This window comes from Haliotis rubra, unplaced genomic scaffold, assembly GCF_003918875.1.
Source record: "Haliotis rubra isolate DU_JTF1 unplaced genomic scaffold, ASM391887v1 Scf67, whole genome shotgun sequence".
Lineage (NCBI taxonomy): Eukaryota > Metazoa > Mollusca > Gastropoda > Lepetellida > Haliotidae > Haliotis > Haliotis rubra.
The window spans coordinates 2,496,695-2,640,873 of NW_025767379.1; the positions used below are offsets into that span (position 1 = coordinate 2,496,695).

Genomic DNA, 144,179 nt, shown 5'->3' on the forward strand with positions numbered 1-144,179 from the left:
CGGAGGCGGCCGGAAAGTCAAGTTGCGTGACAATGAATTGAGTGTATGTAGTTGGAATGTTCAGTTCCAAGTCAAGTTTGGGTTGAGGCAGCTTTTCACTGAAACAGGTTTCTCCTAATTGTAAAGTGAAAGAGAGTGTTCTGCTTTTTGATTGGTTAATTTTCCAACTATGAAATGGCGGTCTGTAAATAATCAAGTCTGGATCCGACAATCCAGTGACTGACGTCAGGAGCATCGATCTGCAGATACATCGATATCAGTCAACTAGGTGAGCGTCGATCTGCAGATACATCGATATCAGTCAACTAGGTCAGAGAACCAGGCTAGCTATTCTCGAAACGTTCGTAGCCCTACGAACTTCTTAAACCCATTGGCTACCATCAAAGTTAGGAATTCTTAGAGCTACAATCCCTTTTGTCGCCTCTCACAAACTGGGTTGTTGAGTGACTGAGTGAGTTCTAGTTTTACGCGGTCTTTAGCAATATTCCAGCAACATCACTGCGGTGAACACCCGAAATGGGCTTCACAAATTGTACCCATTTGGGGAATCGAACCCAGGCCTGCCAATGACGAGCCAACGCCTTCACCACAAGGCTGCCCCACCGCCCCATGTGTTATTGAAGGCACAGCTGGTCTCGATTTTGTGTGCCCATTTTGGGAATCGAACCCGGGTTTTCAGTGTGACGAGAAAACGCCTTAAGCACTAGGCCACCCCACCGCCCCCATGTGTTGCTGAAAACACATTCTAACTCGTATCTTCACTGGTCTCGATATTGTGAGACCATGTAGGGGAGCACTTAACGTGTCACAACCACCACCATGTTAGCGAACCGGACCACTGGATCCATTTGGAGCATGTTGAACCCAGAAGTCCCTGGGTTCAGGAAGTAGACCACCTAACACAAACATCCTCAGGAGGAAAACTTTATTATTAAGTCTTCTTTTGATCACAGGTAGATACAGAACACAATTGTATATAATGTACACATATTCAATTGAACCTTGATAACATACACCTTATGCAAGAAACCCCATCTTCAGGAAAATAAAACAGCATGCGTGGTTCAGGGGTTCGAATCCCCCCATCCCCCCACTCACACCCACACGTAAAAAAAAAAATTCCCGGATCTGCCTATGTGCATTGAACGGGTATATCAGTTTAATCAGGTCCCTCATCATGGCTGTGGAGATGGATCAACACCTGAGCTACTTGGGTTAGGCGCCCTCTTTCGCTGAATGGTAATATCACATATTAGGGCTGCATTTAACTTAAATGTAAATATCTGTATGACATTTATCAAATATGCCTATGTAGCCGTCACCTAGTCTTTTCCTGATTACCCTTGAATAACAATCAATACTGGTTATTCTTGATAACAATACAAGATTAGTATCACTACACCTTTCCTATAAACAGAGATGTCATTATCTGACAAACACCCAATACCTGGTTGTAAGGTTATTGATTGAACAAATTCTTAAATTGCTGCAATTCCTATATAAATGATTAAAACATCAAAATCAGCATTTGCACAGCAACTGTCCTTAGACTAAGAAGGTGGACCTCAAATTCTAAAAGAATCAAAACAAAAAAGTTTCAAGTTATTGGTTGAACAAAAATGTATTTGGACGGACACTAAGATGCATGGAATTCCTTGGTATAAATATACACACCAAACCTTCTCAGGTCGGGGTATAAAAGTAAATATCTTAGGAAGACTAAGGTGTAAGGCTGCTTTGGAAGATGATTGTTCCCCCTGTATCAGCACTGTTTTAACTATATCATTAAACATTAATTTGGACACTTGCAAACATTGAAAAACACTTCATTATTAAAACGTTTAAATCAATTTTTTTTCCTTCCCTATGCATTTAGTGAGCATCCAGTTTACATTACCTTGATGAAAAAACCCAACAAAGTCTAGTTGTTATGAACATATCTGATAACTTTCAAATCAAGGTATGCTCAGCTCTTAAATTATGCAGATCTTGAGGGTAAAAAAAGAGAGGCCACATTGGATTAAGGCAGCTTGCTTATCACCACTTCAGACAGTCTCAGTTAGATACTCACAATATCACTCAAAATAAGAAATTAAAGATTATTAATATTTTGTACAATATCTTTTTTTATAAATTTGTGTGTTTTATCTTCACTACAAGAAAATTTTCCCATATATTCTTGGTCTCTAACATATTTTGTTCAGTATATTTCAGCTCTTTTAAAATGACACTTAGAACACCATCAGCAAAGTTATTTTACTCAACATTATTGCAGGAACAAAGCAATCAAAATTCACTTGAATTGCCATTTGTCCGAATAGTGATACGACATAAAGCCATTCATAATCCCTGAAGTTTTCCATCAGGATACCTTCAACATCAGATAAACCATTCTAACTGATAACTGACGCAAATCTTATGGATCCTGGCTGGACAACGTGCACAAGACATCGGAATATTGGATCAGATAATCCAGTGATGTACAATGCCATGAACCAGGTAAGTCAGGACCACCTGGGTGAACTTACACAAAGTGATCTTAGCACCAAGGTGACCATAACTCCCCGACGATAACAGAGACTTACTTTAGCTCTAGGTTGTTTTGTACAACGGCACCCTGATCCCAACTGCATAGATCGATACTAATACTGTGAATCACTGGATTGTCTGCTCCAGACTTGATTATTCACTGACTGCCACCATATAGCTGGAATATTGCTGAGTGTGGCATAGATCGATGCTAATACTGTGAATCACTGGATTGTCTGCTCCAGACTTGATTATTCACTGACTGCCACCATATAGCTGGAATATTGCTGAGTGTGGCATAGATCGATGCTAATACTGTGAATCACTGGATTGTCTGCTCCAGACTTGATTATTCACTGACTGCCACCATATAGCTGGAATATTGCTGAGTGTGGCATAGATCGATGCTAATACTGTGAATCACTGGATTGTCTGCTCCAGACTTGATTATTCACTGACTGCCACCATATAGCTGGAATATTGCTGAGTGTGGTGTTAAACAACAACCCAGCCCAACCAATCATCTCCTCCTTGTATTTCACAATAACAAACGTTCAGTAATTTATCATTATTCAGATTACAGAACATTAGGATCAAACTTTGCCACCTGTAAAACAAGGAAGCAATGGTCAGGTCTAAAGATAATATGGGTGATTAATGACATGAGGTAGTTTTGTATTGACTGCAGCTGTATGCAATAGGACACCAGCACAAGCTATGGCCCACTAGCATACCTAACCACACATCACAGTGGTTCCTGCAACATGGAACACAAGACAATCGTGACCTCCAAGGAGATAGAGCTACACAGAAACTGCATCACAGTGACAGCAGATTATTGTGATGTCATTGGTTACCATGATGTCATATCAAGTAATGGTATGAACCTCTCCCCTGACAAAGCTTGTTAAAAGCAGAACTTTTTAAGACACTTGTGACTTTGGATGATAAACCAAATCTCACTCGCGTGCCTTTTGATATGAAATACCATTTCAGTGTAGCTAATTTAATACTGAAACATTTTGTGAGAAATTACTAATCAATCCCACTTTTCATTTATCCTGGATTACAGGATTAGTGGACTAGTGTCAAACCCTGGTCAGCAAACTCCTTCTCACTGTTGCCATGGTTACTAGAACATATGTTTCAAAATATTTCCCCCTATGCTGGCAGGCTAACATCACAACTAAAATTCAAAGAATTCACAGTCTTACAGAATGAAAACGAAAATTTCAATATTTAATATGTGTTTCATGAGGAATAAAATAGTTGTCTGATTCCTCAAAAAAGTAACAGTTCTTATGCAATTATATATCAACAAATTATCATACTTAATTCAGCCATTTTAATTAACAAACTCTTAGCCAATAGTTATGGCCATTATACTGTAAGAGAGCACCTGTCAGCTTCTGTAGGTCCATATCTGCAATATGGCATACCTGTGTGACCACACAATTCCTTAATCAATGTGAATATCTGCATAGACTATTACCAAGAGTGTGTGAGTTTAGTTTTATGCCGCACTCAGTAATATTCCTACCATATGGTTGCGGTCTGTAAATATTCGAGTCTGGACCAGAGAATCCAGTGATCAACAGGATGAGCATCGATCTACGCATTTGGGATACAATGACATGTGTCAACATAGCCAGCAAGTCTAACCACCCGATGCCATTAGTCGCCTCTTACGACAAGCATTATTCCACAGATGTGATGAAACATAACATTGGGTTTAGGTTATTCTGTTTACTCGCACACACCATACATTTCATGACTGATCTCACATCTAGCAGGAAACACACTCGCACACACCATACATTTCATGACTGATCTCACATCTAGCAGGAAACACACTCGCACACACCATACATTTCATGACTGATCTCACATCTAGCAGGAAACAAACACCATCTGTAGTGTTAAACTACTGCACTGAATGCAATGATTAACACCCCTCATGTTAGAAAATCCGAACTTTCATTAAAATCAGTTTGCGTGTCAGGGGCACTTGGTTTGGATCGAATCTTAGACTGACTGACTGACTGAGTTTGGTTTTACACCGCTTTTAGCAATATTCCAGCAACATCACGGCGGGGGACACCAGAAATGGGCTTCACACATTGTACCTATGTGGGAATTCGAACCCGGGTCTTCGGCGTGACGGGCCAACGCTTTAACCATTAGGCTACCCCACTGCCCCTCGAATCTTAGATGAAACCCTGGTATGTATGTATGGATGGGACTGGAGGAATGTAGCGTATCTGATTGATGATGATGCCTACTGAAATACTTTAACACCTGCAAAAATATGGCAGACACACAAATTTATCTTTCCTCAGAATTGAAAATTACTAACATTCTTCACATTCAATCAATTTCTGAAACATCATCGTGATTTCAAATAATAACATTTTCAACCATTTTAATGTAATAAAAGTCATAAAAAGATGATAATTTCATTACAGTATTTTCCAAAAGATCTGGAAACAAAATATGTTGTGGGCTAGTGAAAATTTTGGCATCACCACAGATCTGGGTTTAACAGTCCCAGAGCGCCCCCTACTAAGTGCAGGCTTCCCGTGACCAGAATCTGTATGTGAGTGCTGTCTTGCAGTTTGTCCGAAATCGGAGGAATGTCAGCATCAGCGGGCAGCTTGACCTTGGTGTCGCGACCTTGACCTGCCCAATACAACGCCTGGAGGATACAAGGGAAGGCGTGTGACTCCGCACTTCCCTCGAGGGGATGTCATTTGAGTTGCAGTTGTTACGGTTGAGATCAAACTGGTTCGTATTCAACGCCCCATTTTGTACTGAAGAGTCTATGAAGTTGGGCTTGTCGCTGGTGGAGTTGGATGGCTGTGGTGTGTCATCTCTGTAAGCATTGATCTGGTCCCAGATTGTTTTATTGACCTGCGAGAAGCTGAGCTGTTTTTCTTTGGTGACTGTTCTGTTTATTTGGTCTGAAAAGTACAAAGGAAAGCCTCCAGATAAATATTGTCCCTAAAGGGATTCTAAATACTGAAGTTATCCAACATAAAACATTGTGTCCTACATGCATTCAGATTGAGAGCAGTTCAAATATACTCATGATTTGAGTGAGTATATTCCAGCAATATCACAGCAGGGCACACCAGAACTGGATTTCACCAATTGTACCCATGTGGGGAATCGAACCCGGGTATTCAGCGTGACAAGTGAACGCTTTAACCACAAGGCTACCCCACCGCCCTTATGCCCTTAATACTGAGCAAAAGGCAGGGCAATAATAAACAAGTTTACTGAGAAACAACTCACCTGGTGTGTTACTCACGTTTACTGAGAAACAACTCACCTGGTGTGTTACACAGATATCCTGAGAAACAACTCACCTGGTGTGTTAAGTTTCCTGAGAAACAACTCACCTGGTGTGTTATTCACGTTAACTGAGAAACAACTCACCCGGTGTGTTACTCACATTTCCTAAGAAACAACTCACCTGGTGTGTTATTCATGTTTCCTGAGAAACAACTCACCTGGTGTGTTACACACGTTTACTGAGAAACAACTCACCTGGTGTGTTACTCACGTTTACTGAGAAACAACTCACCTGGTGTTACTCACATTTACTGAGAAACAACTCACCTGGTGTGTTACTCACATTTACTGAGAAACAACTCACCTGGTGTGTTACTCACGTTTACTGAGAAACAACTCACCTGATGTGTTAGTCACGTTTACTGAGAAACAACTCACCTGGTGTGTTACTCACATTTACTGAGAAACAACTCACCTGGTGTTACTCACATTTACTGAGAAACAACTCACCTGGTGTGTTACTCACATTTACTGAGAAACAACTCACCTGGTGTGTTACTCACGTTTACTGAGAAACAACTCACCTGGTGTGTTATTCACGTTTACTGAGAAACAACTCACCTGGTGTGTTACTCACATTTACTGAGAAACAACTCACCTGGTGTGTTACTCACGTTTACTGAGAAACAACTCACCTGGTGTGTAACTCACATTTCCTGAGAAACAACTCACCTGGTGTATTATTCACGTTCCTGAGAAACAACTCACCTGGTGTGTTACACACGTTTACTGAGAAACAACTCACCTGGTGTGTTACACACGTTTACTGAGAAACAACTCACCTGGTGTGTTACTCACGTTTACTGAGAAACAACTCACCTGGTGTGTTACACACGTTTACTGAGAAACAACTCACCTGGTGTGTTACACACGTTTACTGAGAAACAACTCACCTGGTGTGTTATTCACGTTAACTGAGAAACAACTCACCCGGTGTGTTACTCACATTTCCTAAGAAACAACTCACCTGGTGTGTTATTCATGTTTCCTGAGAAACAACTCACCTGGTGTGTTACACACGTTTACTGAGAAACAACTCACCTGGTGTGTTACTCACGTTTACTGAGAAACAACTCACCTGGTGTTACTCACATTTACTGAGAAACAACTCACCTGGTGTGTTACTCACATTTACTGAGAAACAACTCACCTGGTGTGTTACTCACGTTTACTGAGAAACAACTCACCTGGTGTGTTAGTCACGTTTACTGAGAAACAACTCACCTGGTGTGTTACTCACATTTACTGAGAAACAACTCACCTGTTACTCATGTTTACTGAGAAACAACTCACCTGGTGTGTTATTCACGTTTACTGAGAAACAACTCACCTGGTGTGTTACTCACATTTACTGAGAAACAACTCACCTGGTGTGTTACTCACGTTTACTGAGAAACAACTCACCTGGTGTGTAACTCACATTTCCTGAGAAACAACTCACCTGGTGTATAATTCACGTTCCTGAGAAACAACTCACCTGGTGTGTTACACACGTTTACTGAGAAACAACTCACCTGGTGTGTTACTCACGTTTACTGAGAAACAACTCACCTGGTGTGTTACTCACATTTACTGAGAAACAACTCACCTGGTGTGTTACTCACGTTTCCTGAGAAACAACACACCTGGTGTGTTACACGCGTTTACTGAGAAACAACTCACCTGGTGTGTTACACACGTTTACTGAGAAACAACTCACCTGGTGTGTTGCTAATGTTTCCTGAGAAACAACTCACCTGGTGTGTTACGTTTCCTGAGAAACAACTCACCTGGTGTGTTACTCACGTTTACTGAGAAACAACTCACCTGGTGTGTTACTCACGTTTACTGAGAAACAACTCACCTGGTGTGTTACTCACATTTCCTGAGAAACAACTCACCTGGTGTGTTATTCACGTTTCCTGAGAAACAACTCACCTGGTGTGTTACTCATGTTTTCCTGAGGAACAACTCACCTGGTGTGTTACTCACATTTCCTGAGAAACAACTCACCTGATGTGTTATTCACGTTTACTGAGAAACAACCCACCTGGTGTGTTACTCACGTTTACTGAGAAACAACTCACCTGGTGTGTTACTCACGTTTCCTGAGAAACAACACACCTGGTGTGTTACACACGTTTACTGAGAAACAACTCACCTGGTGTGTTACTCACGTTTACTGAGAAACAACTCACCTGGTGTGTTACACACGTTTACTGAGAAACAACTCACCTGGTGTGTTACTCATGTTTCCTGAGAAACAACTCACCTGGTGTGTTACGTTTCCTGAGAAACAACTCACCTGGTGTGTTACACACGTTTACTGAGAAACAACTCACCTGGTGTGTTACTCACGTTTACTGAGAAACAACTCACCTGGTGTGTTACACATGTTTACTGAGAAACAACTCACCTGGTGTGTTACTCACATTTACTGAGAAACAACTCACCTGGTGTGTTACTCACGTTTACTGAGAAACATCTCACCTGGTGTGTTACACACGTTTACTGAGAAACAACTCACCTGGTGTGTTACTCACGTTTACTGAGAAACAACTCACCTGGTGTGTTACACATGTTTACTGAGAAACAACTCACCTGGTGTGTTACTCACGTTTACTGAGAAACAACTCACCTGGTGTGTTACTCACGTTTCCTGTGAACGCTAGGTTAGGACAAAACACTGCAGCATCAAAATTCAAAGGCTGAAAATAAAAAAATGAAAAATTTAGTAATTATTATTGTCTGAGAGAAAAAACAATTTCTTGATATTATGGGCAATGTCCAATGTCGTTCAGGAGGATGAAATGCAATCAACCAAATAATGACAACTGAACTCTCAATCGACATGTCACATCCTTGAAGGTGAAGTCCAAGAGTTTTACCATATGTTGTGTCGTGAAGGCCATACACAATCATCTTGAATGGCAAGATGTTAACTCGACTCAACTCAATGTATATGTGTTACAATTTGGCTGTTTTTCAGTTTGGTGTTATGACTTTTCTATTGGTAAAAAATACTGTAATAAAGAATGTATTTTAAAAACTCCTTTGTACTGTGTAATTAACAAGTGTATGTGTGCAGACTCTGTCGGTCTCATCGCTATATGGCTGAAACAATGCTGATGCAAATTAAAACTTCCAACTCAAGCAAGATGGTAGCCATAACATCAGCAATAAACAACTTTGAGTGAGTGAGTGAGTGAGTATGGTTTTACGCAGCTTTTAGCAACATTCCAGCAGCATCAGAGCAAGGGACACTGGAAATGGGCTTCACACACTGTACCCATGTGGGGTTTAATGACTCATACACACGGTAAATACTGTTCAAAGGGAGATAATTCAGTAAGTTAGATAACTGGTAGCCAAGATCTGATCATGTGGGAAATGTCTCACCTTTAATATTGAAAGCAATGCTGTGGAGTTGCGATCTCGGGTTGCGTTGAAGACTAAGATACGACAAACTCGCCCTCTGTGAGAAAAATTTAACTCAGTTAGGCACCAAACACCTGACGATTAACTCAAATGTTAATTTCAAGCTATTGAACAACAGAAATTATGTGCTTAGTGATAAAGAGATGAACAAGGTGATGTCCAATAAAGCTGGGGTGATCAAGCTTTTGATCAAACAGAGATACAAATGAACCAAATAGTTCATTGAGGGCCGTCATATATGTTATTCACAGACTTCAGATCAATGGTCCATTTGCATCAAGTTTATGAGGTTTGAATGAACAGAATTCCGATATTTTTTTGGTTTTCCTTGACATTCCACGGTGTGAACTGTTTGATGCTCTCCTAAAGATGAAATGAGGTCGTATGGTTTTATGCCGTTTTTAGCAATATTCAGGTGATATCAGGGTGGTGTAGACCAGAATGGTCATCATACATTGTACCAATGTGGAGAATTGAACCATGCAGGTCTTTGGCGAGATAACCAACGCTTTAACCTTAGCCTACTACACAACACCTTTAAACGTGAAGCCATGAGAGTGTATTTTAACATGTAATTTTTCATGATATTCCAAATAAGACCACTTGGATCTTCTCAGGTATCTCCATCTTGTAGAGCATACGCACTTGTAAACAATCATAACAAGAGTCATCAGAAGATGACATATCCCTTCAAACCCACAAACCACACACACACAAAGTCCATCTGAACAACTAAGTCATCTGACAGATACTAAAAAATATAAATGTCCAAAGGGCACCACTTGATTTAATTATAGAGTTCTAACAGTCCTGAATCGAAGTTTCAGGAAACAAAAGCCCACCCTCCCCTTTGAGACTATGTACAAATTGTTTTCCATGGAAACCGAGAAAATAAAAATGACAAATATCTAAAAATGATAGCAAAATGATTTTTGGAGTTATGCTCCTAAACAAAATGATTCACGGATGAACAGACAGATGGACGAGGAGTCGACTATATCCCTGCAAGATGGAGAGGAGGAGGAGGTACAGTGAGGGAGAGGAGAGAGAGAGATGTGGGAGGAAATGGAGAAGAGGAGAGAGGAGAGAGGAGAGGGAGGGAGGTAAGAGGAGAGGAGAGAGGGAGAGAGAGGAGAGAGGAGAGAGAGAGGAGAGAGGAGAGGAGAGGGAGGGAGAGAGGAGGGAGAGGAGGAGAGGAGGAGAGAGGAGGAGAGAGAGGAGGAGAGAGAGGAGAGAGGAGAGGGAGAGAGAGGAGAGGGAGGAGAGAGAGGAGGAGAGAGAGAGAGAGGGAGGGAGAGAGAGAGAGAGAGAGAGGAGAGAGAGAGAGGGAGGGAGAGAGAGAGAGAGAGAGAGAGAGAGAGAGAGGAGGGAGGGAGAGAGAGGAGAGGAGAGAGAGAGGAGAGAGAGAGGAGGAGAGAGAGAGGAGAGAGAGGAGAGAGAGAGAGGGAGAGAGGAGAGAGAGAGAGAGGAGGGAGGGAGAGAGAGAGGGAGGGAGAGAGAGAGAGAGAGGAGAGAGAGAGGGAGGGAGGGAGAGAGAGAGAGAGAGAGAGAGAGAGAGAGGGAGGAGGGAGAGGAGAGAGAGAGAGAGAGGGAGAGGGAGAGAGAGAGAGAGAGAGAGAGAGAGAGAGAGAGAGAGAGAGAGAGAGGGAGAGAGAGAGAGAGAGGGAGAGAGAGAGAGAGAGAGAGAGAGAGGAGAGAGAGAGAGAGGAGAGAGAGAGAGGAGAGAGAGGAGAGAGGAGGAGAGGGAGAGAGAGAGAGAGGAGAGAGAGAGAGAGGAGAGAGGAGAGAGAGGAGAGAGAGAGGGAGAGAGGGAGAGAGAGAGAGAGGAAGAGTGAATGCTTTAACCACTAGGCTACCCCACCACACACACAAGCAGGGGCATAAACTCTGACAAACAAAACAAGAGTCATCAGAAGATGACATATCCCCGTCCCCTTAATTTTAAAGAACAAATCATCTGACAGCTACTTAAAAGTCCAGCTTGACTTTTTTTTCTAAACTATGTCCAAATCGTTTCCATGGAAATCATGAGAAATAGAAATGCCAAAATCTGTAAATAGCAAAAGGCACCATTTCAAAATTTGCCTTAAATTCTGTTCTAAAAGATACTGAACGCTTTTTGAGGAGTTGTGCACTGAAATGAAGCCCACATCTCCCTTTTGGGACTTGGGAAAAATAAAAAATGCCAAAATCTGTATATAGCAAAAGCACCACTTTAGGTTCTGTTTGATATGTCTACCAAGTTTTGTTGAAAAATATTGAGCGGTTCTTCAGTTATGCTCGGAAACCAAGCCCACCCTCCCTTTTGGGACTAAGTCTGAATCGTTTCCATGAAAACCAGGAAAATAATAAATCACACAAATCTGCAAATAGCAAAAGGCACCACTTTGGCATCTGTCTCACATATCTGCCAAGTTTTGCTGAAAGATATTAAGAAGTTTTCCAGTTGTGCTCCAGATATGAAACCCACCCCTCCCTTTTGGGACTAAGCCCGAATCGTTTCCATGGAAACCAAAAAAAAATAAAAATGACAAAAATCTGTAAATAGCAAAAGGCAATACTTCATGATTTGTCTCATATATCTGCCAAGTTCTGCTGAAAGATATTAAGAAGTTTTCGAAGTTGTGCTCGAGGAAGCGAAGCCCACCCCATGAAGGGGATAACAATGAAATAAACCAGAACTCATGATTCTGGTGACCTTGACCTTCAAGGAATTATGGTCACAACCTCACCACTTATAACCCTAAGGATCATATGTACCAAATGTCACCTTACTACAATGAACACTTCTTGCATAATCAGGAACATTAAGTTTGGAGCAAGTTTCGGCTCAGCCAAAGGTAAACACATACCAAGTTTCATAGACTTACAGCATCAGACTTAGGTGTTACAAACACTTTGTTCAGACTACAGCCTTGAGGATGAACTCGACTCGTTCCCTTACATATCAATGTGAATGTTATTCTGTTATGGGGTTAGCAATAGAGATATGCATGATAGAACATCCCTGAACCATCCAATCACAGCATAGGTATCAAAACAAAGCGCAGCAGGAATAAAATTCAGATAAATTCTTGCAACATCCCCAGTTACATGCATAAGTACTACACAGTTCTCGTATATATGAGAAGATGAAAGTATCCCAGATAGTGCCAGAAAAGTTTTGAGTACATTTCAATTTGTCTATTGTCTACATTGTACGTCATATACAGACGAGTGGCTTCAGACTAGTGGCTGAAGTTGCAGACTGGCATCCTCAAATCAAAAGTGTAAATAAAGCAAGTTACAGCAAGTAAGGGAGGCAACCCCTCATGACAATGTTGGCAGGCATAAAGAATTATATTTTGTTGTAAACTTCAATACATCCAACTAACCATTCCTCATCTCTTCTGTGAGAACAGTGCTTTCCAAGCTTGGAATCTTCTCCCACTCGTGCAAGTCTGATTGATCACAAATCCACTTTCTCTTTGATAAATCTGAAAAAAGGTTACAAGATGATGTCTGTGGAAGAAAATCACATTCAAGATATGTTGGCAAATTTTAAGAGAGATCTAGGAAACTGATAGTCAGTCATGAAAACCAGTAGACAATCATACAATTAGCAACTCTGTACTGGAGCAACAATAAAAACAAGATAGTAAAACTCTAAAAGGATATTTCACTCCTTATAAACAATCTGAACAGATCATATGTCATGGGTCTTGAAACCATGGTTTTATATAGGACCACATGGGGAGCTGGGAACACAATCATCCAGAGCACAACCCAGAGATTGCTGGGTCTACGTGGTCTCAGGGACACATTCTACTCCCAGACCTCACATGGTAGTTGAGTCACTACTTCAGGGCTCCATGCAGCAAACTGCTCAGACCTCACGTGGTAGTCGAGTCACTACTTCAGGCCTCCATGCAGCAACCTGCTCTGACCTCACGTGGTAGTCGACTCACTACTTCAGGCCTCCATACAGCAACCTGCTCTGACCTCACGTGGTAGTCGACTCACTACTTCAGGCCTCCATACAGCAACCTGCTCAGACCTCACGGGGTAGTCGAGTCACTACTTCAGGCCTCCATGCAGCAACCTGCTCTGACCTCACAGCAAGTGGAGTCCTGCTCCAGACCTCCGCGTGGTAGTCGAGTCACTACTTCAGGCCTCCATGCAGCAACCTGCTCAGACCTCACATGGTAGTCGAGTCACTACTTCAGGCCTCCATGCAGCAAACTGCTCAGACCTCACTACTTCAGGCCTCCCATGCAGCAAACTGCTCAGTCACTACTTCAGGCCTCCATGCAGCAACCTGCTCTGACCTCACGTGGTAGTCGAGTCACTACTTCAGGCCTCCATGCAGCAAACTGCTCAGACCTCACGTGGTAGTCGAGTCACTACTTCAGGCCTCCATGCAGCAAACTGCTCAGACCTCACATGGTAGTTGAGTCACTACTTCAGGCCTCCATGCAGCAACCTGCTCTGACCTCACGTGGTAGTCGAGTCACTACTTCAGGCCTCCATGCAGCAAACTGCTCAGACCTCACGTGGTAGTCGAGTCACTACTTCAGGCCTCCATGCAGCAACCTGCTCTGACCTCACGTGGTAGTCGACTCACTACTTCAGGCCTCCATACAGCAACCTGCTCTGACCTCACATGGTAGTCGACTCACTACTTCAGGCCTCCATGCACAGCAACCTGCTCAGACCTCACGGGGTAGTCGAGTCACTACTTCAGGCCTCCATGCAGCAACCTGCTCTGACCTCACATGGTAGTCGAGTCACTACTTCAGGCCTCCATGCAGCAACCTGCTCTGACCTCACGTGGTAGTCGAGTCACTACTTCAGGCCTCCATGCAGCAACCTGCTCTGACCGCATGGTAGTCGAGTCACTACTTCAGGCCTCCATGCAGCAACCTGCTCAGACCTCACATGGTAGTCAAGTCACTACTTCAGGCCTCCATGCAGCAACCTGCTCTGACCTCACGTGGTAGTTGAGTCACTACTTCAGGCCTCCATGCAGCAACCTGCTCAGACCTCACGTGGTAGTCGAGTCACTACTTCAGGCCTCCATGCAGCAACCTGCTCCAGTGCATACCTTTTCTGTGGTTGTCCAGCCATATTCTACACAGCTGCAGCGCGAGGGTGGCGTTGTACCGCTGCATGTTGCCAGCAATACCCAGGTGGACTGGCTCCCCATTGTTGTAAGAGTCCAGGGAAGGCGTCACGTACAGACTAGCCTGCAGTCAGAGAAATCGTTTAGAGATCATTGTCTTTGACACATAGCTCTGCAGCCAACAAGCAGCAACTGAAAAAGGTATATAAGGAATTTTTATTCCTTAGTGACATATTGAGTAAAAATAATAAATATTCGTCAGAACATCCCCAGAAATTCATTTGAAAGAGTGAGTGAGTGAGTTTAGTTTTGAGCCGCTTCTTAGCAATATTCCAGCAATATCATGTTCCAGGACACCAGACTGACTGACTGAGTGAGTTTAGTTTTACGCCGCTTTTAGCAATATTCCAGCAATATCACGGCGGGGGACACCAGAAATGGGCTTAACACATTGTGCCCATGTGGGGAATCAAACCCGGGTCTTCAGCGTGACGAGCCAACGCTTTAACCACTAGGCTACCCCACCGCCCCACAGGACACCAGAAATAGGCTTCACCCATTGTACCTATGTGTTGAATCGAAACTGCATTGCCATATGCAAATAATGTGATATTTTACGTATTCAGTAATAGCAGGACAAAGTTGTATCAACCTTCAAAAGTTGCAGTGGCTGAGTGGGTTAGGCTGACTCTGAGGGTTCAAATCCCGGATGGGACTCAACCCCAAAAGTACTAGAATCTGTACTTTACTAAGAAAGTGTAATCCCAAATATAACATATGTTACAACCTTCAGAAAATCCCCAGGATTTCTTGGAGAATGCCCGTGAAACTGCTTGTATAAATCGATGACAACAACAGAAGGATGTAACAACGAAGGCGAAGTGGTTTATATCCTCTGCTACTGTCTGATCTTGATGGGAAAAGAAATGTGACATTTTTGCTCACAACAACTAAAGGATGCACATATACTGCCTAAAACTGGGTTTCAGTGCTTCTCTGGAGCTTATGAATAAACATCCTAGGCTGACCTACCCCTTTCTCCTTTGTTCTGTTGAGAAGCACACTCATGGCTGCGGTGGTTGGGGAACTGTGACAGCGGGAGCGTTATGCTGTAACCATGGCAACATAGAATACAACAGTGGCAATAGTTACAGTCTTAAAATGATTTCAAATGTCAAGAGTTTTCATTCATGAATACTTGACACATGTTATGGAAAACAGCATAATATTATTCTTAACGTTTCAGAGTTAATTCTTGCTTTTTCATCAGGTGAATGATGATGGAGCATGCATTAGCTCTTAAACATTGTATTGGGAATAAAAAGAAGTCATTTTCCATAAAACGTGTCATTTATCCAAGTTCATCTAACTTCTAAATCCCCTAAAATAAGTTTTCATTCAGTTCTATAGTGACCTGATTACTGGACAGATATCACTGGTGTTGCTGAACACCTGTGATCTTCACAGGTCAAAATGTTATCAGTTCCAGAACCAAATAATCCAACACCGACCAGCAGGATTTTCCAAGAGACTCAAGAATTTTCAAGCTTTACAGACATGTAACATATAAGTATAGACTGGGTTTAATATTTTCCAAGAGTTTCCAAGATAAATCAAACTCACTCAGCCTGATGAGCGAACGTTTTAACCACTAGACTACCACCCCACATGTTGATCAGGCTAATGTACAGGAACGTATTGTATATCATGACAGTTTGGTAAGAGATTATCCAGTCAAAAAGAAACTTGACATATGTAGCCTCTATCATGTTAATTAAACAGATTTAGTTTAGTTTTAGAGTTCAATGCCCACATCCATTCATTATTACTTTGAAAATCCCTGCTTTCTGCCAAGCAATCTTGTCTATCGTGTCTCCAAGGACTGATGTGTGATCTAATCCAAGGGAGGTAACTCCACACACAACTGGCGACTGGAGGAAATTGGTAGAATCATATTCTCCACCTATGCCCACTTCAAAAATGGCCACATCAACGTTTTCCTTCAGGAACATGTGGCATGCCATGACGGTAAGGAACGAGAAGTACGCTGGCATTTGACGAGCATCAGGATCCTATTGAGAAAAAAAAGTCATTGCTAAAAAAGGTCTACCAAAGGTGAGTCTGATGTTTTAACTTGACTTTCACAATTTGCAAGTTATTGGTACTATCTGCCAGTATTATCTTGTATTATCAGCATGATTATTGTCTGGAGTGAGTGAGTGAGTTTAATTTTATGCCGCACTCAGCAATATTCCAGCTATATGGCGGCGGTCTGTAAACAAGTATGGACCAGACAATCCAGTGATCAATAGCATGAGCATCGATCTGCGCAATTGGGAACCGATGACATGTGTCAACCAAATCAGCGAGCCTGTCCACCTGATCCTGTTAGTCGCCTCTTACGACAAGCATAGTCGCCTTTTGTGGCAAGCATGGGTTGCTGAAGACCTATTCTACCCCGGATCTTCACGGGTCGATTATTGTCAGGAAATTTAATGACTTGCATACAAGTGTTTCCATTCGTTTGAGTCACAATACAAATGTGAGTTGGAGATTGGAAATATATTCAAATTTACAAAATGTTAATGGTAAGCAACAAATTGATCTTTTATTAAACACAGTTTTTCAGGAAGCAAGGGGTTAACTGACAATGTTAGTCCGGTTTTGAATAAGTGGTTTGATTGTAATGACACCACCACAGTTACGAGTAATGTCACTCCTACTGACCAATCACAAGACCTTTCACATCACTTGCATTTCCTTCAAACAAAATGGTGGTCAAGTCAAGGCAATCCGATTGTTCTTCAAATACAACATCGTATTAAAACGGGTCTTTCCACATTAACGACATCAACATTTCCACATTATTCCAGCAAAACTGATTACAAAAAAGAAACATGACAAAAAAAATTAACATCTGTTCATGTCCAAGATTGACTCAAATCCTGCTATTGGTTGAAATTATCACAGCAGTTGCCCTGTTGTTTACAAACCTGACCAGGCTTCATACAGACTATCAGACATCAAATTTAGGTCCTCTTTTCAAGGCCCAATTCAACAATAAGGCTTTAGGGCCTTTACAAGGCTAAAACGAATCTTTTCATAGTAAAATGTCAAACGTTTAAGACATTTTAAGCCCATGTGAACCCTGCAGACTTTCTAACCCCCTTGCCTTGGGAGATGACAAAGTTTATCTGGTGATGACAAAGTATCTGTGATGTATCAGTGGATGACAAAGTTTATCTTGAGATGACAAAGTTTTCTGTTGATGACAAAGTTTATCTTGAGATGACAAAGTGTATCTGGTGATGACAAGGTGTATCTGGTGATGACAGAGTGTATCCGGTGATGACAAAGTGACAAAGATGACAGATCTGGTGATGACAAAGTGTATCTGGTGGTGACAAAGTGTATTTGGTGATGACAAAGTGTATCTGGTGATGACAAGGTGTACCTGGTGATGACAAAGTGTATCTGGTGATGACAAGGTGTATCTGGTGGTGGTGACAGAGTGTATCTGGTGATGACAAGGTGTACCTGGTGGTGACAAAGTGTATCTGGTGATGACAAAGTTTATTTGGTGATGACAAAGTGTATCTGGTGATGACAAGGTGTATCTGGAGATGACAAAGTGTATCTGGTGATGATAAATTGTATCTGGTGATGACAAGGTGTATCTGGTGATGACAAAGTGTATCTGGTGATGACAAAGTGTATCTGGTGATGACAAAGTGTATCTGGTGATGACAAAGTGATCAAATGACAAAGTGTATCTGGTGTATCTGGTGATGACAAAGTGTATCTGGTGATGACAAAGGTGTATCTGGTGATGACAAAGTGTATCTGGTGATGACAGAGTGTATCTGGTGATGACAAAGTGTATCTGGTGATGACAGAGTGTATCTGGTGATGACAAGGTGTATCTGGTGATGACAAAGTGTATCAGTGATGACAAGGTTTATCTGGTGATGACAAGTTGTATCTGGTGATGACAAGGTGTATCTGGTGATGACAAAGTTTATCAGGTGATGACAAAGTGTATCTGCTGATGACAAAGTGTATCTGGTGATGACAAGGTGTATCTTGAGATGATAATGTGTACCTGGTGATGACAAGGTGTATCTGGTGATGACAGAGTGTATCTGGTGATGACAAAGTTTATCAGGTGATGACAATGTGTACCTGGAGATGACAATGTGAATCTGGTGATGACAGAGTGTATCTGGTGATGACAAGGTTTATCTGGTAATGACAAAGTGTATCTGGTAGTCTGACTCACGCCTTCAACTTGATGCTTGGTGGTATCCAGCTTATTGTAGACTTCCCAGAAGTACTGGCTGAACAAGTCCTTAGCAACAGGCCTCCCATTGAGACGGAACCGCTCGTTCACAGTCACCAGATGGGGAGAGCTGAAACCATGGCAACACAAACTACATAAGAAATTATGTGATAAAATGTTAGCACTATTAGTGTGCTGGCGATTAGGTGCCTGACTCTGAGGGTGTGGGTTCAAATCCCGGATGGGACTCAACCCAACAAACGTACTAAAATCTCTACTTTACTAAGAAAGTGTACTCCCAAAATTTTCATATGTTACATTTGACTACTTTCTAAATGGCATTGTGTAATCATAGAAATGTATTGTACTGGAATAAACTATCACATTGTATTGAGGAGTGATCAAATCACCAAGTCATGTCGTAGACACAAATACAATGGAAACCCACAGTGGACAGATGTGAAACTTTGGTTCAACTCTGACGCTCATAACAATACTAACAATAGTTACCTGAACATGCCTGTCTTGTAACCATGGTGACGAAGAATGCTCTCACAGAATGCACTGGTTGATCCTTTGCCTTTTGTCCCACTGATGTGAATGACCTGCAGTTTATCAAGGTCTGGAACCTGGGCAAAAATACAGAAATAATGTTGTGGCTGTTTAGAGATAAACTGGAACCTGGGCAAAAATAAAGAAATAATGTTGTGGCTGTTTAGAGATAAACTGGAACCCTGGAACCTGCCAAAATACAGAAATAATGTTGTGGCTGTTTAGAGATAAACTGGAAAAAATATGGAACCTGGGCCAAAATAAAGAAATAATGTTGTGGCTGTTTAGAGATAAACTGCATGTCACTGCACACAGAGCCAATGACGAGGGACATGCATTAATATGTAAATTTGCCCAACTATTGATTCAAATTGTATATTTTATATGTCACTTATCCTATCTCACTGTATGCACCTCTCTCTTCTTCTACGACCATGTGTGGAAGTGTTCGTGCTGTATGGCTAAGTTGAATCAAATCTTGCTGGCCTCTGATGCCCGCCCTGACCTCTGCCCTCTTGCTCCGACATCAACACCCATCAATCATCTCTGTAAGCGTGCCGCTCGCTCAGATGATCATGTGACTACCTGTGCCTGTCATTCTCGTCTTGGAGCTTCTAGTAATCTGTGATGTGGGGCAGGTCGGGTGGGTCCTATCGCGTGAGATAGGATAAGTATATAAATATACAATTTATAATAAAATTTACAAATTTTTAAACTTATCCTATCTCACTGTATGCACAATCCCACGGTTGGTAGGCGGGTCGCAGATTACCCCGTTACTACCACCAGGAAAAACGCATAACCCAAGGAGGCCAGGAGAAAGCACCAACTCCCGATATGCAAACTCCAACTTGAGATGGGTTTCTTCATGTAACCCCTTGGCTTACACAGCACAAAAACTCTAGGGAGTGGGTGCTCCCGAATTAATGTGGTTTTCGGCCGCAACTTTTGACAAGCAAAAGGACGCAGTTTGGCAAGTAGGCCCCGCCGCCCCACGATTTATCAGGTGACCCCAGTGAATTAAAGTCGAGGACCTTAATCTGGCCAGTCCCTGCTTCGAAACTACCCCCCACAGACACACGCTGGAAGGCGGTGAAAGAGGGAATAGTTCGGATGCTCAACTAGTTTAACGTTCAGTACCAATCTCCCTAACGTACCAAAGGTGAGAAAGGACTCAGGAGCAGAACGCTTCGAAAACCATGTAGGTAATCGGAAATCAACACTTCACTGACGTAATTGCTCAGAGAGTAGAGGTCAGTAAGCGGAGTGTCGATCATCTCTGTATGTAGCACAAGACTGGCCTCACAGTCTATCAAGTCATAACTTATGACAGTGCAGACACGCCCTATTCCCATAGGTGAGAATGATCTAAACCCAAGAGAAAAAAGTACTAAGACATGGATAACATCGATATCTTTTATTATGTACAAAGCAAAACCGACCAAGGAGGATTGCTTTATCTGGAACACGGGCCGATGACAACTGCTGCGCCAGGACCAGGGGCCAAACTGATGGAGACCTTTCACGTCTGTAACTGAGAGGTCCCTCAGGTAGTGTGAAACAACACTGTATCTGATTGCCAAAAACAGCCCTCCATGATGGACTGCAGGGAACAATTTCTGTGAAGAGCCATGGTGGAGGCAAGAGCACGCGTCTCATGGGGCTTCGCCGTTGACAGTGGAGGCAGTTCAGCAAAGGCATAGGCATGCAGGATCGTAGTTCTCATCCAAAACGCCAAGGTAGTACGGGAGACTTCCGAGGTGGAGGCAGTAGACAATGGAATGAACAATCTCTTACGCAATCTGCGGCGATCCTGCGAGGCAGCTAGGTAAATCCTTAATGCACGCACCGGGCATAAGGACAGATCCTCAGTGTCGCCTGGGCCCAAAATAGTGGACAGCGGCAGAATCGTGAATGTGCGATCCGGCTGACCTGGTAACTGATTCTTGGCAAGGAAATCCCACCGCAAAACCAAGGAAAACTTTCGCATGTCTAGACCTTTCAAACTGTAAAAGAGACATCCAGAGCATGCAACTCAGAAATACGAGCCGCCGTAGCCAAGGCCAATAAAAAGAAGGTCTTAAAGGAGACATGTTCGAAATCTTTCTCCTCCAAAGGTTCATAATCAGCTGACGTGAGATGAGCAAGTACAACGGAAAGATCCCAAGCTGGAGGCCGGAACTTCCGAGATTGGTCAGCCAGTTTGTAAGACCGGAGGAGAGACTGGAGTTCAGGGACAGTGGACACCTTCACACCCGAGGCCGCTGCAATAACTGTGTTAAGAGCCGCCAAATAGGTAGATAGCGTAGAACCTTTGAGTTTTCTGGAGGTTCGGAGATGCTGAATGTACTCTGCCACCATCTGCGGGGACGCCGTAGTGGGGGATAAGATGCCCTTCTTCCTGCAATACGCTTCGAAATTCTTCCATTTGTCATCGTGGAGTGACCTCGTAGAGTGACCTCGTAGAAGTACGATGCGCTGTGGTAATGGCAGTAGCTACACGCTTAGAATAGCCCTTAGCCGTTAATGACCGATGAAGATGCGCCAAACGTGCAGATGGAGCGTCAACGGAGACCAATGGAGCTGGTCGGAGTGCGGATGAACCAGTAGATCGGGTCGAACGGGAAGAGGCACGGGATCTGGTTCGGCTAGGTCTTGGAGGTTTACGAACCAACTTCTGGCCGGCCAATAGGGCGCGACCAAAAGCAGAGTTATCCTCTGAGTTGCTCGTAGCTTCACTAATACGCGAGGAAGAAGGGCCACTGGTGGGAACGCGTAAGCGTTCAGGTTGTCCCATGGAATGGCTAGAGCATCGAGGTCCCAAGCCAGAAGATCCGGAATCGGTGACACAAACCGAGGCAGCTGATGGTTGAAGCGTGTGGCGAAGAGATCTACTGTCGGCGGCGTCAACGGAAGGCAAAATCGTCTGGAACACCTGAGGATGCAATTTCCATTCCGTTGGAGAGGGACGACTTGGTCGAGACAGAGAATCGGCGATGACATTCTTCACCCCGGAATGTGATTGGCTCGTACCATGATGTGGAGACTGTCCACCAGATCGAAGAACCGTTGGGTCCACTGTAGCAGTTGAGTAGACCCCGTGGACCCCATCCTGTTGATATGCCAAACCACCGCTGCGTTGTCCGATCGGATCATGAGGGACGTTGCTCTAAGGACATCCTGCCAGTGACTGATTGCAAGCATCACTGCCCTGAACTCCAGAACGTTGATGTGACAGGTGCGATCGCCGGGAGACCACTGCCCTGCCACTTGTTGATTGAGAAGATGAGCTCCCCACCCGTGTAGAGACGCGTCCACATACAGGTGGTGAGACGGAACAAACGGCCCTAAACAAACTCCGTCGCAAACATTCAATTCTTCCATCCACCACCGGAGATGGGGATTGAGCTGCAGAGGTAGAGTGATCAAGGCAACGGGATCTCCCACTCTGATGTAAGGCGCTAGAAAGAACTGCAAGGGACGAAGTTGTAGTTGACCCCTGAAGCGTCCTGGCCTTCGTTGGCGCAACGATTCCTCCACTTGCAAATGCTGGAACTTCAACAATTCCACTGACACTTGTAAATGAGCGTCCTGGCCCACTCTGTTAGCAACATCTCTAACAGCTCCGTTAAACAAAGACCTGCCAGACCATGGCTGCCGAAAAAGATCAGTACGGAACCGATCCTCCCAAGAGGATAAGTTCAATGGCCCCATGCGACGTACAGCTGTGATGTACGAAAAGAAGTGGGCTAACTGATCTAGAATTGCTCTTGCAACAAGACCATAGCTGCCCGAATATACGCTTGTTGATGGGACGTAGCATGTGCAAGCGACATAGCCACTGCTTCGGTAGTCGTCAACACCATGTTGAGTGGAGCTATTGCCTTCCGTATGACACCATCAAATCCTCAACCAGGACAGCTCACGATCCTCAACTAGGCGGATGCGGCGGGGAGCGTCCTTCACCTTCCTGATAGACCCAAAATCACCTGGCTTCATGTCAAAACTGGATAATAAACCCGCCGATGAGGTACTACGCTGTCATCGCAGACTATCAGCAATCCAGACAAGTAGTTGAGGCATGTCTACAGCATTGACGCTACCATCGGATATCGCCGTGCCATCTGGCGAGGGAGATGTCGTTGACGAATGATGAACCTCTTGTAAAGGAGGAGCTGGATAACTTGAAAGACGGGATGACTGATGAGCAGGAGGAGTTGGCACCTGCTGACGCTACTGCTAGTACCATAGCATCAAAGTCCAAAGGTTGAGCACTTGAAACCTCAGAGCCCGGATTCCAGGAAACCGGCAACATGGGTCTGGCCCCCAGTCCCGATATAGGAGGAACCGATGAAACAGAAGGCGGTACCAAGGTATGATGAGGCAAGGTCGAACGCTGATTTAGGCACCCCATGCCAACGGCGGTCGCACCCGATACATGAGAAGGACCAAGCGCCAAACCCGATACATGAGAGGTACACCGAACTCGGACCAGTATGTGTAAGCGGGGCAACACGAACCCTGTGAAGAAGCGCTGAACCGGGAACATTGTGAGTATGCATCGCACTGGGGGCACCCTGAGGAAGCGACGACCCCCAGCCTGCATAAGGAAGTGCTGAATCAAAACCTCCCGAAGTAATCGCCCAACCGGAAACACCAGGAGGAAGCGCCAAACCGGGAACAACAGGAGGAAGCGCTGATCCGGGAACACCGAAAGGAAGCGCCGAATCAGGCATGCCGGTAGTAAGCGTCGATCCGGGATAACCAGTAGGAAGCGTCGATCCGGGAAAACCGGAGGTAAGCGCCGATCTGGGAACACCAGTAGTAAGCGCCGATCCAGGAACCCTGGGAGGAAGCGCCGATCCGGGAACACCGGGAGGAAGCGCCGATCCGGGAGCACCGGTAGTAAGCGCCGAACCAGGACCACCAGTAGTAAGCGCCAATCTGGGACCACCAGTAGTAAACGCCGATCCGGGAGCACCGGTAGTAAGCGCCGAACCAGGACCACCAGTAGTAAGCGCCGATCTGGGACCACCAGTAGTAAGCGCCGATCCGGGAATACCAGGAGGAAGCGCCGATCTGGGAACACCGAGAGAAAGCGCCGATCCTGGAGCACCGGTAGTAAGCACCGAACCTGGAGCACCGGTAGTAAGCACCAAACCAGGCCTGGGACCACCAGTAGTAAGCGCCGATCCGTGAATACCGGGAGGAAGCGCTGATCCGGGAGCACTGGGAGGAAGCGCCGATCCGGTAGTAAGCGCCGAACCGAGATCACCAGTAGTAAGCGCCGATCTGGACACACCGGTAGTAAGCGCCGAACCGGGAGTACTAGTAGGAAGCGCCGAATTGGTCACAAGCGGCGCTCTAACCGATATCTGGCCTAAAGGAAACGACGCTTGTGAGGCAAGAGGCGCACTCGAATAATGTGGTGTAACAAACTGGGAAAACGCACAAATAAATGATGAGAGTTTCTTAAAAAACTTTTTTATTTTTGTGACACAAATTATGCATTTTTTTTCTAGAGTTGGTCTGTTGTTTTTATTGCAGTCCGCGTTGGTTTGATTCTCTTATGTCTCTTTGTTTTTGTGTTAGATTGCAATTCATCGGTTTCATTTTGTCTCAAACGGACTGTAGGTTATCATGTGCGGTATGTCTTACCTCTATATCACATCGTTTCAAGTAGTTTATCATGTGCGGTATGTCTTACCTCTATATCACATCGTTTCAAGTAGTTTATCATGTGCGGTATGTCTTACCTCTATATCACATCGTTCCAAGTAGTTTATCATGTGCGGTATGTCTTACCTCTATATCACATCGTTTCAAGTAGTTTATCATGTGCGGTATGTCTTACCTCTATATCACATCGTTTCAAGTAGTTTATCATGTGCGGTATGTTAAGATGGCGACGGGAATCTCGAGTGGTGGCAATTTTAGCCAGTGTCTCGGCATTTGACTGGAGTGTATTCAGTGTCTGGATGGCATCCTGTAAACAAAAACTGACATTAACGAGAGGCAATGAATAACCTTGTTAATGAAATGAGGTCTATGCAAGTCCATCATATCATGCATAACCTTGTTAATGAAATAAGGTCTATGCAAGTCCATCATATCATGCATAACCTTGTTAATGAAATGAGGTCTATGCAAGTCCATCATATCATGCATAACCTTGTTAATGAAATGAGGTCTATGCAAGTCCATCATATCATGCATAACTTTGTTAATGAAATGAGGTCTATGCAAGTCCATCATATCATGCATAACCTTGTTAATGAAATGAGGTCTATGCAAGTCCATCATATCATGCATAACCTTGTTAATGAGTTGACAGATATGAACGAATATGAACAAAATAAAGAATTCTTTTTTTAATATGGCAAATAAAACCCTCCCTTCATGCTTGTACATTGTTTTACATTTTGGAGGATTGACTTTCCTCCCCCAATGCAACCACACTGACCGCATTAAAACAATAAAGATGCCAAAATCTAAATGTCAACTGTCTCCTTAATTTCAAAGTGTTCACCTATTGTCATATTTCAGGCCCTATGATGGTGTTTAGAATTGCATCTTGACAAAATAGAAAGGTGACAGGCTCCTTCTCTGTACGCCCATCAGAAGATGGCAAACAGAACCTGATCAATGACCTACTTTCAATGTTGCAGTTTTAGAGACGGTAAACACACAGAACTTCATACATCAGTGGTGCAGCGGCTTGCCATTATAAATGCAACAATTTTCTTCCAAGAGAGACTTTACTGTAGCAGTGATAGGTCAATGTCCTGTCCAGTCCCCATGGGGGAATCGAACCTGGGTGTTCGCATCACGAGCGAGCACTTTAACCACTAGCCTACCACACAACCCCCATAACACAAGGATGAAGTGCTGGAGATATTCTCAGCAGCAGCAGCAGCAGCCTCCTCTTCCTGGTGGTTGACAAAGTCAGACGAGTTACAAAATATCTTAACATGCTGTAAATGTGTATATCTAATAATAAAACTATTGTCACCTAAACGAAAACAAAGAACACACCTGGAATCCGCCATCCATCGTGTTACCTACAACACTCACGGTGACCTCAGCTTGAGGAAATCATGCCCCAACATAGTGTACACAAACATTGTCTGGAGACTAGGTGTAGTGTTGTATATAACCTAATAAATGGATGTCTGTATCGTGGATAGGATTTCATACTTGAATATCATATCCCATTTAGCAACCTCAAAATCATGTGTAATGGTTATTTTGGAAGTCACTATTTATAATTATAGAATCAAGTGAATGAGTAACCCAACTGTTCACAATGAGTTTGATAGATCATGCTATGGAGTGCTGATAAGGTTGATTGCGGTAGTGTTATCAGAAGCTTTATCAATGTAGGCTGTAAACCACAGCCAGTGATGACAGGGGCCATGTTTATCAGTCAGTGACATGCGGAGAGGCCTGTAGGTTTCATTTTGTTTATTGCCAGTCAGTCTGTTTATTGTGACACATGTCATGGATTCAGTCTGTCCATTGCCAAATGGTTGCCACGATTTTAGTCTGTTTTATTGATAGATACCTGCCACAGTAGCAGTCTGTTTACTGCTTAGATAGCTGCCACAATTTCAGTCTGTTTACTGTTAGCTAGCTGCCACAATTTCAGTCTGTTTACTGTTACTTAGATAGCTGCAACAGTATGTCTGTTTATTATTGGATAGCTGCCACATTTTCAGCCTGTTTATTGTTAGCTAGCTGCCACAATTTCAGTCTGTTTACTGTTACTTAGATAGCTGCAACAGTATGTCTGTTTATTATTGGATAGCTGCCACATTTTCAGACTGTTTATTGTTAGCTTGCTGCCACAATTTCAGTCTGTTTATTGTTGACTTGCAGCCACAATTTCAGTCTGTTTATTGTTAGATACTGCGACAGTACCAGTCTGTTTATTGCCCAATAGCTGCCACAATTTCAGTCTGTTTATTGTTAGATAGCTGCCACAGTATCAGTTTGTTTATTGCCCTAAGCTGCCACAGTTTCAGTCTGTTTATTCATAGATACCTGCAACAGTATCAGTTTGTTTATTGCCCAATAGCTGCCACAGTTTCAGTCTGTTTATTCATAGATACCTGCAACAGTATCAGTTTGTTTATTGCCCTAAGCTGCCAGTTTCAGTCTGTTTATTCATAGATACCTGCAACAGTATCAGTTTGTTTATTGCCCTAAGCTGCCACAGTTTCAGTCTGTTTATTCATAGATACCTGCAACAGTATCAGTTTGTTTATTGCCCAATAGCTGCCACAGCTTCAGTCTGTTTATTCATAGATACCTGCAACAGTATCAGTTTGTTTATTGCCCAATAGCTGCCACAGTTTCAGTCTGTTTATTCATAGATACCTGCAACAGTATCAGTTTGTTTATTGCCAGTTTCAGTCTGTTTATTCATAGATACCTGCAACAGTATCAGTTTGTTTATTGCCCTAAGCTGCCACAGTTTCAGTCTGTTTATTCATAGATACCTGCAACAGTATCAGTTTGTTTATTGCCCAATAGCTGCCACAGCTTCAGTCTGTTTATTCATAGATACCTGCAACAGTATCAGTCTGTATTGTTAGGTAGCTGTTGTGCGATACATGCCACAGCTTCAGTCTGTTTATTCATAGATACCTGCAACAGTATCAGTCTGTATTGTTAGATACCTGCAACAGACTTACAGATTTTATGCATTACAGATGCAATCAGCATTTCCTTTGCACTCATTTCCCTAGGTGCAGGATTTCACATAAAGTAAAGAGGAACTATTCTTCTGCATACGACAAATAAATCATGATCATCATAAATGCCCCTAAGACATCAACTGTAAAAACGTGATGAGGAACAAAAATATCAGAGCTGTTATTAAATTGTATTGGTAATTCTCATGGTACATTATAATATTTGCTTTGTGGCTGGTTCGTGCCCACTGTCACGAGGTTGTCATGCTTTAAAAAGGCAAACAGCAATGCATCATCATATCACCAAATTGTCTCAAATATATGAAGATGCCATCTTCTATTGTTCCTTATGTCACATACTAACATTAGACTGATGGGGGAGACGTCTCCGCTTGTGACAAAACCCCATTTGACTCAGAAAGATAATATAGGTAAAAAAAAACATTACCTGCTTGCATACTAGATTTAGAAATTATCTAAATCTTGTGAAACTATGTTAAAAGTCCTTGCATACCGGATTTAGTCATTATCTGAGTCTTGTGAAACTATGTTATAAGTCCTTGCATACTGGATTTATAGAGTTAGAGATTATCTGAATCTTGTGAAACTATGTTGTAAGTACTTGCATACTGGATTTAGAGATGATCAGAGTCTTGTGAAACTATGTTCTAAGTTATTTACCAAGATTGGAAATAAATATATTTCCCTCAGGACAGATAATTCAACATGTTTTAGGCTTCTTGGATATTCTTGGAGTACTTTCTTTGAAGTCTCACCCCAAAAAAAAAAAAAAAAAATAAACCTAAGATCAGCCAAGAACCATACCTATTAATTAATATTAAACTTGACTCATTGAAACCCATCTGTTTAGTTTGGGGTTATCAAGAGGAGAAGGTAAGAATTCTTCTCATTTCATTTATCAAATCTGAACTTGAAACTCTACAGTATAGGAAAATGGTGCAGTTTAAAACAATTCTCTAGACAAAAGGGGAGAAAATAGTTTACTTATAGTAGGACTAACATATAGATTCTTCAATCCCAGTCACACAACACATCAAGTACAAAGGGATTTTTTTTGTTAGAACACTTCAGATGTAAGCCTTAGTTAGGGACCGTTCATAATTAATGTGTGTGTGGGGGTGGGGTCACTTACTTTGTACATATACTTTTGGGGGTCACATTGTACACTGGCCATAATTATGAACGGTGCCTAAATGCCTAAATATGACTGGGCAGGGGCTTTTGAAAACTGGATAAATCTGTGATGACTTTGTCTCTGTAAGCAGCGACAATTCCTCCTGATTCAAGTCCATCAGGCTGCTCACTGTGAACAACCATTTTTCGCTTTAACAACCAACCACTGAGCATCATCGACAATTACGCCAATATACGCATGGTGCGCACATATTGACAATGGACAATAGTTGAATGAAGCGGTGACATTATTTTCAATGCATAGAAATATCTCCGATAGCCAAGGTTTCACTCAAAACTAACATCAAACAGTTCAAATAAAAAAACACAGCACACACCCTCCAAACGTGTCTGACTGGAACTGATTTCACCATGCTTGATAAAAGGCTCTTCCGACATGGCATCACAGTCAAATGCCTCAGAACACAAACACATGCTGTCATTATACCCTCGTCGTTCGGCGCGTTCGTTAGACATTAAGAACTGTTGTTCTTTGCTTGTTTACATCATGCTACAATATGCCCTACAATTATCGTGACAGTTACGTAACAACACAGAATCTTACTGTCGCCAGCGACAATACTCATGTCAACACGTGTGTAAGGTCAACAGATCACGTGATCGCGTCATGTGACCGACAGGTACCTGCTCAAAGGGAGATTTACCGCGTTGACAAACGTCAATGCAGATCGCCTGAACGAAACATTGCCTCACCTTGTATGAATGCATGTTGGACTCGTATGTACTTGTTGCTGCCGATGTCATGACCTTTCTACTGAATGTAATTAAAGAAACCATACATTTCATTTCAAACTATTCAATGTTTACATTCTACTGGCTTTCCCAGGTTACCACGTGCGGCCATAGTGCGCAAATGATGCACGCCAACTCTGTTCAATATTTATATGCGTATGTAAGTAAAGTTAATTCAAGGTGGGTTTCGTAACACAAGCAAAACGTGATGCAGGGGTCTATGTGTTTAACGTTAATTATATAATACGCAGTGCTTCATACGAAATAATTTGCTGTTCTCCATAATACTACGAAACTGCAACTCGTGTCTAGCTCCACCACGCACTAAGCATATTTCGATCATGTGATCTTAGAATCCAACATGTCGTCTAAGAAATCGTTGACTCAAAAACTGAACGACTTGGAGAAAAAGCTAACATTAGAGAACAGATTGCATGAAAATGACAGAAGAGGCAGACCGTTGCAGTCGGGGTCCCCCGGCCCAAGGCGGCCAAGTAAGTTTGTTGGCAAGTGGGTTGAATTAACAAGCAAGCGTTCTGATATAGATTGTGAATCTCTAATTTGGTGTTTTGACATTTTCAGGACCAAATCTGTCGCATCACATGAATTCGTGACAGTATGTTCACACAGTAGCAGATACTGTTATGTTTCTATTTGTTAATCAGTTTTCTATTCATCTATATCAAACAACTCATTTGAATTTGTATGCAGTCTTTTCTTGCCTGTGATCTTTTGTCGTGATCTAAAATCTTTCTCTGTCATAGCTTATACTGTCTAAAAGCGTTATAAGGCATTTCTGAATGCTTACAACACGGAACAATTGTTCATATACAAGAATTTAAAAAAATGCTTTGTCAAGTGAAAGGTTATTGTATATTTCATGTTAAAAAAACATTTGTTGTTAAATACAGTCTCCAGCTTAACAGTGGAGCTCATGTGTTTATATGAGCGAAAGTTGATAAATCTAAAGGTAGAGATTATCTATGGTGTCACATGCAGTTTTAATTCATACAATCAGGTTCAGAGTCCTGGCCAAGTAATCTTCTATTTTCTAGATGATCACAATGACTTACGATTAGAAATTCTTGTGTGTATGTTTGTCAGTCTTAGTCAATAGGTGACAGGTAGTAGGGAAGATGACACTTTGTTCAGCATTCACAACTGTTTCAGCAGAAAATGGGATAGCACTACAGTAGTAGACTGAAAGAAAAAACTGCAGCAGACTGAGGATAGCAACAACAAGAAGATATTTTGACTGACCCTGTGTTCATGTTTATTCTGTAGCGGTGGGGTAGCCTAGTGGTCACGCCGAAAACCCGGGTTCGATACCCCATGTGGGCACAATGTGTGAAGCCCTTTTCTGGTGTCCCCTGCCGTGATTTTGCTGGAACCAGTGTTAGTCATCATAGTATGGTGATTTTGGCGAGCTTGTAAATTAAATTTGGAACATTCTCAAAAAGAAATCAAAGGATCAATCACAGCCATTTTCTTTGAACTGTCAGGAAATCCCAGATGTTGATATGCAATACTGTAGTTGAACTATTCTTTGATATTCTTTTGGGACAAATTTATGCCTGAATCCCTTCAATGTGTTTCTTTAATTTGTTTTAAAATATGTTTCAGTGTCTTAAACATGTTAAACCTTAGCCTCCTTGTTACTTTGTAAATTTCCTAGCATATTTAACTGTCATACATTTTAGAAGAAGCCGAATGCTTGTTTATTACTCCCCTGGCACATTTACAAGGAAGCTAATAAAATAGAGCTTGCTTCATCATGGTTATAACATTCCTTGTTCACTCTCTTCATAACCAATGCAATTAAGTAGACCAGTTTTTCCATTCAGGTTAGAATGTAGGGACAATTTGGTTTTAGCACTTAAAAAACACAGGTGCATTCAATATTTTGGACTGATAGGGTTAAAATTTTCCTCAACATTGCCTATTTCACTGGTTAAATAATTGCAGCATGTTTTACAGAAACACTGTAGACATACTAAGACATAGTAAGAATGTTATAGCTTCATAATCTTCTTCAACTTTCTTCTGTCTATATGTATACACACATGATATAGGAGCATGCCATTAAAACACTGCATGAAGAATGCTGCCATTGACACCTAACAGAGCTATGTGACCTTTTACTTACACATCATTTTACAATTGTTTGTTTTGAAAATGTATCATATATTTATGTTCTAGTTCCAAAAAGATTTCATTGATTCTTTCAGACATTAAAAGGAGTAAAAGATGTTTTTTGGCTGAAGTTCTCAAAGCAGAACAGAACAGCTACCATGATTATGATTTTAAAAGAGATCTTTTCTTTTCACTGAGGAGAATAATTATTTAGTTCTGATTAATGTTCAAGACAGAAAGCTTTGTGGATATCTTGGAAGTCACATGTAACTTGTTTCAAGTACATGCCTATCGTAAGAGGCAACCATATGAGTGCATCAAGATTACACTAAACTGTCCTGGCATACCAAAAGGTGACTAGCTAGAGTAGCTAGGGAACCTGAAAGATCTGGGTTGGTTGGAATCTTACCTGTGCTGGGCATTATATAATATGTATCCAGATATTATGGGCACAATATGATTTGTATCCTGATTAAGCACTTATATTTTGTAAGCTCATATTCTTTCACTCTTTGCAGATAAATGCTTTTTTTTCCAAATTTTTAGATAGCAAAGATGGGATATTGTCAGGGAGTAACATGTAAGCTTCAGGTCACAGTGCAGGTTCTGTTATTTATAGCCAACCAGGAAATGCTAGAGAATCTGCAATAACTGGTTCTTGAACAGTTTCTGTTATATTTACATGTTTTTACATCAACACGACTTGTAATGAGTCGTATGTATAGGTATACAGGAGTTGTATATCTGTATTGTATCATGAGCCTCATATCGCAATACAATACTGTATCATTTCAAAACTAATGCAGGTATACTGAACAAAATAGGTTCTGTAATAAGATGTGTTTTGGATATTTTCATGAAATTTGGTTTTTAGTCTTCAATACAAAAGTCCCCAGCTATGATATTGCTGGAATATTGCTAAAAGCTGCGTAAAATTAAACTCACTCACTTCAACTCAAAATCATCCCCTCTGACATACTCCTCATGGTCCCTAACTTATATTGTTCAGTATATTTATTTAATTTGAGAACTTGGCCACTTCAGATGGTACTGTCATGAATAACAACTGGTGAAGTCCTGGTTTGGTTCACGATGTAGTTGCAATCCAATTTCTGGCGTTTCCCCTCTTTTAGAGCTGGAATGGCTGATTGCAGCATGAAGCTCCACATTCACTCTATTGACCTGAAACCACAACCTTTATTTTCAGCCTAACATTTGTTTCCTTGTCTTGTGTTTGCCAGTAGTGCCCAGCTGGAATGAGTACTATCATCACAACTCCTGTGAGAACAACTCACCTTTCCCATGGGATGTTTCCAGGTTTCGGGTCCCCAGGAATGAAAGTAGGATGATGGCGACATTTTCATATTTTGTTCACTCAAAAATATGTTCAATATGCTTAATTAGCTTGTTAGTCTTTTGTTGGGATTGTTAAATTGTTTGCCTCGACATATTTTGATATGTTGGACAGAGGGTATTTTGTGATTATGGGCGTAGGAGGTGGTAATTATGTGCACACAGCGAATTGGTCATTCTGGTTAAATAATTCCAGTGTTTTGATTATGATTGGTAGTTGTTGGAGACAATCATTGATGGAGACATGATGACAGGAAATTCAGACATAAAGAGTCCCACCCCCTTTTGTGGAACAGTCAGTTACCTTTGACTAAAGGTGACTCTTCTGGTCTGCAGCAAATGTTCTAGTATTTTGTGTTTTACTTTAACACGGAGGTGTCCCATACCAAATTGTTCATTTTGGATGCAAGATGGTGAGCTCATTGCATGGGTACAGAGCATGTAAAACTACTTTCTATCTAGGAGATTCTTCTAGCATAATTTATGCTGTGATTTTTAAATCTGAACAAACAGATCCTAAGTTTGTACCTGGAAGAATGCGTATCCTAGCAACACTGAAGTCATTGAACATGCTGATTAGTAAAAGTATATTTCACTATTTCTGAAACTTACACAGGATTTACAGCTAATCAAATTATAGATTTCATTTACAAATGGAATCTTGTCTGTGTATTAAAGCATGGCAGCATGAATTTCATAACTATACCTCACAACTTAACTTGACACTGTATAACTTCACCTGATAAACTGGCTCTCCATCACTGCATCTTGTGTGCCACATAGGAAACTATGCATGTCGAAGCTGTACAACTCAACACATTTATCTATACATGCCATTCTGTTACATGTTGATAACAAATTGAAAGGGCTGGTTAACTGGTACATAATATGGTACTGAAATCAATAGATATACACAAGAGGTGAATGAATATTCAATGGATTATTGAAATACACAGGATTTGATTTACAATCATTGACAGGACTACAGTTATGAAAGATATATGATACAAAGGGGGAAATGCGTGACAGCAGCAAGAGACGTTTTCTGATTGGTATTCTGTTTGTACTCATCATGCAAATGTCAAATCTACTCAGTTAGGCGAGGTGATTCTATTGTGAGGGGTTTGGGACTGCAAATAGTGCAAATAAAGCCACAGTGACAATAAGCTCTATTTTACAAGAGGCTCAGGGGGTGGATGGGTAGCCTAGTGGTTAAAGCATCTGCTAGTCACTCTGAAGACCTGGGTTCGATTCCCCACATGGGTACAATGTGTGAAGCCCATTTCTAGTGTTCCCCACCGTGATATTGCTGGAACAATGCTTAAACTACACTCGCTTACTCACTGCAAGAGGGGCGGTGGGGTAGCCTAGTGGTTAAAGCGTTGGCTCGTCACGCCGAAGACCCAGGTTCGATTCCCCACATGGGCACAATGTGTTAAGCCCATTTCTGGTGTCCCCAGCCGTGATATTGCTGGAATATTGCTAAAAGCGGCGTAAAACTAAACTCAGTCAGTCAGTCACTGCAAGAGGCTCATTATGGTTGCTACATAAACCATTACAAATATGGTAACAATACTGTGACATGACTACGCCAAGTATACTTCATTGAGATTTAAGTTTACTTTTAAGTTCAAGTTCTATTTAAAGTTTCAATATTCATGGCATCCCAGTCAAAGTTTCATTAATGTTTCTATGACAGTTAATAAAATGTCAATATACCCTTTTGTCACTGAATTGTTGGATTATCCAGGACGATAGTCTGCCCCAAGCCGGCAGCAAATTTCGTTAAAATATCCATATTGTCATTATGGTTTTTCCTGTCTGTATTGTTGCAAGAAGAGAGAAGAGAAGAGAAAGATACACTGTGCTAATTGTATACTATTGCAGTATACACAATTTCAATAACCTGTGAATAAACAACTTTAAAACAAATCCAAGTTTTGTGCAAAATAACAACTTTTTTCCCCAGATTGCCTAAAAGGAACCCTAGCTTGATTCCTTGATAAATCCATGTAATATTGCATGTGTGTATGTGTGATACTATTGTACTTCACATGCTTAAGATCAGGTATTTATCAGTGTTAACATTACAGCATTAGGGAGTCATGGGGAAAGCGGGACCAGTTCTCGGTCAAGCTCCGCCCCCTCATCAGGCCGCCAGAAATGCAGCTTGATTGTCACAGATTTCCACAGGAAAGGTGAGGTTTAAACTAAGGCTGAGTTATGTCCCGATGTGCATGTTGAATGTCATTAGAGTTCAGACACTGGCTAGGGCATTATTTTATATTATACATTTATATACTTTATACATCTCTTCTCAAATACAGTTTGTAATCGTTCCCTGACCAGTGGATCCCTATACAGTAGAGTTAATCTTAACTCCCTCACAGGGAGTGTACAGCCCATGTTGTCTTCAGCAGGGTATGAAACTCACAAAAGTTTCAGCAAAACCACAGTGCTGGTTAGATGTAAAACTTGCCAGCCCTGACCAAAACTTACCTGCCCACAAAATATCTTCATATACTTGTCTAAATTTTAACCCAACAGTCGGGCAGGTGAATTTGAGAATCAGGCAGTCCGTGTTGAAAATAACCCATCCCGGGCAGTCGGGCAGGCAGGTATTTCGAATGCTGTCGACAGGCAGTAGAAGGTTTTTATGCCCACATCCCATTCAGTTCTGGGTAGCAGAGGCACATTTTGTCTGTGTCACATGTCTGGGTTACTCTTATAGACGCTTGTCCATGTTTGCATCATCTCGTCGTCGGCCAACAGTTGAGTGGGTTGTTATGAGTGAGTGAGTGAGTTTAGTTTTACGCCGCACTCACCGATATTCCAGCTATATGGTGGCAGTCTGTAAATAATCTAGTCAGGACCAGACAATCCAGTGATCAACAGCATGAGCATCGATCTACGCAATTGGCATAGGATGACGTGTCAATCATAGTGGTGTGATGATTCATCGATACGCATCGATCCATGGGCCGCCGATACAGTGAATCGATACAAAGTTTTACAATGTGGTATATCCAGATATGATACTTCAAGTGGGCCACAATACATCAATGTTAAACTTTGAAATTGTCGAAATTGCGATATCTGTCAAGAAAAAAACCTTAGTTTTGCTTGATGATTTAAATATATGCTTACTTATTTTCCCTTCATAAGTAAACATTTTCTCGGAAATTCTTGCATCAAGAACTGTGTCAGTCATAGTGCTCGCATGTTATCAACATTCACAAAGTCTGTGTATAAACTTGAATTATATATCTCCTTTATGAATGAACATTGAACGACACTGGCAGAATTTGACGAAACACTTTAAAACTGGTTTTGTTTTGATCTTACGGTGTTTTATAGTTAGTGTTAGGATTAAAGGTTTTAGTATCGTGATACGTATCGTATCGCCACCCTTATATCGGGATTCGTATCGTATCGCTTCTTCTGTGCACAATACTTTGGCAATATATCGTCGAGACTAAAGTTTTAGTATCGTGACGTGCATCGTATCGCAGGTTGTATGCCAATACCAGCACTATAGTACTGTCGGAAATAGAAAAAAACTGTTTTTAGGCTGTTACTCTGTATCCCTAAAATTGACACAATTGCAAATAGCATATGTCGAAATAACCCACTTCGGCCTAACTGGGCGTTCAGTGGGATGCGTAATACGATATCCAGAAATGCATGTTTACTCGTAAAATTGGGCAAAACCCCCCCAAAAATACGAATAGCTGCTGAAAACAATAGATCAGACTATAGATGGCAATTAGGTCGCTCAGCCAGGTATGACGGCGGACCGTTGACTCACCTGGCATGAAATGCACGTGCTGCCTACAGGCACAAGGGGTCATCTCAAAGATATTTTGTGCTTTTTCATGTGTGTTGACTATGTCTCATCTACTGATTAACATCTTACGTGTCTTTCATAAAATTTATGTTGAGATATGTAAGAGAGTATGATACCCGAAAACCATAGAAACGCTTGTAGTATATAGGTGGCATGACCACCCGAAGATCGACAGGACTGGATATTATTTGTAAATTGTTATGACGTGCCGTGTACCTCCCCAGTATAATTGCTCTAAAGGATTATCTTATCTTAGCTGATATATCTATCCCCAAGCCCGACCCCAGGTTTTGCTTTTGAGGCGACCCCTCCTATCTGTTTCTTTTTATAGTGACAGTGAGACTGCATGGTAGCTACATCCTTAATAGTTTCGGCATAAAAGTTATTATATTTTTCCTTATCCTGACTCATGCTCTTTTGCTTGTCTTCTTCTTCTTGCGAACATAGTGGAACACTTGTATCTCCTTATTTGAAGCTCCCTTCAAAATAAAATCACTAATTGGTACTCACCACGAGTTGCTCCCCTTTGTCTCCCCTGGCGGGAAAAGGTGTCGCCACCCTCTGGCCATGTGCTCCACTCTCTCCTTCTTCGCCCAGTGAGCAGGATGTGAGAGCGCCTTGTGTCTCCTTACACACATATCCTTTGATAATCTCTTAGTTTTTTACCTCTCATAGGTTACTATAGAGGTATAGCTAGTATCCTTTACTATTTGTATTGATTAATTATCGTGATTTCTACTGTTTATTCACGCAGTATTCGTGATTGTTCAGCTAGCTTTATCGCTCATGAAAATCTGTACGATTTAGATTACGCTTTTCTGCCTCCGATCCACATGTAATATGCCCTAGTTGTTCTCGCCGTGCGTTTAATTCACGCCAGTTACTGCATTAATTTATCTCATTCTGCATTTAATAAATATCATCTTTCGTCTTAAGGCGTGCTGCAGATAGATCACAAACAAGGGCAAAACATGGCAGAGAGTCCAGATATTCCTTCCAGTCAGCTGCTGGCGATCGACCTCTCCCGTCTGGTGTTCTGCTAGAGACCCTGCGGCGAGAGGAGCGGGGGCGAAGTCCGTTACCTCGAAGAAACGACCGCCTCCCAGACATCCCGTCCATTGCAGACTAAGTCTAAGAGGGCCTCATCGTCCGTCTCAACGCAGATTGAGGACACCAGGGCAGCGCAGACTTCCAAAGGGAATCTACGAAGACAGCAAGAACTTTCAGCCGGATCGTTCCAGCAGCAGAGTTGGGCCTCTCGATGATCAGCCGATAATCATCCCCGACCGACTTACGCAGAAGAAGCGACCGTGTCAGCTTACTGTGACTTCTGCAGAGATCTCCATGCAGCCTGATGCCTCTACACGGCGATCAGACGCCATTGATGTGAACCCCATCGCAGAAAAGACGCCGACGCGGCTTCGCCACAGATCATCCCAGAAGACATGATCGGCAGATTATGAACATCATGGAGGACTACTACAAACTGCAGAAGCAGTCCGAGCAGTTAGCGAAGGCTCCAACGTAGACAGCACCCCAGAGGCACTTCCGTCCAACGTAGCAGCCAAGATTCGATGTCACCTTCGAAGGAAGTCCCGCACCACCTTGACGGCAAGGACCTGATGTACAGCCTTAGCTAAGGCCTTAGCCGAAGGCGGGAGAGATCATCACCATCTTCGATTTCATCTCTAGATATGGACTCAGACCATCAGACATCACGGAAGCCTTCGAAGGTCATATCATCGCATCCCCGGACCGATCGCCAAATGAAGCTTCGAAGGCATTCGCGAAGCGACATATGATTCCAGATCTTCATCGCCTAGAAGAACATCGAGGGGACTGCCGAAGAGCCATGCGAAGCTATCAACATTCACCTCACAAGTCTCGAGAAGATCATCCCATAGACGCGATCTCCACTCAAGTTCATCACCAGATTCGATCACCCATCAGATCTCCACATAGAGCGCACAAGTCAACTAGATCGCCACAAACCTCATCAGATATACAGACAGCTACACGCGCGGTCCCGAAGAGCATCTACAATTTATTAATGATGATGGTTTTGAGGATGATGGAGGAATCATATTTTCTGATGCAGAGATGCGGTATTGATGGTCAATAACCTAGATCTCACATCACCATCTAAAAGTGGCAATACAGCTCAGGCGTGTTTTGATGAAGGAAGATGATCCAGATGCAATCACTCACCCCGATCGAAGCCGATTGGCGGCAGTGCCACAGAATCTAGATGCAGCTTTCCAGAAAGCTACTAAAAGTTCAGATACCACATCTACCTCTTCCAAGCCAAGAAGTTCTCCACGATAACATGGACTCCTTCTACAAGGCCCAGGACATCGATGAGAACTATAAGATCATCAGCGATGTAAAGAACAAGATTTACAAGATGGATGATCGCCGAGTTGGCTCATATAGAAACCATGACGAGACGCGATTATGTTCTTTGGGTTAAATAGATTCTAGGGGCGATCAATGAGACTCTTATTACTAGATCTCGGGATTCCACCTAATGGAAGATGATAGAATGATTTATTCTGCCTTACTTATGCAAAAGAAAGATCAGCAGTTTTAGCGGATCATCTTACATCTGTTTCAGCAGCACTGACCTTAGCTCGTCGTCAAGGCCTCCTCCGCCTCCTGTAATTGGGAGAACTTTACAGCCCCACTTTATACAGCCCGTGGTGGAATAACATCCATCTTTGACGGAGAAATCGACAAGGTGCGCCAAGGAAGTCTCTAAGGATTCCAGGGAAGTCCTTATGATTAGATCGATGGACACACTAGCCAGCGTCATTCGTCAGACTTCACAAAGATACTCAGGCAGATCTAAGTTCACGGGCCTACAAAGAGCAAGAGAGAGACAGGAAGATAGCCAGCTCTAGAGGTAAAGATTCTTTTGATACCAAGATCACCCATATGGCAAACTATAGAGGAGGATCAGGGAAGAGGCAGGACACCCAGAGGTTCTTAAATTATAGGACGCTGAAACACAGGTTCGGAACGACTGAGTCTTCCACCCCAGCCGCTTCCAGTACAACCAGCTCAGGTGGGTGGACCTCCAACTACACTGGGAAAACTGGGGAATACTGCAAGATCCTTGACGTCTCAACATTATTCAACACGGATTTCGTGATCCCTCTACAGGACAAGCCTCCGTGACAATCAAACCCCCAAGTTCGACATACAACTACGCGCAACAACTACCAAAGATAAAAGAGGCTGTCTCATCACTCCTATCCAAACAGGCCATAGAAGTAAATAGACCAAGCAAACGTCGAACTAGGTTTCTACTCCCCCAGTTTTCCTAGTTCCTGGCTAAGAAAAACTCCATCGGAGAAATACAGACTCATCTTTACAACATGAGCTTTTCAACAAGAACTATCTACGCCAAACCAATCGGGTTTCTCAAGCGTGACATTTTACCTCAGTTTGACGCCCAGATGATTAGATCCTATGGACTACATGGGCAGCATAGATCTACAGGATGCCTACTTGCACATCCCATTCATCCCGATTCCAGGAAATACCTCGATTTACTCTAGAAGGGCTACATTACCAGTGGAAAGTACTCCCCATTCGAATATCATCAGCCCCTGGCTATTCACGAGGATAACTAAAACCGTTTATCAAATTTCACCACTACATAGGGCTCATTCGTCACAGTGCGCATCGTTTTACCTCGACGACGGGATACAAGTGAAGATCAAGATCCACTCGCGCCTCAAACTACAGTTTAAATTACATCATAAAGCTACTAACACAACTAGGTTGGTTAGTAAACTACATACGCGAAGTCGGACCTAGTACCATCGCAAGACCTACAGTTCCTAGGTATTCGATTCATCACAAATCGCTAAACCGTATTATGGTACCAGAAGACCGTTGGCTCAAGATACAACAGACCATTTCCACCAGTTTCCTACTCTCCGCTACTACTGCGACAATGGCAGAGCCTACTAGGTCTTCTCACATCAGCCCAAGACATGACTGTCACAGGCAGATTACAGTTACGCCCCCTACAGGTCTCATCATCAACGCACATCTCAACGATGTACAACCATTCAGTCTAGCGAAACATCTCAGACCACATCTACTATGGTGGACCAAGAAATCGAATGTCTCGCGAAGGGATTTGTTTAGCAGAGCAGAATACAAAACCCATCTGTATGTAGATCGCGCGTTACTCCAAGGTTGGGGAGCTCATCTCACCAACCACACGATATCAGGGTTATGGAATCAGCAAGAATGCAAACTCCATATAAACAGTCTAGAAATGAAAGCTGTAATCAACGCCATTCTACATTGGAGCACATTATTTCTACAAAATGCGCTAATGATCCATACAGACAATTCGACAGTGGCGTTTCTACATAAACAAGCAAGGCTCAACGAGATCGATGAACCTTTTGAACCTGCTTTTCAACTGTTCGATTTAATACAAGATCTAAATCTACATGTCAGAGCAGTGCACATTCCCGGAGCCAGAAATATACTAGCAGACGCTGGCTCTCTCGCCTTCATCTACCATCACCGACAGAGTGGATGATCAACCGGAAATTTTTGCACAGATAATCAAGCAATTAGGAGCCGCTATTAGACCTATTCGCCACGCGATTCAACAATCAGCTACCGACATTCGTGTCACCAGTCCCAGACCCCAAAGCTTGGGCAACGGACGCTCTAAGTCTATCATGGAAGGCCTCAATGCGTACGCCAAGCTCACGCCAGCAATAATACCTCAAGTATTACAGAAAATCAGACAAACACAGAGCCTACAACTCACTTTGGTCGCCTCTACTGGTCGGGCCAGAACGTGGTTTCCCATACTAATTCAAGAAATCGGGTCAACCAACACTGGAGCTACCCAAGCCGCGCAAAAACCTGTTAATTCATCCTCACACCAAACAAGTGCACGGAAACCCAGCAATGTTCCAACTACATCACGTATATGGACTGTATACCAAATGTGTTTAAACAAGAGAGGATATTCTGCCAGGGCGGCAAAAGCAGTCACGCTTTTGCTCTTACGCTACTCAAAATCAATCTCCGCAGAATGCGACGACAAGTGGCACAGTTTCTCGAAAATTATGCAACAAAGAAAGGGTTTACAGCAAGAGAGGCTTCACAACCTCAAGTGGGCAGACTATTTGTGTTACCTACGCCTAAAACAAACATTTAAAAGGTTCAACGATATCAACATATCTTGCCAGCTTTAGCTCTGTAATCACCATGAGAACGGGTGTCAAATTGACAAGATCTCCAGAGTTACTGGCCTTACTACGAGCTTTCGATTGGAGGACCAAAGCGAAGTTCCATTTCCAGCTTGGGATCTGAATGTAGTGTTACAACACCTCACGAAAGTGAGGTCTATGAACCCTTGAATCGACAAACTTTGAATTTCTCTCACAGAAAACATTGTTTCTGCTATCGCTAGCCACAGCAGCAAGAATATCTGAAATTCACGCTCTGGATTACGAGGATACAGTTTGATGACAATCATAACACAGCGCACCTCGGATTAAGATGGGATTTCATTGCAAAGAATCAACTGCCAGGTCAACCAGACAGATTATTCCACATCCCCGGCGCTATCCTCTATTCTCGGATCACAAGATACACAAGACCTATCACTGTGTCCGTAAGAGCTCAAAGTTTATTCTTACGATCCAAAACAAGGAGAAGATTTCTCAAACGCTTATTCATCCCATTATCGCCACTTAATCAAACAGAAGTGTCAATGGACCACAATATCTATTTGGATAAGGACTGTCATTCTCCGTGCCTACAAGGCAGCAGGCTTGGACCCACCAACAGCATCAAATCCACATGAGATCAGGGCACTGGCCTCTACCCTGCCTCTACACGGTAACTGTTCCTTGAACACGATTATGGAAGGATGCTATTGGAAATCTAACATGGTATTTGCTAATCACTACCTAAGAGACATCACTACAGAAGATGTCTCTGGCATTCACCATTTCGGACCACTGGTCCTCGCCAGCAACTGACAGTCCCTCGAGGCTTAAAATATTAGCCTCACAAGATTAATATGTATTTTATACATACTCATCTAGCTTATAACTCTAAGGAGTTTTAGGGCTATGTATATATGTTCAGCTTAAGTATTCTACCTTAAGCATATACTTGGATATAGTCAATTTCAGTGCCTCTATCAGAGTCACCTATATATATATATATATAATTTATATGTATTGTTCAATATATTCATAATGTAATTCCCTTTTAATGGCTTTATATAACCTATGGTTTTTTATACAGGAAACATCCTAAATCTAAGGGCTTCATGAAGTTCCGTGGGGATATTACAGCATATCTATACAAAATCACTAATTATAAATCCAAAGTATTCTGTTACCCACCTCCGCCCGTGAGGATGCTACAAACAAAGAGCATGAGTCAGGATAAGGAAAAATATGTAATTTTAGAGTAAAATTGATATTTTATACTTATCCTGACTCATGAGGTTAGCCTCCCATCCTCCCCACATAACACTTTGGATTTCCCCTGTAAATTCAAGTGTTGGGCTCGCTAAATCAGGAGAGAGGGAGCACATGGCCAGAGGGTGGCTGACACCTTTTCCGCCAGGGGAGACAAAGGGGAGCAACTCGTGGTGAGTACCAATTAGTGATTTTATTTTGAAGGGAGCTTCAAATAAGGAGATACAAGTGTTCCACTATGTTCGCAAGAAGAAGAAGACAAGCAAAAGAGCATGAGTCAGGATAAGTATAAAATATCAATTTTACTCTAAAATTATATTTTTTATCCCACCCGCATATAATCGCGGTGGGATATAGTCATCGCCTCGTTCGTTCGTCCGTCTGTCCGTCCGTCCGTCAGGTCCGTCCGTCCCGTCCGATCTCATCTCGTCAGATCCGTTCATCCGGTCCGTCCAGAATCATTTTGTTTCCGACCATAACTCAAAGACCGCTTTGATATTTTTAACCAAAAATTGGTAGATATGTCAAACATAACCTAAGGTGGTGCCTTTTGCTATTTACAGATAATTGTCATTTTTATTTTTCTCGGTTTCCATGGAAACGCTTTTGGACTTAGTCTTAAAGAAGGGTGGGCTTGCTTCCGGAGCATAACTCAAGAACCATTCAATATTTTTCAACAAAACTTGGTAGATATATCAAACAGATCCTAAAGTGGTGCCTTTTGCTATTTACAGATTTTTTGGCATTTTTATTTTTCCCGGTTTCCATGGAAACAATTCGACTTAGTCCCAAAAGTGAGGGGTGGGCTTCGCTTTCGAGCATAACTCAAGAACCGCTCAATATTTTTCAACAAAAGTTGGTAGATATATCAAACAGAACCATGAGGGGTGCCTTTGGTATTTGCAGATTTTTGTCATTTTTATTTTTCCCGGTTTCCATGGAAACATTTTGGACTTAGTCTCAAAAAGTAAGGATTGCTTTCGTTTCCGGAGCATAACTCAAGAACCATTCAATATTTTTCAACAAAACTTGATAGATATATCAAACAGATCCTAAAGTTGTGCCTTTTGCTATTTGCAGATTTTTGGCATTTTTATTTTTCTTGGTTTCCATGGAAACATTTTGGACTTAGTCTCAAAAAGTAAGGATTGCTTTCGTTTCCGGAGCACAACTCAAAAACCGTATAATATTTTTCAACAAAACTTGGTAGATATATCAAACAGATCCTAAAGTTGTGCCTTTTGCTATTTACAGATTTTTGGCATTTTTATTTTTCCCGGTTTCCATGGAAATGATTCGGACTTAATCCCAAAAGTGAGGGGTGGGCTTCGCTTCCGGAGCATAACTCAAGAACCGCTCAATATTTTTCAACAAGACTTGGTAGATATATCAAACAGAACCTTAAGTGGTGCCTTTGCTATTTGCAGATTTTTGGTATTTTTATTTTCCGGTTTCCATGGAAACGATTCGGACTTAATCCCAAAAGTGAGGGGTGGGCTTCGCTTCCGAGCATAACTCAAGAACCGCTCAATATTTTTCAACAAAACTTGGTAGATGTATCAAACAGAACCTTAAGTGGTGCCTTTTGCTATTTGCAGATTTTTTGGCATTTTATTTTTCTTGGTTTCCATGGAAACATTTTGGACTTAGTCTCAAAAAGTAAGGATTGCTTTTCGCTTCCGGAGCACAACTCAAAAACCGTGATAATATTTTTCAACAAAACTTGGTAGATATATCAAACAGATCCTAAAGTTGTGCCTTTTGCTATTTACAGATTTTTGGCATTTTTATTTTCCCGGTTTCCATGGAAATGATTCGGACTTAATCCCAAAAGTGAGGGTGGGCTTCGTTCCGGAGCATAACTCAAGAACCGTTCAATATTTTTCAACAAGACTTGGTAGATATATCAAACAGAACCTTAAGTGGTGCCTTTTGCTATTTGCAGATTTTTGGTATTTTTATTTTTCCCGGTTTCCATGGAAACGATTCGGACTTAATCCCAAAAGTGAGGGGTGGGCTTCGTTTCCGGAGCATAACTCAAGAACCGTTCAATATTTTTCAACAAAACTTGGTAGATGTATGAAACAGAACCTTAAGTGGTGCCTTTTGCTATTTGCAGATTTTTGTCATTTTTATTTTTCCCGGTTTCCATGGAAACATTTTGGACTTAGTCTCAAAAAGTAAGGATTGCTTTCGCTTCGAGCACAACTCAAAACCGTGATAATATTTTTCAACAAAACTTGGTAGATATATCAAACAGATCCTAAAGTTGTGCCTTTTGCTATTTACAGATTTTTGGCATTTTATTTTTCCCGGTTTCCATGGAAACGATTCGACTTAATCCCAAAAGTGAGGGGTGGGCTTCGCTTTCGAGCACAACTCAAAAACCTCTCTATATCTTTCAGCAAAACTTGGCAGATATGTGAGGCAGATCTTGAAGTGGTGCCTTTTGCTATTTGCAGATATTTGTGATTTATTACTTTCTCGGTTTCCATGGAAATGATTCGGACTTAGTCTCAAAAAGGAAGGGATGGGTTTCGCTTCCGAACACAACTGGAAAACTTCTTAATATCTTTCAGCAAAACTTGGCAGATATGTCAGGCAGATGCCAAAGTGGTGCCTTTTGCTATTTGCAGATATTTGTGATTTATTATTTTCTCAGTTTCCATGAAAACAATTTGGACTTAGTCTCAAAAGGGAGGGGTAGGTTTTGTTTCCGGAGCACAACCCGAAAACTTCTTAATATCTTTCAGCAAAACTTGGCAGATATGTGAGGCAGATCCCAAAGTGGTGCCTTTTGCTATTTGCAGATTTTTGTCATTTATTTTTTTCATGATTTCCATGGAAACGATTTGCACTTAGTCTAAAATCAAGCTGGACTTTAAGTAACTGTCAGATGATTTGTTCTTTCAAAGATATGGGGGCCGGGGGGATATGTCATCTTCTGATGACTCTTGTTTACGTCAGCTATCGTTTATAATGAATCTACGTCTAATTTCAAATTGGGCATTTAAAAAGTGTCCTTTGTAATACAATATCGTCACACACTAATTTGCATAAAGCCATGGTCTGTTCCAAAAAGACTTTGAAAAAAATCGCATGGCTCATTTGTGCACTAATTTCCCCTCAGTAAAGTCCTTTTTCTCCGTTTCCTATCTCTCTACCACTGAGACTGTAGTTAGGCCGAACTTAGTTTAACAGATATTTCACACTTTCACATATCAACTACATAAATTGTAGAGATAAATGAGAAAATACAGTTTTTTTCTATTTCCAACAGTACTATAGTCAACCAAGTCAGCTAGCCTGACCACCCGATCCTGTTAGTTGCCTCTTACGGCAAGCATGGTTACTGAAGATCGATTCTAACCCGAATCCTCAAGGGTCGGGTTGTTTTGAGTGCATGATGTGTACACAGGCAGAAATTACAATTCTGTATAAACCTGTACACCTTGTTGGTTCAGAGGCCGACTAACAACCTGGTCACTTGCAGGATGCAATCTCAATACATGTGGCTTGTGACCACTCACTCACTCACTCACTCACTCTGCCCATACTAAGCAAGATCTCCTATTGTTTATACTGTTAAATATTTATGGAGCCCTAGATGTCTGATGTATTCTGATTGTTATCCCCCTGGCATGTTATGCGGGGGGATATAGTCGTCGCCTCGTCCTTCTGTCCGTCCGTCTGTAATCATTTTGTTTCCGGAGCATAACTCAAAGACCGTTCCATATTTTTCAACAAAAATTGGTAGATATGTCAAACATAACCTAAGGTGGTGCCTTTTGCTATTTACAGATTATTGTCATTTTTATTTTTCTCGGTTTCCATGGAAATGTTTTGGACTTAGTCTTAAAGAGGGGTGGGCTTTGTTTCCGGAGCGTAACTCAAGAACCGTTCAATATTTTTCAACAAAACTTGGTAGACATATCAAACAGAACCTTAAGTGGTGCCTTTTGCTATTTGCAGATTTTTGTGATTATTATTTTTCCCGGTTTCCATGGAAACGATTCTGACTTAGATCCAAAAGTGAGGGGTGGGCTTCGTTTCTGGAGCATAACTCAAGAACCGTTAAATATTTTTCAACAAAACTTAGTAGATATATCAAACAGAACCTTAAATGGTGCCTTTTGCTATTTGCAGATTTTTGGCATTTTATTTTTCCCGGTTTCCATGGAAACAAATCGAACTTAGTCCCAAAAGTGAGGGGTGGGCTTTGTTTCCGGAGCACAACTCGAAAACTTCTTAATATCTTTCAGCAAAACTTGGCAGATATGTGAGGCAGATCTTGAAGTGGTGCCTTTTGCTATTTGCAGATTTTTGTCATTTATGTTTTTCATCATTTCCATGGAAACGATTTGCACTTAGTGTAAAATCAAGCTGGACTTTAAGTAACTGTCAGATGATTTGTTCTTTCAAAGATGTGGGGGCCGGGGAGATATGTCATCTTCTGATGACTCTTGTTATTCATTGAAGTAATCAAATAGCGATGAGAAGGCACAAATGACAAGTGTCAGTTTTCCATAATTAAACCCAAAATATTTGTCCCCCTTCTATAGAGTTCTCAGATGTTCTTATTTGTAAAAACAGTTACCGGTAATTCATGATATTATGCCAATAAAATCTTAGATAATTTTGTTTTGTGACAAGGTTTATTCACCCTTATTACTAAACAAAATGATGCTATCTAATTTATTTCTATGTTGAAACCATCATAAAACTCAACTTTTCATTCATACTGAGAGGTTTTCCCTTGCAAACAGGTGCATGCTTGACAAAAACTTGACATAACTTATTTCTTTGTTCAGTGGGCGGCGCCGTCCGGGTATGCAGTTGGATTGTCACAGAGGGCAACACAAGGCGCCAGAAAGCGGGGAGATTGATCAGAAGTATGAAGAAATCATGAAGCAGAGTGGGATCCTCTCCATTAACGGAAACGTCAGTTTGCTGATTTTCAAACGATATTTACAAGTTGTGGAATAATGCAACCTACTAACAATGAATTGTTCTAAGTTTAACTGACCTTACTTAAAATGAATTGCTAAATCTGATTGTTTAATACTACAGGTACATAACTAGTCGGTCTTTTGTGTGCATGGAACATGGTGAAATTCATGCAGATATCAACACAGACGAAGCATCATGACACTTATTATGGCAGCCAAACCATTATTATCCCCTGCAACTCGTTTTGCGGGGGGTATTAAAATGGACTCTGTCTGTGCGTCTGTCCGTTAGTGCACATTCGTCTTTTCCAGAGCAGAACTTTACAACCGTTCACTATTTCTTCACCAAACTTGGCACATAGATAGGTCTGGTGCCTATAGGTAATTTTGGAATCTGAATAAAATATTTTTTGCGTTGCCATGGCAACAAGTTTGACTTTGACTGAATTTGATGGTAGTGATCTTTTCTGGAGCAAAACTTTAAAACCTTACAATATTTCTGCACCACACTTGGCACATACATAGGTCTAGTTGTGAACTGGTGCCTTTTGGTAGTTTTGGAATTCTGAATAAAATATTTGTGTGCGTTTCCATGGTAACAAGTTTGACTTCAACTGAAATTAGTGTTGGTGCTATTTTCCGGAGCAGAACTTTAAAACTGTTCAATGTTTTTTCACCAAACCTGTCACATCGATAGATCTGGTAGTGTACCGATGCCTTTTGGTACTTTTGGAATTCTGAATAAAATAATTTTTGCATTTCCATGGCAACACATTTGACATTGCCTGAATTTGGTGGTAGTGATCTTTTCCTGAGCAGAACTTAAAAACCTTTCAATACTCTCCTTCCACTTTGCTATATACACGCCAAAACATTTGACATAACCATAACTAGTAGACATATTCATGAAGAGTATTTTGCCATTGCAGGGCATATAGATGACTTTGTCTTCTTCTTGTAACACTTTGCCATTGGCGTGTAGTAAGTGGTCAGTATTGATGTTATGAATTGTTTTTCAGAAATACCCTACTGATATTAGTGACATGGAGCCATTGGGTGAACTGGGTCATGGAACCTGTGGACAGGTTGTGAGGATGCGACACAAGCTTACGCAGCACCCCATGGCTGTCAAGGTCAGGGTCATTCACAACATCTGTCTGGAGATAATATTTGGAATCGTGTATTTGTTATCTGTAAGAAAGCCTTGGTTTCCTGGCACTGAGTGCATCTGTGGTATATTTAACACTGTTTTGGGCTCGCCCTTATTAGATACTAATATTTGCTATATATTAGGTACAGTCTACTCCAAATATCTAGAACAATTCCTAAGTTTGAACTACAAAACTGGATGAAATTTTTAAGGGCTTAGTTTTTGCAAAAAAAGGTGATTTGTGTTGCACCAACAGTACAACATAAGTGCAGAAAGCTTAAAAAACAGTTTACATTATTGCATTACACTGGCATTTAACCCATGAGTGTAGGTCGGTGCTCATGATGACAGTCACTGGATTGTCTGGTCCAGACTGTTATTTAAGTATCATTGTCATATGGCTGGAATATTACTTAGTGTGGGGTTCTAGAATGACGGGGGATATTATGATATATACTATCTTCTATCTTCATTTGTATCAGTGAGTGAAATGTATGAAAACACCTGTCCTATTTTCTCTTGTTAGCAAATGAGAAGATCTGGCAACAAAGAAGAGAACAAACGTATCATCATGGACCTGGATGTTGTGTTGAAGAGTCACGACTGTCCCTACATTGTCCAGTGTCTGGGAACATTCATCACCTCGGTGAGACTTCTGGTTCTCTCGACGACCTGGGGTGGTGGGGTAGTCTAGTGGTTAAAGCTTTTGCTCGTCACACTGAAGACCTGGGTTCGATTCCCCACATGGGTACAATGTGTGAAGCACATTTCTGGTGTCCCCACCGTCATATTGCTTTAATGTTGCTAAAATCGGCATAAAACTAAACTCACTCACTCACTCTCTCCACTACCTAGTGCTTGTTATAAGAGCTTGATGTAACGAGAAGTTGACACTAGCCAGAAAGCAGAAAGCAGCTTGTGAACTTTATGGCATTGACTATGCTTTGAAAAGTATTGAACTGACTGACTGAGTTTGGTTTTACACCGCTTTTAGCAATATTCCAGCAACATCATGGCGGGGGACACCAGAAATGGGCTTCACACATTGTGCCCATGTGGGGATTCGAACCCGGGTCTTCGGCGTGACGAGCCAACGCTTTAACCATTAGGCTACCCCACCGCCCCTGAAAAGTATTGAAACATTTGAAAACTGAACAAATGAAAATTCTTTATAATCCATTAGATTGGTGATATTGTATGGCAGTATGGCTATGACAAGTCTCTTTTGTTTTAACTGTTTATCCTATTGCGGTGGAAGACGATGATCCTGATGTTAACATTATGACCTGTAACTGTTGTTTGGGTTATTGTTAACCATTCAAGACATACAGTGAATGTCTGGTTGTACGTTCCAAACATCCTTCCAAACACATGCTTTAGTTATGTTCATACACTCAAAGTTGAAATGCCATGAAAACTATTCACAGCTGCAATGAAACACCTATTGAGCTGATTTCCTTTGTGTGACAGATGAAGGTTAAGGTGGCCAGAAAATCAATTGGTGAGATTTCCTTCAGAAATTATTATCATCTGTGAGTAATTACGACTATTTTCATTTCAGAGCGAAGTATGGATCTGCATGGAGCTTATGTCCACATGTCTAGATAAACTGTTAAAACGAACAAGGAAACCGATTCCAGAAAAAATCCTGGGGAAAATGGCAGTAGCAGTGAGTAACTTGAAAATATTAGATTGTGAAGGGCATTAATAACACTTTATTGCTATATGTATTTAAATGATATAATTATGTATCTTTGTTCATGACATCAGCAAACAGAACTACAGTCAGCTTCAGATGTACAAGAGGGGTGGAAAGATAATCTAGACTTTGCTTTTAACTCAGGCTGCTGAGTTATCTCTTGTAGCATTTGTACCAAATTCGAAAAGTAGCATGTTTGTTGTTTTGAGTGTTCAGTTGTCATGGGGGCAGTGGGGTAGTCTAATGGTTAAACTTAAAGTGTTCGCTTGTCACGCTGAACCCACGGGTTCAATTCCCCACATGGGTACAATGTGTAACCCATTTCTGGTGACCCCCGCTGGGATATTTCTGGAATATTGCTAAAAGCGTCATAAAACTAAACTCACTCACTCACGTTTTGTTCCCCGAATTGGTACAAAGTGTGAAGGCCATTTCAGATGCATTCTTGCTGTGATCATAGTCTATATCTCTTGGACTCACATTTCGGTGAACCTACTCAAACCACTGTAGTTCTTGCTGTGATCATAGTCTATATCTCTTGGACTCACATTTCGGTGAACCTACTCAAACCACTGTAGTTCTTGCTGTGATCATAGTCTATATCTCTTGGACTCACATTTCGGTGAACCTACTCAAACCACTGTAGTTCTTGCTGTGATCATAGTCTATATCTCTTGGACTCACATTTCGGTGAACCTACTCAAACCATTGAAGTTCTTGCTGTGATCATAGTCTATATCTCTTGGACTCACATTTCGGTGAACCAACACAAACCACTGAAGTTCTTGCTGTGATCATAGTCTATATCTCTTGGACTCACATTTCGGTGAACCCACACAAACCACTGAAGTTCTTGCTGTGATCATAGTCTATATCTCTTGGACTCACATTTCGGTGAACCTACTCAAACCACTGAAGTTCTTGCTGTGATCATAGTCTATATCTCTTGGACTCACATTTCGGTGAACCTACTCAAACCACTGTAGTTCTTGCTGTGATCATAGTCTATATCTCTTGGACTCACATTTTGGTGAACCCACACAAACCACTGAAGTTCTTGCTGTGATCATAGTCTGTATCTCCTGGACTCACATTTCGGTGAACCTACTCAAACCATTGAAGTTCTTGCTGTGATCATAGCCTATATCTCTTGGACTCACATTTCGGTGAACCTACTCAAACCACTGTAGTTCTTGCTGTGATCATAGTCTGTATCTCTTGGATTCACATTTTGGTGAACCCACACAAACCACTGTAGTTCTTGCTGTGATCACAGTCTATATCTCTTGGACTCACATTTCGGTGAACCTACTCAAACCATTGAAGTTCTTGCTGTGATCATAGTCTATATCTCTTGGACTCACATTTTGGTGAACCCACACAAACCACTGAAGTTCTTGCTGTGATCATAGTCTATATCTCTTGGACTCACATTTTGGTGAACCCACACAAACCACTGTAGTTCTTGCTGTGATCATAGTCTGTATCTCTTGGACTCACATTTTGGTGAACCCACACAAACCACTGAAGTTCTTGCTGTGATCATAGTCTATATCTCTTGGACTCACATTTTGGTGAACCCACTCACATTTTGGTGAACCCACACAAACCACTGAAGTTCTTGCTGTGATCATAGTCTATATCTCTTGGACTCACATTTTGGTGAACCCACACAAACCACTGAAGTTCTTGCTGTGATCATAGTCTATATCTCTTGGACTCACATTTTGGTGAACCCACACAAACCACTGTAGTTCTTGCAATCTCAGTCTACAGGTAAGCTACAGTCTGACCAATCAGAATGTGAGTTGGAGACCAGCCTGAGTGTTGGGTTGGCGATATCAACAACATGGCAACCAGTCCCATATAATATGATACTTTTGTGAGAAATTTACAATTGACGCGCGGTACCGAGGGTATTGCAATGAATCCAGATTTAGGTAGAAGAAGCCAAACTACGGTTCTGAATTTGGCAGATAAGGGGGGATATGTCAACTCTTTATGACTCCTTTTGGGTATTTTGAGATTATGAGAAGCACCGGAATGGATCCTGGGGTTTGTGTAGGTTTAATGAAATGCAATCATTGGAGATAAAGAGGACATGTAATGTCTATGGCGAGAATATTGCTTAAAGTGGCTTCAAGCCATACTTGCCCCTTGAATGGGAATCATTAATGCCCAGTATTAATGCAATAAGGTTTATATTGTTTACAAGTAAAGTACTTCTGTAGAAAGGAGTTGGCCTATGGAAATATGGTAAACATTCCACGGTCATCAAACTATTCTGTCATCGCTTCAGGTCAGTGAACGAGAATAAATAAATGTGCCAGTGAAGATGTGCGAGATTAAACATCACTAGACATGATGATTTACCATTTCACTAACATATGTTTTCTGTTTCCACAGATTGTCAGGGCATTACATTACTTAAAAGAAAATCATGGTGTGATACATAGAGGTAAGCACTGATAGGGAAGATGGGGGGCGGCCATGTTTGGAGTTACTTCCCCTTGCAGATATGTTTCTTGATAGCAGTTTCTGCAGATAAGCTACATAAAGGGGTAACTCAAGTAACCCTTTTTCTACTTTTGTGCTAGGACTGGACTAAATTTACAATCTCTGCAAAACACTTTTGAGTTTAGTAGGGCTTAAGACAAGTGGAGATTGAGTTTGAACTATTGCCAGTCATATGTTGTACATTTCTGATTATCTTTGAGAACTTTTTCAAGATATTTTTTTTAAGTGCGTAGCCTAGAATGAAGTCCCCTTTAAAATATAGTGTCATAAAACATGACTAAGTTGCATTCCGATTGCATATATCTCCATCCTGTTGGTCATTTCATCGTCAGTCCTAGTTTGTGAAAGGTTGTTCTGACTTGATTGTAATGGGGTATCCTCAGAGTAATACTAGCAAGCACTGAGATCTGTTATTATTGAGATTTGAGTTCTTCTCAACATCATTTGATTACCTGACTACCTGAAAACAGACGTGTCGCTACTACCGGGTACCCACTATATCAGCTGTTGGTGTTAATGTGTGATGGAGGAATGCATCGTATTCAAACCATGAAGTGCAGACGATGTGTTGGTTCTTGTCTTAAAGTGTATTTATGTTGATTATTTCAGATGTGAAACCATCCAATATTTTATTGGATGAGAATGGGTCCGTGAAGTTATGTGATTTCGGCATCAGCGGTCGACTGGTGGACTCGAAAGCCAAGACTCGCACAGCAGGCTGTGCTGCATATATGGCTGTGAGTTGACAGAAAAGTATCTTTTTACTGTGCAGTGGGCTCCGATGAGAAATTTAACCATTGTGATATCAAGCATGCTGTTACCACGATAACACACAGAGATCAATCCTTGTATGATGACTGAGATAACTAGTCTGCCTTCGGTTATGTGTGAAACGTTGCTTAAGATCTGTTAAGTGAATTCCCCTCATCAAATAGTGAATTCCCCTCATCATACCTGTAAAGAATGTGTGTGAAATCTGTGGTACAATAGGTGTTTGTTCTTGCTGGTTGCAAGAGGTCACCTGATGGATTGGGCTGTCAACTGATCGATTGGGCTGTCAACTGATCGATTGGGCTGTCACATTCAGTGAACTGGTTTATGTGTCTTTGTATCCTGGCAGCGTTGCTCCATAATACCGTCAGACTATTGCTGAAATGTTGCCGATGGGATTCTACATCTCAACTCGCCATAATGTCAATCACAGGATTGTCAGCCCCACTTGATTGTATAAATGCTGCTGTCTTGAAGCTGGAATATAGCAAACTTATCTTGTCTGCGTGAAGCAGTCATCAGAGAGTTCATTGATTACATATATGTTTGTACAGTGAACTACGATTGTAATGACCTTATTGGGACCACTTGTTTTATTTTGTTTTAACCATAGTTTGTTGTGGGCATTTTCACTAGATATACTGCCGGTGGCAGGGAAGTGAAAAATCAAGTTCTTCATAATATCCATCTGTTTGTTACAAGTGTGTTGTTGTGAAACACAGCTTACTGTTTATGTATTATGGTTGTTTTCAGCCTGAGAGAATCGACCCACCAGATCCAGCCTGTCCTGATTATGATATCCGAGCTGATGTCTGGAGCCTGGGAATATCATTGGTAATGTGAAGAACCGATTATATCCATGTTGCTATGAAACCATTATTGTCTGTAATTTGAAGTAGAATTACCACTGTGTGCGTGTCAGTTTCATTAAGTAGATATGGTTTGGCAGACTGAATTCAAGGCATGCTCATAGGAAGTCTTGTTCTATTATATTATGAATATGTCTCTACACTTTCCATTTGTTTTGGTGGCATCTGATTATTTTCAAGAGTCTTAGCATATGTGAAAGTTTCACCTGTACCCAATATTCCAGGTGGAGCTAGCAACAGGGGAATTCCCCTACAAAGACTGTAAGACAGATTTTGAAGTTCTCACCAAGGTCTTGCAGGAGGACCCGCCCCTCCTACCACCAGGGGAGAGTTTCTCTCTCGACTTCTGCTCCTTCGTCCGAGACTGGTCAGTTTTTCATTTTTCTCTGATAGGCAATGAGTTATGATTACCTCGGTGAAAGTCCGGTTTACATTTCAGCAGTCTGAGCTTGTTATAGAGGCAACTAACATCATCGGGTGGTCAGGCTAGGTTGAAGCTTGTTATCCTAGCCCTTTGTCATATAGATTGATGACTATGTTGTCAAACACTGTATTGGTCTGGTCAAGATTTGATTATTTACAGACATCTGTCACAAAGTTGGAATATTTCTGATTTGCATCGTTAAAAACATGCTGGCGATATTTGTTCAAGCGATAGTAGTAAAAGATTGATAGTGAGACGATGAATAGATGTGATGATATCATTCACAGACATGTCATTTTTATTATTTTCCAGTTTGACAAAAGATTACAAGAAAAGGCCAAAGTATAAGAAGTTATTGGTAAGTTCATGTGTCAGTATACAATACTAAACTGTGGGATGGGGTGTTATCCCAGTGAGAATAGCAATTACAACAGTGTTACTCTAGGTGGGTGTGACAGGTATGGCATTGGTGCTAACAACATAATTACAGTGTAGGAAGGTGTGGCGTAGTAATTATTGATGACAACATTGTTATACCGTTGGATAGTGTCAACATTGCTAAACATTGCTGGCAACACTGGATAATGTGACATAGGTGTAAGAATGCTGACAACAGTGTTACTCTAGGTGGGTGTGACAGGTGTGACATTGCTGACAACAGTGTTACTCTAGGTGGGTGTGACAGGTGTAAGAATGCTGACAACATTGTCACATTGTAGGTGGGTGTGACAGGTGTGACATTGCTGACAACAGTGTTACTCTAGGTGGGTGTGACAGGTGTAAGAATGCTGACAACATTGTCACATTGTAGGTGGGTGTGACATTGTGACATTGCTGACAACAGTGTTACTCTAGGTGGGTGTGACAGGTGTAAGAATGCTGACAACATTGTCACATTGAAGGTGGGTGTGACATTGCTGACAACAGTGTTACTCTAGTTGGGTGTGACAGCTGTGGCATTGCTGACAACAGTGTTACTCTAGGTGGGTGTGACATAGGTGTAAGAATGCTGACAACAGTGTCACATTGTAGGTGGGTGTGACAGGTGTGGCATTGCTGACAACAGTGTTACTCTAGGTGGGTGTGACATAGGTGTGGTATTGCTGACAACAGTGTTACTCTAGGTGGGTGTGACATAGGTGTGGCATTGCTGACAACAGTGTTACTCTAGGTGGGTGTGACAGGTGTGGCATTGCTGACAACAGTGTTACTCTAGGTGGGTGTGACAGGTGGTGTGTGACAGGTGTGGCATTGCTGACAACAGTGTTACTCTAGGTGGGTGTGACATGGGTGTGGTATTGCTGACAACAGTGTTACTCTAGGTGGGTGTGACATAGGTGTGAGAATGCTTGCTGACAACAGTGTCACATTGTAGGTGGGTGTGACATAGGTGTGGCATTGCTGACAACTCTGGGTGGGTGTGACAGTGTTACTCTAGGTGGGTGTGACATAGGTGTGGTATTACTGAGAAAAGTGTCACATTGTAGGTGGGTGTGACATAGGTGTGGCATTGCTGACAACAGTGTTACTCTGTTACTCTAGTGGGTGTGACAACAGTGGTGTGGTATTGCTGACAACAGTGTTACTCTGGGTGGACAACAGTGTTACTCTGAGGTGGGTGTGACAGGTGTGGCATTGCTGACAACAGTGGTATTGCTGACAACAGCAGTATAGCTCAAGCCCTTGTACACTACTAGTGATCACAGATTGTCAGTTGGGACCTTAGCCACTGAAAGCATCTGTTAGGTGTATATTTATCCAAGTCTTGGTATCCTTATCAATCCATCACTGGCAGTCTATATATGTTTTGTTCGATTCACAGGAGCATCCGTTCATCAAGAGATATGAGAAGGAGCATGTAGATGTAGCATCGTGGTACATAGGAATATCTAAACTCATTGAGACGAAGGCATCATGACACCTGTGTCAGGTGAGTGTGACTGAATTGATATAGTTAGCATGGAAACAATCACTCATTGCCAGTATGTAAACATTGACCTCTTCAAATGTTACACTGTCTTAAGTGCTGATTCTTCAGTTGAAACTTAAAAGTTAACCCGAGATCAGCCTGTAAAAGAACTCAAACAATGGATGAATTAACAATTGTATGCTAAAATTAACAAGTTCACATATCAGTACAAATTACTACAAAGGTGCCACTATGGCAGTACAAAGTATTCCAAGGTAACATAAAAGCGTAGAGATTATAGCAATAAAAGCAATGGTGTTTCACCTCTCAGCAATAGTAATCCAACTTGCAATAAAGTTCCCATTGTATAGAATGATCACACGAATAGCTGGTCTTCTTGTGACTTGAGATGTAATGTGAGATGAGAGACAAGAGTTATCTCCCCTTACCTACCAATGCACAATTCACCAATCTGGTGATACATTTCGAATTTACACACGTCAATATTCCTGATATTCTTAACTGCACTTATCTGAGGTTGGTGTCTAATAGTAAAAATGCAGCAATCAAAGTACCTTGCAGTCTTAGGTTCCAAACTCCACTTCTCTGAGCATGCATATAGTTTCTGGTCAAGACTCAATTGTTAAGAGACCATTGTCATATGGCTTGAATTTTGTTGAATGTGGCCAACAAAAAAGTGTGCCATGATATTACTGTTACACATGATACAAGTATACATGTACTCCCTTGTCTTGTCTTGCAGCTCTCAAACGATACGGTCGGCTGCAGATGTCTGTGACGACCACCACCCGACGTCCACTGTCCAGTTTGACCGCCAACAGCGGCCTGACAGACGGGCGGTGAAGACACTCGGTGTACCTGTACCATCATCAGACCTGGCTCAGAACTATACGCGTTGTAACCCTGTACTGAGTGAGGGAGAGTGAGGAGGGTGGACTGAGTGAATGAGTGAGAGATTGTCGGAGCAATTTAACATGTGGATGAATGAACGAAAACCACCTTGATTGTGTGTCCAAGCTGCTTTCACTCGATCTGATACAAAAGTAGATTGAACTGGTATGTACCAGAAATGACTGTACAGGAACCGGTTTTGACTGCTTTTCAGTGGATGCTGTTGGTTGTTACAGCATTAAACTGGTTTGTACTGACTGTAACCAGTTTGTATTCCTGGCGATAAAAGCTGAGAGTGTTTGATACTGAAGTGGGTCGGCAGGATACAACATCAGATGTACAAATGTAACCTCATAATCATGCTCCTGAATCTGCATTTCCACATCTCTTTTTACCACAGGTATATTTTATGTTCCCATTGTACAACCGGCCATGTTTCAGGGCACGAAGCCTGACAATCTGCATATCAAACAGAAAACAAACACCGAATTTGACCCATTTGAGAACAGTGAGATTTTAGTGATAAGCGAGAGTGAGATGAATAATCCATAAATTTATTAAATTGAATATAGTACACCAAAGACTCAAGCTGATATTTAGCTGATATTTTTGGGTTAAGATATTACTGAACATAGCTTATAACTAACGTTATGGGTTTGTAGTGGTACTGGTAACTTGTGTATCACAGAAATGGACAAAAATGGGCAAGTGGATTTAGTGCTTAGTTTTGCATTAATTCATAAACCTTTTAACTTTGAACAGTTTGTAACAGGCGTACACTATTTACAGTTTCTGTCATGCCGGCATTTGTTGAGAACAATTCAACCTTGTCGTACAGAGCTTGCTATTTATTCAGTGATGTAATGCATACAGGGACAGAGAGGTGGCCTAATGATTAAATTGTCTGCTCATCACGATTCCCTATGTGGGTACAACGTGTGAAGCCCATTTCTGGTGTCCCCTGCCATGATATTGCTGGAATATTGTTACAGCAGCGTCAAACCCACCTGGCACAACTGACCTCTGCCTTATGGATACCTTCAGCAGTGACAGTACTTGGCATCATGGACATGGATAACATGATGGAACAGAGTTACTGTTGAAACAACAACGTTCATCATGTTGTATTGTAATAATTAACTAATTTGATTAAATCAAAGCTGGTATTAGGATCCTGTAAACCTGTCTTGAGCCTCTCATAGGAAAGCAATGGCTAGTAAACTCATAAGGTTAGCTTGTTCCACTGTATGGTATTGTCTTCTGAAAATAATGCCCAAATCCCTAAATATTTAAAGAAAAAAATAAAATTCTGTTATATAGTATTTACAGTATGTAAATGAGGCATAATTTAACATAAATTGTGTATACATCTGTTACGCCTATTCATCACATACGGTGCCAAATGATTTGCCACCATGTTTGACTACAGAACCCCTTTTTAAAACTGTTCAGAACGTATGTCAATAGTTTTTGGTACAGACAGGCAGATCATCTAGGTAGGAAGCTTGGAACTACCAGCTCTCTGACCGTGTTTGTATTTTCAAATTGTAAAACCAACTTTATCTGAAATGGGATATTGCATATATCCACAGTCCAATATATGATAAGAGTTTTTGTCACAGATTGTAAAAGTGAGTCTGTATTGACCTGTGGAATTATATGGTTTCCCTTCAATGAGCTCTTGAAAAAAAGTACAAGGTGAAATATTAAACCCAATCCATCTTGATCCGATTCAGACATTAGCTATGCGTTTCAGATTTGTGGGTTTTATGCGATGCCCAGAATACTCAGTAACAGTCTAAGATCTGAAAAAATGTATATCGACATTGTATTACAAAAGTTGTCAAAACTTTTCCTGAACAGAGCTCTCTAAATGAACTACTACATGCATACTGTTTAATGTGGCCTTGAGCCAGGAGTCTCTGCTTCTTGGAAATGCAGTATCAGAGCCATGAACTTAACATGTGGTTACTGTGTCATGTGTTAATCTTATCCTTCAGCTATGTGTGATAAGGGTGTCACGATGCACGTATCTCCTGACCGAGTCCTGATGGGTTCTGCAATACCTCATTAACTCAATTAAGTCCTGTCTGTTGTACATTTAAGCAAATGAATAAAGCTCTTTCATAAATAATTTTCTTTTAAATGATCCAGGTGAATTCTGATTTGCATTGAATCGTGATACCCCTACATTGTAGCGTCAGCAGTTATCTAGGCAGTACATTACCATCTGTAATAAATACCCTGGACCTTTAGGCAACGATTGGTTTGTTTCGAAATTGATGTTGGCAACTTTATTTCTCCTGCTTGTAACTGACCACAGAATTTGTTGCTGAGGGGAGTAATCTGATTGCATTGCAGCATCCTGCCACAGACTAGGATTTGATACAGAGCTATGGTTTGGAATGGGTCATGGGTGTATTTCATCATAAAATGGAGGCATATTCAGGGGTGCTGGGCATGGCAGGGCCAGTCATTGTTTCATCCGTTAGACACAAACCTCACACGGTGGGTCAGTGTTTCATCCGTTAGACACAAACCTCACACGGTGGATCAGTGTGTTTCATCCGTTAGACACAAACCTCACTCGGTGGGTCAGTGTTTCATCCGTTAGACACAAACCTCACACGATGGGTCAGTGTTTCATCCATTAGACACAAACCTCACTCGGTGGGTCAGTGTTTCATCCGTTAGACACAAACTTCACACGGTGGGTCAGTGTTTCATCCGTTAGACACAAACCTCACACGGTGGGTCAGTGTTTCATCCGTTAGACACAAACCTCACACAGTGGGTTTGAATCCTGGTTATGTCTAGGTTTGTCTGTACTATACTGCAGCAGTGGGAAAACAAAGAACTTCTTTAACCTTCGTCTCCTTGAGCTTTTCTCCCACATTAAAGATGTTGAAACTGGAAAACTGTTAAAAGTGGCATTAAACCCAACTCACTCATTAGACACTGAAGTAACCGATGGTGACAAACGAGCATCACCACGATGTGTCACAGCTCATGTCAGGGCGTAATGGCGTGTTGATGAAACGGAAGATCCAGATCAATTCTGACTGTATCAAGGTCTCTGTAGTGCTCCAGTTTCCTGAAACTCTTCGTCCATCATATCTTCAAAATGCCACAGAGAAGCATGTTGTTTTTTGTTTTTTTCATCAGAGATGTACGTTACATACATGCCAGGCCAAAACAGACCAATTCATCTTGATGCATTTAGAGTGAACTTTAGCTATGTGAGAAGCGGAGTGGATCTCTGGTTGTGTGACATGTTGAGTGTACATACTGTGTATAGGCTGGGAATGTTTGTGAGTGTAAGAGGACACTGTAGACCTATTGTCATATACGTTGCTGTATGATTAAATTGATATCAAAACTGATATGACTTTGTTCTTCTTTAAGCCTGGGCTGTGGGGAAGCCCAGTTATTGAAAGGGGCAGTAAGGTAGCCTAGTAGTTAGTGTTTGCTCGTCACGCCAAAGACCTGGGTTCGATTCCCCACATGGGTACACTGTGTGAAGCCCATTGCTGGTGTCCTTTGCCATGATATTGCTGGACTATTGCTAAAAGCAGCATGAAGCTAAACTCAACTCACTCACTCACTGTGGTGTAGTGGTTAGATTGTCAGAGTGTAGAGTGAAAGGCTGCGGTTTGATCCTTGGCAGAGTCATACCAAAAGACATTAAAATATGCTACTTGTTGGTCCCTGCCTGGTGCTCGGCATTAGTAGGTACAACAAGGACTGGTCGGCTAAGAGTCAAACTGCGGCATGGTATCTCAGTGAGCTAGCACCATAAAACCAGCTTAAGTCTGGGCTAGTACAAGCAGCCACACATACACATGCATGCATGTCATCATATGAGTGAAATATTCTTAAGTACAGAGTTAAACACCATTTCACCTCACCTAAGCATTTAAAGAGCACACTTTAATAAACGATCGTGTTCAATGTGATATGCAGTGTCTCCCCGATGTGATATTGACGGAATATGGCTTAAAGCAGTCCTCACTCTTTAGTAAGGACCAGTCTCTATATTTGGAGAACAGAAAGATGTGTGTATTCAGATTTGACCCTTCTCAAAACTAAATTTAGAGTTATCCAATGTTGGTCTTCGGGTTAAAGATATTTAGATCTAACAAAGAGACTGGTCCTAAAGTGATGATGGACTTGATTTCACTGACATTTACACCATCTTGAATGAAAGTGGTACTGAAATCGCAGGGGTACATCAATGTGATGTACAGCAGATTCTCCACAACAATAAAGCTATCCAGGTTCATCCATCCATACTTGACCTCTACAACTCTGGGCAGGTGACTTGCTGCCATGTTCAAGTCTACCCTGGATACGACTGGTGTAAGCTGTCATGTTCAAGACTACCCTGGATACTACTGGTGTAAGCTGTCATCTTCAAGACAACCCTGGATACTACTGGTGTAAGCTGCCATCTTCAAGACAACCCTGGATACTACTGGTGTAAGCTGCCATCTTCAAGACTACCCTGGATACGACTGGTGTAAGCTGCCATCTTCAAGACAACCCTGGATACTACTGGTGTAAGCTGCCATCTTCAAGACAACCCTGGATACTACTGGTGTAAGCTGCCATCTTCAAGACAACCCTGGATACTACTGGTGTAAGCTGCCATCTTCAAGACAACCCTGGATACTACTGGTGTAAGCTGCCATCTTCAAGACAACCCTGGATACTACTGGTGTAAGCTGCCATCTTCAAGACAACCCTGGATACTACTGGTGTAAGCTGCCATCTTCAAGACAACCCTGGATACTACTGGTGTAAGCTGCCATCTTCAAGACAACCCTGGATACTACTGGTGTAAGCTGCCATCTTCAAGACTACCCTGGATACGACTGGTGTAAGCTGCCATCTTCAAGACTACCCTGGATAAGACTGGTGTAAGCTGCCATGTTCAAGACTACCTTGGATACGACAGGTGTAATGAAGTGTTCTCTCTGTTTTCTTCCAGTCCCTGTACCTAAATACACTTATAAACCTATCTCGGATTTTCTCTGCAGTAAAATACGTTCCTTCCAGAATTGGATAGGACTCTGCCATGACTTTGCACCGATCATTTCTAAACCCAGGCTTTGAAGTACACTTTTCGAAGTTTTGAAGTGACCATTATTTATGATTGATACAACTTTGTCTTGCTATGAGTGATCGTAAAATATCTCATTATTGAAAACTTCCAATATATAGTGGCGATAACTGGTTTCGAACCCTCAACCCTTCGCACTCTAGCTTGGTGGTTTTATCCACTAGACTACGAGGGATGGCTGTGAAGAATGAGATTGTTTGTCAGTATGAACGTTCCTCACAAGACGAGTACTGCAGGCAGCGCAAGTGCAGGACACTGGTAAGCGTGTGCACAGCACGTGCATTGCGCGTGCGAGGCAAGGTGTTGGCTGCCAGTCGCATCCCAGTTGACACCGACTGTTCCATCATTTGCGGGCTGTTCCATCAATGTCGTTCTGCTCAGTACATGCACAAATTGAAAATAATACATATTTGATGAAACACTCCCCATCGGTCTTGGTCAGGATTGTCAAACATGAGAGCAGCAGGGACAGAGCTTAAATATTGTACTGGCCCTTGCCTGCAAACTATCACTTAAACAACATAATACCTGATAATACTTACCTTAAGATCTGAGGACAACTCTATAGGCTTTCTATAATGATTTGACTTCATTCTTGAACACTTAGATTTAAAAATATTGACTAGTACAAATGAATACCTGCACAGGACACAAATATTGCTTCTGTTAACTCTGGGCGGTGGGGTAGCCTAGTGGTTAAAGCGTTTGCTGGTCATATACATGGGTACAATGTGTGAGCCCATTTCTGGTGTCACCCCCCTTGATATGCTGGAATATTGCTAAAAGTGGAGTATACTAAACTCACTCACTCAAATACATTTACAAACAAGATGATCCATGTGGTTTGCCATCATTACAGAAACAACGATGAACTGATTAGATTAGAGAATTGTGCACTTCACACGCCCCATATATGTTGTGTTTGAACAACAGAAATGAAAGATATGCTTGCCTGACAGCCTCAATTCTTTGTACAGAGATTTGGAAGCTGATTGGCTGACTTGAAACTTTACCTGATACAAGGTTCTTTGATGGTGTTCTCTGGTTCTCAAACAAAGAGGTATATGAGTAAAGATCTGATATTAAAGAGGTTACTGGTAACGAATGCCATATAAGAACTTCAATGAGTCCAACTACACAAATTCTCAGCCAAGCAAGTACAGCGATTACTCTGGCAATATAAGGCGTGACACCAGAATTGAGCTTATTCCTGAATCCATGTGGGGATTGAATCCCAGACTTAAACAGCTTTGCAGAGTTTGTTTGTTGTTTAACGCCACACTCGGCAATATTCCAGCTAAATGACGATGTGTAAATAATCAAGTCTGGACTAGACAATCCAGTGATAAACAACATGAGCATCGAACTACGCCATTGGGATATGATGATGTGTCAACCAAGTCAGAGAGCCTGACCACCTGATCCAACTAGTCGCCTTTTACGACAGGCATGGGTTGCTGAAGACCAATTCTAACCTGGATCATCACAGGTCACTTTGCAGAGAGAAACAGGAAATTCAAACATGTTTATTGAATAAATTAAATTATGTAACATTTTGTTGCTTACGTGTGATTGCATAACATCAACAAAGTTAAAAATCAGAGTGTAAAATAAAAAATTCTTCAATACTTTGTGTGACAAACTAGCATTGCCAACAACACAACACAAGAACAGAAATAGGCATCAAATGTACTAAAATCAACAACGAGAAATGTTTTAGGAATGACATAAAAATGATTATACCTTTCTTAGGGTCCGTTCATAATTTATGGCTAGGAGGGGTGATGATGATTTTCATGGAGAAGCAGGTACAATGTGAACGACCCCCCTAAAATTTATGTACAAAATGAGTGAACCCCCCCTGCATGTCATGTACAAAATCAATGAACCTCCCCCCACCCATAATTTTTATGCATATTTAAAAAATATTTCTATGTACAAAATTGATGACCCCCCACCTCCCCAGAACAAAATGGGTGAAACCCCCCCACCACCATAAAATCATCATCATCCCCTCTAGCCATAAATTACGAATGGTCCCTTAAAAATAACAGTAATCTAATAAAACTCTTATGAATAAAACAAAATCAAATCTCATTGATGATACAATGTCAGAAAGGTGATCTCTATGTTGTCATGACGGCTCTAGCTTATTGTTTTCTGCTCCCCTCAACAGTTTCCTAGCTGTATGAGGCTGGTATGTAAACATTCAACACTGTACCAGACAATCCAGGTACTGACATCATCATTCATCCCCGGAAGATCTGGGTTAGAATTGGTCTTCAGCAGCCCATGCTTGGCGTACCAGGTGACTCACAGGATGGGCTGTGAGGCTAGCAGACCTGTATGGCACAAGCCATAGTATCTCAACTGTGTATACAGATGTTCATGATGTTGATCACTGGATTGTATTGTCCAGACTTGATTATTTACATGTAGCTGGAATATTGCTGAGTGCGGCATTAAACAACAATCACAGAAAGAAAGATGGTCACTGATCTTCACAATCGGATATGATGACATGCAACAACCAACCCCGTGGGTTGACACGACAAGCATCAACCAATCCTGTGGGTTGACACAACAAGCATTGGTTGTGGAAATAGTCAGCAATATTCCAGTTTGATGACATCAACCTGCAAATAACAATTTTGGACCAGGCAATCCAGTGATTGACATTGTGAGCAATGATCCCCCCAACCTTTGGGGTACGATGAAATGAAGACAACAGTGTTACTAAGTCTGACCACCCAATTCATTCTTTCACCTGATTGGCAGCTGGGGACCAGTTATAACCATGCATCATCACGGTACAGCTTCAATACAGGAAACTTGAATCAGCATTTGAATAAAGTTCACACACTGAAGATTGCTGCAGCCAGTCTATACAACCAGTTGAGCTAATAAATATAAATATACTCGCTGTTCACGAATAAACCATCTCTGACAGTTTCAACAACAAAAGCGGCCATTAAAAGTACACTAAGCCAAGACGAATAAATTCCACTGAGGCCAAATGAAATTCTAAGTGATATAAAAAATAACAAGTGTTTGCCACTGATATGGCAATGTCCCTTGCCGCTAAAGAATGGAATATCTATATTAACTACTTTTATTTTTGGGTCACATAAAAGATGCCTGAAATGACTGGTGTCTGCATAATCACCCGATGTAGGCTGTCAACATACTTGAAAACATTGGGTGCAATGTTTTATGAGATATCGCCTTTAAAAAGCGGTCAAAGTATTGTGGTGACCTTGAAGATAAGGTCAAGGTCACCCAAATAAACTGGTGTCTGTGTAATACCCCAATGTAAACTGTCACCAAATTTGAAGACAATGGGTACAACAGTCCATGAGATATCGTGTTAACAAGAGTTAAAAGTGTGAAAAGTGTCGTGGTGATCTTGAAAATAAGGTCAAGGTCACCCAAAATCAACTGGTGTCTGCGTAATCCCCCCAATGTAGGCTGTCACCAAATTTGAAGACATTGGGTACAACATTTCATGAGATATCGCGTTAACAAGAGTTTGAAAAGTGGTCAAAGTGTCGTGGTGACCTTGAAAATAAGGTCAAGGTCACCCAAATCGACTGGTGTCTGCATAATCTCCTAATGTAGGCTGTCACCAAATTTGAAGACATTGGGTACAACAGTTCATCAGATATCGCCTTAACAAGAATCGGGACGTACGTACAGCCATACGTCGCTGAATACACAGTCCCCCGTTCCCCCGTTCCGCCTTAAAAGGCTATGAATTTGTTTTAGCCTTGAAAAGGCACCAATTGCCTGGGATTAACATTTGCCCTAAAAAAACACCTTAATTTAGCAAAACATGTGAACTTATGATTTTACAGGGAACTATTACATAATAAAAATACCTTACAATGACTGGGGATGTTAATTAATCTCCATCGTGAAGTAAAACGTTCCCAGTGCAGCAATGTAGCTAACAGTTATTTCCCTTTGATGGTCAGTCCTACGTTTGACCAACCAAATGTGTTTCTATAGTTCCTTAATCTATGGATTGGGCCTTGAAAAGCCCGTAAGGGACCGTTCATAATCATTCTTGGGGCGGTGGGGTAGCCAAATGGTTAAAGCGTTCGCTTGTAACACCAAAGATCCAGGTTCGATTCCCCACATGGGTACAATGTGCAAAGCCCATTTCTGGTGTACCCTACAGTGATATTGCTTGAATATTGCAAAAAGCTGTGTAAAAACATACTCACTCACTCACTTATTATCATTCCTTTATCACACGACATGGGATCAAACAGTTTGCACATAGGTTTTCCGATTTATATCACATTGAACCAGAAAAAAACATAGAGGCAGTTCTCAAAACACCTTCAGCTGTGCATGGGGTCCCAAACTTGTATTGCAATAAATCGTGATCAAGGTTTCTGTATTGGGAGTGTTTGAAATAATACATTTCAGCTGACTCTGTTTTACAATGATGTGCAAAGTAACTGTCTAGCATACTGGAGAATTTTTCTGGATGTCTATATCAGACAAATGATGACAAAAGTACTGGTTTTTTATGTTGTTTGACGTCTGAAATATTTTCAATGACATACGGGTTTATGGGTTGACACAAACCTTCTACACATTGCTGATACATTATGACCTTCCTAATGGGTTCCTGGATAAATACACTTATGGGTCATTGTCATTGAACACCTTCAGTTCAATAGAAATATAGAGCAATATCGATATCCCAAATCATTGAAAAGCACCATTTCACGACTAAACTGACCTGTGCACCAAGTTTCAACAAGTGTTTGCCACTGATGTGCATAATCCCCAATGTAGGCTGTCACCAAATTTGAAGACATTGGGTACAACAGTTCATGAGATATCGCGTTAACAAGAATCGGGACGTACATACGTACGTACGGACGGACGACATATGGACGCCGCTGAATACATAGTCAACAACAAAACGATTCAGGAGTTTCAGAACTGATATACAGCGGACGGACAAGCTGATTGACATAATTCCCCACTTATCAAACTGGAGGATAACATCACAGTTTCCCCCCAATTTGCCTGCCAAAGGCACTGAGTTTGGAATTCCAGACAGATCCTAGGCTTCATCAAGCATGCATTATGTATTCAAACTTGGATAACAGTCCATTCCTGATGGTTACAAGTGTCATTTGTTAATTTCAAAATACTTCAACATTTTCAATGTCATCAGCCACACTGTGGCTAATACTACTGGCAATGTTCAACAAAGACAAAGTACTGGTATAATATTAATTTCAATTGACCACATTGACCTTATGTGTTCTAGTTATCCAGTCATAACCGGATTAATGTCCATTCAAAATGGCGGGTGTCCATTGCTATCCCTTATCAATGGGGACCAACCATTTTGCAGACATATTATATTTATAGGAGAGTCAGGCCATGTCAGGCGACCCCTGAGAACATAAAATAGTTGGTTCCTTATCACACATCCAACACAATATTATTGATGATCCAGCTGAGGATGGGCGACTGATCTATACCCTTCAGTTTGAAGGTTTCCTTCTTTTAATCTTGTACTGACACACCTTGTTCTTCCCTGAAACAAACATGGTGTCTTTCCTGTCAATGATGAGACACAATGGCATCGAGAGGTTTTCAGCTGCAGTTGAGTAGGTCATCACCTGGTTGCCATATCTGTTGAATACAATGATCTGGTCCTGGTTTGTGTCACAGACATAGAACTTCCCTGCATTATCACAAGCAGCGTAGCCCGGATACCACTCATCTGTCGCGGCGTCGCTGGTGTTGGGTCGGAGAACCAGGAAACGCTTGAAGTTGGGTTCGGTGACGACGACTGAACCTGCAAGGATAGAAATATGAAGTTTATCAAGCTTTTCACAGAGTACAAGAACAGATGTTCAGCACAGCACACCAATACACATATTCAGGTATGCCAGGGGGCACAAATACAGATTTTTGGATGTGCCCTTTAGTACATTTATCACCTCTTTCACATACTGAATAACACTACAAGACATTCTTGGTTACAAATATCATAGAAACATCATTCTGAGTGTGCCCTAAGTGCATGTTTAGTATCAACACAAATTAATAATAGTCACATAGGCAATGTTAAACACAGGGCTCTGAGGTGGCTCAGTCATCAAAGGTCTGTGATTCACTATACTACTGCTAGGAACCTACAATCATCACAGTGTTCGAATCCAGGCTCATGACAACCCCTAGCCCTTTTTCTCAGCACCAAACCCGGGCTTGCGGTGAACATGAGACATCTACAATTACTTTCGGATTCGAGGCTCATGGCAACCCCTAGCCCTTTAAATCAGCACCAAACCCGTGCTTGTGGTGAACATTGGACATCTACATCACTTCGGGATTTCCTCCCACATCCAGATCCCTCTCTCATATGGCTGGATTACTAACTCACTCTGTCATCAAGAATTTCAAATTCTCACCTGGTTGTCCCCATGAACTGTAGAGGTACCTCATGCAGGAATCCCGGGCTACAGAAAAGACTGGAGACTTGGCAGGACATTGTAATTCACGGATGTGCTCCCCACTCACTTTAATGACCCACTGCTTGTTGGCCTGGAGATTGCTGACAAGGAACGATTCTTCGTCATACAAACACAATGGATATGATACATTATCCTCCACTTGGTCTGTTGGGGACAACTTTACCTTTGCTATTGGAACGTACTGCTTTGTCACAATATACAGAGCATTCTGGATCACAAAAGCAATGACATCCTTGATACATGCAATTGAAGATGGCGAGTTACCATTCTCAGAAAACTCCTTCACAAACCCTGTGGTACCATCTTTCAAAAACGATTTGACTTTACAGTTACCCTTGTCAGTTAAAACAAGCCTGTCATGACCAAAGAAAGCTAATCCTAAAATTTCTGTTTCTGAAGAATCCTTTTTCACTGAAACATTTAAGTTTGAAATCCACTGAAGTCTGACACTTGTTGAATGGCTTTTCTGTTTGAATGGAACAACAGCAACTGATGCTTGCTTCAGTACGTCACTGTATGTGCGTATCCTTGGTGGTGGACCCGGTAAACACTGTATGGCAGTCGAGGAGGAAACAGCAACAGCAGCACCTTGAGGAAGTTCCTCCGAATGTGGCACCACTGGATCTGGTTCCACAGTTGGAGGATCCAGAATCTTGTACTGCTGTAAAGTCTTCTTCAGTCTTGCAGTCTGGTCATCAGGACTTGATGCAACTGTCTGTGACTGCAAAGGTTTAAACAAGAGCGATGAACTAACAGATATATACTTCTTGGCAGTCGTCAGTGGATCATTCATCACTAACTCAGGAGAACTGCGTGGAGTATCTGTCGGAAGACTTGCATATGATGCTGCACTATTTGTGATTGGATGAGGTTGCTGATAATTACTCATGCCGGGGGGAGGTGTAGTTTCAGGAAATCCATAGTTCACAACAAAGACAGACCTGTTCAGAATATCATGCACATTTGGATCCACATTCCAGGAAATCTGCACTTCAAGCGGGTTGGTCTTCTGCTGAAGTGTCATGTAGACGTCCTGTATCTGCAACAGCCCCTGCTTCAGGGTCTCCGTGAGAAGCAGCAGCTCAGCTCCACTGCTCTGACTCACAATAACCTTGGTAGTATCAACCATCTTCCTTGCCCATCTGCCAGCGTTGTCCACCTCCAGTTTCAATGCTGCATACTCATTCCCCATGTCAGTATAAGACTTGTGCAATTGGGCCACGGCCCTGTCTTTCTGTGCAATCACATTCTGTATGATTTCCTCAGCTGTGATTTCAACCTCATTGACGGCAGTCTGTTGTTTTTCAAGCACTTTTGCTTGATCTGTTTGCACCTTCTTCCAAAGGACAGTAAGATTCCGGAGAAGCTCTTGACCCTCTCCCAGAATGTTATGGGCAACCTCCCCTGCATCAGCTGAACCATCTTCCACACTGGCCAGTTCATGGTCTCTGTGGCCAATAAGTGCACACTGGACACAGATAGGTTTGCTGCAGGACTTGCAGTAGATGGAACACTCCTTGTCCTTGTGTTCAACACAGTACAGGTGCTTCTTATTGATGATCTCATTATCATACTGCCCACTTGCTACTTCCTGAAGGGGGACAACTCTGTGGTTTACTGTTGTCCTGGAAGCAAGATGGCCAGCAGAGCACAGATTGCAAAGGCTGTCCCCACAGTCAAGGCACTGGTGGCTTGCTGAGTTGCTGGATCCTCTTAATTTACACACAGAGCAGCTGTTGATTGAAAATGCATCCACTAGGCCATTCACATAGAAATTATCTTGGAGGGACTCAGGGTTTTTGTCTGTGATTTTGACTGGCCTTTGACATTCAGGACAGAGGATTAAATCAGTCTGAGATCCATGGATGAGTTTCTCAATGCACCCCTTGCAGCAGGTGTGGAGGCATGGAGATAAGATCTTTGGTGAGTCATAAATATTCAAACATATTTTGCAGGTTAAGAAGTCTTCTCGTAGATTTTGTGAAACTGATACATGTGCCATATTTTGTTTTCTGGTCGCTATGGTGTCTTCATGGGTTCATATGGAGGGAACACATCTGAAAAACAACACACTTTTACACAATCTGAATCTTTGTTAGTACCCACATGTACAGTCAGTACCTAGCATACAATCAGTACCTACAGAACAGTCAGTACCTATATGTACAGTCAGTACCTACATGTACAGTCAGTACCTATATGTACAGTCAGTACCTACATGTACAGTCAGTACCTACTTGTACAGTCAGTACCTATATGTACAGTCAGTACCTACATGTACAGTCAGTACCTATATGTACAGTCAGTACCTAGCATACAGTCAGTACCTACATAGATGTACAGTCAGTACCTAGCATACAGTCAGTACCTACATGTACAGTCAGTACCTACCATGTACAGTCAGTACCTACACATCAGTCAGTACCTACATGTACAGTCAGTACCTAGCATGTACAGTCAGTACCTACATGTACAGTCAGTACCTAGCATAGTCAGTACCTACATGTACAGTCAGTACCTACATGTACAGTCAGTACCTACATGTACAGTCAGTACCTAGCATACAGTCAGTACCTACAATCAGTACAGTCGGTAACACTACATGTACAGTCAGTACCTGTACAGTCAGTACCTAGCATACAGTCGGTACACACATACATGTATCTACATGTACAGTCAGTACCTACAGCATACAGTCAGTACCTACATGTACCTAGTGCGTACCACAGCATACATGTACAGTCAGTACCTACATGTACAGTCAGTACATAGTGATTACTCATGTACAGTCAGTACCTACATGTACAGTCAGTAACCTAGATACAGTCAGTACCTACATACAGTCAGTACCTACACATACAGTCAGTACCTACGAGTCATTACCTACATGTACAGTCAGCACCTACAGCATACAGTCAGTACCTACATGTAGTCAGTACCTAGCATGCAGTCAGTACCTACATGTACAGTCAGTACCTACATGTACAGTCAGTACCTACAGCATACAGTCAGTACCTACAACATGTCATTTGGTACCCGCATACCTAGTCAGTACCTACATGTACAGTCAGTACCTACATACAGTCAGTACCTACGTAGTGTACAGTCAGTACCTACATGTACAGTCAGTACCTACATACAGTACAGTACCTACATGTACAGTCAGTACCTCATGTACCATCAGTACCACAGCATACAGTCAGTACCTACATGTACAGTCAGTACCTACATACAGTCATCGCGTATTGAACGAGTAACTATACCAGTCAGTACCTACAGTACAGTCAGTACCTAGCATACAGTCAGTACCTACATGTACAGTCAGTACCTACAATCAGTACAGTCATGTACCTAGTACATTTTAGCCATACACAGTCAATACCTACATGTCAGCTTCCAGTACCTACACATGTACAGTCGAGTATAGCCTACATGCATACAGTTACAGTCATGTACAGTCACCTGTACCTACATGGCCCACACCTCAGTACACTCAGTCCTACAGTAACACTAGTACCTACATACCTACACATACAGTCAGTACACACTCAGTACGTATGTACAGTCAGTACTCAATTACCACTACCTACATGTAGTCTGCAGTGCCACTCAACCTTAGCATACAGTCAGTACCCACATGTACAGTCAGTACATACATAGTCAGTACCTTGCAAGTACAGTCACTACCTACACATACAGTCAGTACCTACTATTGGTACACTCAGTACCTACATGTGCACAGTCAGTACCTACATGTACAGTCAGTACCTACACATACAGTCAGTACCTACACAGTCAGTACACACATCAGTACCTGTACAGTCACCTACACTCAGTACCTACACATACAGTCAGTACCTCATTACACTAGCATACAGTCAGCTACCTACACATGTACAGTCAGTACCTACACACACAGTCAGTACCTACATGTACAGTCAGTACCTACATCTACAGTCAGTACCTCTACCTACATACAGTCAGTACCTACACCATGTACAGTCAGTACCTCTGTACCCACACATACAGTCAGTACCTACATGTACAGTCAGTACCTACACATACAGTACCAGTACCTACACAGTCAGTACAGTCAGCAGTACAGTCAGTACCTACACATACAGTCAGTACCTAAAGTACCTACACAGTCAGTACCTACAACGCAGTCAGTACCTACATGTACAGTCAGTACCTACACAGTACTTACAGTCAGTAATCACACATACAGTATGCATAATACAGTCAGTACCTACACTTACACTCAGTACCTACACATACACTCAGTACCTACACCCCATTGTACAGGAGTACACCCACTACAGTACCTCACTCAGTACCTACACTTATACAGTCAGTACCTACACACCTACACTACAGTCAGTACCTACACATACAGTCAGTACCTACACTTACACACTCAGTACCTACACTTACACTCAGTACCTACACTCAGTACACACATACAGTCAGTACCTACACTACAGTACAGTCAGTACCTACACATACAGTCAGTACCTACACTTACAGTCAGTACCTACACATACAGTCAGTACCTACACTTACAGTCAGTACCTACACATACAGTCAGTACCTACACTTACAGTCAGTACCTACACATACAGTCAGTACCTACACATACAGTCAGTACCTACACTTACAGTCAGTACCTACACTATGCAGTCAGTACCTACACTTACAGTCAGTACCTACACATACACTCAGTACCTACACTTACAGTCAGTACCTACACATACACTCAGTACCTACACTTACAGTCAGTACCTACACTTACAGTCAGTACCTACACTTACAGTCAGTACCTACACATACAGTCAGTACCTACACATACAGTCAGTACTCCTAGTACAGCATACAGTCAGTACCTACACTACATGTACAGTCAGTACCTACACATACAGTCAGTACCACCTACACACCTACACTTACAGTCAGTACCTACACCTACAGTCAGTACTCTACACATACACTCAGTACCTACACCTACAGTCAGTACCTACACATACAGTCAGTACCTACACTTACAGTCAGTACCTACACTTACACTCAGTACCTACACTTACAGTCAGTACCTACACACCTACACTCAGTAACCTACACTTACACTCCAGTTTACCCACACTTACAGTCAGTACCTACACCTCCAGTGAGGGACCTACACTTACACTCGAGTACCTACACTTACAGTCAGTACCTACACATAGTCAATACCTACACTTACAGTAAGTACTTACATACGTACAGTCAGTTACCTACACTTAAAGGTCAATACTCTACACTTACAGTAAGTACTTACACTCCTACAGTCAGTACCTACATGTACAGTCAGTACCTTACACATACAGTCAACAAGTACACATACACTTATAGTCAGTACCTACACAGTCACTCGAGTACCTACATGTACAGTCCCAGTACCTACACTTACAGTCCAGTCCATTCCTACACTTACAGTCAGTACCTACCACCAGTACAGTCCAGTACCTACACATACAGTCCACCTTCCACCCCACAGTCCATACCACCTGTCAATTACCTACCACTCCATTACAGTCAGTAATACCTTCACCTGATCATTTCCACAGTCCAGTACCTACACCGTACCTGGTCAGTACCATACTGTCCGTACAGTCAATACCCGGTACACTTACAGTCAGTACTCCAATACAGTCAGTAACCTCCGTACTACATACAGTGCAATACCGTTACCACATGGGGTACAGGTCAGGGTTTTCTTCCATTTCAATCAGTACAGTCCAGTATTCCATACACATACAGTCAATACCTACACTTACAGTCAGTACCTGTACACATACAGTCCATTCACCTTACAGTCATACAGTCCAGTACCTAATTGATCCATTTTCATTTTCATAGTCAATACCTACACTTTCACACAGTCCAGTACCTGACACAGTACAGTCAATACAGTACAGTGTCTTCAGTCCTCGTACCACTCCGGTCTCAGTGCAATGATCCATTTCAGTCCAGTGTTATGCCTCAGTGTCCTCAGTACTCTGACATAGTCACTTGTGGTCCTACGTGTCAGTATTGCAGGTCAGTCAGTTGTGTGGTCTCTGTGGTCATAAAGTCAATACTGTGTACCACTTAGTGCATGTGCAGTACCTACACATGGGATCGGGGTCGTGCCTGGGCAATACAGTGTCCGGTACCTCAGTCAGTGCCAGTCAGTACCTACACCGTTATTACAGTCAGTCTGATTCCGTTTCCACCTGGGGCCATTCCTCCGTACACTCCGTGCAGTCGTGTCCGTACCACTCGGTGTCAGTGTGCATGGTCGGTCCTGTGGTCCTCGGTCCGTTCTCCGTTACAGTCAGTACCACAGTCCATTCATACAGTGCCACTGGTCGGTCCACTCCGTGCCTGGTCCGTACAGTCCGGTGTGTGGTGCCCGGTACAGGTGTGTGGTCAGTCAGGTACTGGTCGTTACACATGTCCATTCGGTCAGTGCCACAGTCCGGTACCACGGTACAGTCCTTCCAGTGCAGTCGGTCCATGCCGGTCCGTCTTCCGATCCGTTCCTGGTCCGTTATTTTGGTCGGTCCTCCGGTGCCTCGGTCCTGGTCGGTCGCCTACACATACAGTTACATTCAGTACCTACACATACAGTCAGTACCTACACATAGTCAATACCTACACTTACAGTCAGTACCTACACATACAGTCAATACCTACACTTACAGTCAGTACCTACACTTAAGTCAGTACCTACACTTACAGTCAGTCAATCAATCAATCAGTCAATCTTTATTTAGAATATTGAAGAGGCCTATAGTACATTTTACATACAGTAGCAGAGGATGCAATATAAATGAATATATAGAAAATAATATCACATCTGTAATGCAGTGGACCTCATATTCATGGCATGGTATATATACATTGCAAGGTATTTTGTGGCTGTTTGATTTTGGGATGCCATGAGGGTATAGTATTTGTCTATTCGGGGGTTCAAGTAGAAATATTTCTTTATGTATTCTTTTCTGATATTTGCATTCAATGGACAAACAAGCAAGAAATGATATTTATCTTCTACCTCCTTATAAGTACAATATTTACACAATCGCTTTTCCCGTGGTATCCCTAAATGCCTACCTTTTTCTATTAGAAGATCATGGGAACTACATCTGAAACGGGCTAGTGCTGTTCTGAATTTCTTAACATTAATGAAGATATTTTTCTGTAAGAATGAATGATTTAAAACACAAGTAATGGTTTAACTTATTGTGTAAACATAGTGAAAAGTGCCACTTTTGAAAATACATATCTTTTAGCCTTTGTGTTAAATCATATATAAAATGCTCTGGTGCTGTTACATTTTGTTCTCTCCAGATATAATCATAGCCGCAAGACTGAAGTATCTTTCTGACACCAGAGGTCCAGTTATTTTTACCTCTGTCATCGTAAAGCATCATCATGTTATAACATTTTTGGGGGAATCTGGTGCTTGGCATTTTAAGTAATCTTATCCAATATTTTATTACTTTTATGTAACTAAATATTTACATAGGGTATCTCCCACATTCCCCATAAACAGTATTGTATGGTCAAACATGGACAGGGCGATTGACAATCAAACCCACATGCATAGGTATTGTGTGGTCAAACATGGACAGGGCGATTGACAATCAAACCCACATGCATAGGTATTGTGTGGTCAAACATAGACAGGGCAATTGACATTCAAACCCACATGCATAGGTATTGTGTGGTCAAACATAGACAGGGCGATCGAGATTCAAACCCACATGCACAGTATTGTGTGGTCAAACATAGACAGGGCGACTGACATCCAAACCCACATGCATAGGTATTGTGTGGTCAAACATAGACAGGGTGATCGAGATTAAATCCCACATGCACAGCCATTGTGTGGTCAAACATAGACAGGGCGATCAAGATTCAATCCCACATGCATAGGTATTGTGTGGTCAAACATAGACAGGGCGATCAAGATTCAATCCCACATGCATAGGTATTGTGTGGTCAAACATAGACAGGGCGATCGAGATTCAAACCCACATGCCTCTATAGGTATTGTGTGGTCAAACATAGACAGGGCGATCAAGATTTAAACTCACATGCACAGTATTGTGTGGTCAAACATAGACAGGACGATCGAGATTCAAACCCACATGCATTGGTATTGTGTGGTCAAACAGACAGGGTGATCGAGATTCAAACCAACATGCATAGGTATTGTGTGGTCAAACAGACAGGGTGAAGACAATGTTTATTAGACTGAGGGCGATCGAGATTCAAACCTACAACTCTGGTGAGTCAGTGGGTTAAGATATTAAGTCACATGGGCAGTATTCCAGCCATATCGTGACACAACTCTGCCCAACAAAGTACAGAACCTGACACTGTACACTTTATTTACATATATGAAAAAGGGTTATGTGAGAGAGTCACTAGTACAATACATTTATGAATAACACTGGGGGGATGTATCTAGATCTGCTTAGACACTGTTGTTCTGCTCAAGTCTTAAAAATGTCAGTACAAATACCAACTTTTTTCCCCATTTTATGCAGATACAGTTAATACTACTCACTGGGGCTTGTAAAGCAAAACCGTGACTCCAGCGTCTATAAATTCTCCCTGATGGTTGCGATTTGGTAGCCCATATAGTGGTTAAATGGTTCGTTCGTCATGCCGAAGACTGGGTTCGATTCCCCACATGGGTATAATATGTGAAGCCCATTTTTGGTGTCCCCCGCCGGGGATTGCTGGAATATTGCTAAAAGCGGTGTAAAACCATACTCACTCACTAAGCACTTTGATTTCAGGGAATAAAAAAAGCTTCTCAGTTCATGTTCATATAGTTATAACTTGTGTAATGTCCTATAGTCAACTTGAATGCTTTATTTTCATTATTGGATAAATATCAGTGTTACAAGATATCATGTTTAAATGACTCTAAAACTAAGGCTTCAAAATTTAAGAACATGAAAGAATTATACCAACTGTGAAATAACTAACAATAGTCTCCCTAAATGATTATCTAGGGCTCCTTTGGAATCTCAGATTAATGTCTGCGTCACAACAACCGCGTGTCTGAGGCCGTCATGAGATGTCAGAGATGTTACTGTCGCTTCTTGATGTATACAAACTTAGCAAGCGTAAATATACCATAATTAGAAACCTTTCAAGGGAGGTAACTCTGGCAGTCCTGGTAAAGTGGATGGGACGACGTGTTATCAACAAATGCCGACCTGCAGACGAAGACATATGCCATTGAAACCCCAAACTATAGTGTTAGCACTTTTCAGACAATAACTGATATTAATTAATTGTCAATTTAACGTATAAAGTAGAACTTGTCATAACGAAAGTAGGGTATGGCTGGGCGGGTGCAGTGTGTAGCCTGTGTAGGTGGTATCACGATGATATTGTGCTTGATCGACAATATATGAAACGACGCTGTGTTTGATAAACTAAATTTGTCACACCTATTTAAGTCAATACGTGTTGACAATGCATACGTTACTTTCGGTGTATCCGTTTAAACTCATCCATTGAAGCTCACTTTGATTAATTTACCTTCTTCGCGGACACAGAGGCACTTGTGGTTGTTGTGCTTCATCACGTGACAATGTCTCTTCCTGTTTTGATTGCGCAAGCTCGCGCTGTTGACAGTGAGTGAGTTAAAGGGGTACTGATCCCCCTCTGATGTTTCGCGCCAACAATCTAATTACGTCAGGTGGTCAGTTCCAGCTCCCTCGACCGTGACGGACACGGTGACTAGGCAACTGTCCATCTTGGCAGATTTTATTCAACCTAAAAAATGACACAATAAGAAAGTTATTTCGTTACTTGAAATATCCCCGGTAGTTCTAGTCTGATTGTAATCAGCAGAGACCATATAATGGATCTATTTTATGATCTCTGTAATCAGGTATTTCAGCAGTGTAGGCTTTTCGGATTTTCTGTTGCGTTGATGGTATGATGACTGGTTCAGTTTGATCTCTTTTCTGTGTTTTGGACCTCGATATTTACTCTGCTGATGGCATGTTGCCGTTGATTTCTGGAATTCTTATTATGCACTGACGAGTGTTGTGTCTTTTCAATCAATCGGTGTGCTATAACATTGTGTCCCAATGTTCTAAAGCGTAATCCCACATATAACGTTTGTTATATTCGATCATTTTCTGAATGACATCGCGCATTCATAGTTTTGGTCTTTGGGAGGCACGCCACATATCTGAAGTTTACACTACGTATCAGATTAAGACCACTCGGTGTACAGTTAGTTACAATTGTTACTCGGTGTACAGTTAGGTAATTACGTTGCCCACACCAATGATTGCCAGTTACCGGAGAAAAACAGTTATCGTGTCAGCCGAAGTCCTCTGGACGTAAAATCATTTTCCTTATGATTTCAGTATTTATTAGGGAAAATATTTTTTCGATAAAATACCAGCCATGGTACAATGGACAACCATATACAACACACCTGTAGAATCTGCTTCTACCACCTGAGAAGTATTGATTGACAGATTAGACATTTGTTGACTCAGGAAGCCACTAGCCAGTTAGTCAGGTCTCTGATTCTGTCCAGGATTGACTATGGCAACAGTTTGCTTATCAACATAAGGCAAGATCTACTCATGAAGCTTCAGAGAGTACAAAATGCCTCAGCTCGGCTAATTCATCGCTGCAAGAAAACATCCAATGTAACACCAATATTGATGAATCTCCACTGGCTCCCAGTACAAGCTAGAATCGAGTTCAAAGTGTTATCCCTGACCTACAGCTGTTACCATGATGTTGCACCAGGATATCTGAAAGAACTTCTCCAGAAATATACTTCATGCAAAAACCTGAGATCCAATGATCAACTTTTATTTACCATCCCCAGGACCAATCTCAAATCCTTCGGCCAGAGATCATTCTCATTCTGTGCTCCTTCTCTCTGGAACTGTCTTCCTTTTGATATCAAAACCTCCCCATCTTTAGCTGTCTTCAAGTCCAAACTTAAAACCCATCTCTTCTCCAAGTTCTATCCTTGATACCTGCGCTTTGAGCAACCGCAACGGATGGAAAATAGCGCAATATAAATGCACTTATTATTATTATTATTATTATACCTGTACACAGTATTCATTTCAGTGAACAGACAAATACATTTAGGAAGTGGTCCAATGTAGCATATGTTATACATACATGTATTTGGTAAAGCACAGATTCCAATACGTTTTCGTTTTCAAGAGTCCTATTCGGGACTCTAACCCACACTGTTTATAGTTTGACGCCAGGAAGCTGCCGTGGCTAAGTGGGTTAGATCGCTGACTTTCTGTGATGACGATTAGGTGTGTTATTCTGACAGAATGGGTTCAAATCCCGGATGGGAAAGTGGCTCTGAATGAGTTTATAGCTGCTTTCAACAGTATTTCAGCTATATAGCATGGCGTGTCTGTTTGTAGAAAGCCCGACATGATGAGGGACGCAGACATACCCACTGTAGTGAAAAAAACGGGCACGGCGACAAGTTAGTAGGGCTGGGACAGGTAGGAAAAACTGGAATCGAGTACCCGCATGTACTTACCCGAATCGGAATCGAGTACCCGGAAATGTAAGGAATACATAGCTTCAGTCAACTTTCTGAATATTCAATCACGATTTGACAGACATTATAACAGAAAACCTCAAAGGATGGGAATGAGACATTGAAACTGATCTTAGGCTATTTGATTTACGCCTGTTTATAAATAATATAAAGAGTAACACCATTACTTACATTGTTACTTAAAACACAGAACATTTGTTAAACCACAGAACTTTTCATTCCCGCTGTTACTGTGACTTGACTACTCACTGCTCATGCGCAGATAAATTACCGTCGTTGATAATAACCTTCATTAACTGGACAATGCCAAAAATGTGTGTTACGTTAATAATGAAAAAGACCAGTTATTCATTCAGCCAGTAGACAACTACGTTCATGTGTGATATTCTAACTGAACCTATAATGGTTTACATGCAGACTTTATGTAAACTTGCATAGAATACAATTTGATTGATGTATTTACTGACTGGAGAATTCTGTACGAGATATACAGACAGGCAAACTGTAATGCAATTGAGTTAAGCAATATAGCAAAATGCTTGAAATCGCTTCTGGGAAGACCGGTCATTTTGCTCTGTTGCGCAACTCAGTTGCATTAGTTTCCCTATTAAATGAAAAACAAAACTATTGTTAAATCGATATTCTAAAATTGTATCTATCTTCATTGGAATAACTGTATGCTGATTATTATTTGTTAAAGGTCACATGCAACCAAAAAATCCAAGATAATTAAAACACAATTATCACTTATTCATGACATATAATATACATTGCTGGTTATTAAAAACATATAGACAAAATTGTAAGCTTACAATCGCAAATCAAAAGTGCAATATTGTGTACTTGGGTTTACTTCCCAAGAAACGAAGCAGCCGGGATACCGAACGGTTTATGCCCGGACTGTCGACAACAAGAAATAATCCGTCCAAATTACTTGTCGACAGTCCGGGAAAAGGGAGGTGATGTTCTACATGAGTGACTTCACTCCCAGTGTTCTCGAAATTAACAAACCAATTAAAACAGAGTGTGATATATATAGTAGACAATATATTTATTCAGTCAATATAACAACATGCATGTATCATGCATCTATCATATGTCACACAATATAACATATTTGTATATATATTTCATAAAGCTCACACAATATATTTGTGTGTGTGTTTTATATAAATAAGTGATTTCTGCAGGTGTATAAGTAATAAATATATAAAAGATGAGTCCAGTTATTTCTTCTTGCCAAAACTCCTTTATATGTGCACTAAAGTAATCTGAATGTTCAGCCAAGATGAAGCAACTCTGACACGTGGTCTGTGTAATTTAAGTCAGTAAGTCTGTCGGCAAGAAGGTCGGCCTTCAAGGATCGAATCCTAGCGTCGATGATTCGGTAGCGACGTCTACGGACGGGATCTCTCTGCTGTCCTTGGATCTGCTGAAATTTTACTTCAGTAGATGACTGTTCTTTTTGTAGCATTCGCACAACCTCAAATACATTCGGATGTGTCTTCATGGCATACTTGTTGATTTTGTTGTGCCAACCTTCCAAATTATTGTTAGTTCTGTGTCTATCATTTTCATAATGATTCCAAGTTGGTAATGGTAATCCTTCCACTCGCATAACGTAAAATAATAGTCTGTTTTTGCAACCTTAAGTCTCTTGCAAATTGTTAAAAAGACATTCTCTTTAATCAACTTAATTCATTTACTCATGATACGAGCATAGCTGTAGCCACCATAGCCACTTGCAAACCACTAAGCAAACATTCTCTTTCATTAATTAACACCGTCACGGTATGTTGACCACGCGATGTCGACACTCCGGGTTTTTGTTTTGTCGACGCACAGGACCAAAAGCCGGATAGTAAACCATTGAAATAAACGTAAATACAGTAGGAAATACATGCCATGACCGGATTTACGTATGTTTTCAGATATTTCCTAACTTCGGGCATATATTTCATATGAATCTATACCTTTGAAACATATGCTCATCGTACATTTTCGTATGCACAAGTACCTCGTTCATGTATGCCATGACCGGATTGTCAGGTATTTCCAAACATGAATTGCAAAACAGATACCCCAGTAAATACATGATCATACAGTATTTCCGATGCATTCCTTTGAATTTTAATGGGTGGTGAGATTTCCGATTTCGTTCTAAGTTTACTCAGGTTGGAAACATGTAAATTTACTGAGGTGGGGAAACACATGTAAGTTTTCAAATTTGCAAATGTTTACACACCTTAGATATGTATGTATCATACCGGATATCAGGGGTATGTATATGAACGGTTCATATACCTTCATGTTACCTGTGCTCAAGCAAGATGATCATTTGTTTCCATCTTGTGAATTACTTGGTTCATGTAATTTCATTTTCACACATTTTAGTAAGTTTGAAATCAACGTTCACATGACCTCAATATTCTTATCATCAAAAGAGCCTGACTAAGAAAGCAGTATTACGCAAGCTAACATGGCTTATTAAGCTGCACTCGCTCTTACTACAAGTATCAGTTACGCTTTGTGTGCGGTGTTGGCAAATCTTGTGAGTGATGAACAAAAGGGCGAAGAGCTGCCCCTTTGTCCTTGCAAGTGTCCCAGCTGTCCCAACAGAATAGCACTTTATCTCTCTTAGAGCTCAGCCAAATATGCCACAGTACCAACTCGTAATTTCTTAAGTTTATTCAGCTCACTACTGTAAACTATTGTTCGGCGGTACATAATGGGAATATGATGTGACCTTTCTTAATAGTCTTACAGTGCCTGAACCATGTTACTTCTCCTTCCGCTCATCCTTTGCTGTAATAACGCCATGCGGCTTTAAGTTGTCCACATTTTTCTCACTAGCGCAAAAGTATGCGACAACAAACAATGCCATATCAAATTATATATTCTGTGAGACATGAAATGAAAAATGGTTTCTTTGTATTCCGTTGTTTGGAGCAGGCCTATATGACTATTACGCCCCAGTGCTGCTAAACAACTCGCAGACCTTAAGTCTGACATAGACGCAGACCTATCATGTTCACATCTGATTGGGGCCGAAAATATTGATTCCGACATGAATGCAATATCTATTGTAAGTACGTGTTGTCTGACCGCCTCCGTGGTGTAGTGGTTAGAGCCTCCGCCCGGAGAGTGGAAGGTCGCGGGTTCGATCCCCGATCGCGTCATACCAAAAGACGTTAAAATATGCTACTTGTTGGTCTCTGCCTGGCGCTCGGCATTAATGGGCACAACAAGGACTGGTCGGCTCGGAGTCAGTATAATGTGTCTGAGTGGGGTATTCATCCTTTACTGCAGCATGGTACCTCAGTGGGCTAGCACTATAAAACCAGCTTCAGTCTGGGCTAGTACAAGCAGCCGCACCTACACATACACACGCATGCATGTCGTCATATGAGCGAAATATTCTCAAGCACGACGTAAAACCCAATTTCACCACACCTCACGTGTTGTCTGTCTGTAGTAGACAGACCCGTTACATAGCATGTAGAGCACGGACACACTGCTCGTGCATCCCACACACTCACGTGCTTCACAACATTCGCAGCGCGTTCACCATTCACATCTGGCGGTGCGTGTCACTGACTGAAGACGTGAAGGGAGGCGTTGACAACTTCTTGAGCGCATATTATCATATTTATCTAAATCATATATGAATTGTTCATTTATATCACATGTGAAGCTCTGCAAAACCGCGATGTTACTGTAAACAACACAGGTTTATGTACAGTTAGACTGATGTTACACTGATGTAAAGCATGGAGTCATGATGACTATCGACAGTGACTGTTCGTGAGATCGTGCAAGAGCATGATGGGTATCTCGTACAAGTTATCTCATGACTGTAATAGTATTCATTTGTCTTGACTCAGACTAATCACCACCTTGAGTTTAGTAGACTCGCACAATTCATCGGAGTGCTGTTGGCCACCTTTCTCGCCGTCCCGTCTAGCATCTTTATGAAGATGCATGACCCCACTGGTCAGCCATGATGCCTCAACTTTCTCATCCAAGACAAGCTGGCGGGCCCTTCGAGCTAGCGCTGCTCGGGTCCGGTAAGATCTTCACTGATAATAATTCGTGTCAACTGAAAAGTTACGCGTTCTCCTAAGGTCCTCATATAGCTTCCCGTCTCGATTACGATTTGCGAATCTAAAATCTGAATCTTATATGTGTTAATCAGAATGGTTCTATTGTATTCTCTCTTCAGAAACTGTTTCAAAAAGGAAGCAATAAAACTATGTTTTTCGATGGCAATGCTAGAAATGCAATTTGTATGTGTCTCTGTATGGTTCATACACGGACATGGGCGAAGGCAAGATAGTCGGGGCTGTCGGTTATAATGGCGTGAGTGGGTGAGTTTAGTTTTACCCGCTTTTAGCAATATTCCGGCAATATTACGGCGGGGGACACCTAAAATGGGCTTCACACATTGTACCCATTGGAGGAATCGAACCCGTGTTTTCGGCGTGACGAGCGAACGCTTTGACAATACCATTTGCAAGGCATTGCATGTACTTGACTTTCATACTCATAGGCATGTAATAGATTTGAGATATTATTCATATTGGTCGGCCCATTTCGATCGTAATTAAAAATCATTACTGCAAAATTTACACTAGTCCTTCATGTTAAATAGCTGTCTTTGAAACACAGAATGTATTCCAAGCTGATTTGCTTTTCAGTCACTTCACGTCCCACGCCCAGCGATGACATTGGCATTATGTGATCTGACAACGGAAAACAAATGGAAGTTCTTGTGTTTATTTCCTCTTTGAAGTGTAGCGTTTCTACAACTTATCACATGCTAAATGTATCACATAATAGTGGATAAAAAGAAACCTTCCTTTTTTTATTTAGTTTGTAAACTACTGACTGGTGTTGCTATTGAACACTCACTGAATACATGTTGTGACAACAACCATCTGTCGTCGTATATCTCATAAAGCGAGAGCGTGTAGTGAATGCCTGTGTTTGTTCGTGCTGGTCTTTCCTTTGTGGTTATATCTGAACATGACGGGAACATGAATCTAATCAATGCCCTGTATGTTGTTTATGCATAAATCCATGTTGAGTCACTCACTCAACAACGCTGGGAGTTTTAAAAACTCTTGTTACCTTTGATCGCGCAATGAATATCGAAGATAGTCAGTCGCAGATGATAGTGTGAAGCTAATCTTAACGCCATTCGTGTTGAACATGTAACGGATATTACTTCATACGTTTACACGCGCACCACCTCTTGTACAAACTTCACGTAGGAGATGAGCAATGTATTAATAGACATTAATCTGAAATGGTCGACTTAAATCCCCAGACACGCAAACAATCAGTCCCCGATGCATATAATTTATGTATAGTTATATAGTTTTTCTACTGGAGTATACGAGTATTTATGGTGCTGCACATCAACGTGACCTCATTATTCTTATTACAAAAAAAGCCTGACAAAGAAAGCAGTATTACGCAAGCTAACACGCCTGATTAAGCTGCACTCGCTCTTGCTACCAGTATCAGTTACGTCTTGTCTGCGGTGTTGGCAAATCTTGTGAGGTGCTTGTTTCGAGGGATTAAAAGGTTCAGCGGTGAACAAAGGGCGATGAGGTGCCTCTTTGTCCTCTCAAGTTTCCCTAGCTGTCCCAATAGAATAGCACTTTATCTCTCTTAGAGCTCAGCCAAATATGCCACAGTACCAACTCGTAATTTCTTAAGTCTATTCAGCTCACTACTAACTATTGTTCGGCGGTACATAATTGGAATATGATTGCACTGCATGTGATCTTACTTATTACTCTCACAGTCCCTGAACCATGTATTTTTCTCCTTCCGGTCAGCCTTTGCTGTAATAACGCCATACATGAACTTAAAGTTGTCCACATTTGTTTCATTAACACATATATGATAACACATATCAAATTATATATTCTGTGAGACATGAAATGAAAAATAGTGTTTTTCGTGTAGCGATTATGACCCGATAGCACAGGCGGGGGCGTTCTCTGAGTATACCACAGGCATGTTGGACCTCCGGGCCTTTCTTAAATTCGCCTTGATTGTCCTGTTTAAATTGACGATCGATGAACTCAGATTGCGAAAGCAAATGTCACACAAGTAAATGTGATGTTGCATTGCTGTACCTTTACCCGTCGGAGAAGTCCTTCTCAAAAGATAAATATTCCGTTGTTTGGAGCAGGCCTATATGACTATAACGCCCAAGTGCTGCTAAACAACTCGCAGACCTTAAGTCTGACAAAGACGCAGACCTGGCATGTTCAAGGTCACATCTGATTGGGGCCGAAAATATTGATTCCGACATGAATGCAATATCTCATTAAGTTATTGTTTTCCTAAGTAAGTGGAGTGCCGTCTACAACATTGGAGATAAATGTATCGCTGTCCTTCTGATATTCCCCCGAACGGAAGCTCTACCCATTTTAGGTACAATGTGTATGTTACAGAATATTAGGGAATAGTCTTAATACTTTTCAACTTTGACCAGGATTCTTCAAACTTGTAACAGTCGCTTGAGAAGATCAACAGAGAAAGGGGTAGTGCGCGATGTACTATAGCGACGCAAGTGCTTCTCCATCACACATATAGTTGTATAGATACCCAGTGATTAGTGATAGCGTTGAAGCAACTTATTAAAATTTACGACAGACATTATCAACTGCAGTAGTACTGCCACACCCAGCATCGTATTTATAGCTCTCTTACATAAAATATCACAGGGTTGTCATGGTAACGATAATTTGACATACTATTTATTGTCTTACTCTTTAATCAGCGATTAGAATTTAAATCAGTTTTGTGGTCAGCATGTTAAGAGAAAAGAAGTTGTAAAACGAAAAGTATTGTGATCGAATCTATTGGCATTTGTAAAAGCAAGTTTCAAGCCACCTACATTAAAACCTGTTTTCATGATAAATATCTGCTAATCCGTGGAATGATTCCGACCATATCACGAGCATGTGTTTGTGAATCATAATCAAATAGTTTTGTTTCAACGCGTCCATGCCGCGTCAACAACACATGCAAACGCGCGAGAATTGCAATATGGGCCCCTGCACCAATGATTCTCCGTGACCTGGAGACACATGTGATTGAGCGTATGTAGGGACGTAGTCTGTCATACAGACCCTGAAGCAAATATATCCAAGCCCACGCAAGTCTAGAAAAATGTGGCAAGTGTAGATTTCCAAAGCTTCAGGAGAATGTCTCAGGGCTCCTTTTTTTATTATATTTTTCCTTTTTACTATGACCTTTTTTTCTGTAAAATATGTTCATTTCAGATACTAGTTGTTAGTCTAGTAAGGTCGGGTAGAAGACAAAAGACAAAATGAATACTCGTGCTGTTATACTTTTGAATTATATGTAAGGATATAGAAATTTAGGCTAAGATATTTGAATCATATTTACAATTAAAATACCCAAACAATGGTCTATTGTCCAAAAGATTTGGTTTTCCACATATTTTCCCAGAGTGTCTCACAGTCACAGAACTATTTTATTTCCCCTTCCGCCCTGCCCTTACTGTAGTGCTAACGCCTTACATCTGCGAACGCTTAATTCGCAAGTGGTGAGACAATACGCTGATGAGGGGAAGGGTCCTGTACTATGTTTGTGAATTATCTTTGATGCCTTGCATGAAGTTGTTAGGTTTTTATTGTGTGTTTTTTTCCCTTTTTTTCTTTTTTTTAATGATCTAAGCAAGTCTAGCTATGTATGGCGTTAATTCACTGCTTAAAGAAAGGCTTACAATTAATTTTATTTGGTAAATATTAGTATTTCACTGACTCAGTCATATTGCAAAACACATGGCAACCTATGCTTCATTGTGACTATGATTAAGGCATCATTGTAAAACACAAGGGTTATTTCCTTTGCGTTAACTGACAGGTTTCGATGTCAAATATTTGGAACTCCGGCCAAAGGTGATGTCATGCTGTCTGGAAATATGGCATTTATGTAATGTTTTGGTTGCAATTAATGATAAGTAATTGTTAAATGTACATATGATGTTTTTAAAGGATAATCTCAGCTGACTCAGATGCTTTGCAGATTTTTTACCCCATTCGTTCCATACCCGTAAAAATAATTTTCCATATATGTCTGTAAGGAAATACTGTAAAGAAATACTGTTAGTCTGTGAATCTTCCAATTTACTTGGTCTTAATATCCATTGAACATCTGCACACTGATACTTTAAAACTGGTATATGAATAATAATTGTTTGCAATTTTTATCAAATTTAGTGTTCCATTTATTTAGCAATTTTCAGTTTCTATGTCCTGGAAATTCTGTACGAAGGTACATTTAACAGTTTCACTCAATAACAGTAACACATACAGACAATAAGTTTTGGCACTTTGATAGATTAATAAGTAAACATTTATTCCATGATATCGGGATGCCAAAATGATTCCAATAATTATGTAATGTATAACAAATCAGAGAGCTAAAAGCGAAAATGAAAACGCATGAGTAACAAATGCTGTGAGGTGGTAAACTTCCAGTAATTATCGAAACTGCGTAGTTACCTAAGCTTATGAACTAATTGTAATCACAAGAATCACAAGAATTTTCTATAATCTACCCTAGAACAATCATTTTTAAAAGAATAGATAATAAAATTTGTGCAGCTATGATCAGTCTGATAACTTATACAGGTGTGCACTAAAATTAGGGACCTACCGGTTCATGTCTGTGTGAACACATCTGTCTGTGTTTTATTGCAATAAGCAGTCTCTCCTTGCATGTTATATATAAGAAGTGTACCTAAGATCAGTTATTTAAAGTGTAATGTAATTTCCATTGCAAAAAGTATAAACGGTATTACCTACTGGCCAGCTGCAGAAAGGCTTATCAGTACCCCACCGCCATCACCCCACCATAGGCCTGCCCCATCAAACACCCCTCCCTCTCACACACATGCCCACACACGCACACTCCCTAACATACATATCGCTCTAGCCCACAGACCCAATATTTGAACCTTTTAAACAGACATCATGTGTATGTCAAGAAAGGCAGGCACGTTAATAGCGGTGCTCAGTCATGGGTATCACTTCGCCATGTGTTTCTAAATGACCTCCGTGCATTATGGCGTGGTCCGACGCGCTAACGAACCATATGTGAAAGTTCCATTACAGAACCATTGAAATACATGTTAAAAAAGTGTAAATCTTGTAACACTATTTATCCATTACCAACCATTTACGCGTGTACTAAATATATGACAAACCTAACCCTGGTCATACGAGATTTCAAGGGTATTGAAATGCATGTCCTACAATCACAGCATTTACATACGTTACACATGCTAGAAAACACATGAAAACAATGGCCAGATTTACACACCTGTGAAATACATGTAAATACAGAGTTGAGTGTACGTTAATTTAAACACCCTTTTAAACGTGTGTAAATCTGACAGCCAGATGATACGTAGATTTCCAACGTTGTACATATTGCCGCCGGATGAAACGTATATTACCTAACGTTAGTAAATGTGGGCAACACAGTCATTTTGTGTGGTGACGGTTAGGAACATCCTATTTTTCATTTGTCGACAGATCGGGCTGACACCATACCGAACCCAGTCAGAGCGGGTGGGTGTGCACTCAAGTGTAACGGCTGGTTCATTTGCAGATGCCCTCGCGGCTTATTGTGTGTGTATATATAGAGATGTTGGGTTTTGTAAATACATGCTCATTTTTTTTGTATAACATTTTGCAATCAACAGACATCATAACATGTCATGTGTTCAAGTATCACACCTGCCTGTCTGTGTAATTACATAATGTGACAGAGACCGAACTCGGGCCATAAATCAATGCATTTTGGTGTATAGCCTGATTGGTGTTAAGTTCAAATTGCATGTGGTCAGTGATAGCAGCTGTGTATTGAATATTGTCATTAGCAGACAGGCAGGCAGACATACAGGTGTCAATAAAACAGACATTGAGTTTTGTCTGTGACAACGACATATCTATATCACAGTTAGAAATTCTGTCAACGCTAAATAATGACATTGCTTTTAAGAATCGAACTGAGAAAGTGACTCGGTAAGAAGAACGTGTGGTGAAATAGACAAATGAAATTATATAAACAGTTAATTTACTGTTATACAAATAAAAAGCTCGCGCCTGTGAGATATTAACAAAACATTAGAAAAATAGCTCACACCAAAGCCTTCACCGAGTATTCACCGGACAGCCCGCTTCCAAGTTGCGCGAACCTATTTCACTGCGCACGTGCTATGAGCGCAGCCCAGCTGTTGAAACCACTTGAATTCCCCCGCAAACGCTGGGGGAAAAGTAGTGAATCGTTTGAACTCCGATTTCGCGCGGTTTTTTTCATTGCGTTATTTTTCAACTTTATAAGTTGAATTTTCATTTTTGATGATTTGTTTCGGTTAGTCCATACCGAAAGGTATCAGAATCTGCAAAGTTGTGTTTTACGTTGCATGTGACCTTTAAACTATAAAATGTATATGTTACGTGAGTTCTGCTTCTATTTCTGATCATCTTTCTTCTTATTGTAATGATAACCAGTCGAACATTGTATTTGCAAATCAGAATGTTAAATCCTTAGTTTTAATTGATATTCCCAACACATACAATCATTTAATTGCAATCTCTTTAATAGTCAATGTGTTCATGTTAAACGCAAATGTAAAAGCTGTGTTACATGAAATTGAAATAAAATAGAAACTAAAGACAAAATTCAATGTACATGTAATCTTAAAAGCTTGATAAGCAATGAACACAAATACACAATGTAATGAACACGTTTATTGTTTAGGTTGTGTTTTAGTGCAAGATGTTTTGCATTGACCTTGTACAGCTTCCGCAGTAGCTTGACATATTAGATTGAAAAACCGTATGGGTCTTAAAATTTGTAACTGTGTTAAATTATGAGATTAAGTACATGTATATCCCGATCTTGGCGTGTCAGCTTCATAAGGGATGAAGCCCAGGAGTAGCACAAGTCCCACACCTTCACCACTTCAGTAGAATTCACCAGCAGGGTCTAACACTGATAAATCTCAAAACCATAAGCAGACTGTACTATCAATTTCAGACATGATACCACAGAGTCGGCAGTTGGTTCTCTTGCCATTTGCATCAAGCTCAAAATGAGCCCAAACACTCAACTTAGCATGCGAGTCGTCCATATTGCTCTAGGTTAGAGTTACCTGCCCTTGTCATTACTGAGTTCTCTCCCTATCCGGGTACTCATGGTGGCCGAGTATCCGTCCCAGCCCTACAAGTTAGACGATCAGTATTTTGAACACAAACGTGATTTTTTAAGGAATAAGAAAAAGCCCTAAACACCAGAAATGGAAAAACGAATAAAATATTTATAGGAGGTATCCATCAAGTTGAGGACTACAAATACAATGAAAAAGTATATTGTGAATCTGTAAGAAAAGTAGAAAATGTGTTTAATGCCAGTAAAAGGCTAAAATTGGCCCCAGCAAAGTGTGAAAGTACACCAACACAACATCTTCAATGTGGTCTTAAGTCATTTTCAAGGTGTGTGTGTGTGTGTGTTCGAAACACACACACCCCTCACATTGTACCCATGTAGAATAGAACCAGGTCTTCGGCGTGATGAGCGAACAGGCTACCCCACCGCCCTACCAAACAGTGCAAACCGAAACACGAGTCTCATTATCCTATTCAGACAATGACCTACTTTTCAGCCAATCAAGAATTTTCTCGCGTGTGAGCCAAACTAGTCATCACAAACAACTATGGTTTACACTGAATTCAATTCCTTGTGTTATAAGAAAATGGTATTTACAAATAAATTTTAAATATAAGCTTTAATAACATCGTATTTCTATATTTTATGGCGAGGTGTAGGCAGCATAACCTCTCAACTAAGACGTCACAGACTGACCCTGTTTGTTTGGGTCGTAAAATGATTCCTAATGCATCTGGGTCACTGGTTACACCTGTTATGTGTTTTGCGCTTATTCAGAGTAGTTCTGTACGCACAATGTGATTGATACAATATCAATTCCGTGTACCATACCATAAACCTTTCTAGCGACAGAGCCTCGTTTTGAGATTTCCACGATTTACAGGTTTCCGTTTGTCAGTGCTCGCTGTACGACAGAGCACGCTGCACGACGTGTTTGCAAGGATTAGAAGGAGCGTAGTGTTGCAATATACAAGTTCTTAGATGTATCAAATAATACTGATTAATATTTATGTATCCATTTAAAATGAATTGGTCTCAAAATTCTGGACTGGTTATTGTACTAAGTTGCGCAACAGGACGGAACCCAGTAAACAGGAAAGGAGACTGTTGTATAATCAATGTTTTGACTTGTGTGTCCCAATCATCAGCCGAAACAGACTCCAGTAGGCATCATTCGATGATGATGCCGATGTAATATTTAGATTATCTCTATTTGTAAAACATGGAATGGACCTAAGAAATAACTTGTTGAATGGGATTTCAGATTTATCTTACTCTAAAAGGTCCTCCTGATTACCACCAATTGTTAAATGAATGTTATATATCTTTTCATTTCCACTGTATCTACTAATCAGTATATTCTCAACCAGTGTATTTATGAAAACTTGTATATGGGCTGATGGTCTTCGATACAATAAAACACCTTTGACTTAGGCAAAATACGGATGAGAAGAATATTAATGGATCACTGAAATTGAGTGGTGACACCTTGCTCAAGTTGATCTGATCTTGACGTCTAAATATGTCAGGAATAACGATTATGAAATCTAATTGCCATTAAGTTTTGAAAGTCAGTTTGTCAGCATAATGAAACCCGTATCAATTGAGATTGAGATCAACACCATGTGACCCGGCTTCATACTGCTAGAGCAATGGTGAGACTAAAGTATGGGGATATCGCCTATATAATGTTCTTGAATTAGCGATAAAAAATGATGGAAATAAGTAACACCCGATTATATTTCTTGGTGTGGATCTATATGACTATTTAAACAACAAGTGAAAAAACATGTTTGTATACATGACAGTTGTAGTTGATCCTAAGACTGTCGCTGCTTAAAACTATGATTGTGCATCAATGGGACTTATTGTACTGGGTAATATCGCTCAGCCCAATCAGCCAACATTAACAACGTGGCTGGTATGAGGAGTCACCCCTGAAGACACGCCTAGAGGGGGAGCCCTGTTATCAAAATCTTCAGTTCGCATCTTCGGTTCCTTTCCTTTTGTCCGTGTTTTACAAACGCCTCTGAAAGAGTTGACAAGAAAGAGGTTATTGTTTTAAAAAAAAGAAATATTACTTCACAAACAATGCTGTGTGTATTGTCGCCAAATCGCAGTAAACGAGAAATCGGCCAGCTACACGTCATCTGACCGGGTATATGTTGGTATAATATCACAACAGTTATAGCGGTTGATAAATTAAAAATGACTATGCTACATTGTGAATGATTTCTGAAATAAATGTTTATAGTAACTGTTGTAGCATGTGATGACCAAGTGCAAGTGTCCACAGTTCTGTTTAAGCAGGAACACCAAGCCCGTACAAATACAAGCATTCTGTTGTGTCAGATGTACCCACAGACGCCATTTTCCCAAGGCAAGGGGGATAACTGAGCATAACAGTGGAAACAGGAGTCAGTTAACTCCCTTGTTTCGGGAAAATGACGGAAGCAAATAACACATTCAGCTTTTTGTAATCAATATTTTGACAAAGAAGAAATATAATTATTAACAGAAAAATATAACATACTCCAATTATACCGATTTTTACAGGAACAAATTATTTTCCTGTATGTCCACTGTACATGTACATTAACTTAGAAGATTACTGTACGCACCTTTTGACACAGACGACGACAGCAATGATGATGAGAATCACCAGACCTATCGCGACGCTCGCACCAATGATTATTTTTTGTGTTTCGGTCAAGAAATCTGTAAACAAACGGGTGCTGAACGTAATTGATTGCCTCATTTTATATAAATTCCATTCATTTTCAGCCATCATAAAAAGTATGCATCAACATAACACTACTGTACATTTCAGTGAAGGAAACAAATGCTAAACGAGAAACAAGTTGCAGGAGATGACTGTTTCCTTGTCAGTCTGTTTTTCTCCATTGTACCTCGACGGCGTGGACCTTTGTTCTCTATATTAATAACTGGACTGCATTGTCCAGACTCGATACTTTACAGGTCCCGTCATATGACTAGTATGTGGCGGGGCGGTGTGCTAGCCTAGTGGTTCGCTCGTCAGGTCGAAGGCCCGGGTTCGATTCCCCACATGGATATGATGTGTGAAGCCCATTTCTGGTGTCCCCCGCCGTGATATTGCTGGAATATTGCTAAAAGCGGCGTAAAACTAAACTCACTCACTCACTGGAATGTGGCTGATAGCGGCTCTTCAGTATATTTTTGTTGGATATTACACACTTAGGCTACATCCGAAACATCGGCTCATTGCGTACACTTCCAAAAGACATGTGCAGGTACGAATCAAAGTTGAAAAAGCCCACGTCAGAAAACACAACATTTACTTTGTCATCACGTGTTTTTGCATTTGTTGTTTAACAGCATTATTTCTATTATATCACGGCGGCCTGTGATTAATAACGTCTGTGACAAACAAATCGGGGAAAGATGGTATGAACAAAGATCCCCAACTTTGTCACCTCTTACGTCAAGCATTTGTTTCTGGTGAACAGATAGTAATTCTGGATATCTGCTTAACTCACCACTGGGAGGAGAGGCCGTTGTGTCTGCAGAAGGTGAAGTTGAAGTGTCTGGCGTTGTTGCTGCTGACGTGGTTGTAGCTGCACTTGTCACACTTCTTGGACTAGTTGTGGATGACGAAAGTGGTGTTGTGCCAGTTGTAGTTGTTGGTGTAGTCGTTGTTGTTGTGGTAGTAGTTGGTGTGGTTGTTGTAGTCGTGGTAGATGTTGTCGTGCTAGTCGTTGTAGTTGTGGTAGTCGTTGGTGTAGTTGTAGCTGTGGTAGTAGTTGGTGTAGTTGTAGTTTTGGTAGTAGTTGGTGTAGTTGTTGTAGTTGTGGTAGTAGTTGGTGTGGTCGTGGTTGTTGTAGTTGTGGTAGTAGTTGAGGTAGTCGTGGTTGTCGTTGATACCGTTGTAGTCGTGGTAGAAATGCTGCAAGTGTCACAACACCTTATTCTGTAGTCGGAACCGGAAGTGGCACAACTGCTATATTCGCACGGGTCAGTTAAGGTGTTGTCGCCATAGGGACATTCTGCAATAGAAACAACGTTCGTCTGTCAAGACAGGAATACCGCCTGTGTTCTCCCCTGATCATCGTGCCATCATTTATTAACAAGACGTGGCTCTTTGTCTTTTGCCGGGCACGACCAGCTGAATTGTCAATGACACCCCAACTGAACATTGTTTTCCCTGCTACCTCCTGTAGTGATACAATAGTTTCATAAACCATGTGTCACCAAGGGGATTCAGACACCGAACACCTTACTCTAACGAATGTCAGTTTCTGCCAGTCATTCTACCAATGAAATATTTGCAAGCTAAACTCTAGGTGTGACTCAGATGGGCCTGTTTCATTGGTCTATCCAATGCCCAGCTCGAGGTGGTACAATGGAAGCGGATTGGCTATTAACATTTTAACCATTACTGAACGATATCAGAAAATAGTTACTCCTTAAAAATTGATCAATAGGTTTTGGCTTTATCACCCAAAGAAATGATAGAGTTGGCTCTGAGCATTCTGTTGGTGTAAGGACTTCTATTTATCCAAATCGACATGCTTTTATCAATTAACTTGTCATGACACATTCTATCAGTGATGCGGCTATTCGTCGTTAATAATCTCACAAAGCAGAAATCTAATTATAACAGATAAATACAACATACTATAATTATACCAATGTTTACAATAACAAATTATTTTGCTAATATGGCCACTGTGCATATACAATCCATCATTTTAATGTGACGCATATTAGATATTATCTTGAATATATTACTAGTTAAAGTAAAAATTCGGCGCGCACGTTCTGTACAATGCTTGGGATGAATCAAATGGAGAAATCCCAATCAGAAAGGAGTACCATCATTCCTCTTGTTGTCAAGACATGTCTTACAGCAGACATTCAAGTAATCATAACTGTAGCAGTTGCGTGGTGTCGCATTGATCAGCTCCTCACAGGTCTCGTTGTCCGGGTACACTACAGGCTGGTCTCCATACAGACAGTCGGCTGAAAATAGTGACAAGTACCAAAGTGGATCATCACGTTCAACCATAGTTCTCTGGAGCATTCAATACAGACGCATGCACGCACTTACACACAACCGGAACATGTCAATATATACACCCCAAAAAAAAAAGAAAAAGAAAAGGAAATAAATATGAAAAAAGGAAAAGAAAAGGAAACACAAAAGTAGAAAACATGGAAATAGAGGTTTACTGATATTCATGCAAAATAAGTACTGAATGTCAATTTCTTATGTCTGCATGCATCGGGGGATGACGGGGAAACGCGAAAACGCAGCTGACTGGGAGCGTGGCGACCAAACACAAACAAAACCATGGAATGAACGTGCAACATGAATTGCTGAGTTGTGAAAACGATGGGTTTCATATATCTATCAGTGAAGCTAGTAAAAAGTAAAATCATGCCAAGACTGACAAAATCGCAACAACGCAATCAGTGGATGGATACGAATTTTGCTTCTCAGTACAAACTGAAGACTTCGTGCTTTAAACGTCTTGGGAAACACGCTCAAAACAACCTACAGGAAGTGGACAGGTTTGGTGGTGCAGGGTAATGATGTAATGAGTAATCATTTAGTACACACACAGAGGAATTTGTCGGAATACGTTGCACATTGTGAAATGTTTCGGCCACACGTCCTTCATGCTTCAAAATGGATGTATATGATCTCTCCGAGGCCTGAAACCTGAGCGTATAATCCGTTGTGACACATTGTACAAAGGTGCTTCCCTTAGTGACGGTTGTATCCGATGGTATTGATTTACATCTAAAGATTCAGCACTGTTACGATTCTAGGTTTCTGAGTATTCGCCCTCTCCATAAGCCTCTGCTAAGTGTCCCATTGCTGTTCTTCTGACACACCAAATGCCGACATATGTATCTCACATACTATGAAAGGTGTTACACTGACACAGGTCGGAGACACACAATGAGTGGGTGAGTGAGTATGGTTTTACGCCGCTTTTAGCAATATTCCAGCAATATCACGGCGGGGGACACCAGAAATAGCCTTCACACTTTGTACTCATGTGAAGAATCGAACACGAGCCTTCGGCGTGACGAGCAAACGCTTTAACCTATAGGCTACCCCACAGGCCCCCGTAGACACATAAAAGCAGAATGATCTATGGAACTTCACTTACGATTGTTTTGTTCCGGTGCATCTATTGAAAACACACACTCCCCAGCAACACACCACTGAAATTACAAGTGCAAGACGTTCATGTGCTATTTTTGAACGAATAGGTTTAAGAGTGTGTGAGTTTAGTTTTACGCCGCACTCAGCAATATTCCAGACAATCCAGTGATCAACAGCATGATCATCGACCTGCGCAATTGGGAACCGAAGGCATATGTCAACCAAGTCAGCGAGCCTGGCCACCCGAACCCGTTAGTCGACTCTTACGACAAGTATGGGATACTGAAGGTTCATTCTACCCCGGACCTATAAGGGTTTTAAGATTTACATGGAGGAAAAAAACCGGTAGCGGGAGATGGATATTTCCATTTTGTCATTGTTTCCTTATTGTTTGAGACATCACGGTTGTAGTAGTAGTCGTCGTAGAAATAGTAATAGTCGTAGTAGTTGTAGTAGTAGTCGTCGTCGTAGTAGTAATAGTCGTAGTAGTCGTAGTAATAGTCGTAGTCGTCGTAGTAGTAGTCGTCGTAGTAGTAGTAACAGTTGTAGTGGCAGTAGTAGTAGTAGTAATAGTCGTAGTGGTCGTAGTAGTAGTCGTAGTAACAGTGGTAGTGGTAGTAGTAGTAGTAGTAGTAATAGTCGTAGTTGTAGTCGTCGTAGTAGTAGTGAGTGAGTCAGTTTTAATTTTACGCCGCTTTTAGCAATTTTCCAGCAATATCATGGTTGAGGACACCGGAAATGGACTTCACACATTGTACCCATGTGGGGAATCGAACCTGGGCCTTCGGCGTGATGAGCGAACGCTTTAACCACTAGGCTTCCCCACCGCCCCTGGTAGTAGTAGTAGTAACAGCAGTAGTGGTAGCGGTAGTAGTAGTAGTAGTCGTAGTGGTAGTAGTAGCAGCAGGCGTAGTGGTAGTAGGAGTTGTTGTTATATTTATACTAGCAACTTTTGTAAACATTCACAACAATCATTACACCAGTCAACAGAAAAATACATTCAGTTTTTCAAGGTACTGGTGTTAAGTGAGTACAGACACACAGTTGACGTACCTTTTTATTGCCACACGTTGTTCCATCGGCAGCGTCGTGGAACATCTCAAACTCTTCCTTGCCACAGGCCATTCTCTTGCATATGTTTTCAGAACCACCAATATCGACATCCTGCAAATGTCACGTTCATTGTAAATGAAATATCTAACGTCATTGTGACACAATAAACAATGAAACGTGTCATAAGCATTTTTGGCACCACGCTGCGAATAGCTGCAGAATTGCTTATGCGGCGTCAGGTAATATTCACTCACTCCAGATTTCACACATGTATACCACATGATGCGTCCAAGCATGATCTCTGTTTGTACTGATAGCTACATTGTTCTTACTAAATTCATGAAGTAGCCCGGCCCATACATCATTTTACATTGTGTGTGGACGTCGTACAGCTGTCCCGGCATCGTCCCCGTGATGTCTGTCACAGACGCCGGCTCGAGTGGTTTCTGTAAGCATTGCTTTTGGGTATCTGTACTGAAAAATATACAGAGGCAGATATTATATAGGATATATCACAATAGTACGTTATACTGAGGTGCTCGTGTTGAAAGACTAGCAAATATTCTACAATGTCGTTATAATGACTCTAATGACGAGGCCTGGGTGTAATGCTCGTGTAATACAGTATGCACAGTTACTTCCCTTAGTTGCACTAGGATCCGATGGCCTCCGTCGAGAACGCCAACACTGAGTCCTTCCTAATAATGTACACACTGTCCGAACCATATTACCTTCCAAACTGTATTTTAAGAATTACCTGAGTTATGAAATGTTATTTCAACAGATCTGATAATAGACATGTCGGCATTCATATATAAATACACGCAAACCAAACGACTCAGGTAACAAGTGTCGATTATCTGCCAATGCATGCTCTTGGGCGTAAGATGGCAAAATGGATCGCTGACAATCAGTGATGACACAAGGTACAGGTTGCACCCGATACTCGAACAATGTGCTTAAAAATATAACAATTTGTGACATCACGTGAAAACTGTGGTCACACAAGGTTTGGCAACCGTAATGACCGACAAAATGTTTTTTACAAACGGTATTTTCTTACTAAAAATATAAAACAATCAGCATGTTTAAAATAGAAGCTTCCTGTTGCATTTGAGGGTTGGTATGGTAGCCTAAGGGGTGAAGTGTTCGCTCGTGACTCAGAAGGTCCGGGTTCGATGCGGAGTACACGGATACGGAGACTGTTAATTCGATATTTCCTTGTTTCGCCTTTCATACCAACCCGCTTGCTAGGATGTTTTCAATGAAGTTTTGGATGTAGCGTAAAGAACATGTTGAAAAGATGTAGTAGTTGTTGCTGTCGAGATCCTGGGAGTCGGGGTACTCGCCACTGGACATGATGTAGTTATGTGAAGAGTTACATGCATTCCCGTCGCCGTCATGAAGGGCGTCGAGCCTGCGAAATACCAGTTTCTGTTTACTAGATTTCCACATAATTATCTGTTATATGCGATGATGATGGAAAAGTAACAAATACCTGCCCAATATAGGGTCGCTGGGGTAGCCCAGTAGTTAAAACATCCTCTCGTCAGGCCGAAGACGCGGGTTCGATTCCCCACATGGGTACAATGTCTTTAGTGTCTAACTCGTGATATTGCTAAAAGCGGCGTAAAACTAGACTCACCGACTCACTCACTCACTTGCCCAATATACATTTGTCTGGTACTGGCAGTGCCTCTGACGTGTAATCTGCCGACGGATCAGTATGAATGCAAGAGGTCCCGGCCCCGGGGTCCCGATCCACAAAGCGTTCGTAATGTTACGACCTGTCGTAACTCCATAGTTTATCATAGGCTTACGAATGTCGTAGCGCTACGAACGTTTTGTGGATCGGGACCTAAGTAGTACAGTTTACGTGATATTTACATAAGATTCTAAACCACTGACGGATCAAAGCTAATGTAAGAATGTCAATATGTCTTCGTAGTCTACTTACGCATGTCCGATTTCGTGTGTTGTGACGAGCATATCGGCCACCAGGCTGTCTGTGTACTCCACAGCCGACACGCTGTTTTCCGGGTACTGACATACTACTCCTATTTCAGCGTATCCTGCAACAATATACGGGTGGGAACAATGAAACACATATCAGCAGTTACGCCTCTTTTTCGAATATTCCAGTAAATCCACAGCCTGGATACCGGAAATGAACTTCAAACCAGGTTAACCCACCATTAGACATTTAAAACTACATAGTGTTACCAAATGCTGATACCATGTGCATTGGGAAGGCATTTATGAAGAAATGAAACATGCATACATGTATACTGTATATAGTGATTACCTTCACCTGGCATACGGACGTTAGAAGTATTCTCTCTACGACAGATTAACAGGAAAACAATCATACCAAAACTTGTAGAGGAACATTTTTTCATGGACTTCTTTATAGTAAAACTTGTGAAGGGATCGCACATATTGCGACGCAAACATGTGATTGTGAAATTCCTGTATAATTTCAGTTTGAAAGGTCTTAAGCCTTTCTGTATGAGACAAAAATAAAAGAGCAAAATACGTTCGTATCCTGTACGCGGAGGGTCAAAATATTCAATGACCACAGTTTGTTTTCATTTTGATATCATATTAAAGAATTTAATAAATAAATGTTTATGTGTTGATTGTCTATAATAGGTAGAATGTCAATCCAAAGTATAAAGCTACACTCACCCACCAGGTCTGTGGCGACTCCGGCTTCGTCTACGTCAAACAAGTCGAGCCTGGAACAATTCATGCCAAGACAGTGCTTCTAACATATGATATTAACTTGGAGCACAGACAAGGGGCTTCCTGGATAGAGTATCATCACAGTGATGGAACAATTCATGCCAAGACAGTGCTTCTAACATATGATATTAACTTGGAGCATGCCAAGACAGTGCTTCTAACATATGATTTTAACTTGGAGCACAGACAAGGGGCTTCCTGGATAGAGTATCATCACAGTGATGGAACAATTCATGCCAAGACAGTGCTTCTAACATATGATATTAACTTGGAGCATGCCAAGACAGTGCTTCTAACATATGATATTAACTTGGAGCACAGACAAGGGGCTTCCTGGATAGAGTATCATCACAGTGATGGAACAATTCATGCCAAGACAGTGCTTCTAACATATGGTATTAACTTGGAGCACAGACAAAGGGACTTCCTGGATAGAGTATCATCACAGTGATGGAACAATTCATGCCAAGACAGTGCTTCTAACATATGATATTAACTTGGAGCACAGACAAGGGGCTTCCTGGATAGAGTATCATCACAGTGATGGAACAACTCATGCCAAGACAGTGCTTCTAACATATGATATTAACTTGGAGCACAGACAAAGGGTTTCCTGGATAGAGTATCATCACAGTGATGGACACGGGGGGCTGTGGGTAGCCTTGTCGTTAAAGAGTTCCATTCCCCACATGTGTACAATGTGCGAAGCCCATTTCTGGTGTCCCCCTCCGTGTTATTGCTAGAATATTGTTAAAAGTGGAATAAAACTATACTCACTCACTCACTCACTGATGGACATAGGGTCACACTTAATTAGTTAGGTAACGCCATTTTGGACGCCATATCAGGGCATAATCTTGGACAAAAATCAGTACCACAAATATACAAGCAAAGAAAATCAGGACCACAACCAATGAAGGGTGATCAAGGCAAAGTGTAAATTAGATACAGTTTAAGGTGATTGAGCAACTCAGTCAGCCATAAAGGACCATCGATAAAGCAATGGAGTTAACGAATGAAAACAAACATCAAGACAGACCAAGGCAAAGTGTAAATTACATATTTAGAACAACTCACGCCGTGAACACAACAACGTGGTCATTGTCAGGGAACCCTGGTGTGTCAGCCTTCCAGTTGATGATGTCATTGAGAAGTTGGTTGCCTTCTATCTTCGTTTCATTAACTGTGGCGTTTTCGAACGGTTTGGGTGACAGCTCATCCTTAAATGATACATTGAGTACCATAATACATACGGTAACTGATACATTGAGAACCATGATACATACAGTAACTGGTACATAGAGTACCATGATACATACAGTAACTGATACATAGAGTACCATGATACATACAGTAAGTAACTGGTACATAGAGTACCATGATACATACAGTAACTGGTACATAGAGTACCATGATACATACAGTAACTGATACATAGAGTACCATGATACATACAGTAACTGATACATAGAGTACCATGATACATACAGTAACTGATACATAGAGTACCATGATACATACAGTAAGTAACTGGTACATAGAGTACCATGATACATACAGTAACTGGTACATTGAGTACCATGATACATACAGTAACTGATACATAGAGTAGCATGATGCATACAGTAAGTAACTGGTACATAGAGTAGCATGATACATACAGTAAGTAACTGGTACATAGAGTACCATGATACATACAGTAACTGGTACATTGAGTACCATGATACATACAGTAACTGGTACATAGAGTACCATGATACATACAGTAACTGATACATTGAGTACCATGATACATACAGTAACTGATACATTGAGTACCATGATACATACAGTAACTGGTACATTGAGTACCATGATACATACAGTAAGTAACTGGTACATAGAGTACCATGATACATACAGTAACTGATACATTGAGTACCATGATACATACAGTAACTGGCACATAGAGTACCATGATACATACAGTAAGTAACTGATACATAGAGTACCATGATACATACAGTAACTGGTACATTGAGTACCATGATACATACAGTAACTGATACATAGAGTACCATGATACATACAGTAAGTAACTGGTACATAGAGTACCATGATACATACAGTAACTGGTACATTGAGTACCATGATACATACAGTATCTGATACATAGAGTAGCATGATACATACGGTAAGTAACTGGTACATAGAGTACCATGATACATACAGTAACTGGTACATTGAGTACCATGATACATACAGTAACTGATACATAGAGTAGCATGATACATACAGTAAGTAACTGGTACATAGAGTACCATGATACATACAGTAACTGGTACATTGAGTACCATGATACATACAGTAACTGATACATAGAGTACCATGATACATACAGTAACTGATACATTGAGTACCATGATACATACAGTAATTGATACATTGAGTACCATGATACATACAGTAACTGGTACATAGAGTACCATGATACATACAGTAAGTAACTGGTACATTGAGTACCATGATACATACAGTAACTGATACATAGAGTACCATGATACATACAGTAACTGATACATGGAGTACCATGATACATACAGTAAGTAACTGGTACATAGAGTACCATGATACATACAGTAACTGGTACATTGAGTACCATGATACATACAGTAACTGGTACATTGAGTACCATGATACATACAGTAACTGGTACATTGAGTACCATGATACATACAGTAACTGATACATTGAGTACCATGATACATACAGGTAATTGAGTACTGGTACATAGAGTACCATGATACATACAGTAATTGGTAAATGTTTTGTGTCACTAACAGAATTCTGTATCCGCAAATTGAAGTGAATCAGGCGGCGTATGTAGTAAAGATATCAACACTGCCTCATGATTATCATGTCTTGCGGAAATATTATGAAATAGTATTCGTGTCTACTATTTATTGGTCTATCAACAATCGCTCATCAAGCAACTGTATATGGTAGGTTATACTACACTAAATCATATTCCGCACTTTCACAAGCCTTAACAGTGCAGACAGAATCATCTGACAGCTGTGATTGGATGATTTTGTATAACATGTTTGTGTTTTTTAAACGTACATCTATCCAGTTATTAAAACTGGAATATTTTTCAATACATAGTGCTCTATGCAGAGATATTTTGAAGCAGGTGACATTTCGTGCGGAACTAGAATTGGTGTGTTCGACTTCGTGCATCGGAAAATTAATCGGTTAACCTGTCCAATATTTGTGTTTTTATTGTGACTTTAAGGCAATATTGTTTATGCGTAACCATTGGAGAATCATGTGTACAGTGACGACATAGTGTGTCTGTGTACAGTGACGACATAGTGTGTCTGTGTACAGTGACGACATCGTGTGTCTGTGTACAGTGACGACATAGTGTGTCTGTGTACAGTGACGACATCGTGTGTCTGTGTACAGTGACGACATCGTGTGTCTGTGTACAGTGACGACATAGTGTGTCTGTGTACAGTGACGACATAGTGTGTCTGTGTACAGTGACGACATAGTGTGTCTGTGTACAGCGACGACATCGTGTGTCTGTGTACAGCGACGACATAGTGTGTCTGTGTACAGTGACGACATCGTGTCTGTGTACAGTGACGACATAGTGTGTCTGTGTACAGTGACGACATCGTGTGTCTGTGTACAGTGACGACATCGTGTGTCTGTGTACAGTGACGACATCGTGTGGTGTTGTATATTTACACACGTACAGTCGCTATACACCACACATAACTGGCACAAACTGTAACCGTTACTTGTGATACACCAGAGTGTGTTCAGTAAACGTGTTGTATGTTTGTGAAAGAAAGCAACTGGAGACAAACATCTTACCTCAATGATATACCCCACCAGGTTTATGTTGTATAACGGGGACGCCGCCTTATAACGGAGATCTACCTATTGTGGAAAGAGAAACGTGCATTTTACTTAACCTGACTGACACTCAAATCTTTTAATAAGACATTTCTAGATTTCAACCCTATGGGCATGAATGTTATTTTTATTTTTCTAAATCGTCGACACACTCAAGGTTACAGCTCGATCTGTTTGGTCGCTTGTGCGACCAGCATCTGTGTTTGTTGACCTGTTCTATCCTGGAGTGCCCCTAGGGAACACTGCAAGAAACCTCACCCCGTTTACAAGATGTGCAAAGTGTCTTCTGAGGCCTTGTTTTGTTTCCTGATCCTTTAAGGCTTGGGTCGGTTGGGTTGCTCTGGAAAACCATCTGTGAAACACAAGGGAAGCCAGTACCGTAATATGTATAGTTGATTGGTTTGACATTGTTAGAATTTGAATTTCTACATCTCTCATGAAATTGCCGGCTTTGTTGTGAATGTAACGGTGTTGGCGTTAGTAGACCATGCAATATGACTGTTTCCAGTCTCTTTGGATACATAGATATTGGTGAAGTTAACTACCTTTTATACACTGAGAACTCTATAACTGCTATGACGTCCACGTAGACTGGCGACTGAATCTGGCGCTTCTTTCTCAATGAGTGTGATGCCATCCTCATCAAGGCACTGTCTGATCGACCATTCCCTGATCGACCACTCCCTGATCGACCATTCCCTGATCGACCATTCTCTCTACGGCGACCTGGACATACAACACCACCATTTACTCAGGTGTTTACCTTCATGTGTCAGTTGTGATTGGTGTATACCTTTATGTGTCTGTTGTGATTGGTGTTTACCTTTATGTGTCAGTTGTGATTGGTGTTTACCTTTATGTGTCAGTTGTGATTGGTGTTTACCTTTATGTGTCAGTTGTGATTGGTGTTTACCTTTATGTGTCTGTTGTGATTGGTGTTTACCTTTATGTGTCTGTTGTGATTGGTGTATACCTTTATGTGTCTGTTGTGATTGGTGTTTACCTTTATGTGTCTGTTGTGATTGGTGTTTACCTTTATGTGTCTGTTGTGATTGGTGTTTACCTTTATGTGTCTGTTGTGATTGGTATTTACCTTTATGTGTCAGTTGTGATTGGTGTTTACCTTCATGTGTCAGTTGTGATTGGTGTTAACCTTTATGTGTCTGTTATTGTGATTGGTGTTTATTTACCTTCATGTGTCTGTTGTGATTGGTGTTTACCTTTATGTGTCTGTTGTGATTGGTGTTTACCTTTATGTGTCAGTTGTGATTGGTGTTTACCTTTATGTGTCTGTTGTGATTGGTGTTTACCTTTATGTGTCTGTTGTGATTGGTGTTTACCTTTATGTGTCTGTTGTGATTGGTGTTTACCTTTATGTGTCTGTTGTGATTGGTGTTTACCTTTATGTGTCTGTTGTGATTGGTGTTTACCTTTATGTGTCTATTGTGATTGGTGTTTACCTTTATGTGTCTGTTGTGATTGGTGTTTACCTTTATGTGTCTATTGTGATTGGTGTTTACCTTTATGTGTCTGTTGTGATTGGTGTTTACCTTTATGTGTCAGTTGTGATTGGTGTTTACCTTTATGTGTCTGTTGTGATTGGTGTTTACCTTTATGTGTCTGTTGTGATTGGTGTTTACCTTTATGTGTCTGTTGTGATTGGTGTTTACCTTTATGTGTGTCTGTTGTGATTGGTGTTTACCTTTATGTGTCTGTTGTGATTGGTGTTTACCTTTATGTGTCTGTTGTGATTGGTGTTTACCTTTATGTGTCTGTTGTGATTGGTGTTTACCTTTATGTGTCTGTTGTGATTGGTGTTTACCTTCATGTGTCTGTTGTGATTGGTGTTTACCTTTATGTGTCTGTTGTGATTGGTGTTTACCTTTATGTGTCTGTTGTGATTGGTGTTTACCTTTATGTGTCTATTGTGATTGGTGTTTACCTTTATGTGTCTGTTGTGATTGGTGTTTACCTTTATGTGTTTGTTGGGATTGGTGTTAACATTTATGTGTCTGTTGTAATAGTTGTTAACCTTAATGGTAACAATTCGTCAGGAGTTTTTTTACCTGTTATCACACCTAAGGATTCTTAGATTGTTCAGAACCAGTCCTGCATGTGCTGTACTGCATATTCATGTGAAAAGGTTGTGTTCACGAAATTCAAAGTAATCAAGAACCTATTTATCAAATTATATAAGAAAGGTTGTCTCCACCACCTAACTCTTCAACGAATAAACATTTAAACAGTTTGAATACATATTATAATTATTTATTATTATATAAGTATTATAATTTTATATTCAGTATTATTGGTAATGTATTCAATTTGATTAACGTACTGTGGGAGTAAAGAACACCAATGTAACTGAAGCAAAGTAAACAACATGTAGTAGGGGCACGAGCAACAATGAACAATACAAACTGAACCAGAACTGCGATATGTCTTCAAAGATAAAAATAAGACACTTGGATTTAGGTCGTTTAGGTTCATTACAGGTGCATCATGTAAGGAAATTGCAAAACTTGTATAAATGGGTATGAATCTTTTCCAGACAGAAAAGAGAATCAGACGGAAATATGACATCAGGGATTTTTGGATAATTTTCAAAACATTGAATGTAAATACGAAGGCCAAGTGATTAGAAGGTCAGTCTTGTATGGCGGAATATGTTTCAGTCAGAGCATCAAAACATTCGATATTCTAAGACGATTCTGTTTTCATTTGGTCAATGCAGTATTTATACCTGTTTTCATTTGGTGAATGCAGTATTTATATCTGTTTTAGGCATGTCAGAAAACTCCTTACCACGAATATCGATCTGTTTGTTGTGCACTGTTGTAGATGTAAGTGTGTACTGGACATCACCAGAGGCTGATCTTGTCGGCTTTAGTTCAAACATACTTTGTCCAGAGAACAAGAGAAAGCCTTCCTGGAAAATATACAACAATAGTTCGACGCATCCATAATACATTTCACCCCGTGAAGATCCGGGTTAGAATTGATCTTCAGCAACCCTTGTTTGTCGTAAGATGCTCATGCTGTTGAGTAACTGGACTGTCCGGTCCAGACTCGATTATGTACAGAGCGTCGCCATACAGCTGGAATATTGCTGAGTGTGGCGTAAAACTAAACTCACTCACCAACTCACTCATGATAAACTACATAAATTTGTAAAGGCTATATTTTATGTCATTTCAATACAGACAATTCAAAGAAAATAATATCCACAGACTGATCTCGCAGTAATTCTTATGCTTGCTATGGAAATCCCCACCATAATCGTGTAAGAATTATGAGCACATATAAAGACTGTGTCGTATACCGAAATGCATTTGATATGAAGCATCAGGTTCATCGAAATACCAAAAAAATGTTTACACAGGTATGATTTTAGGTGACAATGAAACCCTTCTGCAGACAGAAAAGCGAAGAAGCTCTTTACATAGCCATAAGAAATCGGTAGTAAATGCAATGTTGATTCAGAAATGTGCCTGTGTTTATTAATCAATATCAAACTGCAATGATGTCTTGTCACTGAAGAATCAAATGTCGAAATGAGTTCACAAATCTGTTATAAACAGTATGAAAGCTTCACCAAGGCCTTCATCAAATGTCAGGTAATGTTTCCTCCTCGCATGGACTTCGTGAACAGATTTTCATAATCAACACAGGCGTTGAAGCTTAACTGATTGGGGGCGCCCGATGCCAACTTTACCAATTACCATTCATTATGTTCAATTTAGCTTAAAATCGGCAACACGTACAAATATATAATATGGTTTGCTGTTCTCTTTCATGCCACAGGACACCTCCATGTTAGACAGATGAGTCACATCCTGGTACTCCGCTGTTCTCTGAAAGAAACTAAAAATATTACAGCCCGATGGCTTAGTGAATACATGCAGGTGAATATCACTTTCAAATGTCTATCGATAGGAAGTCAATACGGGTACAGGTTCTTGGGTACATTGTGTGGAGCCCAGTTCGGGTGTCCACTGCCATGATGTTGCTGGAATATTGCTAAAAGCAGCGTAAAACCTGACTGACTGGAGGCGTGGCATTGCTGTGGCTGTCAATACACTGCTACCTCTCATGGAAATACATGTTGTCTTATGTTCTTGTTCATTGAACAAAACAGAAAAGAAAAACATATTCTTGTGTCCAGTGATGGAAGTATTATGAGAGCCCCTCCAGTAGTAGATACCATTCCTGTCCTATGATATTATCTGCCTCGCCGTCTTCAGTTCATATCATAATCTCGGGTGTGTATATTTATAATCTCGGGTGTGTATATTTACGGATGCTTCATAGTTTCTTTTTCGATCAATGTGTATTTAGATGCATAAAGTAAACAACTACAAAAGTTGTAAGACTGAAAAATTATTTCACCAAGTTTGAATGAAATGTGCAAGTGATGTGCAAGGTACTGGTCCCTGGCCTTTGTATTATCTAAAACATCTTCTGACATGATGCAAGACAGGAACGATATTACTTTGATAACATTATCCCAAGCAACACTGAGTTAGATTCTTGTATTTTCCTTTATATCAAAATAATATGTTTGTGGGAAACAATTTTGACAAACGTTATCGATAACAGCTTCTTTTTTTCGTGACGGTTCAAGAATCCGTATCGAAACAAAATAAAAGCAAAAAATATAACTTGTTCTGACAAAATAAAAGCAGTTATCCTTAAAGTTTGTCAATAGAGTACTTCCCAACTTCTGACATGCCACCCAAGGAGGTTTGTGGGAAACATACTGAATTCATCCATTTATTACTTGTAAACATATTCTAGAAGTCTCTGTGTACCAATGTACTCGTATTTGTTCAGTCAGCTATCCCTGCTGAACATTATATCGTACAATAACACACACCTTCAGATTTATCCCTTCTTATATAGTGCATTGTATCAGGTATGAGCTATGAAAGCAGTATTACTTCCGGGTCCAACACTGTATCTCTGACGATGACCGGGTTTCCCTTCTCCTGTCTACACACATATACTGGGGCTGTAGACTTCACTGACGTGCTGGTCACCAGCTGGAGTGTGACGGACTCATTGTGCGTCCTTACAGTCACTGTGAATTCCCTGGGGAGAGTACAGCTTCTCAACCCCGGATGTGGCTTCAAAATATCGACGGACGCTTCAATGTCTAGAAAATATGAAAACAACACATTACCCAAAAGGTGTAAAATGATGAGGTGTAAGAACTTCCCGGTATCTGCATCTGTGAGGTGTTTAATTGTCTACCGGTAATTGTCCTGACATATGTGAGGGGCGGTGGGGTAGCATTGTGGATAAAGCGTTCGCTCGTCACACCGAAGGCACAGGTTCGATTCCCCACATAGACACAATGTGTGAAGTCCATATCTGGGGTCCCCTCCATGATATTGCTGGAATGTTGCTAAAAGAGGAGTAAAATTAAACTCACTCACTCACTCTCATTAGACATGTTAAGCATCTTAGCATTGCCTTGTGCTCCCCTGAAGGGGCGAGGGGGTGTCCAGTACCCTGGTAAGAGGCGATGGAATGGGCGATGGAATGTTACGTGAAGTCCCCGACTGGGATGTTAGTCTGATACAACTGGTTTGTAATAGCCAGACACGGTATTTACAGGTTTGTAATAGCCAGACACGGTATATACAGGTTTGTAATAGCCAGACACGGTATTTACAGGTTTGTAATAGCCAGACACGGTATTTACAGGTTTGTAATAGCCAGACACGGTATTTACAGGTTTGTAATAGCCAGACACGGTATATACAGGTTTGTAATAGCCAGACACGGTATATACAGGTTTGTAATAGCCATAAACGGTATTTACAGGTTTGTAATAGCCAGACACGGTATTTACAGGTTTCTAATAGCCAGACACGGTATATACAGGTTTGTAATAGCCAGACACGGTATATACAGGTTTGTAATAGCCAGACACGGTATATACAGGTTTGTAATAGCCAGACACGGTATATACAGGTTTGTAATAGCCAGACACGGTATTTACAGGTTTGTAATAGCCAGACACGGTATATACAGGTTTGTAATAGCCATAAACGGTATTTACAGGTTTGTAATAGCCAGACACGGTATATACAGGTTTGTAATAGCCAGACACGGTATTTACAGGTTTGTAATAGCCAGACACGGTATTTACAGGTTTGTAATAGCCAGACACGGTATTTACAGGTTTCTAATAGCCAGACACGGTATATACAGGTTTGTAATAGCCAGACACGGTATATACAGGTTTGTAATAGCCAGACACGGTATATACAGGTTTGTAATAGCCAGACACGGTATATACAGGTTTGTAATAGCCAGACACGGTATATACAGGTTTGTAATAGCCAGACACGGTATTTACAGGTTTGTTATAGCCAGACACGGTATATACAGGTTTGTAATAGCCATAAACGGTATATACAGGTTTGTAATAGCCAGACACGGCATATACAGGTTTGTAATAGCCAGACACGGTATTTACAGGTTTGTAATAGCCAGACACGGTATATACAGGTTTGTAATAGCCAGACACGGTATTTACAGGTTTGTAATAGCCAGACACGGTATTTACAGGTTTGTAATAGCCAGACACGGTATATACAGGTTTGTAATAGCCAGACACGGTATATACAGGTTTGTAATAGCCAGACACGGTATATACAGGTTTGTAATAGCCAGACACGGTATTTACAGGTTTGTAATAGCCAGACACGGTATATACAGGTTTGTAATAGCCAGACACGGTATTTACAGGTTTGTAATAGCCAGACACGGTATATACAGGTTTGTAATAGCCAGACACGGTATATACAGGTTTGTAATAGCCAGACACGGTATATACAGGTTTGTAATAGCCAGACACGGTATATACAGGTTTGTAATAGCCAGACACGGTATATACAGGTTTGTAATAGCCAGACACGGTATTTACAGGTTTGTAATAGCCAGACATGGTATTTACAGGCCACTGTCATATAGTTAAACCTTAGATATAGTCACGTGTGAAGGGGAGTGTTGAACTCATTTCTCCTCACCCCACTGAACACTGGCGTGATGAATAGAACAGGTTATGTAGGACCACGACAGACTGTATGAATGACATCGGAGGGTTTTTTTTGAAACCGTGACTTTCTGAATTTATACAGAAGACAAATATGACAGTGAGATACAATATGAATGGTATCTGTGAGACCTAATGACAACAAGTGCCGCCAGTGGGGCAGAATGTGATGACGTTTGGCGAGCACCTGGTGTCACCTGGCAACACGTTGTAGTGATTTATAATCGGAATATAGTCGGAATCCTACTATTACTCCGCTTACGCAAAGATATCTCATGATGGGGTCGGTAGATGTCATTTACCATTCAACTGAGATCTAGATATCTCATGATGGGGTCGGTAGATGTCATTTACCATCCAACTGAGATCTAGATATCTCATGATGGGGTCGGTAGATGTCATTTACCATCAAACTGAGATCTAGATATCTCATGATTGGGTCGGTAGATGTCATTTACCATCCAACTGAGATCTAGATATCTCATGATGGGGTCGGTAGATGTCATTTACCATCCAACTGAGATCTAGATATTTCACAACGAACATACCTCAATGGTCACAAGTACACCGACATTTACGTTACAGCAGAGCGAATATTATTGACACATCATGAGCTATATTAAAAACACTCATCATACGTGATATATTTCATAGCCTTGAGCATGCACTAGTGCGTGGATATGTGCGCTATATAAACATCCAATAATAATAATAATAAGTTTTTGAACTCACTGTCTTGGCACAATCCAAACCGACTCAGGATGAACAGGATAAGGACTCTCATTTTCGGAAAAAGGTATTTCAGTTATGTTCCATATTCGACGATGGTGTAGCTTTGATAGCTCCAAACTGTCTCGCGTAGACACACCTGTATTCGCTTCAATGCCGACAGTGTCTGGTTTATACAGTGTGAACCACCCGCTATGGGTGGGAAACCACAGCTCACTTTTCATAGTCAGCCACGACATACGCCGTCAATGTTACCGTTCTAAAGACTTGGGTTTAGGTTTTGTTATTGTGTAGGAGCAATATCAGTTGCTTTGACTGTGTCCGACTGGGGTATTAGAGAGGTGTGTTTGGTTTGCTAATATCACCTGTTCAAGCTGAAGATTAAGGTGTGTTAGATCGGATTTACAGGCGTTTTTTCGCGTAACCATTCAGGTGTAGTACTTTATGTATGTCACATGGCGAATAGTACAGTTGTAAGAAAACCACATATATGCCACATGTACAGAGCTTTACAATTTGTCGATGTCAGTTTAAACAATTAACATAAATATATAACCACCAAGCGTAACGCATTAATGTCACATGAGTTAAATATGTTTGCAGACGTAATTCTACCTTTGTAATTCTTCTGCAATGAGGTAAGAAATCTGTTTCTGAATTGAATATATTTTTTTAATACAAAAAGGTATTCATCTGCAAATAACTGAAGATCACATACTTTACATACATATTTTGTGTGAAGTGTATTCAACAATGACCTTTTACGAGTAATGTTGACTCAAAATCTGTGAAAGGATATCCGAAATGTACACATCGAGTACAGTTATATGTCATTCGGTTTGCAGAAGAAAATTGGCATAATGTACTGAAACTTGGTACTATATTTGAAAAAATATAATACTTAAGCGTCTTCTAACTGATGACAAAAACACTTATCACAGACCTCTTGGTGTACTACACATACGCGAAACCAATATTGCCTAACATGTGTCTCACATACAATGCCCAATTAATTTAACCAATCTCATCACACAGTTTAAGCGTCACACACACGCACGTACACAAATACATACATATGTACATACTATTTCCATATCTTACTTCAATATTTGAATCATTTTGCTATCAAATATTTTACAAGCAATCTGCCAAGCTGTTATTACTGAACAAATCCCAAATTGGTTCCATTACCGCACATTGCCTAGTGACCACAATCCAATCTGTGATATTTCCCCTCCATTTCTAGGTATAATAACATTCAATCTATTAGTTTTACAAAATATCTCCATTTAGAACAGTATGTCTTTAAAACGTCTATCTGTCCCTGCAAACTTCGAACAGTATTCGAGGAAAGTACAACGTCATCGACAGATAAAAGTTACAATAATTTTCAATAATTTAGGGAACAAATACACCATGTTCACAAGCAGCATAGATTTCGAGAAAAAATGAACATATTGCCTCTAACGCTAAGATTTGATCAATGGTAAAATAATCAGGAGAAATGAACATATTGCCTCTAATACTAAGGTTTGATCAGTGGTAGAATAATCAGAAAAAATGAACATATTGCCTCTAATACTAAGATTTGATGAATGGTAGAATAATCAGAAAAAATGCACATATTGCCTCTGATGCTAAGATTTGATTAATGGTAGAATAATCAGGAAAAATGAACATATTGCCTCTAATGCTAGATTCGATTAATGGTAGAATAATGAGGAAAATGAACATATTGCCTCTAATGCTAAGATTTGATCAATGGTAGAATAATAAGGGAAAATGAACATATTGCCTCTAATGCTAAGATTTGATCAATGGTAGAATAGTCAGGAAAATGAACATATTGCCTCTAACACTAAGATTTGATCAATGGTAGAATAGTCAGGAAAATGAACATATTGCCTCTAATGCTAAGATTTGATCAATGGTAGAATAGTCAGGAAAATGAACATATTGCCTCTAATGCTAAGATTTGATCAATGGTAGAATAATAAGGGAAAATGAACATATTGCCTCTAATGCTAAGATTTGATGAATGGTAGAATAATCAGGAAAATGAAATATTACCTCTAACACTAAGATTTGATCAATGGTAGAATAATCAGGAAAATAAACATATTGCCTCTAATGCTAAGATTTGATGAATGGTAGAATAATCAGGAAAATGAACATATTGCCTCTAATGCTAAGATTTGATGAATGGTAGAATAATCAGGAAAATGAACATATTGCCTCTAACACTAAGATTTGATCAATGGTAGATAATCAGGAAAATGAACATATTGCCTCTAATGCTAAGATTTGATTAATACTAGAATAATCAGGAATATGAACATATTGCCTCTAACGCTAAGATTTGATCAATGGTAGAATAATCAGGAAAATGAACATATTGCCTCTAACACTAAGATTTGATCAATGGTAGAATAATCAGGAAAATGAACATATTGCCTCTAATGCTAAGATTTGATGAATGGTAGAATGATAAGGAAAAATGAACATATTGCCTCTAACGCTAAGATTTGATTAATGGTAGAATAATCAGGAAAATGAACATATTGCTTCTAACACTAAGATTTGATCAATGGTAGATAATCAGGAAAATGAACATATTGCCTCTAATGCTAAGATTTGATTAATACTAGAATAATCAGGAAAATGAACATATTGCCTCTAACGCTAAGATTTGATCAATGGTAGAATAATCAGGAAATACGAACATATTGTCTCTAACGCTAAGAATTGATCAATGGTAGAATAATCAGAGCACGATGAACATGCTTGAGACACTGCGCTATGAACAGCTTTGTTCAATATCAACATTATAAAAATATTAGATAGTTTTTAGAATTCACACGAAACTGCTGGTGCTTTTCCTAACTCTAATTCCGCAAGAGTGTCCTTTATTTGAGATCACGTGACTAGCAGCGTTGATCTTCGTGTGTTTGGTCATTATTTCTTTATCATGATAATTTGTGCAAAAGATGATTTATAGTTTGTTAGTTATTGCTTTAGCTTTAGGTGTGTAGGGTTGCTTAAGATTCTTGAGCTTTTTCAGTTTACCTGTGAGGATTCTAAGAGAGGACTGAGCCTGTGTCCCGTATGTCCTGGGTGCATATGTGATACATATGTGCATATTGTTCATTCTCGTCTAGAACAAGCACGGTTAACATTATGCATTTATCTGCAAAGCATTTTCGTTTTCCATGTTTCCAAGGCGCTGTAGTCACATGTGGGGTGCCACAGGGACCAGTCCTTGTCCCAGTCCTGTTTGTGTTGTATACCGGATATGTTGGAAGGATTACTACAGACCACACAGTTTCTCACCATGCCTACGCTGATGACACCCAGCTCCTGAAAGCATTTCATCTGTCAGATCTCTCCACGTCTCTTCAGTGCATCGCTGAATGTACGCAGGACTTCAAGTGCTGGATGACAGCAAACATGCTTAAACTTAATGACACAAAAACAGAACCAGTTCTCATTGGTACAAACTTAGCAAGTTAAAAACCGACTTCCTTACAGTCGCAGACGCAGATGTCAGTTTCTCTGACGTTGTTAAGGATTTGGGTGTCCACACAGACACTTCCTTGACTCTGGATGTTCATGTTAACCGCCTGAGCAGGACCTGCTACTTTCACCTAAGATCCATTGGTAACATTTGGCAATACCTGACAACTGCTGCAACTCAAGCCCTTTTTGGAGCTCTTTTCAGCATCCTTTCAGGCCTCAGTTCTAACCTCCTTGATAAGCTTCAGAAGATCCAAAACACTTCCGCCCGCATCACCAGCAAGACTTCTAATCGTTCCCATATAACACCGGTGTTGAACGAACTGCATTGGCTACCAGTTAGGGCCAGAATTGACTTTAAGATCCTCTGTCTGACATACAAGTGCCTCCATAGTTTGGCTCCCTCCTTCTTGTCTGACCTCCTACATCCGTATGTGCCTGCATGCAACTTGCGCTCAAACACATATAATCGACTGGTCATCCCATCCTACAAACTGAAATCCTTTGGACACCGATCGCTGTCTTACTCTGCACCTGTTCTTTGGCGCTCTCTCCCATGTGCCATTTAAAGCTCTGACACAACTGACAGTAGGAGCAGATCAAGATCTGTTGGTAATCGCAGGCACATTGTTGTCACCAGGTAGCAGAGCCAGTGTGGTAATGAAGAAAGTATACACCTATGTTAAGATATGGCATTTACGATCACCTCAGGGCTAATATTCCTTTGTACAAATTCGCCATTTGAAGAACCGTTACAATACACATGTAAGCCGCTGTGTGTAGTCATACGATAGTGTTGTACTACACGCGGTGATTATGTCCCGGAATATGTGCAGTTTTCATGCATGCTATTGTCAGTACGAGTGTACTTATGTGGATTCATAGGCTGTCGTCTATTCCCAATGATTTGATTGAGTGATGCAGCTGTATATAGAGAACAGCATTTATGACGAACTCAGAGGAACCACTTTTAGTTCGTTTTAATCGTAGTTCGCTATACGCGTTACGACTGAACTATACTGCAAGTGATCACGACCAAGGAAACAGTTCGGCATATCCACCTATATCAGTGTTCGTTACAAGCGTAGTTCACCGTATGTATACAGGTATATGTGTGATAATGACAATATTTTCACAAATGAGCCAGTATGTTAACATACAATCTTCTGGATAAAATGATTAATGATTATATTAAGTTTCTGTTTTCATGTATGTATGCAATACATATATTACACGTTAAATGTGGATTCGTGGATACATGCTTGTCATATAATCACAATCGAGCAATGAACTGTCTTTATCGGTGCAATGTTTATGCAAATGGTATTTTTAAGACTTGCCATTGCAGGGAGTTGATAAACCAAACTCAAAATACGTATGTTTATTCTGGGCTTTAAGAAATCGAACCACCCCTGTTTACGTGTGAACTCATTGTCTGGCCAAATCGGATTGACTGGTTGGTTGGATGGTTTGATGGTTGACTCAGCAATATTCCAGCTATATGGCGGCGGTCTGTAAATAATCGAGTCTGGACCAGTCAATCCAGCAATATGAGCATCGACCTAGGCAAATGGGATACTTTGATATGTGTCAACCAAGTCAGCGAGTCTGACCACCCGATCCCGTTAGTCGCCTCTTACGACAAGCATGGGTTACTGAAAACCAATTCTAACCTGGACCTTCACGGGTCCCGTGTCTGTTTGCTGTGGGGGAAAAGCCCGACACGATGGGGCCATGTTAATAACACCAACGAGCCTTGTGCCAAGTTAGTGTTTTGAACATGATACACGTTGCCATTTTTTGTGATTGAATTGATTTGAAATACGTACTGGAGAAATGTTTCTATTAAATTTTCTGTGAAAGGTAAAAAAAACACGTAAAACGAACCTTCTTTATTCAGTTGGGAATTACAAACAAAATGAAGTGTGTATATTGTGAAACTAGACAAAGTATTAAATGTCACACATGTGCCATTGATTGACAGTTATCATGGGAAAACTCGCAGACATCTGATGTTTGTTGAAATGGTTCATGTAGTGGTTAAAAGAATCTGTTTATAAACACAACAATATGAACGACAAAGTGGAGAAAGGTAAATCTCGATTTTTGCAGAATCTTTTTGTAAACTGACCAATATGATGATGAAGAGGTGAACGGTAAATCTCGATCACAGATTGTATGCTAGTACATGAACATGAACGCCAAAGAATAATGATTCCTAATTATCAGCCGAAACAATTCTAGTAAGCTTAAGGGGGCAGGTAGCGACGATGCGTATATGAAAGAATCACTGAAATTCAGTGATGTGTAAGTATGGTAAGTTGATCTAATTTTGACGTCTAATGGCGATTATGAAGTTATGAAAGCTATACTCAAATAAGAAACGAATAAGGGAACACATGAAAGTACAAGTGTTCCTGTATATATTTCCAGAATTTCACCCACAGTGCAATACATACCTTGCGAAGAAACCTGGAAAAGAATAAAGGAACACTTGTACTTTCATGTGTTCCCTTATGCGTTTCCATGAGTATAATTTGACTGAATGACATTTACTTTTAAAAAGTAGACGCACATTTACTCAGATCAAAACAGTCACTGCTTGACATTGTTGGAACTGTGGCGAACAAATAGACGTAAAATAGCGCCCAAAATATGCTTGAATAGTAAAATGGCGACTTAAAGAAGTCTGGATTTGTTGAAATATATATTGTAAATAATGGTTGAAAAAATATTCATCTTGTAGTCGTGGTTGAGCTCTTGTGAGCACATCTGTGGTAAACCAATGAGCCAATCCCCAAACCAAAACCACTACCCCACCTAAGTTACACACACGCACGGTCACCGTCCAACCACACCACACACACACACACACACACACACACACACACACACACACACACACACACACACACACACACACACACACACACACACACACACACACACACACACACACACACACACACACACACACACACACACACACACACACACACACACACACACACACTGCTGCTGCTTGAAACTATGATTGTACATCAATGTGATGAACCTGTACTCGGTACTATTGCTTAGCCCATCCACCAACATTAGAACCGTGGCTGGTACGTGGAGTACCCCCGAGAAGACACTCCCAGAGGGGGAGCCGTGTAATCCACGTCTTCAGTCCGCATCTGTGGAGCTTTTTCTTTGGTCCATGTTCCACAAATGCCTCTGAAAGAGTGGACTCGCATATTTATCCAACTGATAACAGATTTAACGTTCATGGTAACGTGATCTTGGTATTAACAGTTTCAAAACATATTTCAGTTTCAACATTGTTCGTTTGCACATAGTGTATAGTTAATAGACAATTATTTTGAGGTGGGTCACAGTCACGTGTTGCCGCCATGGTGCTGTTTCAGACTTTTCTTATACGATACGATATTGTCCTTCTAAATATTGACTGAAACAAATTACTTCAGTCTGAAGAAGAAAGAACACATTAAGTTCAATGCACCGGGCCCATAGTCTGCCCCGACCTTTATACAACCAAACAATTTACCAAACCAACACAAAACGAAAAAGAGAGATATTTGAGAGTAGGATAGTGGAAACTATCTACATGCTTGCTTTACTTAACGCCCTTACCTCCGGGAGATGACACGATACATATATAGATTAACTCTTTAAAGAAGAATACTGTACATACCGTTTAACACAGAAGACGACAGCAATGATCACGAGGATCCCCAGGCCTAACGCGAAGCTCGCTCCAATCAGTATTTTTTGTGGTTCTGTTAAGAAATCTGGAAAAAAAACAAACGAATGTTGCACGTAATTAATTACCTCATTTAAAGTTCATATCGTTTATTTCTAATTACCATAAATTTATGTGTATCAACATAACTTATTGTTTCTTTGGAGTATACAAATACTAAACGTGAAACTGGCGGCAGGGTTTTCTGGCTCCATATTCTTGATTGTTCCCCGGCGTTGTTGGTAGTTGGTCACGCTGTTGATCCTGCCGGACTCGATCATTTCCACACCGCAGTGGGGCTAAATGCGGCACTTCACTTTATCGCTTGTCGGTTGAGACAGAATTACTAAAAAAGCGTGTTCAGCTTGACCTGAGCTACTCTACATATGCATGGCCCGGGAGGTCAAAAGGCACAAACGGCAGGTCGAGTTAACTTCACTAAATAGGGGAGCAGAGAATGTTATTAATGTTGCGTTCGTGTGAAGCATGCATAAATGGATTCGTTGCAGAACTTGTCCCGGAAAACAACACTTCTGAAAAAACCCAACCATTTCATGTTTTAATGACTTTCAGAGATTCTTAAAGCATAGATTATTGTGCTGTTTTGGGTTCAGCTCCATCCAGGATTCGAACCCACAACCTCAGAGAGAAGTCAGCGATCTAACGCACATACGTGCCTGACTCTAAAGTGTAGGTGCGAATCCCGGATGGGACTCAACTCCAAAATGTATTAGAACCTGTACTTTCCGAGAAAGTGTAATCCCAAATGCAACATACCATTACATTTTACCACTTTCTGAATGTCATTGTATAATCAAATCAGTTGTTGATGGTATGATGGTGAGATTCACATTGTTGGCTGTAGGATAACATGCAATGAAACAAGTCATCGAACACCACCATCTGATCCACCTTTGTTACATCTAACCACAAGCATCGTGCACCACCATCTGATCTACCTTTGTTACATCTAACCACAAGCATCGAGCACAACCATCTGATCCACCTTTGTTACATCTAACCACAAGCATCGAGCACCACCATCTGATCCACCTTTGTTACATCTAACCACAAGCATCGAGCACAACCATCTGATCCACCTTTGTTACATCTAACCACAAGCATCGTGCACCACCATCTGATCCACCTTGTTACATCTAACCACAAGCATCGAGCACAACCATCTGATCCACCTTTGTTACATCTAACCACAAGCATCGAGCACAACCATCTGATCCACCTTTGTTACATCTAACCACAAGCATCGAGCACAACCATCTGATCCACCTTTGTTACATCTAACCACAAGCATCGTGCACCACCATCTGATCTACCTTTGTTACATCTAACCACAAGCATCGAGCACAACCATCTGATCCACATTTGTTACATCTAACCACAAGCATTTGTTCCCGAGGACAAGTAAGAAATCTGTTATACTGACCACTGGGAGGAAAGCCCGGTGTGGCTGCAGGAGGTGCTGCTGCTGCTGGTGTTGATGTGGTTGTAGGTGAACTTGACTCTCTTCTTGAGATAGTTGTGGTTGGAGTTGGCGTTGCAGTAGTTGTTGTAGTCGTGGTAGTTGTTGACGTAGTAGTTGTAGTTGTGGTAGTAGTTGGTGTGGTTGTTGTTGTTGGTGGTGTAGTCGTGGTAGTTGTTGATGTAGTTGGTGTAGTAGTTGTGGTAGTAGTTGGTGTGGTTGTTGTTGGTGGTGTTGTTGTAGTCGTGGTAGTTGTTGATGTACTTGGTGTAGTAGTTGTAGTTGTTGTAGTAGTTGGTGTGGTTGTTGGTGGTGGTGTAGTCGTGGTAGTTGTTGATGTAGTTGGTGTAGTAGTTGTGGAAGTAGTTGGTGTGGTTGTTGGTGGTGTAGTCGTGGTAGTTGTTGATGTAGTTGGTGTAGTAGTTGTAGTTGTTGTAGTAGTTGGTGTGGTTGTTGGTGGTGGTGTAGTCGTGGTAGTTGTTGATGTAGTTGGTGTAGTAGTTGTAGTTGTTGTAGTAGTTGGTGTGGTTGCTGGTGGTGGTGTAGTCGTGGTAGTTGTTGATGTAGTTGGTGTAGTAGTTGTAGTTGTGGTAGTAGTTGGTGTGGTTGTTGGTGGTGGTAGTCGTCGTAGTTGTTGATGTAGCTGGTGTAGTAGTTGTAGTTGTGGTAGTAGTTGGTGTGGTTGTTGTTGGTGTAGTAGTTGTAGTCGTCGTAGTTGTTGATGTAGTTGGTGTAGTAGTTGTAGTCGTGGTAGTTGTTGATGTAGTTGTGGTTGGTAGAGTAGTATTAGTAGTAGTTGTAGATTGTGTCGTAAAACTGCTACAAGTGTCACAACACCTCTTTCTGTAGTCGGAGCCGGAAGTTGCACAGCTGCTCTGTACGCATGGGCCAATTAAGGTATTGTCGCCATAGGGACAGTCTGCAACAGAGTTACTAAATTGGTATAATAGTGTTGAACATATTCGTCTGTCATAATTACAGGAATACACTTCGCTGACCATCGTGAAATCCGTCATTAAAATGGACGTGTCTATTTGTATTTTGCGGGACATGATCAGTTGAATTGTCAGTTAAAGGCCAGATGGCAATGACCGATCTTCTTTTTACCCGTGATGATCTCCTGATCTCAGAGACAACTATGTCGCCGGGGAGATTCGAACCCACGAAGTCCACTCCAACGTCTGACCAACGTGCGACATGCTACAAACTTTACGAAATGAACTAATATTTTCAGATGCTTATAGCACATGAGAGAAAATATGGACGTATTGTCGGTAAACTTGTCTGTAACAACTACATCAATAGTGTACATTGTCAGTGTGGATGGAATCTTGTAGAATGGATAGTTTTGTATAAGTGTGGACTGGATGTTGTCATGTTGTCATTTATCATGACATGTTGAATTGGTGATACAGATGTAGCTTATCGTAACCAACAACCCTATCATAGAAGAAATATAGTTATCAATAGATTAGTGTAACAGTGCAGTTGGTAACATTATCATTGTAAATAATAGATAAATGTATGTTCGACCTATGGTCGTCATCATTTCGGTGTGTGGATATCGTACGCGATTCCCCAAAGCTTCGATTGACTTGAATTAACAGCATGAATGATAGAGTAAATCGTCCGGAACCCCCACCGGATCATTGCCCTGATCTTACCACCTCCTGTCGAGAAGGTTGAGCAAGTCTCACAACAGCCCAAGTAAATGTTTTCATTATAGCATAGGAAATCCGTTGTTTTGGCCAGAGAAAAACAGTCAGAAAGACGATCACCATACGTGCAATTTGCTGGAAAAAAAATGCAGTCGTCAGAATACAAAGAAACACAAACTTGGGTAAAGGCATGGAACTTTGCAAAGAGATGGAAAGGTTGGTGACAGTGCGAATCGTCAAGGCTTATCTTCTGATCCATCTGGATCAGACAATCCAGTGATCAACAGCATGGGCATCGATCTACACAATTGGGAACTGATGACATGTGTCAACCAAGTCAGCGAGTCTGACCACCCGATCCCGTTAGTCGCCTCTTACGACAAGCGTGGCTTGCTGAAGATACATTCTAACCCGGATCTTCACGGGTTCACTTCAAGTAGTCGAATAGAGAACCATGCCACCTTGATATCCATAGCTGCTACCGATGTTGCAAAACAATCCATTGTGATCGAGATGACCCACCGAAACCATCATAAAGACATACCACAACACAAACCACATGACCTACTGCAGTCACACTGATGTGTCGAACTTACCATTGTCTCAAGTAAAAGGTCATCATCCTGTGGTTGTGTCGAGCATCCGATTACTCAAAGTAGATACATAGGTCCTTTCAAACTCGAGACAACGGTGTTCGATTGTACTAGATCTAACTTTCAATCAGCTGCGCCATGTCTATACTTACCAACAGGGGACGAGTAGGCTGCACAGGTCTCACAACAGCCGTTGGCGTTCTGTTCATCGTAACACAGGGATCTGGTTTGGTTCGTCACAGCAGTACACGAAGAGTAGCGATTGCCATAAGTGCAATTTGCTGTTGAAAATATACTAAATGTCACAAGGAATAAATATTGAGTGACGTCAGTCACTATGGGTTACCTGTATTACTAGACAGGTGTGCGGAATTGAACGAGTTGGATAGGAATGTCCACACTGAAGGTTGAAGGTCGAGATTCGAGAATGTACATTCCACTATATTTAACCCGGTACATTCCACTATTGACATATGTAACGAATAAATTATTGCGTTTGCAGAAATACAGAGATGTTTTAGTGAAATATGTTTGTAGGACAATATCAAATCTGCCTCGCGATCCCCAGTGTTCAATGTGGTAAATTGGTTGTGAAGTATAAGTGATGAACAAGACGATGGCGTCATATGACGTCACCCTGTCCTAACAGGCAGGCCGACCCACTTGTGAGGATGTGATTATGATGGCGACTGAACAATCAGACAGCAGGATATATATAATGATAATCAATAGTCTGACTCGTTCACTACTGTTTACAGATCGCTGTGTTGTGTTGCTGACCATTATACAACGTTCACGTATTCGCTCACCTACTCTAACATGACCATAGTGAGTGAGTAAGTTTAGTTTTACGCCGCGTTTTAGCAATATTCCATAAATATCACGGCAGGGGACTCCAGAAATGAGCTTCACACATTGTGCCCATGTTGGGAATCGAACCTGGTCTTCGGCGTGACGAGTGGACGTTTTAACCACTAGGCTACCCCACCGCCCGACAACATGATCATAACTGTGACAAGGTATACCCATAGTAAACACTGTAACATAATTTGAATTTGTATATGACGTACATAACTTTCAACATGGAGGTAATGCCTGAGCCCAGTTTGTGGTTTAGGACAGGGTCCGAACTCACTATAACCAGCAGTGGATCCTGGCTCGGCTAAGGGAAGCAACTCTGTATGGCCAAAAGGCTCTCAGTGACCTGATATAAAGAATGTGTAATTAAATTCAAGAGTTTAACACACATGATGTGACGTAGTATCTAACTAAACAATGACTTCCCTTGCGCCGTGCCAGGATCCGGTGATCCTTGGTTCGGTTGACCACAGCTTAACCCTAATTGTGGTTTTAACCCTAATTGTGGTAATTAATCAGCACTATAGCTGTGCCCTGAACTGAAAACAGCGGGGCACTGAAGCTACTTATTTTCTGTACTCACGATCTTCCGACGCGTATCTTGAACAAGTTTCACAACAGATGTAAGCGTTGTTTTCGTTGTAACACAGATTCCTCTTATCCTTGGTTACAGCTGTACAGTTAGAACGGTCGCCATATGTGCAATTTGCTGAAACCAATATACGACTAAGTATTGAATATAGCTCTCACACACACACACACACACACACACACACACACACACACACACACACACACACACACATGTATATATATATAGAGAGAGTATATTGAATATATATAGAGAGAGAGAGAGAGAGAGAGAGAGAGAGAGAGAGAGAGAGAGAGAGAGAGAGAGAGAGAGAGAGAGAGAGAGAGAGAGAGAGAGAGAGAGTACGCGTAACTGTACTAAGTTCAGATAGAAATTTGATCCAAGTATACTTTAATACATGTTTGGATTATCAAGATAATTCATTTTTCGTAGGATTTTAGGAAAAAATATCTTGTTTTCATGTCTAGAACCGGTGTTCGTCTTTATAATATCCTTCGAAAAACAAATTCTCCAAAATTCTTGTACTTACCTAATGACGAAACAAAAGCAGAACATGTTTCACAACACCCTTCAGCATTGTCTTCATTGTAACACAGGCGTGTGGTGTTCTGTGTTATGACCGTGTCACAGTCAACATAGCGATCTCCATACAGGCAGTTCTCTAGAATATACACAATATACCAGTACACATGAGAAACCACTAGACTTAGTTGTATAGGCGTACCATTGTGTTTATTTCAAACCTCTGGTAGTCACAACAGTCAAACATGTCCATGCTCTCAAGATTTTATTTTGTTTGATTGTACTTTGTTTATCGCAATTTTTTGTCTGGACCAGACAACCTCATGATTGACAACATGGGCATTGGTCTACGCAGTAGGGATACGATCAAATGTGTCAACCAAGACAGTGAGCCTGACCACCGATTCTGCTGAAGACCGATTCTAACCCGGATCTTCGCGGTTCATATTCACCAGAAATTAATGGTAACATTTCTGATGAAATAAATGAACTTTAGATAAATAAGACAAAATATAATGAAATCCAAATCAATTTACGAGTCGTACCTAAGCAATTTGAGACTGTAGACGCAATGACCTAGAGATGACATCTTGACCGACACGATGGTATAACTCACGGAACATTGACTTGATTCCCTTTGTCGTACAGCTTGTTTGAATTAGTGAATGACTTGATTTCCATTGCTGATATGTGATACCAGATTTGACAGGACTGAAGATATGTATGGTATATAGACACTGTGGTATCAAATCCATTTGGATGTGAAGCATATTAGATATAAACTAGGAAATATGACCAGAAACAGATCACTATCAGTAGAAATACCGTCATTCTTCTTGTTGTCGAGACACGCCTCACAGCAGACACCATAATAAGACGTGTAGCACAGACGGGGAGTCGCGCTGATCAGCTCATCACAGGTCCTGTTTTGAGGGTACACGACAGGCTGGTTTCCATAGAGACAGTCGGCTGAAAATAGTTCCCCAAAATGATCATTGAATTCAGCGAAATGATTTAGTCCAAGAAGGTGTTCAAGATCACACTCGCGCGCCCACGCACAGGGGCAAATATACATACAGCAGACATACATACATACGTACGTACATACGCACGCACGCGCGCATACATACATACATGTGCATGTTTCAAAATGGACGTCTACGACCACAGCGAGTCACGTGACACACGTGATAAAGATGGATACATAAAAGCAGAATGACTTATGCCTAAAAATAATTTAATACGTTAAAACTTTTGATCTACACTTACGATTGTTTTGTCCCGGTGCATCTATGGAAAACACACACTCCCCAGCAACACACCACTGCAACACACAGAGATCTTATGTTTGTAAGAAACTGGGGGGATACACGGATATAACCGGGTCGTGGTTACTACTACTACTACTACTACCACTACCACTACCACCACTACTACTACTACTACTACTACTACTTTTTAATTTGATATTAGAAACTGGCACGTTCCCCAGATGTTGGGCAATTGGCATAATAGTTCCTATCCATAAACAAGGTAATATAAATAATCCAAATAATTACAGAGGCATAACACTACTGAGCATATTTAGTAAAACTTTCACCTTTATTATAAATAAAATACTTGTAAACTGGGGAGACTCAATGGATAAGATCAGCGAAGCGCAAGCTGGCTTCAGACAGGGATATACGACAGTAGATAATATGTTTATACTGCAAAGTATTATTCAAAGGTATTTAAACTCTAAAGGGGGGAAATTCTACGCACTATTTGTAGATTTTTCAAAAGCTTTCGATTCAATACAACGAAAAAAACTTTGGCTTCTATTTAATACCCACGGTCTCAGTGGTAAAATGAGTAAACTTTTAAGCAATATGTATGAAAATGTCAAGTCTTGCATTAAAAGTAATCATAATTATTCAGAAACATTCGACTTGCAACTTGGTGTGAGAGACAAGGCTGTATACTAAGCCCATTTCTATTTTCCTTTTTATAAATGAGTTAGCACGACAAATTGAAACTAATTGTGTACACGGGATTCAACTCCACCCTGACATAGTTCATATTTTCCTATTGCTATTTGCAGATGACATTGTTTTGTTCTCAAGCACGATTAATGGCTTACAGAATCAAATTAATGAACTTGAAAATTACTGCAATAAATGGAAATTAACTGTAAATAGAGAAAACGAAAATTGTTGTATTCAAAACTGGAGGCAAATTGTCAAAAAGGAAAACTGGTTATATAAAGGTATGCAGCTGGAGTGTATTGGCTTTTATAAATATTTGGGACTATATTTCACCAGTGGCCTGTCATGGACGAGGCATGTAAAATATGCAGCGTTACAGGGACAAAAGCATTAATTGGAATTATGAAACAGTTGAGTATACTTGGTAATATTAACTACTGTTCATTCTTTAAAATATTTGATGCCAAAGTCAGTCCAATTTTATCATATGGGGCCGAAATTTGGGGAATAACAAAATTTGACGAAATTGAAAAATCCATTTATACGCATGCAAAAGTTCCTCGGAGTTAAAATTAACACTATTAACGCAGTGATTTATGGTGAATGCGGTAGGTACCCAATGCACATTCTTACAAGCATTAAAGTTATTAAGTACTGGCTAAAACTGCTGATTATGCCTTCAAATCGCTTACCCAAGAAGTGTTATAATATGATGTTGTTATATGATAAAGGTGGACAAAAGAACTGGGCAACTAATGTAAAAACCTTTTTATATTCTATTGGTTTTGGAATTACATGGAATACACAATATGTCGAATCACCTACGTTATTCATACAATCCTTAACGACAAGATTAAAAGATATGTATATTCAAACATGGAGTGAAAGGATATCCTTATCAAATAAATGCATGTATTATCCATTGTTTAAAAATGCCATAGTTCTTGAGTCATATCTATCCTGTGTTAATGTTAAAAAGTTTAGAATAGCACTGGCACGATTCAGATGCTCTTCTCATGATTTGTTGATTGAAAGAGGCAGATATATGAATGTAAAAAGAGAAAATAGAATATGTACACTTTGTAATTTAAACGAAATAGAAGATGAATTACATTTTCTCCTAATATGTCCATTTTATGACCGGTTGCGAACAAAATATATTAAAAGATATTACTATGTCCATCCAAATGTGATAAAATTCTCCTCATTGTTAAGTAGTAAAAATCCAGTTCTTCTACAAAATATTTCAATGTTCATTTACTATGCTATTACCCGATGTAAATTCCTCTCAAATGTAACATAACTTTATGTACTATAGGCCTGTGGCCTTCTCAGTGCAAATAAAGATTATTATATTATATAAAGTACTACTACTACTACTACTACTACTACTACTACTACTACTACTACTACTACTACTACTACTACTACCACCACTACCACTACCACTACCACTACTACTACTACTACTACTACTACTACCACTACTACTACTACTACTGCTGCAGCTGCTGCTGTTGCTAGTGCTACTACTACTACTACTACTACTACTACTACTACCACCACTACTACTACTACCACTACTACTACTGCTGCTGCTGTTGCTACTGCTACTACCGGTAGAGGTATATAATAGTGAAAGAGAGCTAAGTCGTCTTTACTAAATATAGCAGCAAGAGAAATAATAGTAGTAGTGGTAGTAGTAGTAGTAGTAGTAGTAGTAGTAGTAGTAGTAGTAGTAGAAGTAGCAGTAGTAGTAGTAGTCGTAGTCGTAAATGTTGTAATAGGAGTCGTAGTTATATTACTATTAGTTGTAGTTATCACAGTCGTTCTCAGAGCAGAAGTAGTAATAACATTTGTAAACCTTCGCAACAACTATTAAACTAGTCAATAGATGAAAATATATTCAGTTTTCATTTACAGGTCCACCCGTGAAGATCCGGGTTAGAATATTGATCTTCAGTAACCCATGCTTGTCGTAAGAGGCGACTAACGGGATCGGGTGGTCAGGCTCGCTGGCTTGGTTGACATATGTCATCGGTTCCCAGCTGCGTAGATCGATGTTCATGCTGTTGATCACAGGATTGTCTGGTCCAGACTCGATTATTTACAGACCGTCGCCATTTAGCTGGAATATTCCTTACGAGTGCGGCGTAAAACCAAACTCACTCACTCATTCATTTACAGGTCCAAGGTACTGGTGTTAAGACGGAGTGAGTACAAACACACAGTTGACGTACCTTTTTATTGCCACACGGTGTTCCATCGGCAGCGTTGTGGAACATCTCAATCTCCTCTTTGCCACAGGCCATTCTCTTGCATATGTTTTCAGAACCACCAATATCGACATCCTGTAAATGTCACGTTCATTGAAAATGAAATATCTAACGTCATTTTGAGACAATAAACAATGAAAACCGACCATAAGCAGTTTTCGCACTTCGCCGCGAATATCTGGTGCATTCATTCAATGTTTTGCAGACCAATGAAGGTACGGGTTAGAATTGGTCTTCAGTAACCCATGCTTGTCGTAAGAGGCGACTAACGGGATCGGGTGGTCAGGCTCGCTGACTTGGTTGACACATGTTATTGTATCCCAACTGTGTAGATCGATGCTCGTGCTGTTGATCACTAGATTGTCTGGTCCAGACTTGATTATTTACAGACCGCCGGCATATAGCTGGAATATTGCGGAGTGCGGCGTATATCTAATTTCACTCGCTCAAGGTTTTGTACGTGTGTAGTAGATGAAGATCAGGACAGGTAAAGCATGCACACTACAGATATCATGTCATAATATAGTGTAATTAGTTACCAGCAGAAATCTTACTCTTTGTTAATGTCAATGATTGCGTAAGAAACGGGTAGTTTAACATGGAAAGATTCTGGTGATAGCAGTCTGATAGGTATTCCCCTATTACGGTTGGACAAACAATTTCTGTAGAGTATCCTCTTTTCAATATAAATCATTCTATACAAATTGACGAAAATCTTAAATGTTTATTCAATGACGGTTTACGATCAGTATCGAACAGTGGGGTAGCCTAGTGGTTTAAGCGTTTGCTCGTCACGCCTAAGTCCAGGATTGATTCCTCACATGGGTACAACGTGTGCAGCCCACTTCTGGTGATATTGCTGGAATATTGCTAAAAGCGGCGTAAAACCATACTCACTCACTTACTGAGTATCAGTAATTGAATCTGACAGACCATGTCTAAATCTTATCACTATATGTCTACGTTTCTTGCTGGTAACGTTTGCTAGATATGCCATGGCTCTATAAATGTTTTAAAGGATCTATATAATCAAATCTAGAACTAAAAATAAAAACCATGTATGTAATAAATATCTTCACCATCCACCATATAATTTGGTGTTGTACTGAATGCCAACATCTTGACCTACATTTCAGATAGCTATGATTTTATAACACTCAGGTTACGTTTCTTCCCTGTGCACCTAAGTAGGTATATTCTCCTCTGACGTCATCATTACCTGTGCACCTAAGTAGGTATATTCACCTCTGACGTCATCATTACCTGTGCACCTAAGTAGGTATATTCTCCTCTGACGTCATCATTACCTGTGCACCTAAGTAGGTATATTCTCCTCTGACGTCATCATTACCTGTGCACCTAAGTAGGTATATTCTCCTCTGACGTTATCATTACCTGTGCACCTAAGTAGGTATATTCACCTCTGACGTTATCATTACCTGTGCACCTAAGTAGGTATATTCACCTCTGACGTCATCATTACCTGTGCACCTAAGTAGGTATATTCACCTCTGACGTTATCATTACCTGTGCACCTAAGTAGGTATATTCACCTCTGACGTCATCATTACCTGTGCACCTAAGTAGGTATATTCACCTCTGACGTCATCATTACCTGTGCACCTAAGTAGGTATATTCTCACCTCTGACGTCATCATTACCTGTGCACCTAAGTAGGTATATTCACCTCTGACGTCATCATTACCTGTGCACCTAAGTAGGTATATTCTCCTCTGACGTCATCATTACCTGTGCACCTAAGTAGGTATATTCTCCTCTGACGTATTACCTGTGCATTAGGTATATTCACCTCTAGGTATATTCACCTCTGACGTTATCATTACCTGTGCACCTAAGTCACCTCTGACGTCATCATTACCTGTGCACCTAAGTAGGTATATTCACCTCTGACGTCATCATTACCTGTCGCACCTAAGTATATATATCACCTCTGACGTCATCATTACCTGTGCACCTAAGTAGGTATATTCACCTCTGACGTCATCATTACCTGTGCACCTAAGTAGGTATATTCACCTCTGCACCTAAGTAGGTATATTCACCTCTGACGTCATCATTACCTGACCTAAGTAGGTATATTCACCTCTGACGTCATCATTACCTGTGCACCTAAGTAGGTATATTCACCTCTGACGTCATCATTACCTGTGCACCTAAGTAGGTATATTCACCTCTGACGTCATCATTACCTGTGCACCTAAGTAGGTATATTCACCTCTGACGTCATCATTACCTGTGCACCTAAGTAGGTATATTCACCTCTGACGTCATCATTACCTGTGCACCTAAGTAGGTATATTCACCTCTGACGTCATCATTACCTGTGCACCTAAGTAGGTATATTCACCTCTGACGTCATCATTACCTGTGCACCTAAGTAGGTATATTCACCTCTGACGTCATCATTACATTATATTCACCTCTGACCTTATCATTACCTGTGCACCTAAGTAGGTATATTCACCTCTGACGTTATCATTACCTGTGTAGTACATGACACACATCAGCAGACAATCGGCAGATTGTGATACATAGATTTCTTACTAATCTCAAGAAGTAGCCCGGCCCATACATCATTTGACATTGTGTGTGGACGTCGTACAGCTGTCCCGGCATCGTCCCCGTGATGTTGGTCACAGACACCGGCTCGAGTGGTTTCTGTAAGCATTCCTGTTGTGCATTTGTACTGAAAAATATACAGATATCACACATTAGATATCATCCAGGAGATATCACAATCTCAGTCACAAAGACAGTAGCAAATATCATACCATGTCGTTATAATGACTACAATGACGAGGCCTGGTTGCTAACGCTGGTGGGGCGGTGGGGTAGCCTAGTGGTTAAAGCGTTGGCTCGTCACGCCGAAGGCCCGGGTACGATTCCCCACATGGGCACAATGTGTTAAGCCCATTTCTGACGTCCCCGCCGTGATATTGCTGGAATATTGCTCAAAGCGGCGTAAAACTAAACTCAGTCAGTCAGTCAGCTAACGCTGGTATAACACAATATGCAGAGCTACTTCCCTTTGTCGTGCTAGGATCCAATGGTCCAAGCGAGAACACTATCTCTAAGTCAGTCCTATAATGTACACATTATCCTTACCAAATTAGCACAGTCATGTGTTTGATAAAAATACTTTGAAAAGTTATTTCAGCAGACCTAATGGTAAACAAACTGACATTGTTACTGAGTATATACATGAAACATAAACGCCTGAAGCAACAAGTATTGATCATCTGCCGAAGCAGATTCCATTGGGCGTACAAGGTTAACAATCGGTAGTTATTATATGAACGAGTCACTGATGATCAGTGATGACACACGCCAACAGAATCACGGAACTTACAAAAGTCAAATTTCATGTAAACTTTAGAAATTACAGTGAAGAAAAACAGTGGACAAAAGGTAGTGTAAAGATTCGTCATGTTCCCGAAACTAATTTCAGTGTGTTTTATTGGTAAATCATTAGCACAAATACAACACTTTGAAATCGTTGCAGTTTATCACATATAACTAGGTATATATGGTTATCGTCAGACATGGTATGGAAACTTCTTTAAAAGACATTTTAAAAGTTGAGAAGTACAATATAGACACATTTTATGGATATTTCGTGAGTGCGACGTTTCGATACAAATTCCTGTACGGCTCTTTCGCCTTTCATACCAACCCGTTTGCCAGGATGCCTTGAATGAAGTTTTGGATGTAGCTTAACGAACACGTTGAAAAGACGTAGTAGTTGTTGTGGTCAAGAACTTGGGTGCTGCTGTACCCAAAGCCGGACATGATGTACTGGTATGAAGAGTTACATGTATTCTGGTCCCCGTCATGAAGGGCGCTGAGCCTGCGAAATACCAGTTTAATTTTCCAAGATATAAAATAACACCCTAATTTTAGCATTATGCTCGCAATATTTGAAGCCGTAATGGCTTTCGCACACTGCACCAATGTAGGGATTTGAACCGATAAATTGCTTTGAATTCACTGTCATGCAACTGTCTTATCCGACGAGGCAAACAAAAATAGCTCAACTTGCTCATTATTCATTTCTCTTTACCAGGGTCCCGATCCACAATTCGTTCGTAATGTTACGACCTGTCGTAACTCCATAGTTTATCATAGACTTACGAAAGTCGTTTTGTGGATCGGGACCTAAGTAGTACATTTTACGTGATATTTACATAACATTTTATACCACTGACGGATCAAAGCCAGTGCTTGAATGTCTTCGTAGTCTACTTACGCATGTCCGATTTCGTGTGTTGTGACGAGCATATCGTCCACCAGGTTGTCTGTGTACTCCACAGCTGACACGCTGTCTTCCGGGTACTCACATACTGCTCCTATTTCAGCGTATCCTGTAACAATATAGGGGTGTAACTTCCTTAAGTGGCAATTAGAAGCTGGTATGATGAAGTGGAACACTATTTATAGATAGACAACATCTTTGTTGCAGTAGTGGTTGCGACGTTTCGATGTAGATCCTAGCACCGTTATTATCATTTGCTTGATAACGGTGCTAGGATCTACACCGAAACGTCGCAACTACTACTGCAACAAAGAAGTTGTCTATCCATAAAAGTGTTCCACTTCAATATAGGGGTGGGAACAATGAAACGCATTAACACATATCAGGAGTTACGCCAATTTTTCTAATATTCTTGGGTCTTTTCTTGCGTTTCTTGGGAAGACATGCATAACATTTTGAAACAGAATCACTGATTGCCTTCTAGTTGTCTCCACGAATCGCATGGCATGCTGGCACAGTATTGATCATGACATTCCTTTGCAATATAGGTTTGAATGACCCCACCCCCAAAAAAGAAGAAAGAGAAAAAGAATAATACACATTGATGTATCAGCCAGAGTCGATTTATATAATCATGATAAAAGTGTGCTTTCATTTTAAATGCATATATAAGATTTGTTATTTGAGGTTTTATCAAAGGTATATATTTAATTGTCTGAAACATTTTGATTTTCTCAATCCTGAATCAATGGGTGCCCTATAAAGTTACACTCACCAAGCAGGTCTGTGGTGTTTCCGGCTATAGCGAATAGGTCGAGCCTGAAACAAATTCGTGCTAACACATGATATTAACTTTGAACACAAACCAAATGTTTCCTGGAGACAGTAGCATTACAATAATGTACACAGGGTCATTGTTCGTCAGTTAGGTAACGCCGAACAGAATATCAGATATATCAGGGCATAGTCTTAGTCATTACCACAAATATAGGACCATGCTGTTCTACAGGGCCATCTATAAAGCAACGAGTCAACGAATGAAAATAAGCACCAGAACAGACAGGGTGCTTTGTACACACGATGATGAAGTGTAAACTAGATATATTTTCAGATGACGGGAACAACTCACGCCGTGAACACAACAACGTGGTCATTGTCAGGGAACCCTGGTGTGTCAGCCTTCCAGTTGATGATGTCATTGAGGAGTTGGTTGCCTTCTATCTTCGTTTCATTAACTATAGCGTTTTGGAACGGTTTGGGTGACAGCTCATCCTTAAATGATACATTGAGTACCATGATACATACAGTAACTGATACATTGAGTACCATGGTGCATACAGTAACTGATACATGGAGTACCATGATACATACAGTAACTGATACATTGAGTACCATGATACATACAGTAACTGATACATTGAGTACCATGATACATACAGTAACTGATACATTGAGTACCATGATCCATACAGTAACTGATACATTGAGTACCATGATACATACAGTAACTGATACATTGAGTACCATTACATACAACAACTGATACATACTACCACGATACTGATACATTGAGTACCTTGATACATACAGTAACTGATACATTGAGTACCATGATACATACAGTAACTGGTACATTGAGTACCATGATACATACAGTTACTGATACATTGAGTACCATGATACATACAGTAACTGATACATTGAGTACCATGATACATACAGTAACTGATACATTGAGTACCATGATACATACAGTAACTGATACATTGAGTACCATGATACATACAGTAACTGATACATTGAGTACCTTGATACATACAGTAACTGATACATTGAGTACCATGATACATACAGTAACTGATACATTGAGTACCTTGATACATACAGTTACTGATACATTGAGTACCATGATACATACAGTAACTGATACACACAGACGTTCTGGGTGAAGTGAGAGAGAATGTGTATTTATTAATGATCATATCAATCATGAGCATGGCGTCTCATGATTATACCGTCTTTAGAAATATCATTACATTATTATGTTAGTATTCCTGTAATTCTTTTATTGCAATGTTAAAAATTGTTTATCTCGCTGGTGGGAGTACCTTTTACCATTCTGATAAACATCCGTTGTGTTTAGGGTCTCCGTACAGTGACGCTAACTAACACACGGCACACCATCCGTTGTGTTTAGGGGCTCCGTACAGTGACGCTAACTAACACGCGGCACACCATCCGTTGTGTTTAGGGTCTCCGTACAGTGACGCTAACTAACACGCAGCACACCATCCGTTGTGTTTAGGGTCTCCGTACAGTGACGCTAACTAACACGCAGCACAACATCCGTTGCGTTTAGGGGCTCCGTACAGTGACGCTAACTAACACGCAGCACACCATCCGTTGTGTTTAGGGTCTCCGTACAGTGACGCTTAGTAACACGCAGCACACCATCCGTTGTGTTTAGGGTCTCCGTACAGTGACGCTAACTAACACACGGCACACCATCCGTTGTGTTTAGGGTCTCCGTACAGTGACGCTAACTAACACACGGTACACCATCCGTTGTGTTTAGGGTCTCCGTACAGTGACGCTAACTAACACGCAGCACACCATCCGTTGTGTTTAGGGTTTCCGTACAGGGACGCTAACTAACACGCAGCACACCATCCGTTGTGTTTAGGGTCTCCGTACAGCGACGCTAACTAACACGCAGTACAACATCAGTTGTGTTTAGGGGCTCCATACAGTGACGCTAACTAACACACAGCACACCATCCGTTGTGTTTAGGGTCTCCGTACAGCGACGCTAACTAACACACGGCACACCATCCGTTGTGTTTAGGGTCTCCGTACAGTGACGCTAACTAACACGCGGCACACCATCCGTTGTGTTTAGGGGCTCCGTACAGTGACGCTAACTAACACACGGCACACCATCCGTTGTGTTTAGGTCTCCGTACAGCGACGCTAACTAACACGCGGCACACCATCCGTTGTGTTTAGGGGCTCCGTACAGTGACGCTAACTAACACACGGCACACCATCCGTTGTTTTTAGGGGCTCCGTACAGTTACGCTAACTAACACACAGCACACCATCCGTTGTGTTTAGGGGCTCCGTACAGTGACGCTAACTAACACGCGACACACCATCCGTTGTGTTTAGGGGCTCCGTACAGTGACGCTAACTAACACGCGGCACACCATCCGTTGTGTTTAGGGGCTCCGTACAGTGACGCTAACTAACACACGGCACACCATCCGTTGTGTTTAGGGGCTCCGTACAGTGAGGCGCCTGCACGGCCTTACACCAGCATCAGAGAGTGCGAAATGTAACCGTTACTTGTGATATACCAGAGTGTGTTCAGTAAACGTGTTGTATGTTTGTAAAAGAAAGCAACTGGAGACGAACATCTTACCTCAATGATATACCCCACCAGGTTTATGTTGTACAACGGGGACGCCGCCTTATAACGGAGATCTACCTATTGTGGAAAGACAAACATGCATATTACTTAATTCGACACCCAAATCTTATGATAAGGCAACGGTCACAACTTAACCCGTGAATGAAATGTCCACAAGGACCACTGTAAGAAATCTCACCCCATTTAAAAGATGTGCAAAGTGTCTTCTGAGGCCTTGTTTTGTTTCCTGGTCCTTTAAGGCTGGGGTCGGTTGGGTTGCTCTGGAAAGCCATCTGTGAAACACAAGGGAAGCCAGTACCAGAATATACATTGCCATACAAAGGTTTAACAGCAGGAATTAGTCATTCTTAAAAAAATATTGTGACAATGATAAATATGAACAGCCCCAACTTATTGCTTTGCTAACTACACAAAAACACACTACCATATGTTACTATTCCTTTGGTCAAACATCGTTAGACGTAAGAATAACAAACAAGCCAATATGGATTTCTACAGCTCTCTTGCAGTTGCAAGCTTTGAGGTGAACGCAACAGTGTTTGGGGTGGAAGTAATAGAAAATGCAATATGAATCTGAATATTGTTGAAGTACCTTTTATAAACTGACAACTCTAAAACTGCGATGACGTCCACATAGATTGGCGATTGAATCTGGCGCTTCTTCCTCAACGAATGTGATGCCATACTCTCCCAGGCACTTCCTGAACCACCATTCCCTGATCGACCATTTTCACCATCATCTGAACACACAGCACCACAATTTACTTATGTCATTCTTGATTCCATAACTTTTATCTTAACCATGTCGCTATGGAGGATGTCCACTGTTAACCATGTGATTTGTGGTATGTATCCACCTTTATGTTAACCATGTGATTTGTGGTATGTATCCACCTTTATGTTAACCATGTGATTTGTGGTATGTATCCACCTTTATGTTAACCATGTGATTTGTGGTATGTATCCACCTTTATGTTAACCATGTGATTTGTGGTATGTATCCACCTTTATGTTAACCACGTGATTTGTGGTATGTATCCACACCTGTATCCACCATGTGATTTGTGGTATGTATCCACCTTTATGTTAATGTGATTTGTGGTATGTATCCACCTTTATGTTAACCATGTGATTTGTGGTATGTATCCACCTTTATGTTAACCATGTGATTTGTGGTATGTATCCACCTTTATGTTAACCATGTGATTTGTGGTATGTATCCACCTTTATGTTAACCATGTGATTTGTGTGTATGTATCCACCTTTATGTTAACCATGTGATTTGTGGTATGTATCCACCTTTATGTTAACCATGTGATTTGTGGTATGTATCCACCTTTATGTTAACCATGTGATTTGTGGTATGTATCCACCTTTATGTTAACCATGTGATTTGTGGTATGTATCCACCTTTATGTTAACCATGTGATTTGTGGTATGTATCCACCTTTATGTTAACCATGTGATTTGTGGTATGTATCCACCTTTATGTTAACCATGTGATTTGTGGTATGTATCCACCTTTATGTTAACCAATGTGATTTGTGGTATGTATCCACCTTTATGTTAACCATGTGATTTGTGGTATGTAATCCACCTTTATGTTAACCATTTGTGATTTGTGGTATGTATCCACCTTTATGTTAACCATGTGATTTGTGGTATGTATCCACCTTTATGTTAACCATGTGATTTGTGTTGTATCCACCTTAACCCATGTTTGATTTTCATGTGGTATGTATATCACCTTTATGTTAACCACGTGATTTGTGGTATGTATCCACCTTTATGTTAACCATGTGATTTGTGGTATGTATCCACCTTTATGTTAACCATGTGATTTGTGGTATGTATCCACCTTTATGTTAACCACGTGATTTGTGGTATGTATCCACCTTTTATGTTAACCATGTGATTTGTGGGTATGTATCCACCTTTATGTTAACCATGTGATTTGGTGGTATGTATCCACCTTTATGTTAACCATGTGATTTGTGGTATGTATCCACCTTTATGTTAACCATGTGATTTTGTGGTATGTATCCACCCTTTATGTTAACCACGTGATTTGTGGTATGTATCCACCTTTATGTTAACCACGTGATTTGTGGTATGTATCCACCTTTATGTTAACCATGTGATTTGTGGTATGTATCCACCTTTATGTTAACCATGTGATTTGTGGTATGTATCCACCTTTATGTTAACCATGTGATTTGTGGTATGTATCCACCTTTATGTTAACCATGTGATTTGTGGTATGTATCCACCTTTATGTTAACCATGTGATTTGTGGTATGTATCCACCTTTATGTTAACCATGTGATTTGTGGTATGTATCCACCTTTATGTTAACCATGTGATTTGTGGTATGTATCCACCTTTATGTTAACCATGTGATTTGTGGTATGTATCCACCTTTATGTTAACCATGTGATTTGTGGTATGTATCCACCTTTATGTTAACCATGTGATTTGTGGTATGTATCCACCTTTATGTTAACCATGTGATTTGTGGTATGTATCCACCTTTATGTTAACCATGTGATTTGTGGTATGTATCCACCTTTATGTTAACCATGTGATTTGTGGTATGTATCCACCTTTATGTTAACCATGTGATTTGTGGTATGTATCCACCTTTATGTTAACCATGTGATTTGTGGTATGTATCCACCTTTATGTTAACCATGTGATTTGTGGTATGTATCCACCTTTATGTTAACACGTGATTTGTGGTATGTATCCACCTTTATGTTAACCATGTGATTTGTGGTATGTATCCACCTTTATGTTAACCACGTGATTTGTGGTATGTATCCACCTTTATGTGTTAACCACGTGATTTGTGGTATGTATCCACCTTTATGTTAACCATGTGATTTGTGGTATGTATCCACCTTTATGTTAACCATGTGATTTGTGGTATGTATCCACCTTTATGTTAACCACGTGATTTGTGGTATGTATCCACCTTTATGTTAACCATGTGATTTGTGGTATGTATCAACCTTTATGTTAACCATGTGATTTGTGGTATGTATCCACCTTTATGTTAACCATGTGATTTGTGGTATGTATCCACCTTTATGTTAACCATGTGATTTGTGGTATGTATCCACCTTTATGTTAACCACGTGATTTGTGGTATGTATCCACCTTTATGTTAACCATGTGATTTGTGGTATGTATCCACCTTTATGTTAACCATGTGATTTGTGGTATGTATCCACCTTTATGTTAACCATGTGATTTGTGGTATGTATCCACCTTTATGTTAACCATGTGATTTGTGGTATGTATCCACATTTTTTGTTAACCATGTCATTTGTGGTATGTATCCACCTTTATGTTAACCATGTGATTTGTGGGTATGTATCCACCTTTATGTTAACCATGTGATTTGTGGTATGTATCCACCTTTATGTTAACCATGTGATTTGTGGTATGTATCCACCTTTATGTTAACCATGTGATTTGTGGTATGTATCCACCTTTATGTTAACCATGTGATTTGTGGTATGTATCCACCTTTATGTTAACCATGTGATTTGTGGTATGTATCCACCTTTATGTTAACCACGTGATTTGTGGTATGTATCCACCTTTATGTTAACCACGTGATTTGTGGTATGTATCCACCTTTATGTTAACCACGTGATTTGTGGTATGTATCCACCTTTATGTTAACCATGTGATTTGTGGTATGTATCCACCTTTATGTTAACCACGTGATTTGTGGTATGTATCCACCTTTATGTTAACCACGTGATTTGTGGTATGTATCCACCTTTATGTTAACCATGTGATTTGTGGTATGTATCCACCTTTATGTTAACCATGTGATTTGTGGTATGTATCCACCTTTATGTTAACCATGTGATTTGTGGTATGTATCCACCTTTATGTTAACCATGTGATTTGTGGTATGTATCCACCTTTATGTTAACCATGTGATTTGTGGTATGTATCCACCTTTATGTTAACCATGTTAACGTGATTTGTGGTATGTATCCACCTTTATGTTAACCACGTGATTTGTGGTATGTATCCACCTTTATGTTAACCATGTGATTTGTGGTATGTATCCACCTTTATGTTAACCACGTGATTTGTGGTATGTATCCACCTTTATGTTAACCATGTGATTTGTGGTATGTATCCACCTTTATGTTAACCATGTGATTTGTGGTATGTATCCACCTTTATGTTAACCACGTGATTTGTGGTATGTATCCACCTTTATGTTAACCATGTGATTTGTGGT

The 144,179-nt window shown here is 40.8% G+C and overlaps 5 protein-coding genes across 12 annotated transcripts in view; 1 reads left to right on the forward strand and 4 right to left on the reverse strand.

The window, feature by feature from the left end:
• Nucleotides 1-5,047: 5,047 nt before the first annotated feature.
• On the reverse strand, nt 5,048-29,714 carry LOC124257648 (folylpolyglutamate synthase, mitochondrial-like). Its single transcript, XM_046691757.1, is given in 12 exon segments — nt 5,048-5,158; nt 5,161-5,489; nt 8,501-8,570; nt 9,262-9,383; nt 12,675-12,776; nt 14,384-14,525; nt 15,434-15,471; nt 16,215-16,473; nt 18,681-18,810; nt 19,191-19,309; nt 25,087-25,218; nt 29,461-29,714. Coding segments are annotated over 12 exon segments (1,587 nt in total). The 5' UTR covers nt 29,497-29,714; the 3' UTR covers nt 5,048-5,050.
• Nucleotides 29,715-30,194: 480 nt separating this feature from the next.
• Nucleotides 30,195-62,267, forward strand: LOC124257625 (dual specificity mitogen-activated protein kinase kinase 7-like). Of its 3 annotated transcripts, none has more exons than XM_046691729.1 (14): nt 30,195-30,369; nt 33,250-33,348; nt 35,455-35,559; nt 48,496-48,625; nt 49,653-49,766; nt 50,310-50,429; nt 51,345-51,452; nt 53,889-53,940; nt 54,609-54,736; nt 55,524-55,604; nt 55,864-56,006; nt 56,376-56,421; nt 57,886-57,993; nt 58,736-62,267. In XM_046691729.1, exons 3-13 carry the CDS (start codon nt 35,525-35,527, stop codon nt 57,979-57,981), a joined length of 1,053 nt encoding a protein of 350 aa, XP_046547685.1. In that variant the 5' UTR covers nt 30,195-30,369; nt 33,250-33,348; nt 35,455-35,524; the 3' UTR covers nt 57,982-57,993; nt 58,736-62,267. The 3 variants fall into 3 exon arrangements, with proteins under 3 accessions (XP_046547685.1, XP_046547686.1, XP_046547687.1); XM_046691730.1 differs by having other exon boundaries at nt 33,253-33,348; XM_046691731.1 differs by lacking the exon at nt 33,250-33,348.
• A 7,116-nt stretch (nt 62,268-69,383) lies between these two features.
• Nucleotides 69,384-80,161, reverse strand: LOC124257656 (transcription intermediary factor 1-beta-like). 5 transcript variants are annotated; one of them, XM_046691770.1, is made up of 3 exons: nt 80,101-80,161; nt 70,453-72,572; nt 69,384-69,836 (listed from the first exon to the last, which is right to left on the reverse strand). In XM_046691770.1, exons 2-3 carry the CDS (start codon nt 72,515-72,517, stop codon nt 69,520-69,522), a joined length of 2,382 nt encoding a protein of 793 aa, XP_046547726.1. In that variant the 5' UTR covers nt 72,518-72,572; nt 80,101-80,161; the 3' UTR covers nt 69,384-69,519. The 5 variants fall into 5 exon arrangements, with proteins under 5 accessions (XP_046547726.1, XP_046547728.1, XP_046547725.1 ...); XM_046691772.1 differs by having other exon boundaries at nt 80,087-80,151; XM_046691769.1 differs by having other exon boundaries at nt 80,043-80,131.
• Nucleotides 80,162-95,088: 14,927 nt separating this feature from the next.
• LOC124257663 lies at nt 95,089-115,246 on the reverse strand. 2 transcript variants are annotated; one of them, XM_046691776.1, is made up of 18 exons: nt 115,012-115,246; nt 112,154-112,368; nt 110,978-111,067; nt 110,019-110,142; nt 107,759-107,939; nt 107,472-107,565; nt 107,172-107,237; nt 104,385-104,527; nt 103,251-103,300; nt 102,520-102,634; nt 101,806-101,979; nt 100,895-101,036; nt 100,563-100,673; nt 99,514-99,568; nt 98,207-98,353; nt 96,871-97,377; nt 95,974-96,070; nt 95,089-95,381 (listed from the first exon to the last, which is right to left on the reverse strand). In XM_046691776.1, exons 1-18 carry the CDS (start codon nt 115,061-115,063, stop codon nt 95,249-95,251), a joined length of 2,496 nt encoding a protein of 831 aa, XP_046547732.1. In that variant the 5' UTR covers nt 115,064-115,246; the 3' UTR covers nt 95,089-95,248. The 2 variants fall into 2 exon arrangements, with proteins under 2 accessions (XP_046547732.1, XP_046547733.1); XM_046691777.1 differs by lacking the exon at nt 115,012-115,246 and having other exon boundaries at nt 112,090-112,178.
• A 6,255-nt stretch (nt 115,247-121,501) lies between these two features.
• The window catches only part of LOC124257649, a 30,153-nt gene continuing 7,475 nt past the window's right edge, over nt 121,502-144,179 (reverse strand). The window contains exons 5-19 of the mRNA XM_046691758.1: nt 140,505-140,652; nt 140,091-140,184; nt 137,612-137,754; nt 137,258-137,301; nt 136,477-136,591; nt 135,904-136,077; nt 134,775-134,916; nt 132,174-132,284; nt 129,236-129,290; nt 128,792-128,935; nt 127,974-128,105; nt 123,939-123,956; nt 123,708-123,890; nt 122,216-122,312; nt 121,502-121,737 (exon numbers count right to left, since the gene is read on the reverse strand). Coding sequence (XP_046547714.1) covers nt 121,614-121,737; nt 122,216-122,312; nt 123,708-123,890; nt 123,939-123,956; nt 127,974-128,105; nt 128,792-128,935; nt 129,236-129,290; nt 132,174-132,284; nt 134,775-134,916; nt 135,904-136,077; nt 136,477-136,591; nt 137,258-137,301; nt 137,612-137,754; nt 140,091-140,184; nt 140,505-140,652 — 1,724 coding nt within the window. The 3' untranslated portion in view covers nt 121,502-121,613. The remainder of the gene's footprint in view (nt 121,738-122,215; nt 122,313-123,707; nt 123,891-123,938; nt 123,957-127,973; nt 128,106-128,791; nt 128,936-129,235; nt 129,291-132,173; nt 132,285-134,774; nt 134,917-135,903; nt 136,078-136,476; nt 136,592-137,257; nt 137,302-137,611; nt 137,755-140,090; nt 140,185-140,504; nt 140,653-144,179) is intronic.

Excerpts from the sequence above, each read along its gene's own strand:
- LOC124257625 (XM_046691729.1), top strand. The coding sequence starts at position 35,525 with ATGCAGCTTGATTGTCACAGATTTCCACAGGAAAG. Across the intron at positions 50,430-51,344 it reads TGGGAACATTCATCACCTCG|AGCGAAGTATGGATCTGCAT; the intron begins GTGAGACTTCTG and ends TTTTCATTTCAG. Across the intron at positions 51,453-53,888 it reads TGGGGAAAATGGCAGTAGCA|ATTGTCAGGGCATTACATTA; the intron begins GTGAGTAACTTG and ends CTGTTTCCACAG.
- LOC124257656 (XM_046691770.1), bottom strand. The coding sequence starts at position 72,517 with ATGGCACATGTATCAGTTTCACAAAATCTACGAGAAGACTTCTTAACC. Across the intron at positions 69,837-70,452 it reads CAGTTCATGGGGACAACCAG|GTTCAGTCGTCGTCACCGAA; the intron begins GTGAGAATTTGA and ends CTATCCTTGCAG.
- LOC124257663 (XM_046691776.1), bottom strand. The coding sequence starts at position 115,063 with ATGAGAGTCCTTATCCTGTTCATCCTGAGTCGGTTTGGATTGTGCCAA. Across the intron at positions 112,369-115,011 it reads GTTTGGATTGTGCCAAGACA|ACATTGAAGCGTCCGTCGAT; the intron begins GTGAGTTCAAAA and ends CATATTTTCTAG. Across the intron at positions 98,354-99,513 it reads TGCACCGGAACAAAACAATC|CCGACTGTCTGTATGGAGAC; the intron begins GTAAGTGAAGTT and ends CACTATTTTCAG.